Genomic DNA, 124,720 nt, shown 5'->3' on the forward strand with positions numbered 1-124,720 from the left:
GGTAGGTGCAGAGACCAAAAGGCTGCAGGAGAGAGTGTGACTCTAGGGAACAAAAATCCATCCAGATAGGGCTGGGAGTGGCCTGCCAAAAGCAGGGAACTGAGCTGGACTTCATAGACGTTATTTGGGGACTTTGAGTTTTGTTTGCAACTTTCAGAGTGGTGGCCGTGTTAGTCTCTATCAGCAAAAAGAACAAGGAGTACTTGTGGCACCTTAGAGACTAACACATTTATCTGAGCATAAGCTTTCGTGGGCTAAAACCCACTTCATCAGATGCATGCATCCAATGAAGTGGGTTTTAGCCCACGAAGGTTTATGCTCAAATAAATGTGTTAGTCTCTAAGGTGCCACAAGTACTCCTCATTCTGTTTGCAACTTTGTTATTCATAGATTCCAAGATCTGAAGGAACCATTGTGATAATCTAGTCTGACCTCCTGTATAACACCAGCCGTAGACCTTCCACCCCCAACCCCCACCCCCTCTCCCTGTCCTCTGACTGCCACCAGAACCCCTGACCCTGACTGCCTCCTGCCGCCACATCCAACCCCTCCTCTCATTCCTGACTGCCCCCCTGGGACTCCTGCCCCATCCAACCACCCCTTCTCCCTGTCCCCTGACTACCCCCGGAACCCCTGCCCCTGGCTGCCCCCATTCAACCCCGCTGTTCCCCGCCCTCTGACCACCCCGATCCCGTCCACACCCCTGCCCCCTGACCACCACCCCGAACTCCCCTGCCCTCTATCCAACCCCCCCACTCCCTGCCCCCTTACCGCGCTGCCTGGAGCACTGGTGGCTGGCGGCGCGGCTGCACCAGGACCGGCAGCCGTGCCGTCCAGCTGGAGCCAGCCATGCACTGCGCAGCACAGAGCACCGGGTCAGGCTGGACTCTGCAGCTCTGCTGCCTCAGGAGCTCGCAGCCCCGCCGCCCAGAGCATTGCACCAGCGGCACAGTGAGCTGAGGCTGCGGGGGAGGGGGAACAGCAGGGGAGGGGCCGGGGGCTAGCCTCCTGGGCCAGGAGCTCAGGGGCTGGGCAGGAGGGTCCCATGGGCCGTAGTTTGCCCACCTCTGATCTACATGGTAGCAGTCTTTACAATGCTTCCATCCTCAGTGGCCAGTTAGACAGGCAGAATTGCAGGGTCTCAATGTGTAGATGAGATGATGGTGTTGGTAGGAGGGATTTAGATTTATTAGGAATTGGTGAACCATTTGGGGAATAAGGAGCCTATGCATGAAGAATGGGCTCCATCTTCCTTAATTATGGGATTGTGGGGGTTTGGGGGCATCTAGTAAGGTGTTCTTAAATGATTCCCAATTATCTATCACATTTTTCTGATTAATTTTTTCCTCCCAGATGATCTGGCTCATAATTGTTTTCAGCTTTGTAAAATTGGCCTTTTTAAAGCACCAAGTGTATATATTACTGGCCTGGACTTTACTCTGCTTGCACATTATAAATGTGATCAAGTCATGATCACTTGTACTAAGCTACCATTAACTTTTAGTTCTGCGATCAGTTCCTCTTTATCTGTTAGGACAAGGTCTAATACAGAAGTCCCCTGTGTTGGCTGCAACACTTTGAGTTACAAATTTGTCATCTATAATGTTTAGAAATTCCAAGGATGTTTTCGTACTGGCAGCATGAATCCTCCAGCATATGTCACTCAACTTGAAGGCCCTCATGATCATGTAGGTTTTTTCCTACACATTTTTGACATAGAATGCCAATGCCCTTCCCCTTTTGCCCACTTGATCCCTCCTAAATAGATTATAACCATTGACTTTAACATGCCAATAGTGCAAATCATCCCACCAGTTTTCGGTAATACCAACTAGATGGAATTTATGCTCATAAATGAGCAAGTCTGGTTCCTGTTGTTTTTTACCCAGGCTCCTAGCATTGGTGCATAGGTAATTAAAGAATTTCTTCTCCATGTCCTTGGATTCCTTGATTAATTTTGTTCTCAGCATCTCGATTCTGTGCTGAGTGCTCACATCTTCCCTCTTTTACCCTCCCCTTTTGCTATTAATTTAAGGCAGCCTGACCTCAGGGAGATTGGTCCCCCTTCTCCTGAGGTGAAGGCCATTCAAACTATACAGCCCCCCATCCCCATAGAAGATGGATCAATGTTCCGCAAAACCAAACCCCTTTATCCTATACTACATACCTGGCCAGTAATTCACTTCCAGAATCTTCTGCTTTCTGTCTTCCTTCACTCATGGAACAGGAAGGATCTTGGAAAAGATTGCTTGAACATTCTTCTTCTTCAGTATGCTTCTGAGTTCCCTGAAGTTATTTGCTATTTGCAATATGTCCCGCAACTCAGAGTCATTAGTGCCAATATCAACCATCACCAATGGATCCTTACTTGTCAACTTCAGAAGCCTCTCCAATCTTAGAGTGACATCTCGTGTCTCGGCTCTGGGAAGGCATCAGACTGTCCTGTTGTCTGCCTGTCCCATGCAGAATGTTCTTTCTATTCTTCTGAGTATAGAGGTATCTTCCAAAGTTCTCATGTTGAAGACCTGGTATCGATTTGAAACTTTTAGCTGTGTGGAATTCCTCCCAGTACTCTTCCCTCTGGTCGTTACCAGAGAGAAGAGGACGGGGTATTAAGAAACTCAGACTCTAAGGAGGCGTGTTTGCACAGAGAGAAGCCTGTATGTGAAATTTATTGAGGAAGCAGGAAGAAGGGAAGCAGGCAGGCTGCCGCAGAGCCACCCCTGTTCATGAGCGGGCATGCAGGAGGAATCTAACCCTATTACAGTACCAGGCGGCAGAGTTAGCAATCTGCAGACTTTTCTTTTTTCCATTTTCTCTTTGTTTTATTAAAAAAGAAAAACTTAAAGGAAAAAATAAAGAAATGAAAAGGGGGGAAGCTTGTTATAAGGTTATACAATTGAACATTCAAAAGTCAAGAAACACAAACACTAAGGGAAAATGCACAATTTTAACTTCTGCTTGCACGTGCACATTACACTATAACCTGTTAGTTACATGATCACAAGTTATCTTCAATACGCTTGTATTGACTTCAAAAAAAATTTCTGTTCTATCAGAATAGTGTGTTAGCCAATAGACTCTGCTGTAATGCCCATAGTTAGTCTGTATTTTAATGTGTAGGAAGTAAGCAACAGAGTTAATCTTGTGTGTAGAGCTGATTGAAGAAGGGAGTTGATTTTCATGAAAATTTCATCCATTTTCTTCTGTCAAAATTTTGATGAAAAATTTAATTGAAAAATCAAATTTTGGTAAATGTCCAATTGCTCTATTTGTGTTCAGCCTTATTTTTCACATGCCCTGACTTGTATTTGTGATGAGTGTGTCCTTAGTGTTGCTTTAATGTCACCTTCTCCTTTTGGGATTATTGTTTTCATTTTCCCATATCTGCCATTCCATTGTCTGGCCTGAAGTGGAATTGAATAAACACACTGAGCAGGACCTACCTGGGGCAGGCAGAGCACAGCACATTAGTGAACTTTACAGATCACACCCCTCTGATACACTTTGTATAATGTTCAGTGTTAAACCTCTGGGTTGGGCTTTAGCATTTAGTTTGATTCTTCCTTTAATAACCACAACCTGAAGCATCTGCAATGTGCCAGTGGCATTCTGTCAGGCAGCCTTAAAGATTTTCCCCAGTCCTGATGCTTTACAAACTAAGCTCCTTTTGTTCTTATATAATGAGCTAGCAACCAGACCCAGAAAAAAACAGCAGGGAACAATGTTGTCGATCACTGACATTCACTTGGGTGGTGCCATTGAGTCGGTTACCTGTAAAAACTACCACATGTGGCTAACTTCCTAGGTTGTCTTCAGTGACTATTGCTTTGGATTAGTTTAATGGGTCATAGATGCTGATTGCATCATAAATACAGAACATCCCTTTATTGAGGCTGAAAAATGAAGCCGCACACACAGTGACTAAGGTGAGGCATAGCCAAGTCATGGAATATACATCCTTGGTTCTTGTCTTAAAACACTATCAGCCTCCTTAAGACCTTTCTGCTTCTCTACAATTAAAATAATATATATATAATCTTTTTTAAAGAGAACAGGTAATATCAATTCCTGGGAGAAATATTAATTTGCACCAAGATGAGTGGCTATGACTGAAGGTCAACTGTAGGAAATGATATTATGGTATAAAAACATAAGTAGCTCATCAGTTTTGCTGAGTATTGGAGATATTTCTGTTATACAGCAGTCTGGGACATTGGCCTGGACTTCTAAGAGAGATAGCCATAAATGAGAACAACTTCATTATTTCAGTGGTTTATCTCAGTCTTCTGAGGGGTAACTAAGAACCTTTTTGTATTGACCTTCCCATCAATGGCCCAAGGCTCAACACAACATGGAAATATTCACTGTCACTAAAGAACTGCAGAGCTACTTTTCATTGTCATGGGTGGAGAGAGGACAGGTTATCACGTACTCTGATGCACTGAAATATTGCTGCATAATGTGCTCTTGAAGACCCTCAAAGTATATTGGTAGCCAGGGGTTATTTCCAGTCCTGCTATAAGACTTCACTAGTCAGAGGCTGAATTGCCATGTCTTATGGTGGTTGCATCTGCTTATTTAAACTCCAATGTTTCAAATGATGGCACCCTTGCCACTTCTTACACGGAGCCTCTGTGACTGAGATGGGGAATTTAATTGAGAAGAAAGGAAATGGGAAAAGGTGGATTGTCTCCATTCCCCCCTTCCCCTTGTCTTTTAATCTTATGGAGAGGAAGCTGTCTTCACCCCAGCAAAGGCAGAGACCAAACTTTTAATGAGGAAAGAGGCAGGCAGGATTTAGGATCATTTGTACACCCTGGAGACATTGAACGTATGTATGGAAAGCAGCGTGACCAACTACAAATGTTAAAATATCATGAGCTGGACCTCAAAAAGCATGAGATCGTCTTAAGAATTTTCAAGCTTTTTGCTGTAACCAGGAGGGCTAGAAACTTACTTGTTTTAAAATGAAAGCTTGATTCCAGGAGCTGGGGGTTTTAAGTAAACCATTAAATATTGTGAGACTTGTGATAAAACCACAAGAGCTGGCAGTGCTGGCAAAGCGGAGAACCATTGCAACTAGAGATGGAAGATCCAGGCTGAGGAGGAATAAATATACAATGTCAATCATACCAAGATGGATCTAAAGCTGGTGATAGCCCAGGAACATAAGCCCCAATTCAGCAAATCACTTGACCATATGCTTTATTTTAAGCCCCATGTAGAACAGCCTGCATGGAACCTGGAGGGAGGAGGACGGTTTTCAGGAGGAAGATTTTGGGAGGATACCAGGAAATCAGGCTAGATGCAGATGGCTAGGAAAGTTAAGTGGCAGCTGGAGCAGCTCTGTAAATTGTTGCTTTACTAAAGATCCAGTTAAATTTAATAACAGTGAAATGTCCCCTCCTGTCATCACCCAGCACATGGGACGTGAAGCCTCATGGGGGCTTAAGTCCATTGTTACTGACTCTTGCAATTTTATCATGAGTCTCACTGTATTTGATATTTTCTTAAAGCCCTAGCTCCTGGATTCATGTGATTAGGTGAGAATCTAAGATTTCACTTGAAAAATAAGTTTCTGTCTCTTGTGGTTACAGAGAAAAGTTTAAGAAGTGACCTGAGTGCACCTTAAAAGCAAATAAAAAGAATCCATTTTTTTAAATCTCATGATTTTTGGCAGGAGCTGACTCCAGATATTTTAACATCTGGGGTTGGCAACACTGTAAGTCCCAAGCACTTGCTTAAGTGCTTTGTTGGAAAGGGGCCTTAGACTTGTAACCAGTTTCACAGGTGGAGTCAGGAGATTCCAAGATTAATATCATACATAGCGCATTGGCTGAATGGCAAATCTCAAGATTAATGAACACCAAGTTTCCAGCATGTAAGATTTAGAAATCTCCAATGGATGAACAGGGAGCTATATCAAGAGTGATTAAACTGCAAAGCTTTCCATTTGGTCTGGAGTGAAAAAGAAGAGGTCTGGTACGTTCTACATCTGTTGTTTTGACACATTTTCACCTTTATGATTTCCTCTCTCCCTGGTCTCCTTTATTTATTTACTCTGGCTCATTAACCTTGTGAAAGTGAACACCCCCAGAACATCGATTTACCCTTTAACCATCTTGAGAGTCCTAGTTTAAAAAAAAATCCTGAGGCAGTTGAATACCCATAGCAGTGAGCGTGAGGAGACCAATTCAGGAATCGGGAGAATAGTTAGGCTGCATCTACACTACAGCTGGTACAGCAGCATAGCGACACCAATGCAGCTGAGCCACAGTCGCGCTTGTAGAGGACATGCTCTAAGCCAACAGGAGAGAGCTCTCCAATCGGCTTAATAACTCCCCCTCCGCAAGAGGTGGTAGCTCTGTTGGTGGCAGAAGCTATCTTGGCAACACAGCACTTAGGTCGGTGTAACTTCTGTCACTCAGTGGGGCGGATTGTTCACACCCCTGAGTGTTGTAAGTTATACTGAAGTAACCCGTAGTGCAGACAAGGTCTATGACTTACAGCTAAGGTCAAAGGGTTGAGAAGTTTGTACTCCACTGGGTGAGTCTGTGGAACTCAGAGAGGCCACATGTTGTGCTGGTCTACAAAATAAGTGTCCTTTCTGTCTAAAAGGAATGATTATGTTTCGTGGCATGGCAAATAGGCCAAGCCCCTGCCAAGGTGACTAAGTGACTTTGCACTGAAGTAAGCGCCAGTCGTTTCTTTCCCTCCTGTGCTCTCTTCTCAGAGGCAGTTCCCTTTGCTCCTGCTGGGTCATTTCTCCATCACTTCCACCTGAAACTTGGCCGAACTCTTTGTTTTTCCTCCATAGCACAGAAGCTCCTTCCTGTCCATCTTCTTCCTCCTCCGTTTGGCAGTTCCATGGATGTGTGGTGCCTTCACACAACCTGCCCCAATTCTCACCCCTTTTTAAAGAGGCTGTAATTGCCTACATGCTAAGTTGGCTTCCCAAATATGGTAGAGTCCAGGGGAGAAAATATATCTGAGATGCTCTTTTAGTGGTAGTCAGAGAGCAATGCAAATGATGGATTCTCTGTAACTTGAAGGATTTAAATCACGATTTGAGGACTTCAGTAACTCAGCCAGAGGTTATGGGTCTATTACAAGAGTGGGTGGGTGGGGTTCTGTGGCCTGCAATGTGCAGGAGGTCAGAGTAGATGATCATGATGTCTGGCTTTGAAGTCTATGAGTCTATGAGCAATCAGGTTGCTAATAATAATTCCAATAAAGACATGCAGCATTATTGTATTGTCTTAGTAACAAGTCCTCTGCCTATATAGCTAGGCAGAGTACTCAGGTGATGCACTGGGTGAAGGGTATGAGGCTTCTTTGTCTCCATTAGGATACAGAGAAATTGTACTGAATTGGCCCTGAGTGCCCCTTTGGAATGCCCATACTGGAGAGACAAAAATAATGGATCCATGCATTAGTAGATGTTCCAGACTGTCACCCAGCCCACCCACCATGACCCACTCTTGCAGGAGCTGGGCTCTGTGTGTGCTGGAGTTTGCACAGGCCACTAGAATTCAGCCCTCTCTATCTCTTGGAACCAAACCAATTCCACAGCCTGGGGTAGGGGGTCCTTCACAACCTCAGAGAAAGGGGCTGGATGGACCCCTAACTCTAAAAGACAGGAACATCTCAGTAACTCCCAAACTAAACTGCTCCTCCTGCAGGTACACTCCTTCAAACACCTGTCGCTGAAGGGAGCTTTGACTCCAAGGCATGACAAAATGAACACGGTCAATAGCTCCTAGCTGATGCATTCATATGACTGCATGGTCAATTCTGAACAATTCTTACTCCATAAGAAGTATTGCCAACTCCAAGTGTTCAAAAATCAGGAAGGTTTTTTTAAACTAATAAATTGTTGGTTCTTTTTATTTGCCTTCTGGAATTTGAACCTTTTAGGGTGCACTTGAGCCACATTTTCAAGCTTTTTTGTGCAACCACAAGGGCTAGAAACTTCCTTTTCATTTAACGAAAGCTGAGATTCTCCTGTATTCACTTGACTCCAGGAGCTGGGGCATTAAGAATAACACCAAATATTGCAAAACTCATGACAGTTAAATGAAACCAAATATATAATGCTCACTCTCTTGAGATGTCCTAGAAGATCCATAGTTACGGTTGCATTTAACTTTCCACTCCCTTAACGAGGCATAACAATTCCCAGCCGTAGTCTCAAACTGGACTGTTCCAGTTTTGACAAACTGGAATGACTAGGTCTTTGTCCCACTCCTGACATCTCACAGAAAGCTACACATAGGACTTGGGACATTTTTGAACATTTTGATTGTAATGCAGAGATGGACCTAAGCCACAGGGTGACAGATTCTGAGCTCTCCCTACTAACACCTCTTAGTACTTTACTCTGCAAATAGACTTCAGTGGGACTTCTTGTGAAGCAAGGTGCTACCCAGCTATGATAGGCCCCAAAGTTTGGATCTGGACCCAAAGTTCCTGGGTTCTGTACCTTTTAGAGATCTTGCGCCTGCCATGAAGTCCAGATCCAGATCTCCAGAGATCAGAGATTTTGGGGTCTAGGTTTTGGTTCAGACCCTCTTTTAATATAATGCAAACTTAAGAATATGAGATGAGAGGTTGGAAAGAATAGGTTGTAACTGGTTAATTCACTTTCAGATTCAGGTAAATTAGAATTCCAGCTGAAAACTGAATTAAATCATTCCTTAGTGGAGATTTGTCACTTACTTTAAAGGGACTTTTATTTTTTACAAATTGGTTAGGGTTTTAGTAAAGAGAAAACACAGGACTGGAAAGAGCTTTTACTTCCCAGCACAGACTAGCAGATGCAGCCTTGAAACAGGAAACCTAAGAGCCGTAATGTTCTTCTGTGTGAAAATCAAGGTCACTGATGAATTTGCAGAGAGCAAGGTGAGAGAATCAATCATGCCTCCAGCAGAAGCAAAGAGGTGTGCCTGCTCTCTTTAACAGTAAACGGTGAGGAATATGGGAGGTAGTTACAGGAAGATAGTGTCTGCAGTGATAAAGCATCCTGTAAACCTTGCAATTCTGTACTTCGGCGAAGTATGACAACACCGCAGTAGCAGTGGCCCATGCCAGATTTGATCGACAGTTAGCCGTGGAGAAGAGCGAGTGCAGGAACGGAAGGGCTGCCATCCACTCCCTGAAGCTCGAACATCAGGCACTGATGTACGCTGCTGCTGCTAACGCAATTATGATTTACCAGGGAATTATGCAACCGCTCAGCTCCGCACACAGGCAGAGTGATAACACTCAGGTTTCAAGATTAACAGCAACACCAGAGTCGACTGCGCTGCAGCCACAAAGTCAGCTGCTGAAATCAGGTCCTGGGATTTGACACAAATAAGTAACCAGCGTTCCAATTTTTCTCTGAAGCTAATCCAAATCTCTTGGATTTACTTCATTAGGCAGGAAATCTCAGAACAACAACTTTCCTCGTGGCATTTTGGCAATTCCAGTTCTACTCCCTGCAGGAATTTGTAGGCTTGAAGGCAACACAAAAATTAAAAATATTTGGGGGTGGGGGGAGGAATTTACCAAGCTTTTCAGAACATCAGAAATGGTTCATTGCGTGAGCTGGTGCAAACCATCCCACTTTTCCTTTAATATCAAAGCACTTGACCTTGATTCAGTGATTATCATTTTAAAAACTCAGCAAAACCAAAGCGTCCAAAGTACAACTGTTATTTTGTATCCTAAATCCAGGAAATACTATACCACTTCAGATAGCAAAGTGTGATAGCAGTGGGGAGATGAGATCAGCATCCTTATCTCAAAAAGAAAAGGAGTACTTGTGGCACCTTAGAGACTAACCAATTTATTTTGAGCATGAGCTTTCGTGAGCTACAGCTCACTTCATCGGATGCATACTGTGGAAAATACCTTATGCTCAAATAAATTGGTTAGTCTCTAAGGTGCCACAAGTACTTCTTTTCTTTTTGCAAATACAGACTAACACGGCTGCTACTCTGAAACCTATCCTTATCTCAGCGATTTGTGCTTGAAAGCAAGTCATACTTGGTATAGTCGTAAGGCAAGATCAGGACATCACCGATAGAACTTTCAGTGACTCTTCTAACTTGGTAGTGAAGCTTAAAACAATCGAGGCTTCATTTAAATTGTGTCATGCTGACGGGAAGGGAGGAGTCAAACTGGTCATTCTGAAGATGCTGATTTCACTCTGACAATCGGGTTGGCATCCGGGCCCAATTCTGCTGTGTAGTGTGACCCTTGCACAAATCCCTAACCCTCTCTGTTTCCTCGTCTGAAGAATGGGCATAAAACGGCTGCCAAGAAACTCTGCAGGGCCAGGATAGTCCTGCCACTCAGCTAACTGGGAAAATGAGAGGGAGAAAGCACAGCAGCAAAGAGAAAATGGAGGACATGGGGGCAGGGTTTTGTTGTTTATAAATTTCATGCCTCTGGGATTGGAGTGGGGACTTTACTAGTGTTATCTATAGGTAGAAAGAAGGCAGCTAATAGCTAATTAGCTAATAGCAGAAGGCAGCTAATAGCAGCGCCCTGCTGGGGGATGGGTACCCTAAACAAAAACCACGCTCATTCCCAGGGGAGGGAGACAAGTGAGGGAGAAGCTTTGAGGCCCCCTTAATGGACAGAGAGTGGGGGAGGAGGCCCATGCCCCCCAACCCCTGGTTGAAAGTCCCCTGAAGTTGCCAGAGGCTGGGAATAGGCCTGCTAGCTCAGGAGAGGGGAGGGGCTGAGGAAGGAGGGTTTTTCTTTTTTAATTATCTCATAAATCAAAATAACTAAAACAAATAAAAACTTAAGTCCCTCACTCTCTGAGATGCTTCCACAAAGCTCCCGTAGGGAAAAACTTCCTGGGGCCTAAATGGCCCCAATCCCCCCCTCCCCCTACCCCCCCGTAAAAGCAGGTTCAGCTCCACTAGAGCGTATAGGAGTTGTGTCTACGTACATCACGGCAGAATTAGACCAGCCCCGCCATGGGCTTTATTTTAAAATTTTAAACCCCGTTTCTCATCACTCAAGGGGAGAGGAGCAATTTAATACCTTCCTTCAGTAAACCCCAATATTTCTCTACAACCATTTCCATCAGTGGAAACGTAACAGATAAAGGCTTTGGCCCAAACTACCAGAGAGCCTGCTGCTCCCTGGGCCGTGACACCATGCTTGAGATGAGCAGAGGCACTTGTGCTGAAGCCCCGCAAGTCCATATGTATGCAAGGCCTGGCATTCTCAGAAGAAGCCTGGCACAGGTTGCACTAGCCCTTTAAGGGGAAGCATGGTCCAGTGCTCCTGAGCAAGAGAGCCAGTGCTGGGAGGACGAAAATGTCTGAGAGCCAGGAGCCAGCAGAGGCGTTAGTTTGCTGACCTTCCTGAACTGAAGAGCCAGTGTTGGGAGGCTAAGGGCTGAGTTGTTAAGACTGCGTTTGTGTAGAAGACTCTCAGGGGAGTGGCTTGGAGAGTGGGGGTCTGGAAGAAGGAGAGAAACTGGGAACAGAGCGCTCATGAACTCAAAGGGATGTGCCCTGGAAGTGATGCCCCAGGAGAAAGGAATGGAAAATGGCTGTTGTACCTTTATGTGTACTGTGGGTTTGATGGGAATGCTTTTCCCACACGGGCTTGGGGGAATGATTGCATTGGTGAACATGAATAAATTGTGTCCAGGGTGGGACTTTGTACTGGACACTGAGAGAGGGTTCCTTCCACGGACATGACAGCCCCTGTGGTTTTGGAATTGGCTCCACACTCTGGAGCCAGCAGAGAAGGAGACAGACAGATGCAGACAGACCCAGTGCACACACGGCTGTTTGCTGTGCTCACGTTAGTGTTCTGGCTGCAAAACGGAAAGGGAGATGAAAGTGAGGCTTTGCACTGGGGAGAGCACAGAGCCCCTGGAACATTTAAAGGGACAGGACATCACGCACACCTTGGTCTGAGATAGCTCAGATCTTCAGGGCTCATGCAGGACTCCAGGCTTTTGAAAATGGAGAGGGGAATTGGGGGAAGAGAATTTTGAGCTTTGAAGAAGAGCTCCTCCCTCGTCATATTTAGCCCAGTGCTTGGGGCACTCACCTGAGATGTGGGAAACCCCCAGTTCAGGTCCCCCTTCTGCCTGATGCAGAGAAGGGTTTGAACAGGGATCTGACACCTCTCGGCGGAGTGCCCTAGCCACTGGGCTATGGGCTCCTCTGATGGCCCTTACTCCCTTCTGCTGAAGCTGCTCCACTTTGGATAAACAAACAGACATTGGAGCAGGGGGACTGGATCCTGGGTTTTCCCTATCTGGGGTGAGTGTGCTACCCACCAGGCTACAGAGTCAGACATGTTTTCTCTTCCCACCCCTAGCCCCCGGCCCTTATATAAAACTCTCTGAAAAAATAATTGGAGCAGCTTCAACAGGAGAGACAGAGGGAGCCCCACCTCAGAATATCCCATAGCCTGGTGGCTAGGGCACTCGTCTGAGAGGTGATAGATCCCTGTCCAAATCCCTTCTCCGCGTCAGGCAGAGGGGGACTTGAAGCAGGGGCATGGGCTACACATGAACCGCCCGTTGCGGGAGGCTAGCCCCTGGCTCCACCCCTTCTACCCATGGCCTCGCCACTCCCCCACGAGTGCCCAGAGACACCCCCCCCAACTGTGGCAACTGCCCCGCCCCACCCCCGCCACAGCCCCATGCTGCCTGAATGCCCCCAGCCGCAGAGAGCCGGGCTGGTGGTGCAGCCCCAGTTCCCCCGACCCCAGCAATCCCAGCCCTGGAGCATTGGGTGGGCAACATGACCCCAGTGCCGGAGCACCAGGCGGGCAGCCCCCAGCCCTGAACACCCCAAGTCCCAGCCACAGGCCGCCCTAGCCACAGGCAGGGGGAAAAGTGGGAAGCTGGAGGGTCCTGAGGGTGGAGCGAGGGCAGGGGCTGTTTGGGAAGGCTTAGTCTCCCCCCGGCCTGTGATACCCGCCGTCTGTGAGCAAGGTCTCCCACATCCCTGGTAAGTACACTGACCACCAGGCTAAAAGTTAGGAGAGACGCTGCGACTTGCAAGCAATACCTTAGGGTCTTGACTCCAGCGGAGGGTTCACAGCTGAGAATCCCAGGCAGAAAGAGGCAGTGAACTCCCGAAGACAGGCAGCGTTTAGGACATGCTCTCTCTCTCTCCTTGGCGTCTCCCACTGGCTGGCTTGGGTGGGACATCACCTAGTGTGCTGGCTTTTGTGAATCCCATTCTTAGGTGCCTCTCTCCTTCCATTGATTGGATAGCAAGCCTGAGTGCCTAACTTCAGGCTCTGTGAATCCCAGTGATTGTCTAAGCACCTAAGTCCCTTTGCGAATCTAGCCATCAGATCTTATTCAGTTCAAGCTTAACTGAAGTCTTGAATGAGTGTGGACTTCATGGTTCATCCCTGACTAAAAGTCACAGCATTTTAGTAATTTCCTAGCAGCCTGCTCTAAGTCTCCCAATAATTTAAACACAAGGCATATTTTCTAAGTCTTAACACCCACTGTTGTTTATTTTTGCATAGCATCCTCCACACACACACTTCTTGCCTGTCTGTCTGCCTAAAAACAGAGTGATAGAATTAGATTCTGACTAGTTGTCTTAGTGTTGACTGTCACTCAAACCTGCTCCACCCTAATCACACAACAAGGCTCATTCAGGGGGAATAACTCTGTTAGGGTGGAGAAGTCAGGGTTCTAAGATTCTAACTAAGTCAGAAGATGGCCCCATTCTGATCTCAGTTACACCCATGTAAATCCAGAATTATCCCATTGCTGTTATTCCTGATTTACACTAAGTAATTGAGACCAATCCTATTTTAGTAGAGGGATTAATAAACTTCTCTCTTTCTCTAATTTCTGGGATTGTATTTCTTTCTGCATCAGACTTCCATCCCAGTCCTGGTTTGCTCATTAACTTGATCTGCCTTCCTAGGCTAATGAACTTAAAACAAATGTTAAAAAGAAAAAAGCAAGTGGGTTTGCCCATGCATTGCTGCTCTGTTAAATACATGTCCTCCTGGGTGGGATATGGAATCACTTGTGCCTTGTGCCATCTTTTGGAAGCATCTTGGAACTACAAGCACATCTTTCAAACAGAATTTCCCTTGCCCAAGAATCATGAAACAAAACAAAACAAGGCCGTTGGATCAAAGACTCAGCTGCTGTAAAATGGATATTTAATAAATACATACTTCAATCTAATATTAATCCTGGCTGGGAAGAAGTGAGATAAAATGGTTTAAAGGGTTTATTAGTTGCTACCACATTAAAAGTTCTTGTGGAAAATTCACAAAATCTACCTGCAGTAAAGAAGGTTAAAGCCCCTTTATATCTTCCAGATCACACAGTGAAATTCCTACCATGGTGCCTTATTTTTGTTCCAAAGAGCTAATACTGTCATTTAGTTCAGGGGGCACAGGATGGGTGGTGGGGGAGCAATCATTCATCCAAAGTATGTCACATTCACAACATTTACCCATTTTCTGGCTCATTGACAATCGCAGATACTTGCTGTAATATTCTGAGCGTTTGTCTGATTCATGGAAGATTTCAAACTCTTTGGAATCCTGTATCTTACATGTTCTGTAAAGCTCCTTGCACTGTTTCACTCTACATAAATGATAATGACATTAGGTGGGGTTAGTAACAGTAGGGAGCAACTGCTTAATGGTAATCTAATGTGTTTATAAGGCTATTTTCTAATTCACATGATTTGCTTCCAGAGAATAATCTGACTCTTAGCCTTAAATCTGTAATTTTTTTATTCTTATCTTGACATATACACACAGGACCAAATTCAGAGATAAAGGGATATAAGGTGAATGCTCCTAAGTGGTTCTAAGGGTGCCTAAACTGATGTAATTTACAGGCTTAGGAGCCAATGGAGTTGTGCGTTACACCAGTTTAAACTCACCATATCAAATTCCTCCCAAGCTTATGGTAGGCCTGCGGAGTTATATCCAAGATCAACTTCCCACAATTAGGCTTACTTACACCCTTTTACACACCACATGATCTGGCCCACTGTTCCAGACACAAGCTGTTGTTAATGGCACACAGAAAAATACACAGCTTCTGCTGTTAAAATAAATCTAGATATATACTGGATTACCACTTTTATTGTGCATCAAGAAAATGCTGACTGATGCTGCAAGGTTGTGATCTCTCTTTGTTATAATGGAGCTGATTGCACAGGGTACATGGGTAGATACACAAGTGTGAGTGTGTCTGTGTGGACATATCAGTGGATGGAGATGGATGAGCATATGAATTTATTACTGGTGGTCAAATAATATGAAATCAATTCATTGAGTTGTTCATGAATGTGAAAACTGGGTCTTGACTGGACCTGTTTGTAACCTTTTCTGATTCGCTGTTCAGGAACATTTATATGGCCAAAATATTCTTCCTATGAATATTCACAAAGACAATTTCAGGCCTGGAACTGAAATTCATTTAATCAAGAAAAAAAACTTTATTTAGGGCTAGATTCTGATACCCTTACTCACGCTGTGTAGTATCTTATTGAACAAGTGCTTCCACTGAAACCAACAGGACTCTTGCAGTGCAAAGTGCTATTCAATACAAGTAAGGATATTTAGGGAGCAAAACAAATTCATTTCAGGCAGCAGTAATTTGTCCATTCAGGGAACAAAAACACCACCAAGTGACTTCAGCAACCAATAACAAAGTTTGAACAGCAAATTCCCAACAAGAAATCATCTATTTACTGCATATAGTCTGTGAATATGGGTTGCAAATACATTCATAAAAATTATTAGTTGACCATAAGTTTGGTGGGGGCTGCAAACGGGGGAAGGTTCATGAATTTCTTTTACATTCTGTCCTTCCTCTTTTTTTTCTTTTTTTTTTTTTAATTTCAAAATTCAGAATATCTTAACCTGCTTGCTCTATGCCTGATCGAAAACTGAGAGGGAAAGTTTGTCAACATTTCTTCCACACCCACTTTCTTTTAATTTCAAAATTTCATTGAAAAACTTTTACCAGTTCTATTTGGATAGTTTTCACTAATGAACAGGTCATGTTCCTCTTGCAGATGATCTGCAACAGGAGCTAAATGAATCAAATTGTCTGATCTGTGTAGGTTGATCAGCTCTTGTATTTTTATTAGCATCCAAACCTTTTCTAACCTCTGGAAAGGCTTGGACATAGGTTTGGGTAAGTCTTATACCATCTGAATGAGTTTGCCTATTCTGTATGCCAAAAACAACCTACCCATTTACCAGCTTGTTTCTATTGGCTGGCTTCCACCTCTCCCCTCCTAAATAAATTGTCTTTTCCACAGAGTCTATCACGCTGTCCTTGTGTTCTGACAACTTTGCGGGGGGGGAGGGCAGGGACTAGAGTTCTATGCCAATTTATAACTTTATTTAACCCGTTTTATTTCTTTTCACTTTCATTTTTATTTCTTCTCAATTTCATCTGCCTTTGATTGCTTGAAATAATTCAGTTTTAGTTTGGCAGAGGTTTATTTTTTTAGTTTTATTCCCCCTCCTCCCTCCCGCCCCCATTATTATTATCGTGGCTCATTAGATTAATCTCTACTTAAAATTCATCTTTCTTTCTCTCACCCTCGCAGAGACAGCTACCGAAAAGCAGCCTCTTGTGATGTGTATTTGCTGGCTGTTGAAGGTCATTTTATAAAGGCTCCATTGCTTTTCTCTGATTATTCAAAGCTGAGAGATTTGGGGTGTATGGATTGTCTAATCTCCTCACTCCTTTTTTGCTAAAGATAAAGAGTTGGACGTGCTGTGTCAGAAAGAATTAGAGCTCCAATTCATGTGGTGATATACCCGTGTGCCATGGCAAAACACCTGTGTACCAACAACTGTGACATTTTTAGCCTCCCTGATTGTCATTAAAAAGGAAATTTTCATGTACAGGAGTCCAAAGAAATCTAGCAGAGGTTAAAAGGGATTTTCATGAAACGAAAAGCAAACACCACTAAAAGCTGTAATTTTCACTCTTAAGAAACTATGCATATTTTAAAAGGTGTCTTTCAACTCACGCCACCTAAGTAGAAAAACAAGCAGCTTCTGGAGAGTTAGGGGATTATTTTACATGAGAATTTAATGTGTTTAAATGGAAATGAATATGGATGAGGGCATTTGAATAGGTTCAATGTGTTCATTGCTTGCAGCTGCCAAGCAGGGACCAATCCTGCTGATCTGTGATAATAAACCCATAGGGCAGTGATAAAAATGAGCTTGTACCCAAGATGTTCCCTGATTGGCAGCTTATCACTCTTGAAGGCCCAGATGTCAAAAGCCATATGCTAGTATCCAATAAGGGGCGATGCTATGGCTGACACACAGAGATGCATCAGAGGTCGCATTGTTGAAGAAGAGCAGGGTGACAATAGTGGTGGACAGTAGCACTCACGGGAGAAAGGAGCAGGAGCTACAATAATCTGTCAGCAGACTGAAAAGCCCAGGAATGGATCCACTCAGCAGAAAAGAGGAGAGGGGAAATCAGGATTCCTGAATTCTGTTCTAAGCTCTTCACTCTCTCCTTTCATCCTACCTTATTGCTCAGAGAAAACAGCTGCAATATTGTACCTACATCACATTTCATAGTGTTATTTAGACTGTAAGCTTTTCGGGGTAGGGGCCATCTTTCTATTCTGTGTTTGTACAACGCCTCGCACCATAGGGCCCTGGTCCATGACCGAGGCTCCTAAATGCTATGTTAATAAAAATAAATGGTGTGGATGATGATGATGATTATAACAATGCAAAAATATATTATGTAAAAAGTCCGGTGGGGGGCATTTGCTCGCGCCCCCCACCTCAGCCCCTCCCCAACTCCACCCCTTCCCCGCCCCCATTCCCACCCTTTCTCCAAAGTCCCCGTCCCAACTCCGCCCCCTCCCTGCCCCATTGGACACCTTCCCCAAATTCCCAACCTGGCCCCACCTCCTCCCCTGAGCACGCCGCATTCCCCCTTCTCCCCCCGCCCTCCCAGCCGTGAAAAACAGCTGTTTCACGGAGAAAGCGCTGGAAGCTAGGGGGGGAAAGTGGGCACTCTCTCGAATGATCAACTCTTCTTTGGGGAAAAATAATAATGGAAAAATCCCGGACGTTTTTAGATATTTAAAAATTCCTCCTGGACGGCAATTTAAGAACCATAAAGCCGGCCATGTCTGGGAAAATATGGACGTATGGTAACCGTATCCATGATGGCTGCTCTTAAAAGTTGTTATCCACATTTTACATCCCATTTTCTTGTACAGAGACTAAGATCGGCTCAATTTCTTCCCGGTTTTAATTTCAGCTCCAATTGCATCTGCGGCTGCTACACAAACTGGGAGCAACTTTGATTCTTGTCTGTTCCAGACTCACTTTGAGGCAGACCAGAAAGAAAACTCCAGCTCAGAATGCTCACATGGGTTCTTTTCTTTATGGCAACTGCTCGGGTTTCCATGCCTTGGAAGAAGTTCGAATTTAAAACCTGCTTTGGAGGCCTGATTTCAGGGGTCGGTTTTAAACGTTTTTTTAACTCGTGATAAAAGAGGCTAAAATTACAGCCCTGGAAAATGAAATGCTGCTCGTGCTACAGAACACACATTGCATGACTATGGCCAGAGCAAGTTTCCCCGACACCGTACCATTCTGACAATGTGCTTCAGCCTTCACTGGCTATCTGGGGTGCTTATTACCATGATACTGTTACTGTGGCATGGGGTAGTCAATTATTTTTTATCAAGGTCCAACTTTCTTGGTCAAGTTATAGACAAGGTCCAGACTCCAGACAAAATAATTTAAAAATAATTACAATGATTATAAGTAAATAAAAAATGTTTGGGGTCTGTTCAGAAGCATCTGGCAGTCTGGACTTGGCCCATGGTCCATCTATTGACTACCCCTGCTGTAGTATCTAAGCACTTCACAGCCTTTTAACATATTTATCCTCACAACATTCATACAGATAGGGAAGTGCTATTACGCACATTGTACAGAAGGGGAACTGCGGCCCAGAGAATCTAAGTGACTTGCCCATGATCACACAGGAAATCTATGGCAGAGCAGGGACTTGAATCGATGCCTCTCAAGTCCTGGGCTAGAATCATAACCTCTGGGCTGTCCTTCCCTTGACTTGGAGGACCCACTTGAAGGAGACTTTTAGGGTTTTCCGTTCTTGTGATCCTTGGCTTCTCTCCTGAGACTACCAACTGTGGTGATTGAGGTGTGGTGGTGTCTTTGCAATGTAGACACGTGTCCACTAGCAGCTGAACTGAGACCCACCAACTCAGTCAGATGATCTTTGACTGGAGCTGAATCTCTCACCTAGGGATGACATGGTTGCTCCTTTTTGAGGAGGCTCTGTGGATGTTTCAGGGCTCTGCGGATGTTCCAGCTGAGAGTAGAAATTGGTGATCCTCAGTTATTTTTGTACAGTTTTGTTTATTTACAAAGAATGTACAAAGTCCAGTGTATCTGAATGCAGAAAGACCCAAGAGCAAAAGGAGCAGTTTCTTAGCTTATATCCTCAAAGGCGTTATCCATGTACTAAGTACAAAAGATCATAGCCAGAACAGGTCAAATCAAAGAGTGGATGCACTCGCTAGGAAAACCACTGCAAGGTGGAAGACTGGGTACTGACAGTCACGTGGAAGGTGTGGATCACAGTATGGCCCCAAACAGTGTGTTATCTTTGGGAAACTCTGTCATAAATGTGGGTAAAATAATCATTTTGCAAAATGCTACAGATCCCAAATGCAGAAAAGTCGAGTGTATTCAGTTAAAGACAATCTGACTGAGGAAGTTTTCATAGACCTACTGGGATCTAGCAAGCCTGATGAGGGGGACTGGATACTGCCTATGACAGTGAATGGAACAATTATTCCACTGAAACCGGGCAGAGCTCAGGTTAATATTCTGCCTGAACAAGATTATGAAAATAAGACCAAAACTGGGACCAACAAAAATAAAAGTCACTGGCTATTCTGGAACAAATATACCAGTGAAGGGGAGATGCCTTGTTAGCAAACTTAGGCCTGGCTGAATGTGAGAAACTGGTAAAACAGGTGCTCTGACTGCAAGATCATACTGAACCTGGCTATGAGGCACTCTTTCAGGAATATCATGATCTGTTTCAAGAGTTGGTTTGCTTGCAGGGTGAACATAAAATCCAAATAAACAAGGTCTCTCCAGTTATCCATCAATGTAGAAAGGTGTCATTTGCACGCCGTGATAAACTCAAGGCTGAGCTTGCAAGGATGGAAGCAATGCAAATAATACAAAAAATGGAGGAGCCAACAGAATGGGTGATCTCCCTCATCATTGTGGAGAAAAGTAACAGCCAGCCAGACACATGCTTAGTTCCCAGAGATCTCAACAAAGCTATAAAAAGAGAACATTTCAAGCTACCAACCAGAGAAGCGATTATTGATCAATTTCCAAATGCTCAATATTTCAGTAAATTGGATGCATCCTCAGGTTTTTGGCAGCTAAAATTAACTGAAAAAAGCTCAAAGCTATGCACATTTAATACCCCATTTGGAAGATATAGATTGTTACACTTACCGTTTGGCATAACTTCAACACCAGAAGTGGACCACAAAACTATAAATATGATCTATGAAAATATTAATGGTCTTGACACCTCAATGGATGACATCATCATCTGGGGCTCAACTAAAGTGGAGCATGATCGTAGACTTTGGGAAGTTCTAGATGCATGTCTCTTTTGACAATAAACTATTTGGGAACAGGACTGTCTCTTATTTCATGTTTGTACAGTGGGATCTGCAACGGCAAACTATTCATTTTTTTCCTGTCCTATTAAAAATTCCTGCGACAAATTCATGTTATAGTCTGTAGAGACCAAATCCTAGGAGGTGTTGAGAACACCTTGGCTCCCACTGGAATAAGCTCCCGGTAAAGGTCCCAAACACTGCACTATACAACATTACTACTAACATACGTGGGGACCGTACCATAGAACTTTGTAGGGTTTGGGAGTTATAGAGAAAAACAAGGTAAAATAATAATGCTGTTGACAGCTCTTATGGAAAAGTTCTATTGAAGCAAATATGGATGAAACTAACAGGGCTTGATAGAAAGTAAATAGGGTTCTATAGAGACTACTCCAAAAAGCCTGCAGAATATTGCTAAGAATGATCTGCCTATATACCTAATATACCTATAATATATTTAATCCAGCCTACAGTCCTGCCACAGAATTCTACAGGATGGGTATATGATGCCTATCACCTGATTGTTTCCCTCTGTAACATTCTGTAAGTCCTCCTGGATGGGGAAGGAAGGGAAACAGCTTCTGTTTCAAAATACACATTGAAGTTCCTCTTAAAAAGTGCTGTATCAGGCAGGTGAATCAATCATAAATTTAAATTATCCCTTCTGTTTCCCTAAAATTACTACTAGAATGTGACTCTATGTGTGGATTTATGCAGGAATGTAAGGGAGTGAGGGGCCCTGAGATCTGGACATCTAATTCCCTTGGAGTCTTTTGTCACCAATTGGCATCATCAGTCTCTTCAAAGAGGCCAAGGACTGAATGGGCCATGGAGACTGATGTGGGAGCCCCCAGGAGACATGGGCATAGTCCTTCCATGATGGGATTGAGGCATATCAGTGGAGGCAATGTGGGGAAACTTGCACTGCCTCCAGGGATGTTAGTAGCTCAGATTACCTGTACTCCTGATGATGGTTGGATTTATGTTTCCTTAAGAGAAGGTAAACTCAGAGGCCTGAAATGAATTGAGGTGACAGACTCTTCAGTGGTCAAGGTTGTTCTGTCTAAACACTTTGCAGTGATCTTAGAGGATTTTACTAATAACACTTAACCATCTGTAAACAATACCAAAAAGTCCACATCTTTGTTTTCTATCAGGGATTTGTTAGAGAATAATATTTGTACTTGCATTTGTCTTTTCAGTTTCTTGGTGCTTGTGTTTGCTCTTTATTTGTCTGAATGTCAGAAGGGAGTAAAAGAGGGATGCTCTCTTATACATGCTGAAAAAAATGGAGTAAAAAAGAACCTGCTCTATTTCTTTCCATTGAATGTTTGGATATGTTAATTCTTGAATATATTAGAAATGCACAGTATACTGTAAGAAAGGTGCATGTGATAAACCAAGCAACACATTCAGGTCTGGTCCTCAGTGGAGTTACAACAGGAATGGGCATGTAACTTTGTGACAGAAAGCATCTGCCCTGCTAACGTTTTCTACTGTTCAATCAAATTCTGCATCCTGCATAATAAGACATTTTGTGGCATGTAGACAATCCAGAGCCCTGCCTAGGACTGTGTTAATGGCCACTGGGTTATGGTGTTTTCATAGGAAGACCATTGCAAATGCATACACATTCTCTCACCTGGGAAAATACTTCACCCTTGTTCATGTACAGATCAGTCAGGGTCAGCATGGTGAATTCTGAAATGACCTTGGAGCTGCGGAGACAAATCCTTTGAATAGGGATCGGTGTGGTTTGCTTGATAGTCACTCATGACCTGGATGGAAAATCATGATGAACCAGTTCTTTTATGGGGAAAAACAAAATCTTGACTCTTCCAATGTGCTGATTTACTATGGAATGTTACAGTGAGTGCTGGTCAGAGAGTGGTCTCTATTCCCTGGTCCTAGTCCCATCACACAGATTACAATTACAAAAGGATGTGGCCTTGTGACACAGCCAGGATCTCTATCCACTGAAAGTAGTGGCTATTGTTAAATAGAAAGCTAGTAACCTATTGTTGCTGCTTCTGTAAATTGAATCCCTTAATACTGAAATTCAATCATGAGGGATTGCGCTTGGTTACTATTAACAAGTTCCTCCACCGTTTTTTGTGTTTAGGACAGGTTCCATGTGGACTAGCATCCCTCTGTTGTGCTGCCTAAGTATATAGACTGAGGATTAGTGAGGTGAGGGGAGGCAGGACAAATCCTTGCTGGTCAAAGGTGTCCCAGGAAGTCAGTTTCTTAGTAGATTATGTAAGGAACTCGGTTCTTTTCCTGAAAATGTTTATCGGAGCATTGGCCTAGTTTGTTGTTGTCTTATTATTTGTACTACGGTGGCATCTGAGGTCTCAGCCAAGATTGGGATCCCATGGTGCCAGGCACTGGGTAGAGCTGATTGAAAAACAAGATTTCTGCCCCCACAGGAAATTCTGATATTTCTACATTTGTATTCTTCCCAGTTTGGGACAAAAAGTGAAAATCTTGCAACTTTTCTCGGGATGAGAAGTTCAGAAAAATTACAAATTGAAAATGTCAAAATGTTTCATTTCCGGTCAGTTCAACGTTACTTGTGTCCTCCTTAGCTACTGCGGTGCCTCGTGGGAATGATGGTTCAGGGTCTGTCATCCCCATTCTTGCTGATAGGCCAGACTCCTTGCCCAGACGCCATCTCCCAGGATGTACTGTGGTAGCTTTGTCAAAGGGGAGACCACAATGCATCATAGAATCATAGAATCATAGAATATCAGGGTTGGAAGGGACCCCAGAAGGTCATCTAGTCCAACCCCCTGCTCAAAGCAGGACCAAGTCCCCGTTAAATCATCCCAGCCAGGGCTTTGTCAAGCCTGACCTTAAAAACCTGTAAGGAAGGAGATTCTACCACCTCCCTAGGTAACGCATTCCAGTGTTTCACCACCCTCTTAGTGAAAAAGTTTTTCCTAATATCCAATCTAAACCTCCCCCATTGCAACTTGAGACCATTACTCCTCGTTCTGTCATCTGCTACTATTGAGAACAGTCTAGAGCCATCCTCTTTGGAACCCCCTTTCAGGTAGTTGAAAGCAGCTATCAAATCCCCCCTCATTCTTCTCTTCTGCAGACTAAACAATCCCAGCTCCCTCAGCCTCTCCTCATAAGTCATGTGCTCTAGACCCCTAATCATTTTTGTTGCCCTTCGCTGGACTCTTTCCAATTTATCCACATCCTTCTTGTAGTGTGGGGCCCAAAACTGGACACAGTACTCCAGATGAGGCCTCACCAGTGTCGAATAGAGGGGAACGATCACGTCCCTCGATCTGCTCGCTATGCCCCTACTTATACATCCCAAAATGCCATTGGCCTTCTTGGCAACAAGGGCACACTGCTGACTCATATCCAGCTTCTCGTCCACTGTCACCCCTAGGTCCTTTTCCGCAGAACTGCTGCCTAGCCATTCGGTCCCTAGTCTGTAGCGGTGCATTGGGTTCTTCCGTCCTAAGTGCAGGACCCTGCACTTATCCTTATTGAACCTCATCAGATTTCTTTTGGCCCAATCCTCCAATTTGTCTAGGTCCTTCTGTATCCTATCCCTCCCCTCCAGCGTATCTACCACTCCTCCCAGTTTAGTATCATCCGCAAATTTGCTGAGAGTGCAATCCACACCATCCTCCAGATCATTTATGAAGATATTGAACAAAACCGGCCCCAGGACCGACCCCTGGGGCACTCCACTTGACACCGGCTGCCAACTAGACATGGAGCCATTGATCACTACCCGTTGAGCCCGACAATCTAGCCAGCTTTCTACCCACCTTATAGTGCATTCATCCAGCCCATATTTCCTTAACTTGCTGACAAGAATGCTGTGGGAGACCGTGTCAAAAGCTTTGCTAAAGTCAAGAAACAATACATCCACTGCTTTCCCTTCATCCACAGAACCAGTAATCTCATCATAAAAGGCGATTAGATTAGTCAGGCATGACCTTCCCTTGGTGAATCCATGCTGACTGTTCCTGATCACTTTCCTCTCCTCTAAGAGAGGATATCGTGGGAGATAGTCAAGCCAGGGTGCCCAATCCGCTCTAGAACATATATATACACAGTGAGAGAAAGTCTCTACCCCCAAACAATTCACAGTGTAAATAGATAAGACAGATGAGTGCTCGGAGGGGAAACAGAAGGACAAAGAGGGTATTTGACTTGCCCAAGGTCACTCTGGGCTGGGAGTAGACACCCATGACTCTCAGTCAGCACTGAATACGCATTTATAAAAACCTTTTAAATGAGTTGCTTTTCAACTGGTTCAATTAGAAAAAGCACATAAAATAGAGAACAGCCTGAACTACGTTTGCGAACCGCATTGTTCTAATAAAATTGCAACACTAAGATAACAGAGAGCAATGAACAAACAATCTCAGTCCAAAAACCCACTCAATGGAATGTTAAGGATGAGATTTACAACCAAATGCCCAATTCATTTAAAGATCTGAATGTGTTATTCTGTTCCCTCCAAATCTAATATTGCATCACACCCTGTGGGTCTCGAGCCCAGCTTTGTGGGGACCCTGGGAGTCATCACACTCCAATGCTCCACCTAGCAGCTCACAGACAGCAGCTGGGACCATGGTCCATGAAGCCCAACTGGGACATAAGCCTCACCCCCTACCCTCTGATTGAGAGATCCAAGGCTCCTGCTTGGGCCATAGCCCCTATTTAAGCCAGAGGAAGCAACAGGAAATTGTCTGTACAACTGGGCTTCATACTGTTGTCGACTGCTGGTCTGCTGTTTGCCTGTTCCTGCCTTCTGATCCTGACCTTGATATCCTGACTCTTGGTAACTGACTATTGATCCCTGCCCTCTGGTTTGTCTCTAGAATTCCTGTCTCCTGGAATTCCAGCTTGGCCTGATTCCTGGTAATTGGTCCCTGGACCCTCAGCCCATGCCCAGTGGTAACCCCTGGGCCAGGCCACCCACACCCCAGCCCTAACATATTTGTACCTCTCCCTTCGCTGCCATCCTTAGGTCTAATATGTCTCTCTTTCATATACACAATATATGGTTCTTTGTTGTATTATCGTATAACACTGTGTAATGACAGGTTTCAGAGTAGCAGCCGTGTTAGTTTGTATTCGCAAAAAGAAAAGGAGGACTTGTGGCACTTTAGAGACTAACAAATTTATTAGAGCATAAGCTTTCGTGAGCTACAGCTCACTTCATCGGATGCATAGAATGGAACATATAGATAGGTAGATAGATAGATAGATAGATAGATAGATAGATAGATATACATACAGATAAGTTGGAAGATACCATACAAACTGTGAGAGGCTAATTAGTTAAGATGAGCTATTAGCAGCAGCAGAAAAAAACTTTTGTAGTGATAATCAAGATGGCCCACTTAGACAGTTGACAAGAATTTTTATTTATTTATTTATTTAGCATAATGCATGTTCAATTTTCTGCATCCGTCCCACTGTTTGGGAAAACATTCTTGTGCAAGTTTTTTTCAGTTGGGATGAACGTATTCTAGCAATCTACATCAGCTGTCTCACTGGTATGAAAGTGATTCTAGCAGATCACACAGGTGTATAATCAACTGCTGAGAGGTTCCCCTCTGTAATTACTACTCTGGGAAGGTTCGTCATTGAGATAAGAACGGAAAAATTAGAAAACATCTAAGCATATGCATGGTGGGGTTTCACTTGTTATTTACAGGCAATGAATGCCTGAACATTAAGCAACCAAATTGCTTGATTCTTATGATTGAGATTATCTTGCCTTCCTTCTTAGAGCCTGGTTTTAACATATCCCTGTTGAGAATCAATAGATTTTCGTGCATTTGCATCATGCACTTTATAATGTTGGAAACAGGATCCTGATGCTCTAATGAATGTGCTGGTTGGGCTGAAAACAGGACCTAATGTGCCAGTGATGGAGAGATGCCCAGTGAGTTGAGAAGAGATGTGCACTGCACTGGATGAGCTTTGCCATATCCCCTACGCAGTTCCTTGGCTCAGAGAGCAGGAATCCTCTGCAGGTTTAATAATGTGCACAATCCAGTGTAGAGTGTTGAGGGACGTATGATCCCCACTACATTTGCACATATCGTACCACTTGCACGATTAAAAACCTGAAAATATCCACTAATGGGGATCTATTGTGGGATGAAATGTGATAGAAAAATGTAAGAAGCTATTAATTATTGATGATTATTCATAGTAATAGTGGATCCTATTAAAATAAACATCACAGGCTGGACCAGCACTGGTCATTCTGTCCCTTTCTAATCTCCTGATGACTTCTCTTTCCAAGAGGGGATCAGCAACGCATTGCTGAGTGCCAAGATTGGAGGATCCTTGTGTAAGCGGATGTTGCAGCAAGAGGGGAAGGAGAGAGCAGAGATACAAGCTTGTTGTTTGTGTCTTTGGAAAGCAGTGTCTCTTGACTGGACATCTGAGGTTAAGCTAGACCTCTAGGGTGAAATTCACTGCTGTAGAGAGGGCAACTGCAAAGCCTTTGTACCCATTTAAATCTCACTTGAGCCCTGAGTTTCCTTTCTTCCCCTCTCCCTCCTGCAGTGCCCACACACAAAAAGAAGCCATAAATTGGCTACAGGCACTGGGGAGAGCAAAGAGTGTCCTGGCCCTGCTGCTCATGGCTCCAGAAAGGGTTCGGGAGGAGCCTTGTGAAGTCAACAAACACAGGTAGGAGAGTGCAGGACTGGGTACACAAAAAGAATAGCAAACTCCCCTCCTCTGTGTGCTCCCCAACAGTGCCCTTTCCATGTTCTGAGGGCTAGGCCTGGGGGTTAACCAGCTAGTCTAATTATTAATTAAGAGTGACATTTTCAAAGGTGCCGAAGTCCCTTGTTATTTTCAAAAGTGACATAGGTGCTTAGAAGCCATTGACCTTCAGTGAGATTTAAGCTCCTAAGGGGTAGATTTTTAAGGCTAAAGATGCAGCTAGACACCTAATGCAATTTTCAAAGGCGCCTAGTCTAAGGCAAATACCTTTGAAACTCTGGCCTTCAGGAGCCCAAATCACTTGAAAATGGGACTTAGGGCCACATTTTCAAAAGTGCCTTAATGATTTAGGAACCTAAGTCCTTTCTTTCTCGGGTTTGTCAGATAAACATAGTAACACTCCTGTATCCAAATAATTATTTTGTGGCTTGTTCTACAAAACCAGGCTAGTAGTTCCCTTGGTACTTCTCTTGGCTTGAGAAAATATTTCTGGCCCCATTCTCTCCCAGATACATCAGTGAAGCAGTCACATGTGTACACACCAAGGTGGAGGAAAAAGCTGAAAGTGGCCAACAAAGACGATTGGAATTACAGTGCACGGAGAGACAAAACAAATGGGTGAGTGAGTGAGGAGAAGGGCATTTTGAAGACCCGTGCACTGTTGTGACTGCATTTCTACTTTTAGCATGCTAGCTCTGCCACAAAGTGGAAATTACATCTTCAAGCTGCAGTGTAGATGCACCCTGAGAAAGCTAAAGGACCAGGTAAATCAGCAAAAGTCAACTGAAGTCAGTGCAATTATGCATATACATCCTGCTGAAGATCATCCCAAGAGTGGCAAAAAGCTGGCCATATCATACAAAAGAGTTTACGCTGGACTACACATAAAACAGATGAACGGAAAGTACAGAGGAAGACACAACTGGTAGCCTATCCATGATCAATATGTCCACGGACTAGGGTGTTTCCACAATAGTGAGCCCTCCACTCCTTCACAAGGAGTGAAGAAATTCCCTACAGCTGTAATTTAGACTTGCTAGTCGGTTTAGGCTACTATGCAGTGTGCTGCAAACAACTCTTTTGTTTCAGGGTTTGTCTTTGTTTCATGAATCGTTGGATTCACCTTTGATCCCAGACTGTGAACTCACTTGCAAAGCTTTCCTGGCCCCTGCCTGCTAATATCCCAGCTATCTCAGAAGTAGACGTGTGTCAGCTTCACCTTGCAAGTGCTGTCAATATCCAGGTTGATAATGCTTAGAAGGATGTGTGTGCATGTAGTCCTGTAGAAACTGTTGACATTGGATAAATGGATAGCTAGTGTATAGGTTAGCCAGTCCCTGAAAGATTAATACCATTCCAGCCTATAGCATGATTTGTCTCCATGATCCCTCTGAGGCTACCATACATTGCTTAACTTTTCTTTTATCTTGTCCCCTGGCTCTCTCAGATCCTTTCCCAAAACTCCTGTTGATCTATTCTGCTCCCACTTAGAATCATAGAATATTAGGATTGGAAGAGACCTCAGGAGGTCATCTAGTCCAATCCCCTTCTCAAAGCAGGACCAACCCCAGCTAAATCATCCCAGCCAGGGCTCTGTCAAGCCGGGCCTTAAAAACCTCTGAGGATGGAGATTCCACTACCTCCCTAGGTAACCCATTCCAGTGCTTCACCACCCTCCTAGTGAAATAGTGTTTCCTAATATCCAACCTAGACTTCCCCCACTGCAACTTGAGACCATTGCTTCTTGTTCTGTCATCTGCCACCACTGAGAACAGCCAAGCTCCATCCTCTTTGGAACCCCCCTTCAGGTAGTTGAAGACTGCTATCAAATCTCCCCTCACTCTTCTCTTCTGTAGACTAAATAACCCCAGTTCCCTCAGTCTCTCCTCTTAATTCATGTGCCCTAGCCCCCTAATCATTTTTGTTGCCCTCCTCTGGACTCTCTCCAATTTGTCCACATCCCTTCTGTAGCGGGGGGACCAAAACTGGATGCAATACTCCTTCATTACTTCATCTTCCTTCTGTAACATTGCTATCCCCTGCTAAAGTTTGCCTGGAGAGCTCAGGGTTCAGTCCCTGAAGGGAGAGGTGATTTTTTTTAACCCAGATTCCATCTCATTTAAACCAGACAGCTCCTATCCTGCCCACAACTGGAATGTGCTTGAAGTTGAGGCATGTCCACGTTAGGTGGTGCTAAACTCCTGTAGATGCAAACCAAGTGATTACCGAGGTTGGCTTCTCTATACTGTTTGCCTTACTTGGCAGTGCTGACAGCTCATCTTAATGCAATGAATGTATCCCTGTGGTGCTTGCAGCCCTCACTAAAGGTCACTTAGCCCGCTCAGAGGCTTGCCAGTCTATGCTTAACACACTGTAAAATAAATCTAGACACATTAAGCGGATAAAAAACTTCCAGCCTATTTATTTTTCTGAAAATTATGGCCAGTATTATCAAACTTGAGAACCTGAAATTAGGCATCTGGGCTAAGATGTTCTAATCTGAAGTGACCAGTGGGTCTGAGTGCCCCAGTTCTGGGGTACTCACCTTGAGACACATTCAAAGGGTGGCTGATTTTCAGTGGATGAGTGCTCAGCACTTCAGGAAATCAGGCCCTTTAAAAGTGTCTGCAGTTGGGCCTCAAGAATTACGAGAAATCTTGGCCCGTGAGTGAGATTGTCAGCAGTGCTCAGCACCCAGCCTCTGCCATTTGGTCGCTTCATGACCCGAGGTGTGTAAACGGGAGTTGAGCTCTTTGGAAAATCTAACTCCAGCTGTGGGTGAAGAGCACTTTTGCAAATCTGGCCCCTAAATAGAGCTTTAGGGAACTGGAATAAGTGCCCTGATTGTTTTCACAGCACATCCAACTCCCCAAAGCATTGGGATAAGCTGATATGAAATTTAGGTGCCTAGCTTTGGTCAGTTACATTTGAAAATCCTGACTGATGCCCTAACTCAACTGTGCATAGCTGGGTAATAGGGCAAAGAACCTGGGTAAGCTACAAAAGGCACCGAGAGATGCATTTCTGCGAATGTAAAGCTCTGTGTGTATTTTTCACTGCTATATCCATACTTGCTGTAGTTTGCCTTTATTTGGATTCCATATGCCAGTTTTAATGACTAAGCATAAAAAAATTAGATCCATGATTTCATTCAGAAAAGTACCCACTTATTTAGATGAGTACCTGAAATTTCTTTACTCCGCAAAGCTGAGCTGGAAACCTAATGAAAATAAGTCTTCACATGATCTTCCTGCCATTTCTGTTTCTGGGCTCTGCAGGAAATAATATAAGAATACATTTTAAGCATGAGTATATAATTAACCTGTGGAACTCATTGCCAGAAGATATTATCTAGGCAAAGATCTATGACTTGTCAAGACAGCTATTTATAAGGGATAACAGCTCTTGTGCTTCAAGCCAAAAACCCATTAATTGTCTGGGGATGGAAGAAAGTTCGTCCATTCATGTGTTGTTGCATAATTCAGTTTTTGTAACAGCTGAGGAGAAACCAATAGTGAAAAGAAAGGTTATCCCAATTGAACATCACTTACATGGTGGGAAAGAGTAATTCACTCCAGTGCAGGAATTACTCGGTGAAGTGATATGGACTGTGTTATTTAGGTCAGGCTAGGTGACCATAATGGCCCTTTGTGTTGTTAAAATCTGTGGGCTGGTTTAGCAACCCTTTCACTGGTGAATGCTTGCTCACAGGAGTAGAGCCATTGAGTAATTGTTCACTAGTGTGACCAGTCTAGCCCCTATACATCTGTCATTAAAGAACCTTAATGAAGATCCTATTTGAGCTCAGTTTTTGACATGGTCAAAGATGTGTTTGGAGGGGAGGTGGTTTCTGATCTATCATGGATGCTGACTGAAGTGTTCTGGTCATGAAGGGAACATTAGAAATGGATCACCTTCAACAATTATTTGTTTCTAACGAATGCATGTGTTTGGTTCAGTAGAGGGTGACGTTCTGCCTCTTTGTCTGAGCTCAGCCAGAGGCTGGGGGAGATGGGGTTAAGCAGCAAAATACAAAACTATACATTTTATCTTACGGTGAAGAAACACACTGCATGTTTTATATTTTGGGAGCACAAAGTGCACGCTGTGTGACATTAATGCTGAGTAAATGTTTCATGAGCTGGGGTCCCAGTGGGCTTTATTCCTGCTAAGCAAATGCTGCAGTGCTTGTGATGGTTCAAGCGGCTTGAAGATTGGGCCATGGTACCTTCCTGACAGCTGAGGTAGTCTTCAGGAGTGAGCAGGGTTCTTTTAAATAAACCTCTGCCTGCATCTGGCCTTGCAGGCAAAAATCAGAATATTACTTTTAGGAGAAGAATTATCATGCAGGATGTTCCCTATGGCTCAAACATAGTCCTGAAATCTCCAACTATCACCTGTCCTGCAGAATGGTAATATCCTTCTCATACCAAAACTCTTCAGTGAAATTCAACCTGTATATATTGCATTGATGGGCACACCATATTGATGGATAGGCTGTGGGCTTGTCTACCCTTGAAATGCTACACGGGCACAGCTGCAGGGCTTCAATGTAGACGTTTGTTACAGCGATGGGAGGGGTTCTCCCGCCAGCATAGGTAATCCACCTCCCCAAGCGACAGTAGGGTAGGTCGACGGAAGAATTCTTCCAGGGACCTAGTGCTGTCTACACCAGGGGTTGGGTCAGCTTAACTACATCATTCAGGGGGTGTGGATTTTTCACACCCCCTGAGTAATGTAGCAGGGTTGACCTAACTGTTGAGCGTAGACCAGGCCTACAACTTGCCTTGTAAATTTCATTTCTGTGACATTAACAAACTAGTTCAGTGGCAGATCTGAATGATTATCGGGCAGGCACCTAGATTAGAGATATCCCATGGCTGCAAGCACATGAATTATTGAAGGCACTGTAGAGGCAGGCTGTTATTTTTGGTAGCTTCATTGCAAATACATGTGCCTTATGGACAGTGGTGATCACTTCCGAGAGTTCTCAATACTTTGTTTTCCATCCAGATCTAAAGTGGCCGTTAGTACAGTTTGCAAACAAGATAATGGACATGGGTGGTTTGGTTTGCATGGGGAAAAGGGGAAGGGCCTTCATTTTAGTGTTACAGGGAGGATAAAGATCAAATACAAAGCATCCTTTCATACTTGGAGATGTAGCACAGCAGAACAAAAGACACTGATCAAACCTCCTGAGGTGCATCACATCAGTGGGAATGCTCTTGTCGTTCTGCTGGCTTACAATGGAGCTGGCAGCAATCAGTGCAAACTGTTCAGGTGAAGAGGAAGAATGTTAATTTATTTCTGGGTTGATGGAAGGGGCTATCGAATTGGATAGCAGTAAGGATTATTCGAATACTGTGTACTTGGGGCTAGGGTTTCAACAGGGAACAGGATCCCGTTTTTCAAGTGCTTGGAACCTACAACTAGGGCTAGATTTTCAGCATCCAGTATGCTCAGCTCTTTGGAAATCTGGCCCTTAACACTGACTCCAATGGGAGCCTTTCCAGTGATTTCCAGTGAATCGAGCCCTTTTATCGCATCGTTTAACCATGTAGCTGAAAGAAACATTTACCCACTGTATAATAAGCCTCACAATGCTCCTTGGAACAGAAAAGTTATTGTTATCATGAATTATAATATCACACCCAAAAGTGTACTAGATGCCTTACAGAAGCCACTCAAAGAATCTGAGCCCAAAACAGTTTATAATCTAAAATTAAGATGCAACAATACAAACAGGTTTGGAGTGCAGAAAGACAAGGGTTATAATATGCATAATACATATTATTTAGACTGTAATTTCTTTGGCACAGGGACTGTCTTTCTGTTCTGTGTTTGTACAGTGCCTAGCACAATCGGGTCCTGGCCCATGTCTCCTGGAATACTTCTATAATAATAATTAATTATAACTATATGATGTGCTTAGCCTGTTTATGCATATGAACCACATGGTGATTTTATATATATATATATATTTATATAAAATACAGAGAAAGAGCTGGTTGTAATTGTTGAATCCCATTGTTAATCAATAATGGCCTTTTTTCCTAAATCAAAATTTAGTGAAAATTGTCCATTTTCCATTTTAAATTTGTTGTCAATATTGTGTTTTGCTATTTATCTTTTATCATTTGTTTTTCTGTTTTTCCTTTTCTCTTTTCTAGTTCCCCTATTTTCTTCCTTTCTTTAATTCCCTAGTCAATTTCAAAAATATTTTTAAAGTGCCTGGGGAAAAGAAGGAAGGGAACAGGGGGGTGGGGAAAGCAAAGAGGGGGAAAAAATAAAAATGAAAAATAGCAAGAAATACATCAAAACTTTTTAAATTAATAATGAGCTCATTTCAAAGTCTGCAAAATGAAAACAACTTCAGAATATCAACATTTTTCTATCAGCTCATATATATATAGAGAGAGAGAGAGAGAAGGAAAAGAAACTGCTCATTTTACAAGAAAACTAAGGTAGAGAAAGGTTAAGATTAACTACATATGCTGTGGTGGGGCCAGCATCTAACCCCAGGACCCTACTCCATCCATTAGACTGTTGTTTATTCTGTGGCTCCAGAGACCACTCAATTCATTGTTTTTGATACCAAGCCCTCACGGTAAAAGACAAACTCCCTTATCCGCTATGATCCCCCGACACAACTGAAATACCTAGGCAAGCACTTGGGTGTTATTTATATGACTCTCCACTTAGTGTCCTCATTTGCTCGCTTTTGAACGAGTTGAAAAAAATCTGTATTATGTATGCATCCGATTAAGTGAGCTGTAGCTCACGAAAGCTTATGCTCAAATAAATTTGTTAGTCTCTAAGATGCCACAAGTCCTCCTGCTCCTTTTGCGGATACAGACTAGCACGGCTGCTACCCATATGTATAATCTCAACTTCTGTTCTGGTCACTAAGGAACAGAAATATGTATTCTTCCAATCCATCAGTTTAACTCTCTGTTGAGGATACAGGGTCTAAGTGTTTTAGGAGCTTAAGCTTCTTAAACTTAAAGTCTGATCATGTGATTTACTCTGTCAGCAGCGCCCGGAACATGCATGGAGCGCCATTGAAGTCAGTAGGGGTTTGCATGGACACATTGGTCCACCCATGCTTTGTAAATGGCACAGTTGAGGCCAAAAGGCTCCATCCAACTCCTTCCAGAGTCAATGGGAACCTTAACTTGACTTCAACAATAGCCAGATCAAACAATAAGAATCTGATCCAAAGCCCAATAAAATCAGTGGAAAGACTCCCAGTGACTTCAGAGAGTGTTGGATCAAGCACTTAGATAACAAGAAATTATGAGCCTCATCATCTAAATAAATATTTTTAAGTATCCAATGTAATCCAAAATTTTGCTGGACCAACTATGTTGAGCGTATACTGTAGGCCCTGATTCTGCAAAACACTTAGGCCTTTTGAAAGATGTACCCTTCTGTTCCGGACACCACATGCTCATTATACAATTTTTTTTATCTTTCTAATTTATTTTTAAAACATTTTCACAAACACTGAAAATAAAAAAAAAACAACCAGAATTCAACAGCTAAGTACAAATTTCCCTCCCCTCAACACTTTCCTTTCTTCAAATGGCTCAAGGGGAAGATAAATGAAAAGCTTTTTTGTATGGACAACTCCAGTCAGATTTTTCACCCAGCAATTCCCCACCGATTTTGACAGTGTAATCAGAGGATTATCTCCCTCCATGCCTTTTTCTCAAGTTTATTCCTTGTGGAAATCAAGGCCCTTGATTTATTTCTAGCCTTTGTCCAAAAGAGCATTATCTTGTACACATGTATTTGATAACATTTTAAGGCTATTTAAATCCATCTTAATTTGATCTTGATCCTTTGTTAAATACTCTTAGTGTGTTTTTTTTTTTGTCTACTCTACTGAAGTTACAGACTTCTGAATCTGAGTGATGTGGTACTGTGACGGGGTGTCCACCCCCACAGCAGCCCAGAAGGGCTTAAGGTGGCCTAGAGGGGGCCCCTTAAGCTTCAGAGTTGCAGCTGAACAGAAGCCCAGGGATTTATAAACACAAATTGCTGATGAAGCCCAGCTGGGAAGAAGCTGGGTAAGAACTATAAAGAGAGGAAGGTTGTAGCTGTACTGGGTGAATCTGCAGTCACTTGCTAGAGGGAGAGGGAGAGGGAGAGGGAGAGGGAGAGGGAGAGGGAGAGGGAGAGGGAGAGGGACCAAGACCAAGACCAAGACCAAGACCAAGACCAAGACCAAGACCAAGACCAAGACCAAGACCAAGACCAAGACCTGGAAGAGAAGTCAACTCCAGATGAGCTTTGACAAAAGAGAGCCTGAGAAGACAGGGTAGAAAAAAAGCCCAGGGAAACAGCAGCCAAGGAGGGGAATTATGTAGACCTTGGCTGCTAGTTATAGGGTCCCTGGCTGGAATCCAGTGTGAAGGGAGGTCCTGGGTTCCCCTATCAGCTGCTGGGAAGTGGTGCAGGACTGTTGAGAGGTGCAATCTGGACAGCTGGTTCAGTGAGACTTTGATACCCTGGAAGGGGGGACCATGTAGTGACCTCGCCACAGGGCTGAGACATGAAGAGGGAACACACTGAATTATAGAAAGAGAGGCCACCACAGCGACTGAGTGACCATCGTCCGGGGGCACCATGCAGGTTGGAAGCTGCTCTGCCATGCCTGGCCAGGAAGAGGTGCTCTTGCGGTGAGTGAGAGCTGCTACGGGCATCTTTTTTTTCTTTTTTTCTTTTTTTTTAATTTGATAAATGCTAGCCGGCTGCCTGGCTGTACCTAGCAGAAATTCCTGGTACAGTCATGAAGACTGAGCCCTTGGGCTGGGGACAGAGACAGGACTGTGGAGGAAGGTGAAAAGGCCAGAGAAGCTACTCCTTTCAGTAGGCTAGAGTGGCCATAAGGCAGTTCTATTATGCTTCAAGGCTTGTTATGCAGGGTGGGCTATTCCAGTCTCTCCTGAAGAGTTCCCGAGCAGCAAGTCAAGTTACTCAAGCTGGGTACCAAGAGCAGGATTTGTGCTGAAGTACAAACTGAGTATACATCTCTCAAGTCTCACCACACTCCTCGCTAGCCAAAAAGACCTAGCAAGAAAACCGATCCTATTTAGGTGTTTCGCGTTACAGGAATACTGCTATTTTATAAACAGTGATTGCTTTTGATTTGATCTGAAATACAACGAATTGCAAGTCGGAATTATGCACCAGTCAGTGTAATTATTGTGAAAGCCCAGCAAGGAAAGATTTGTAACAGATAATGCACTCACTTCAGGGAACATTATAATTTTGCACTTATGAAATGTGGCTCTTTCACTGCTGATTGCAATAATTTTTTAATCAAGAAAACAGTGGGTAGAGATTTTGCTCCTTGGGAAAAACAGTGAGAGGTTCATTCTGTGAACTTAATTTGAAAAAGGAATATTTTGGAACAAAATGTTGATGGAGGCCAAGGAAGGAGAACTGGGCCTCCCAGAGGAAGGGCCAAAAGTATTTTGAAAAAGGGGTAGACTGTGACTTTGAGCCCAGCCCTGAAGCAAAGGGTGGTGCTTGTGTTGCACCACCCCAGAAGTAGCCTTGGGAAGCACTGGGATGCAGATGCCCTGTAAGGAACAATTAATTCATAGATTATAATGCCAGAAGGGACCACTGTGATCCTCTAGTCTGACTTTCTGCGTAACACAGGCCATAGGACTTCCCTGAATTAATTCTGTTAGAAAAATATCCTCTCTTGATTTAAAAATGTCCACCACTGCCCTTGGTCAATTGTTCCAGTTTTTTAATTACCCTCCCTGTCTAAATAATCTGCACCTTCTTTCTAGTTTGAATTTACCAAACTTCAGCTTCCACCCATTGGATCTGGACAGACCTTTGTCTGCCAGACTGAGGAGCCCTCTCATTCAATTTCTGTTCCCCTTGTAGGTACTTAATTCAGCCCCTGCTTCTTCCTTGCTCTGCCTGTGCATGGGAGGGGAATAAGCTACTGATGACCTAAGTCAGTAGCAATTTATGATCCAATCACCACACCAGCCAGGATGTAGAGAAGCTGAAGGCAATTCCCCTCCACCCACCCACTTTGCACTCACCTCTAGGGCATGCAGTGCCTGCTTACTCTTGTGTGCCTGAATCCAAGGTCTGATTGACCTGGGGTATAAGGGAGGTTCTCACGCACTCCTTACACTTTCACGAGTGTGGAGTACCTACTGACAGTCTAGGTTAGACATAAACAGAAAGCAAAGCAAGCAGCTTCACATCTGGCCCCATACCATGTCACCTTCTCCCCTAGGGAGAAAGTGGGAGATGCTAGATATGGAAATGACTTATTGATTACCTTGCCCAGTCGCCACTTCCATGGTAGGTTATTCCCCACTACAGCTGGTCGCGTGACAGTTATCAACAAAAATGAAAATGTTTGTGTATTCATGGAATCATTTCTTCCAGTTTTCTGGGGAGGTTGTCAAAACCAATTTTGTTTTCAATTTTTTGCAACCAGAAATCACTGAAAAGCGTGTGGGATTGTTTGTTTTTAATGAAAACTCAACTAGTTTTGACATTTAAATTGTTTTAAAATGCCATTTTCTATTAAAAAAAGACTTTTTCCAGAAAATTTTCAACCAGCTGTATTCCATGCCTGTCTTTTCCAGTTCTTTGTCCCCTTTATTTTATTAAAGCATTTGAATCATAGTCTCCCAATATCGCATGTGAACACCTGGCTGTCCAGTTATACGTGACACAAGTATCAGGACTTGAATCACTAATTCCTTGAAGGCCATTTCACAGCTGAAAAGTTGCCAGTGTTAGAGTAAGTATGTGGCTAAACAATTTAAGCCAAAAACAAATTTGATTAGCCTTGAAGGACTAGATTACGCTGCATAAGCACAGCCCTGCCTTGGGACAGTAGAAAAGCCATGCTGCCTTAAGGAGAGCAAAGGAGAAAATGTGTGTCTCAGATGCTGCAAAATTTTAGCTGGCCCTTTCTCAGACCATGCAGGTTTTGAGGGTGCTTTATTCCCTCACTGTATTGGGGGCTCTCAGAAAGGCCAACCAGAATCGAGCCCAAAGAGATTTTTTTTGTAATGACTCTGAGATGTATCCATTGGTCAGAATTATCAAGGTTTGAAATTTAAGGCCAAGTATCTGTAATAGATGAGCCAAGCTCTGAAATCCTGCCGAACTCTGCTCTCACTTTACATTCATGTAAATCTAGTGACTAATGTAAATCCCAGTGAGTTCATTTGGATTTGGATCACACCACATTTCGCTGGGCTTCAGTGGAGTTACTCTGGATTTACAAAGGTGTGACTGGGCAGCCACTTGTGCCTTATTTTTTTCCGCATAAACTCTTGTTAACTCAGTGGGAGTTTTGTCTAACTAAGGACTATGGCCCATTATTGTTACTGCAACAAAAGCCAATGAAAAATCACTATTTCAGGCTGTCATTACTAGCTATTTCATTGGTTTATTCTTAACGTAGATACACAATCATGATTACTCTCTTCTGTTGCCCAATGGAGGACAATCCTATGAAACGTTGCTAGGTGCTAGGCAGACAAAAAGACATTCAAAACTGATCGTGACAAACACAAACCCATTAGTAAATGCAAGAGAATTTTCTATTAAGGTAAAACATTTTGCCTTGTAGAGTTGCCCAACTCTGTATGGCATGATCCACTCTCGCTACCCCATATTTTCTGCACAAAGAAAGTGAAATTGACATATTTAATATGGTTATATTTCCCTTCCCCTTTTTAATGGTGTCCAATTGGATCTATAAATCCTCTGTGGAAACTCCCAATACAAAGATGATGCCAAAAAATATAATCCCCTTGGAAACTTAGTTTATCTGGAATGAGGATTTTCTCAGCAATCAGCTGCTGGGTTTCCAAGAATCTTTCCTGAATGTGAAACTTTTCAGAGCGCTACATCAGAGTTCAAAAGCAGAGAGAGAGAGAAATTTGAGAACAATGCTTTTCTAGGCTACCAGAGCTGGCATTCACCCAGGCCTTTACAATTTCAGCCTTTGAGCAATGACTCCTGTGGATTTACACTGTGCGTGTGTGAGCACTTCCACAGATTTCTGCATGCAGAAGTGGAGTTTTTAGGTATTTAATCTAAAAGCAAAGAAGCTTGTCCTCCTTGCCCTCAAATCCAAATCCCTTGTTAGTTTAATTTCTGGAGAGGGAACAAAATCTGTTTTTCTTTTCATATAACTGCCAGAATGAGATTCTAAGCAGTTTTCCAATCTCAGTTTCGCCATTTCACTTGTGACCTCCATTATAAGATGGCATTTATTTCCAAATGTAGCCTTCTTTACAATCATAGAATTAGGTGTGTAGCACTTAAACTTCTTGAACCTCTTCTTTATTCTGTGTTTGAATTGCCATACTTTTCAAAGCTAATTTTTCACTTAGTTACAGCACTACTTCCTTCCAGTTTTGTTTTCTCTTACTTCGGAGTCAATATTTACAATGCTAAACGCGGGAGTTGTCACATCAGGACAGATCACTGGTCTTTTGAGGTCCTGATTCTTCCATCTCCTTGGACAATGGACCTCCACCTGCAGCCAATCCCATCATGCACTTTGTCAGTTCTGCAATGCTGCATCAAGAGGGGGAGAGATAAGACACTCCAACCTGACCCCACAGGTCCTCAATTTATCCTCAGTCCAGAAGCATGATGCTTGATTTCCCTTCCATCTTTTTTTTTTTGAATATGGCTCATGCATCTGGCAAATGCTGTTTGTGCTCAGAAAATATCTCAACTGTTTTTGATCCTCCTAAATTATAGGGCTCTGAATGGCTCAGGGGATTAGTTGTAGGCTATAGTCTTTTTTTATATAGATAGATTAACGGAATCCAATCTAGGATAGTATCTGAGGGAAAGCTGCCACCATCAAATGAGCTGCTGGCCATAAACCACTTCCTAGTGGACCAGAGCTGCTACAGTTGATATTGGAAATTTTGGACGCAGACTCAGCATAAAGGAAGCCAAGGACTGAGTGGGCATGGAGCCTGAATTATTGTCTCCTCTCTTAGGGCTTGTCTGTAATACACTATTTTACCTAGAGTTACTTGATTGCCAGTTAACTTGAGGTAGTTAATATGTTTGTAAAAGCTAGCAGGACACACTCTCTACAAGAGATTTAACCATCAGAATGTTACTTCATATGCAAACGAAATCCTCCACCGAATGGATTTCAAAGCATTTTGTAGAGTGTGAGCCAAATTATACCCCTGATCCTGCAATGAGCTCTGGGTGAGCATACCCCTGTATCTACATGGTGCCCCATTGACTTCACATCTGGCAGAATTGGGTGGTTAGTGAGGGGGATTTTAGTTAGGCAGACGGTCATTGACCAAACTGGAGGATAGCCAGGGCTTTAGGATTAGCACCTGCAGTCTTATGGAAAGCTCAATGAGATCCTTACTGCACACACGTGTTGCAGCCATCCGGGGGAGGGATTTGTGAAAGAAATGGGGCAGCTCCTTGTCAGCATAGGTCACTGAGAAACCTGTCTTTAAAAAGCAGTTAATTTTTCCATCACTCCAGCCGTAACATGCGTTCTGAAACAATGACAAAAAAACACTTCTTGAGACAATATGGTGTTATACCCTGGACTTCTACAGATCCTGGGAGAGATGAGTCAAGCTGGTGTGACAGGATCAGTGTTTTCCCCTGAACTATGAAAATCAAACATTAGTCTTCCAATAAGCAACAAAAAGTTGGAAAGATGCAGGAGGGGCTTGTCAGGCCCAGCACGCGAGGCATAGCCGAACCAAGAATTCCCCAAAACTTTCAAAATACATTTTGCATATTCTTCTTTAATTGATGCATTTGTACAGATTAAAGGACACATTGTGAGTTGATTTAAATGTCACAACTTGCTCTCTCCAGGAGAAAAATGCAAGGCCAGACAGTTCGAAGAATGTAGCACTGCGTGAGGTTCAAATCTTGGGTCGCTAATAGTGCCTCAAGAAGCTGCCTTGTTACCATGGCAATTTGCCACGCCCAGGAGTCTCCTTTATGGGTGTTGCTGTGGTACCCCTGCTTGGTGAGGCCAGGGTAGGATTGTAACACTTAAGCCCAGACTTCAGGGGGTTTGCAGCGCTTAGGGAAGCGGGAGAGGGGCTGCATCCTGTGCATCCTTGTCCTCCTCCCCCCACGGATCAGGCCCTATACTTGTTCACAAGGAGCAACCGCTGAGCCAGGCCTGCCTTGTGCTCTGGCCCTTACGCAAGCTCCAGCTCACGGGGCCGCCTGCTGCTGCTTTAATATAAATAAGGTAAGCTTTAAATAGCTAGTAAATTATACACTCAACGGAGGTGGCAATGACTCTCTTGTGATTTGTGCCTCACCTGTCAAAGTCATGAGCTACCACTGGAAGTCAGCATGTGATTTTTTTTTTTTTTCTTTTTTCGTGACATTTCTGGAAAAAAGCAGGTTTCTGACGAGTTTAAAAAAAGACACACCAGTTTCACTTTTGATGGCACTTTAGTTTCTTTAGTGAATTAAAAGCTGGTGAAAGCTGCCAAACTGACAGCACTGCGGACCGCAGACCTTTATTGTTATGGCAGGAGCCACCAGATGCCGCTGTTATACATAGTCTTACATGTTCCCTTACTTCACGTGCCAGGAGAATACAGCCTTCGAAGAAATTCTCTCTTTTGTGCTGTGAATTTTCTGGGGAGCTGTTGCAAATAGCAAGAAAGTTTGTGCTCTACCTTAATCTCTCTAACAAGGATCAATTTTTGAGGCAGAGTTGCTTCCTGGCAACTGGGCACTGGTGTTTGGGTTGTGATTGCCTACATGTTTGTGACTACCTTTGTTCAAGGACTGGTACATTATAGTGTAAATAAACAAGTTGCACTAAGAATATACCCAGACCCTGTGTCACTGATGTCTCCTCCAATGGGAAATGGATCCACAAGGCCCCAACATCTGGTACAACTTGGCAAAGGGGCAAAAATATTGGCAGAGGGGCAAAAATATCTGCAGAGCAGTTAAAGCCCAAGCAGCAGTAGTCCAAAATCCCCACACTGTGCCCCGACCCTGTATTGCAGTGACTACTTTCAGGGTGAGCGTGTTGCTCCACCTTTATGACCATTTCAAGGGTACAGCTACACTTCAAGTGGAGACATGACTGTGTCATGGATAGGCGTGCCCATGCTGGCTTTAATCTAACTACCACAGGTAACAGTAGTAGTGGAGAAGTGATGGCATGGGCTATACTGCAATAATCCGCTCCTTTTTTTTAGTGCTCTCAGAAAAGACTCGCCTCAGTTTCCCCATATGTAAATCTGGGACAGCAATCCTTACAAAAGACATATTGTGAGGCTTGATTGCTCAATGTTTCTCATGCACTATGCGATCATTTGATGGAAAGTTCTAAGGGCCAGATTCGTAGCTGATATGATTCCATTGACTTCAATGAAGCTATATTGATTTGCGCCGGATGTACTTTGCAGCTACTGGCACTATAATTAACTCATTTCACAAAGGCCACCAGGGCCAGATTTAAATCAGTGACTTCATGCTTGAAAGGCTTCCTGTCCTATATTTAATTTTGTGAGCCACACTGTCCCCATTCTCGGAGCCCCATAATTTTTTCTTTTCTTTTTGGAATGATTGCCTCTTTACTGATGTCAGAACATTATTCCCTAGCCCTTCATTTTAACCATCCCTGAGTTTTTATTTTAAAATTAAAATGTGATTTAGCAGCAGCAGAGTCATGATCGCTGTTGTTCCCTATTAAATCTTTCCTTTGCTTTATTAAATGTCCCTCAATGATCATAGTAGATAATGTAATGATCCTGCTCTGATGAATATAGATGTGTACCAATGGTTTAAGCTATTAGCTGAGTGTGTCTGGCCATTCTATATCTTTTGTGCAAGACACCAAGCATGTCTTCCCAGCTGACACAGTGATTGGTGCTTTATAAATGCAGAGGAACAATGAAGTGTGAGAGCCTGTGTGGTCTAGACTTGAGAACACGGGATCAATATTCAGGACTCCTTGTTTCTACTCCTGACTGTCACGGACCTTTTGGTAAGCCACTGGACTTCTCTGATATGTCTACCCTGCAATAACAGACCAGCGGCTTGGCTGCAGCTTTCACAGGTCAGCTGACTCTGGCTTTCAGGGCTTGGGATGAGGGGCTAAAAAGTGCAGTGTAGATGTTTAGGTTCAGGCTGGCGCCCAGGGTCTGAGACCACCCACCTTGGAGGATTTCAGAATCCAGGCTCCAGCCGAAGCCCAAACACATACACTGCAATTTTTAGCCCCACAGCTCAATCCACATAAGCCCGAGCCAACTGACCCAGCCTCTGAGCACCGGTGCTGCAGGTTTTTATTGTAGTGTAGACATGCCTTCAATGTCTTCGCTGTTCTGTCATTGCACAGGTTGTAGTAATAGTTACTTTGTCACGAGGAGGTTGTTTCACTAACTGTTTGTAGCATGCTTTGAGATACTCAGGAGAAATTTGCTATGTCAGGGTCTCACCCAAGGCCCATTGAAAACCATGGTGAGAATCTCATTGGCTTCAATGGGCATTGGATCAGTCCCTAAGTGCAGGAGAATTATAAAGCAAGCATTGTGGGCTGCTTATGGGAATCCTTCAGTAAACACCTAGGATAGATGCCTTTTATAAAATTGATTACAAATTGAAGGAAATAAATAAAGAACTGAGCCATTTGAGGAAAAAGGAAGGGGTCTAGGCTTGGGATGGGTCAAGATAAGGTAAATGAGATGCTTCTGTGCTGTTTTATCAGGGTTAGATGCACATAACTCCTCTTGGGAAGGTGGGTTGAGAGAGAGGGGAGGGTCTTGAGCTCAGCACTGCAGTGACTGGAGTTGGGAGTCCTGGTTTCAGTTTCCAGATCTGCCACAGACCTGTGCTCTTGGGCCAGCCATTTTAGGATCAGATATTGAAAACAACTCATTCCATGTAGGATCCCACTCCTAATTTCTCAGTCCCTCACCTCCCACACTCTGTTTATTGAGACTGCAAACTTTTGAGGACAGGGACTCTCTCTTACTGTGGGCCAAATTCTGCAACCCTTACTCACATTGCTTAGTACCTTGCTCAACAATAGTCCCAACAGTGATGTAATTATGGAGTAAGGTCCAATACAGTGTGAGTGAGGATATCAAGATCTGGCTGGTTTTGAACACTTAATTCAATGAGGCTCTGATCTTGTTTGGGAGCAGAGGGACTAATGAATACAAATAATAACATGGAATGCAGACACTCTGAGTAAAAATCTTTTAGTTGAAAACCCAGTTTTCCTTCAAAGAAAATAGTCAAGAAAAAAGTTTTTCTGCTGGCTCTACTTGAAAATAAAAAGTGTCTGCAGGTCCCTGTGGCAACTGCTTCTCTTTGTTCCTGCTGACCAAGTTTCTGGGTGGTTCTCCCCAGTAGTTTTCTTCTTTCCAAGCTCATGTGGCTGGAGGGAGGGGATAGCTATATGTTGCTTGGTGTCCCCAGCTGGAGGCTTGTTCCATCTTCTCTTGTCTATTAACAGACATAAAGCACTATCATGACACTCTCCCCTGCATAGTTCTGGGATTGGGAGTGCTGGGAAGAGGGAGAGGTAACTCCCCATCTTCCCTTCCTGGGAGTTAAATATGCCTCAGCTCTCTGGAGAAAGCTGAGAGCTAAGCACTCACTTGTCTGAACCTATTATTGGTAGCCAATGCAAAATGTCCTTTTCATCACAAGAAGCTGGATCCGTTAAGTACTAGCCAGAAAACTTCAGGTCATGTTTTCTGTTCCACTAATACGCTGCCTCACAAAGTCTTTGTCTGCTGGAGCTCTCTGCAGGGAAATGGGAATTAGAAACCCCTGGGGGAATTGTCAGTCACTAGGGGCTGGAAAGGAAAACATGGCATGGGGATCCCCAAAAAATGAAGAGAGGCTTCCTTTGCATGCTGTCTTCATAAGTGCTGGGGGAGGGATAAAAATGATGCCACCTACACATAGAGCACCAGAAACATGGAGGGAAGCTAACACTTCTGTGGTTCACTTGTGGCTCAGTTCACACCCATGGAGGTCAATGGGTGGCTTTTCATTCACTGTAGTGGGCACTGGATCAGGCCTATTGTATGGCAACAGAAGTATTCTATATAGATGGGGCATGAGGGATCCCTGTGACTCCAAAGAGGATTTTTTAGGGAAAAGTCCTATCAAAATGAATAGGTTTTTTACAGAAATTATATGAGGTTCTATAGAAGTTAGCCTAGAAACCTTCAGAATTTACTAGAGAATGGTGTTCTTTCTACATAAAACTACCCTTGATACACCTGAGGCAATCATCTCCCTGCACTGCATGTTGATTTAAAAACCTGATAGCAACACTTCCCTTCATTTCTATAGGACCTTCCCACAAGGGGGACATAGGAGGAACAGGATACTAGTTTACACATAGCTGAAGGGAGTCTAAGGCGAGATGTTGCCATACTAATGCTGGCAAAGGGAATTTTGTGTGTCTAAGGATTTGGGTCCTGTTGTATAATCTAGTCCGATCTCACTTCCTAGAAGAAAAACAAGACAAACACTCACAAAAGGGGGGGGAGAGAAAACCTTTTTTTTTTTCATGGTTTGTGTGTATAAAAAGATCTTCTGTACTTTCCACAGTATGCATCCGATGAAGTGAGCTGTAGCTCACGAAAGCTTATGCTCAGATAAATTGGTTAGTCTCTAAGGTGCCACAAGTACTCTTTCTCTTTTTACTCACAAAAGGGGAGAGGAAAAAGCCAGCAAAGACAGAAACAGTTTCTGTCTGGTGTTGACCTTTACTTGCAACCTCAGTGCTGGAAAAACACAAGCATGGCATGCAGTCTTATCAGCCACTCTGAGACCTGGCAAACTTGTACCAGCATCAGGCTGCTTAGAGCCTTGCTTTTGGCTGCGTCTCTGGTCACAAGCTTAGGGTATGTCTACGCTACGAAATTAGGTCGAATTTATAGAAGTCATTTTTTTAGAAATCGTTTTGATATATTCGAGTGTGTGTGTCCCCACAGAAAATGCTCTAAGTGCATTAAGTGCATTAACTCGGCGGAGTGCTTCCACAGTACCGAGGCAAGCGTCGACTTCCGGAGTGTTGCACTTTGGGTAGTTATCCCACAGTTCCCGCAGTCTCCGGAAATGAGATTCAAAAGTTCGCAGTTCTTTTGCTGTCTACCTAGCCAGTGCATCTGAGTTGAGAGTGCTGTCCAGAGCGGTCACAATGGAGCACTCTGGGATCGCTCCCAGAGGCCAATACCATCGAATTGTGTCCACAGTACCCCAAATTCAATCTGGCAAGGCCGATTTAAGCGCTAATCCACTTGTCAGGGGTGGAGTAAGGAAATCGATTTTAAGAGCCCTTTAAGTCGAAAAAAAGGGCTTCATCGTGTGGACGGGTGCAGGTTTACATCGATTTAACGCTGCTAAATTTGACCTAAAGTCCTAGTGTAGTCCAGGGCTTAGAGTGGTGTTGCAAAATATGCAGTCTTGGCTGGCTAAGCCAGACTCCTATTAGACAGAAGGAAAAAGGAGCAAGGTAAGCAATAGAAGAAATAAGGTAGGGAACCAAAAGGACATGTGGAAGTGAGGAGAGAGAGACAAAATCTCACATCCCAGGTCATGGCTGGGATTTAGCTGGAGCCGGTAGAGGTGACGATGTCACCTTGCTCCCTTTCTTCAGCCCAGTCTGGTCTGGTCAGGACATCTCTTAGGATTAGGATGAAGAGGATCCAGGGTCCCAGGAGACAGTGGGGTGGCAGCCATGATGGTGAAGCTTGCTCCAGTAGCCAATTTTTCTCCCAAAGTCTCTTTCTTTAAGGACCTAAAAAGGGAGTGGTGGGTGGAATAGCTCAGTCCCTCATTATTTTGTCCATTAATTAGGCCTAGTCTCCAACACACCAATTTTGGCTCATTCATTTTTGTTTCCACACTTTTCTTGTTTACCAAGCATGATCTTAACACAATCCTTGAGTTATGTCAGAACTGTAGTCCATTAAGTCAGGCTTTCTGTCTCACTTTTGCACTTTTTCCCATCATTTCTTATTATAGGTTACTATGGCATCTTACGAACTTATATTCCTTTATTTTTTTACAGTTGAGCTCACCCTTAAGGTAAATTTGTAGGCCCAATTATTACAACAGTCCTAAATGTGCTTAAAGGCTTGTGCAAAGAGCAGTGATGGGGACAAGCTGGGGTTGGATGTGGTAAGGATCGATGGAAACCATGAATCAGTTGCAACTGCTTCCTCCATCCCATAGGCTCACAAGGAGACTGTTCTGCTGGGCATGGGGAGGTAGCCCATAGTCGGTGGGTTGGATTTCCCCTCTCCATTCCACCCACCTTTCTCCTACGCACAGCCTGCTTGCTTGACATTGGTGCAGGTAAAATGAATTCGATGTGGAAAGAATCAGCTCTGATGCTGTTGTGCAGAGAAATGCTTCCAGATGCAACTTGACAGCCTCTGCCCTTGAAGGGAAATATACATGCCTCTTAATTATGCCTGCCTCCCCTTCTCCAGCAGGCATTTCCAGGCTCTGGATCCAACAGACTTTGCTGAATCACTTCTAGCCAGGGGATGGCTGTGGGGAACCATCTGATCTGTCTCCTCTTCTGTGCTTCTACTTTTGTCTTTTAATTTTCCCGATATCTGCTGGGAGAGCAATACAGCGGTGCATAGACAATCCAGGAAGTTTTTGGAAAGCGTAGGGGACAATTTCCTGGCGCAAGTGCTAGGGGAGCCAACTAGGGGGGGTGCTTTTCTTGACCTGCTGCTCACAAACCGGGTAGAATTAGTGGGGGAAGCAAAAGTGGATGGGAATCTGGGAGGCAGTGACCATGAGTTGGTTGAGTTCAGGATCCTGACGCAGGGAAGAAAGGTAAGCAGCAGGATACGGACCCTGGACTTCAGGAAAGCAGACTTCGACTCCCTCAGGGAACAGATGGCCAGGATCCCCTGGGGGACTAACATGAAGGGGAAGGGAGTCCAGGAGAGCTGGCTGTATTTCAAGGAATCCCTGTTGAGGTTACAGGGACAAACCATCCCGATGAGTCGAAAGAATAGTAAATATGGCAGGCGACCAGCTTGGCTTAATGGTGAAATCCTAGCGGATCTTAAACATAAAAAAGAAGCTTACAAGAAGTGGAAGGTTGGACATATGACCAGGGAAGAGTATAAAAATATTGCTCGGGCATGTAGGAAAGATATAAGGAGGGCCAAATCGCACCTGGAGCTGCAGCTAGCGAGAGATGTCAAGAGTAACAAGAAGGGTTTCTTCAGGTATGTTGGCAACAAGAAGAAAGCCAAGGAAAGTGTGGGCCCCTTACTGAATGAGGGAGGCAACCTAGTGACAGAGGATGTGGAAAAAGCTAATGTACTCAATGCTTTTTTTGCCTCTGTTTTAACTAACAAGGTCAGCTCCCAGACTGCTGCGCCGGGCATCACAAAATGGGGAAGAGATGGCCAGCCCTCTGTGGAGATAGAGGTGGTTCGGGACTATTTAGAAAAGCTGGACGTGCACAAGTCCATGGGGCCGGACGAGTTGCATCCGAGAGTGCTGAAGGAATTGGCGGCTGTGATTGCAGAGCCCTTGGCCATTATCTTTGAAAACTCGTGGCGAAAGGGGGAAGTCCCGGATGACTGGAAAAAGGCTAATGTAGTGCCAATCTTTAAAAAGGGGAAGAAGGAGGATCCTGGGAACTACAGGCCAGTCAGCCTCACCTCAGTCCCTGGAAAAATCATGGAGCAGGTCCTCAAAGAATCAATCCTGAAGCACTTACATGAGAGGAAAGTGATCAGGAACAGTCAGCATGGATTCACCAAGGGAAGGTCATGCCTGACTAATCTAATCGCCTTTTATGATGAGATTACTGGTTCTGTGGATGAAGGGAAAGCAGTGGATGTATTGTTTCTTGACTTTAGCAAAGCTTTTGACACGGTCTCCCACAGTATTCTTGTCAGCAAGTTAAGGAAGTATGGGCTGGATGAATGCACTATAAGGTGGGTAGAAAGCTGGCTAGATTGTCGGGCTCAACGGGTAGTGATCAATGGCTCCATGTCTAGTTGGCAGCCGGTGTCAAGTGGAGTGCCCCAGGGGTCGGTCCTGGGGCCGGTTTTGTTCAATATCTTCATAAATGATCTGGAGGATGGTGTGGATTGCACTCTCAGCAAATTTGCGGATGATACTAAACTGGTAGGAGTGGTAGATACGCTGGAGGGGAGGGATAGGATACAGAAGGACCTAGACAAATTGGAGGATTGGGCCAAAAGAAATCTGATGAGGTTCAATAAGGATAAGTGCAGGGTCCTGCACTTAGGATGGAAGAATCCAATGCACCGCTACAGACTAGGGACCGAATGGCTAGGCAGCAGTTCTGCAGAAAAGGACCTGGGGTGACAGTGGACGAGAAGCTGGATATGAGTCAGCAGTGTGCCCTTGTTGCCAAGAAGGCCAATGGAATTTTGGGATGTATAAGTAGGGGCATAGCGAGCAGATCGAGGGACGTGATCGTTCCCCTCTATTCGACACTGGTGAGGCCTCATCTGGAGTACTGTGTCCAGTTTTGGGCCCCACACTACAAGAAGGATGTGGATAAATTGGAGAGAGTCCAGCGAAGGGCAACAAAAATGATTAGGGGTCTAGAGCACATGACTTATGAGGAGAGGCTGAGGGAGCTGGGATTGTTTAGTCTGCAGAAGAGAAGAATGAGGGGGGATTTGATAGCTGCTTTCAACTACCTGAAAGGGGGTTCCAAAGAGGATGGCTCTAGACTGTTCTCAATGGTAGCAGATGACAGAACGAGGAGTAATGGTCTCAAGTTGCAATGGGGGAGGTTTAGATTGGATATTAGGAAAAACTTTTTCACTAAGAGGGTGGTGAAACACTGGAATGCGTTACCTAGGGAGGTGGTAGAATCTCCTTCCTTAGAGGTTTTTAAGGTCAGGCTTGACAAAGCCCTGGCTGGGATGATTTAACTGGGAATTGGTCCTGCTTCGAGCAGGGGGTTGGACTAGATGACCTTCTGGGGTCCCTTCCAACCCTGATATTCTATGATTCTATGATTCTATGATTCTGTGCCCCGCACAATCTGGCAGCATTTAACAATGCCCTCGTCCCAGCTTCAGGGGCTCTAAAGGAGCTGTTCTACTTTAGAAGATCTAACTTTCAGGGGACTGTGTTTTAAGCTTCCTTTGCTATATATATCTATCACACCCAGATAAAAGTTATTGCACAGATTCATATGTATTTTAAGGCCAGAGGGGACCATTGTGACCTCCATAACATGGGCCATGGAATTTCATCCAGTGATTATTTATAGCTCTGTTACTGTGCACCGCAGAATGCAATAGCCAGACGGTGCCAAGTAGATACCAGAGTCCCTGCCCCAAAGAAGGAAGGAGCTTGATGTGCATTACAGGCTCAAGAGATCTATTAAGGTACTGCCCCCAGATCAACAGATCACTGTTGATCTGGCCTGAAGTGGAAGCCCCTTTCTACTGCAGTTATTACAGCTCTCCCCCATATAATATTTTCCACATTTGGTTACTGCCTTAAAATGCGCTTCTTTCAGCATTTTTATGAAAAATAAACTGTTCCACCACGAGTACCTGGGAACTGCATTATAAGTAGGCTACTTTAACTGGCCTTTTCAGAGCAACTCTCTCAAGAATATAAAATCTGTCGTAGGTATTTCTTTAGATTATTAAGACTGAAATAATTGTAATAAAAGTCCCATTTACCGCCTCCCATGTCTGTTTTATTTTCTGTATTTCATTCTGCTTGGGCCTAATTCTCCTTTCTCCCATGGAAGCATTAGGGTTGCAAGGTGTCCAGTTTTTGACCGGAACACCTGGTCAAAAGGGGACACTGGCAGCTGCTGACCGGGCCATTAAAAGTCTGGTTGGCAGCACAGCGGGGCTGGCAGGCTCCCTGCCCAGCTCTGTGTGGCCCCCAGAAGCAGACGGCATGTCCCTCCTGTTCCTAGGCAGAGGGATGGCCACAGGGGCTGCCCTGCCCTGAGCACCAGCTCCGCAACTCCCATTAGCCAGGAACCATGGTCAATGGGAGCTGCGGGGACAGTGCCTGTGGCCACGGGCAGCGCACAGAGCCCCGTGCACGCCCCTTCGCCTAGGAACCGGAGAGACATGCCAGCCACTTCCCGGGAGCTACCTAAGGTAAGCAACACCTGGAGCCAGCACCCCTCACCCCCTCCCGCACCCCAACCCCCTGCCCCAGCCCGAAGTGCCCTCCTGCATCCTGAACCCCTCATTTCTGGCCCCGCCCTGGAGTACACACCCCCAGCCCAGAGTCCGTACCCCCTCCCACACCCCAATCCCCTGCCTCAGCCCAGAGCCCCCGCCCACACTCCTAACCCCTTGGCCCCAGCCTGGAGCCCCCTCCTGCACTCCAAACTCTTCATCCCCCGCCCCACCCCAGAGCCCACAGCCCCAGCCAGAGCTCTCACCCCCTCCCACAACCCAACCCCCTGCCCCAGCCTGGTGAAAATGAGCGAGAGTGGGGGAGAGTGGGTGACAGAGGGAGGGCTGATGGAGTGAGCGGGGGCAGGACCTCGGGGAAGGGGAGGGGTAAGATGCGTGGCAAGGGTGTTTGGTTTTCTGCAGGTGGAAAGTTGGCAACCCTAGTAAGCATGACCCCATTGATATCACTCCTGGTATGCAGCGGTTTCAGGTCAGAACCCAGCATGTTGTAACTAGACTAGTTTGCAGGGCCGGCGGTGTGGGGGGAGGTGTGTGGGGGCTATAGCCACCCCAAAATTTGCCTTGCCCTCCCATAGCAGCTGCTGCTCTCCAGCCACCAAGCTCTGAAGGCAGAATGGAGAGAGTGGTGGCTGCTGGCCAGTCACCCAGCTTCAACAGCAGAGAAGTAAGCCTGGGTTGGCAGCTGGGGATCCTGAGAGCAGCAGTGTCCCTGCCCACTGGCGCATGCTGCCCAAGGCAGGTGTAGGCTCCAGGGCTCCCCACAGCAGCCCATACTGACCCGCACCAGCCCAGGCTCTTGGGCCCTGCCCCAGATGGTTGCTGCTCCCTGAGGGCTCTGCCCGCCCTGAAGCCAGGTCCCCCCGCCCAGGCAGCTCTTACCGGCTGCGAGTAGCCAGCACCCCACATTGCCCGGCTCTGGCTTCTGGCCTCAGACCTGGCCAGGGTGCAGGACCTCATGGTGAAGGGGATGCAGCTCCCTCTCCAATTTTCTGTCTAGCCCACTTCACCCCCCCCCCCTGCCCCCCACTAAGCAGAGCCTAGCACTGCCCCTACTAGTCTGTTTCACTTCCTGTTTCTAGTCGGTTTCCCTTGCAACTGGGAAATGTTTGCATTTAAGGAACCCTTTTCAGTAACTTTAAATATTTCTCCTGAGAGGATGTAAATCCTATTTTAGCAGAAGTTAAATTTTGGGCCTACTCTACTTAGCAGTGTCCCTTCAAGTTTAAATCCATGTGTTCTTATCCATGAATATCTGTGAAATGAACACTTCACTGATTGCAGTGTCCCTGGTGGTTGTTCTAAGTTCCTAAGAGGAAAACTAATTGCCTTTTACGCTCAGAAATGTTAAATTCAGCTGGAGCTAATTCCTCAATAGTTAAGTGAATCAGTCATTAAGATTTCAGCACGGAAGCAGCACAACCACAGTGACCCTTACAACTATATATCACACAATCTTGCTCTTGGGAGAAATATATGCAAGTCATCTCTAATCCATTCCATCTCTTCACATGCAGCTCATCGAACAGAGTATGAACAAACTGCCTGGAAATGTCCTCAATAGGCTTCATCTGGCATTATCTCCCTCTCGCTCTGGGTCATTGATTTCTTCATCTCTTTTTCCTTAAAACCCACGTCGTAACACGCCGTGCTACATGCAGAGCTGAAGTATTGTGCCTTTGGAAGCTTTCAACGACCCAAGTGGCCTTTTATTGCTGCTCGCATGAAGACCACCTGGATGCATCTCAAGTGTCTTTATTGCCTCAGCCCACTAAATAGCAGCATTCACTTGGCCAGCTTTTGTTTCATCATGAGAAAAGAGGCTAAAGCTGTTCTGGTTTTGGAAATTAGGCAAGATTCAATCTCCTTCCTACAATGCCTCAGTACACCTGAGAAATGGCTTCAGATCATTATGTACAACTGTAGCAGCTTACAAGGTTACAGCTAAGCTGTACCACCCTATACTGGCCACCATCTCCCATCCACTTTAAGGTGCTTTAACCCACCATGGAGTTAAGGTTATTCCAAGGCCTACACTTTGGAGCAGCCCAAGGTACACAGGCAGTTTGAATGAATACGGGGAGGACCGAATCCTGAAAGCCCTCTGTGCATGGAATTCATTATTTCAACAAGAATTCTACACACAAGGGTTTCCGGGATCAGGCCTTCCAAGTATGATTCTACGCTGTGAATTGAGTCTGTAAACATTACATTGCAGGGTTCCAAGTGGAGGGCTCAATAGCTCAACCTTCCCTCCTGGATTAGAACACAATCATACATAAACCATGCATAGATGTAATACAGTGGTCCCCAGAAGTAATGCATGGGGTTGCAATATCTGTCACAGTCCCATTGAGTTCTAATGCAAGGTAAGGGGAGTGGCTACATCCTCAGAGAACACAGCGCACCTCAGAATCCCTTCTGGTCCTTGTCTGCAGCTATTCTTCTCATTCAGGCCTTGGTGTATATACTGAGGTATGTAAAATAACGGGCAAGCATAGAGAAGGTAAATTTGAAAGGGAGGTATCCTATTGATCTTTCTTGTAAAATAAGAAGAAAGGGGTATTCCGTGAAAGGAAACATGGACACTTTTTTTGCATACACGACACAGCCAGGCCCTGAAGTGAATAGGTGTGCCAATGTACACCAGCTGGTGTTCTGGCCCAGAATTCATTGTCCCATTTCCACAGCAGTTCAACTGAAATGGAAGATGGTGCAGTGGCCAGCACTGGTGGTCAGGAATTAAGTGCCATTCCTGTGTGACCTTGGTAAATCATATAATCTCTCTGTGCCCTGCTTTCCCCATCTGTAAAATGGGGGTTACAATAGCTACTTTATAAAAATGCTGTGGGAGAGCCTTAGCTTACTATTTGTGACGCACATGGGGTGTATCACGTGGAAGAGGCAGTGGAGGGGCAAATCAGCCGCAGTGGAGGGGCAAATCAGCCTAAATCAGGATCAGAGTAAAGAGGCCCAAAAGAAATCCTTTGATTTAACCTTCGAGTCCCTCCTTATAGATTGCTTTCTGTTACAATGAGAGCACTGTGCTTCCTATTAGTATCTCGCTTATGGAGAGTATGATGTGCCATCTTTCCTTGCAGGGCATGAAGAAATATAGACCAAAAGGGTATTTATTAACTGCTTCTCTATAACCATTGCATAAACAGTCACATAGGTTGTTTCTTCTTTCCATCTTGATCTGCTTAAAAGGATCCTCCTTGATCAGCTTGTCATAAAGCTCTTGTAAATGTTACAATCAGCCCACACCCCATCATGATGAACAAAACCTGTCCGATTTCTTTTGCAGTCACATGTAAACTTCCATAAGCATATGCGGCTACATCTCAATACCACTAGGTGTCCTCTGTTACTAACTAGCACTCAGGGCCAGGCATTAAACACCAGTTTATCAGGGTAAGTCGTGGGCTGTTTAAGCTGTTATTTGTATAGCCTGGCTGCACAGTTCCCATGCCATCTAAACAATGATTGTCCTTCGGGGCTATGAACAAGGGACCGTTATTAGCTGAGAGTTGAACTATTTTCACAGTGGTAACATTTATAATTTCAGCACTGGCTTGGTTCAGATCCCAAGCAGTCAGGAGCTCCACGTGTGGTTGATTTGAGTATCTCTAGCTCACTCTGTCTCTCTCGCTCTTTTTTTTTTTTTTCCTCTCCATTTAAAAAGGTTATTTACAAAACACCAGTCACACAAGGAAAGCAGATCAGTCTTTGGGCTTGGCTTTCTGGTGCTACTCTCCAGACTTTGTTACAGAACACATGTAAGTAATAGCGGGCTTGATTCCTCTCTGTGGCAAAGCTCCCATCAGCACAAGGCAGCGTGTGTATGGGCAGGGATGGGAGAATCAGGGGGTCAGTTACAGATCGCTGCTTCTGCATGGCCTCACGGGACTGTACGCCAGTGAAAGATTGGTGTAGTGTAGCAAAGCCACATGCCCTCACCACCCCTGCCACTCCCTCACCCTCTCATAGAACACACCTATGCTGGGGGGCTGGCATGGGAGCCAGTTCCATGCTTTTAGGGAGCATCCCTCCATAAGGCTATTTGCAGCCAGAATCCACTCCTTTGCGTGCCTCCTTAATGGAAAGAGAACACCACATACTGTATATAAGCAGCCCACCTACCTCCGCCACATAACCCCCGCATTACACTCTGGAGATAATCACAAATGTGTGTGTCCGCCCACACACATGCGTTCACGCACTGCAGAGATGATTCCAATTTAACATGCAACTAACACCCTTCAGGCAATAGGAATCTCACCTACAATTAGAAAATATTTCCACCAAAAGCAAACATAACAAAGTCAATGGAACGTCACTCATGCTTGATTAGTCAGTGAGGTCAAATGGAGGTTTGCATAGGAGTGAGGATGTCAGGGTTTGTCTCACTTGTTTTAAAGTGATTTTCTTTTAACTTTGATTCATGCAGTCCCTCAGTACCTGAATTCTGTTCTCTTAATGAAATGCTCTCCACTTGGTGAGTGTAGGGTTGCTTGTGATTGCCAGCAGTTATGCAGACACCAGTTCCATAAGAGCTGGACTTTGACCACCAACTCACATAGACCACTGACTAAATGTGACTTTAGTTCACTCTCAGTCTAGGCTAGGTGTGAACTGGTGACCAAGCCGTTGAGCATTCTGAGAGCCATTTCCAACCGCCCTGAGTCATCTGCTCACACTTCAAGCAATTTACTGATACTACGTATAGGCAGTTTGCTGGTGACTGTTCTGACTGCATCTATATGTGGCCACAGATAGCTATGGCCCTAATTGTGGAATAATATGTACAAATAATGTACGCCATTGGTAAACAAAATCTGCTAGCCCCTCGCCCTGCCCCTAGACAATTCAGAGGGTTTATAGCCGCTTTTATCCAAATTCTGCCAGGAAACCAAAATCCAGTTTTAGAGCAGGCTGGGAAAAAGAAAACATTTCATGAAAATTTAATCCAAAAATTGCAAATTTTGATAAGTTTTGACTAGCTCTATTCAGTGTTCCACTACATAACCTAGCTATAGAGAAGACCAGCAGTGGGGATCTCTTCCCACTGATAAAGTGCCCTTTGTAGGTTCAATTGAATAGAATGTCTTCAGCTTTATTTGAGTGTGACAGTCTGATTCTGCAACATACTGAAATACGCTGAAATAGGCATCACATTATGTAGGGACTCAACCCTGGGAGAAATTTACATCCCATTGTTTCGCTAATATGTCCCAGGAATAGTCTGCTGCTGCCCCAGATAGCAGGCAGAATTTAGATGAAAGCTGGATTGTCACATCTCATTTTACCTGTTTACATTTATTTTTTATTTTGTGTGGGTGATGTAAATCAAGAGAGGCATCTATCCTGATTGGAACAATCACGGCTAAAGCCCAGGAGTCAGGAAATGTGAGTTCTCCTCTTGACTTTGTTGCGTGACAAATTAAGCCAACATTTTCATACTTGGATGGCCTAAGGTTAGGCACCTAAATCTTTATGGGTGTGCCTAAATCATAGAATCATAGAATCATAGAATATCAGGGTTGGAAGGGACCTCAGGAGGTCATCTAGTCATCTAGTCCAACCCCCTGCTCAAAGCAGGACCAATCCCCAATCAAATCATCCCAGCCAAGGCTTTGTCAAGCCTGACCTTAAAAACTTCCAAGGAAGGAGATTCTACCACCTCCCTAGGTAACGCATTCCAGTGTTTCACCACCCTCTTAGTGAAAAAGTTTTTCCTAATATCCAACCTAAACCTCCCCCACTGCAACTTGAGACCATTACTCCTTGTCCTGTCCTCTTCTACCACTGAGAATAGTCTAGAACCATCCTCTCTGGAACCACCTCTCATAGTGGCCTGGTTTTCAAAGAGATGTCTGAGGTCAATGGGAGCAGTGAGTACTCAGCAACTCTGACCATCAGACCATTTTAGGGGCCTAAACATGTATTTGCGTGCCTGGATTTAGGCATCCAAGTTTGAAAATATCGGCCTTACCCACTCTGTACCATACTTTCCCCATCTGACTGGGGATAATAATACTTCCTTACCACACAGGGGCTTTGTAGGACTAGATGTTTGCAGTGTGCTTTGAGATCTTCACTTAGTACCATTGACAGCATGGGCTATATTTGTGTGCACGTGATTTGCAGGATCAGGGCTCAGCTCTGGGTCCAAGATTTGTGGTTAAAGCACTGAGTTGGGACTCTGGAGAGCTGGATTCATCTCCTCACTCTGTCTCAGACTTCCTTTGTGACTTTGGATAAGTCAATTAATCTCACTGTATCTTTCCCCATCTGTAAAATGAGAATAATAATACTTCATTTCTCCAACTCTTTGTCTGCCGAGATTGTAAGCATTTCGTGACAGGGGCTATCTGCTGCGATGTGTACGTGCAGACATAGCACAATGAAACCCCATCTTGGGTAGGTTCTCTAGGGTTATACACACAAGTAATCTGTGTGGGGAGGGCAAGTTGGGAGCATTCATTTTCCTAAGTAACTCTGTGTATGAACCCAAGAATTACACATCTGCTTAATAAAACATACGGCAGATAAGCCCTGTGACAAAGTGAGAATTTTCTGAAATATTTTTATAAATCCTATGCATGCCTCAATTTCCCTCCGCAGCTTGCATTGTAAAAAAGTTTTAAGTCTCCTGCTAAAACCGCCCAGTAGGCATGAGCTTGTGTGTCACCTAGCTCTCTGCTTGGAAGGAATAGGGCCGTTAGAGAACTGGCTGAAACCAACCCTTCATCAACAGAGGATCCACATCAACATCTACCGGCAGGAAACCCCAGCAAATGGAACTTGGGAACTGAGCAGGAGACAAAGGAGGTCAGGGGCGGGGAGAGAGAAGGATGGGGAGGAAGGGGGGAGACGAAGGCTACAGTAATAGCCTCCCACAGGAGTCTGACTTGGCTGGATTTGCTGCAAGGAGCCATGGAGAGAAACAGGGTTTGCTGGTGCCAAAGCTCCAGCCTCAGAGTTTTGGAAGCCATGAACCTGCCCCTGTGGAACTGTGGGTACTTGGGGCATGTCATATTAAAGATATCACTCCCAGGAGACTGGTTAAAGGCTGGGCATAGACCAGACCCTCGTAACACAGTGACAGGCCCTGACTCAGCAAGATACTTAAGTATCTAACCTCAAGTCAAGGACACTACTCAGCTGCTTAAAGTTAGGTGCATGGTTAAGTATCTTGCGGATTTGTGGCCCAAGATACTACAGTATTAAGGGCAGTATCAGAGCCTGATCCTGCAAACCCTTATTCACACAAGTCGTCTTCACTGATGCAAAAAGTCTCAGCATCTTTAACAGGACCAGGCAAGTGAAAAGGACTACTTGGGCGTGATGGGGTTTACAGGACCCGGATCTCCACTTCCCAGGAATGCAGTAGTTGGCTGAGGTTGGAAGGATTCAGCACTATGGGTATAATGAGGATGTGACACAACCGGTTGATTTGATTTCTCAGCCCCAGACGAATAGGTGGGTCGGGGTTAATATCGCTGCCACTCCTGTCAGGAGGGGCCCTGCTGTATTGAATAAAACGTCAGTGTTTGTGATCAACTTGGTAAGTTTAAAAAAAAAATTTAACTCTACAAGATCTTGCTCTGAAGAACCGGCCACTCTTCCATCCTGGAATTGCACAGCACCTGCTGCGCACTCAGATGGTGTTTCAGACGCTGCTCAATAAATAATCATTTCTTTTGTGCTGGAGGAGGTAGAAAAGTCTGAGGGCTCACGAAATCCATCCGCTTCATTTATGTGACAAAACCAGTGAACAAGCCCGCGTGTAAACCGCTCTGTCTGGATTCTGGGAGACGAATGAAATGGTCTCACGCTCCAGAAACGCCTTAAGGTCCCCCTGCCAAATTCCCCACCCCTCAGTCCACCTTAAAGCCAACTCATTGGAGCGCACTAGGCGGACTAGTCCATTTGTCAAAGGGAGGGTTCGCTGCTTTTTCTGATCCAGATCTAAAGAGCAGCTTTGCCCCTCGGGACTAGGCTGGCCCCGGTGGGGAAGGGTTGGCGGTTCTGAAGCACCCAGCCTGTTTCCGAAAGACCCCAAACAGCTGATATTTTGCCCGCCGAACTAGAAACTAACCCGCCCCGCCCCCCCTTTAGAGCCGTTCTATTTTTAGCCGCAGATGTTGCAATATAAAGAATGCTTGGGGTGTCAAGCCGCCCGCAGAGAGGTGGCTGCCGCTTTAAGGGCAGCGGGAGCGCAAGGCAGGGCGGAGGGGGGGGATTAATGATCATCGCTGCGCTGGGTCTGCCAAAGGCATGGGGATACGGTAGGCGAGAAAGGAGCAGCTGGGTCCGGGCAGGGCGCTTTCCCCGCGACAGGGCACGACTTGGGGCTGCCTGGTGAGTGGCAAGAGCTGGGAGCAGCGAGGGGTGTGTCTGAGCCCTGTAAAGCGCTTCAGGGGGCGCTGGGCTTGGCAGCCGGGCTGGCGCAGGCTGGGCTGACAGCGGCCGCTTCCCCTCGGGTGGGAAGGCGGGGGGCGGGGGGTTGGCGCGTGTCGCTGTCTTTTAACACTTCTCCAGGTAGGGTCGTGTGATCCTTTCCTGTATTGAGTCTGGGGGGGGGGGCGGCCTGTGGTTGGGTTTGAAACGTGTCCTGGACAAATCTGCTGTTTAGAAGCCCGAACAAAAGTTGAAGTTCCCCTTCCAGTTCTGGGGAGGGGTGTGGGCCGGTTAAAACACTTTCTTTTTAAAAAGAGAAGTGAGCTGAGGTTTGATAGGACAGTGAAGCATTACAGCTCTGTTGGGAGACAAAACGTGAGATGTTTCTTCACTGTCTAAAGATGGTTTTCTTTCTAAAACCCCCAGTACTTTCCAGCTCAAACTTTGCGGTAGCGGGTGGCACTCTGCTTTATTTTCTGTTGCTCCTAGCAAGACATGGTCACTGTGGACACTTTCCCCTTGATTCGGTATGAGCCACGTTTCATAGACTGCTCCATGGAGAGAGATTCCTGGACCATATCACTTTCTCTTTTTCTACGGTCAGGGTCAGAAAGAAATGACTTACCCACAATAGCGATTTTGGAGGCAACAGCTTCAAGGGTCACCTTCTCAAAAACATTTCAGGGGTGCTGGAACTTGGGCTGCTGGGGTGTGGCAGCACCCCCTGGCTTTAAGTGGTTTCCATCAGATACAGGGTTTACAGTTTGGTTCAATGGCTCTCAGTACCCCCACTATAAAAATTGTTCCAACACCATGGAACATATGCTACTTTCTTTTTTCCATTGACATGATCACCTTTTTTTTTTTTTTTTTTTTTTTTAGATATGTGCCTAGTGGGTTTGATTATCTAAAGGTTAGAGGGGCAGGGCAGCGGGTGATTCTTAGTGATAATGTGTAAATTAAATACCTTCTTTTATTAAGTGTCTATCTCTCACAAGAGTGAACCAGTAAGTTCAGGCTTACATTTTTTCAAAGCTGCCTAGGAGATGTGGATGCCTATGTATCATTAACTTTAATGGGACGTAGATGTCTAGATCTCTGAAATTCCCCACTTCATTGTCTTGTCATAAGCTGGTTTTGGACTACTGCATATATTTGAGAGCTGACTGGGAAGTGGGGCCTTTCATTTTGTACTTTTGCTCTAGAGCCCAGAGTAGTTTGCCAGACTTCTAAATGGGATCTGTAGATACGGAAACTTCTGTCTTAGAGGTAATGGAAACATTTTGTTATCAAAGACAATGCCAAATATATTTAGTAAGACAACTAATTAGCTTTACCTCTTATTTGCCTTGAGACAAAGTACTAGAAACTTGTGATGAAGCTGAAAACTCCCCAACTACTTCAATTTCTATCTGTGACCACTGGTGATGTGAATTAGTAATGATGCTTTGTACTACTTTCCATCAAGAGCTCTACTTTGCAAAAGTAGTAAATCCCCATTTTACAGACTGAGAAACTGAGGCACAGAGAAGTTAACTGGCCATCTCCAGATGAGGCAGGAAAGGTTAGTGCTGGAATTAGAACCCAGGATGGCTGACTCCCCATCCTGTGCTCTAATCACCAGGTCATGCCATGCAGCCCAATAAGTCTGATTTATTAACAGACAGTGTTACTCTAATCATGTTACATATCAATTTCTAACCTTTCTAGGGTGAAAGATGGAAACTTGAGACTGTAAGCTTTTGTGTATACAGTCTGTAGCACAATGAGACTCTGGCTGAGGCCTCAAGGAACTACTGCAATAAATAACATTAACCCTGGAGCATTGCTCTGTGTAAAGTCAGTTGGCCAAAATTTTCAACTTTGGTTACCTAACATTAAGTATCTTGGCCATTTGCTATACTGGGTCTCATTTAAGGTTACAGTTTTAATACCAAGCTTATTGCAACTTTTAAGGGGCACCATCAACTGGAAAATCATATTTGTCTGATCTGGAAATTATTGTTGATACAATAGCTGCAAGTAACAACTCATGCACCAACCTTGTGGTCAGATCTGTGCAGCCAAATGTTTGTATTTGCAGAGTGCGCCACTGAAGTCAGTGGGACCCTGCGTAGGAGCAAGGAGCTGTCCACACCAATCTGATTGCAGGATTGGGGCCTGGGATTGCAATAATCAATTTTTTTCTCTATTTATTCTTTTTTACCTGCATTTGGAAGCACTCTCCCCCTCTGTGTTGCCTTGCACCTGAATCCCATTTAGCACAGGAGACACCATTGCAAAATCAGGCCTCAATCAATTTGTCCCTTGATGGAAAGACTCCTTGGATGAAAAGACCCTTTGCAGAGGAAATAAAAAATTAACAAATTAAAATAAATATATATAATCTAACCCATGCTGTTTAATGGTCTCTACAAAAAGCTGGATTTCTTTCTCCATTACTCAGTTCCCAAAACCTGACGCTGACAGTGTCCATCTAAATAACGGTTCAGAAATGGGAGACAGAGGCTTGTTCAGCACCAGCTATTATTCATAACTCTTCCTTTAATTGTTTGAATTTCTTCTTCCTTCGCTCCAGTGAATCCCACAAAATACCATGTGTAGCCTGACGATGCAAAGTGGGCTAAATTCATCTCGGGCATGGCTGCACTGAAATCAATGGTGCCCACTTCTCTGGAATGATGTGACAGGCAGTTTGTATTTATTGGAGCATTTGGTGGGGGTTTTCACAAGCTCAAGATTTTGACAGAAGTAATTGAAAAAAACCAAAGCTTTCCTTTTTCTAAGGTTTTTTAAACAGGGACTGAACCTAGCAAAAGCGGGGAGAAAAACTGGATCAGCTGGCAGTGCAACCAAAAGATATTTTTTCTTCTTGGCACTGAAAAAGATACGTTGACATTTTGGGGGTGGAGAGAGCAGAGAGAGAGAGAGAGAGAGAGAGAGATGAAAGGTTTTTTAAAATAAAACCTGAAGGAGAAGATGTTTTACTCTTCCGAACTGGCAGGACTGCTGCCCCATACCTGAACTGGTGCTGTAACTGGCACTGAAGCAACTAATGTAAGTCCAAATGAATGTAGTGCAAATTAGTGTAATGAATCATCATAACTGGCATCTTGCCCTAGATTCCCTTGCACTTTCTGGCACAAAATACAGAGATGATTTTATATACCAGGGATAGCTTTCACATCTATTTCAAACCACAGAGTATTCTGGGGTGATCTGAGGAGTCCTTGTCATGCCTAACAGGGCTTATGCTCTGCTCTGCTGATAATTCTGTTTGCACAGTCCATTTGGAGGTCATTGTGAGGGAACTTGTGGTGTTTGCTGTGTCTGTCCTTTTTTCTTTTCTTTTTTCTTTTTCTTTCCTTTGCTTTTATTTTCCTGCATCCCTGTGGTGGGGGTCAACACAAAGTCCGAGGCATCACCTAAACTCTCAAAATAGTGCCTTTGCACTGGCTCAGTGCATAGGGATGAATTTCTTGCTAAATAAGGCAGGAAGTGAAACCAAGTCTCCTGAGTCATAATTCAGTGTTTTAACCACAGGCCCAGCCGTCCTCCTAAAACTGCCCATCTTTCCTCAGGATGTGATGTTCCGTGGATTTTATCTAATGGGTCTAGCCCGCTTGTGTGAGGTTCACTCCACTGGTTCCTGCCATTGGGAAACAAGGAGAAACTCTCCAACAGTTGGACCTTCTCTCCAATCTAGCCTGCTTTCTTGCACCCAAGAACTCTGGCATCCTGAGGAAAGAAGGGTGGGTCTCAGGAGGAAGGCTGTGTTTGTGATTAAAACACTGAATTATGGCTCAGGAGACATGGGGCCACTTCCTTCCTCTGCCACAGACTTTCACTGTGACCTTGGCTAACTCATTTGATTTCTCTGTGCCTTATTTCCCCAGCTTCTGCTTGCATGGTACATCTTTCTCTGTCTTGTCTATTTCGATTGCAGGGAGGAAGGGATTATCTTTTCCTATGTATACATGCAGCCCCTAATACAGTGGGGCCTCTTGACACAACTGTAATACAAATAATATTAATGAGGCCACAATAACCGTGACATGAGACGAGTGTCTTCAGAAGCCATTCTGTAATGACAAAGTGTATAGGGGGCAGTGGGAAAGAGACTCTGATAAGGAATTCAGGTCTCCAGGAGCGTATTATAAACAGGGCCGAGAAAGAGAAATGATCTTAAAAGTTATGGAAACAAACCTTGAAAGTGGCCTTTTAGAAATCTAAGTTGTTGTTCTCGGTGTCTAAGGCACTGACAAGTTAATGAAATGTAGAGCCAGAAACTTCCTGTCAGGGTGGTTAAGCACAGGAATAAATTGCCCAGGGAGGTTGTGGAATCTCCATCATTGGAGATTTTTAAGAGCAGTTTAGACAAACCCCTGTCAGGGATGGTCTAGATAAAACTTAGTCTTGCCATGAGTGCAGGGGACTGGACTAGATGACCTCTCGAGGTACCTTCCAGTCCTACGATTCCATGATTCCCTTCAGTCTAGTTCACATCATCAGGGTTTTTCTGTACATTATCCCCCCAATTCACAATGAGGGAACTAAGGCCAAAAAGTAATGTGACCTTCCCAAGAGCAACAGAGCTATGATTAGATTTGGAGAATTCAGACTAACTGAAAACAGAACTGGCATGAAATCGGCAGATGGGAGAAACGTACGCTACTCGGCTTAGGGGCGATGGCACGTCTTGCTGCTGCAGTAGTTGAGAACAGAGAAGATCCTTGGGAGGAGACAACACAACCGTGCTGCCATCCTCGACTATCACCCCTACAGACTTGCTAAAGGAAAAACACAGCTAAGGGGAAAATCCAAGATTGAGAAAGAAGCAGCCAACATCTCAGTGGGTCGATTCTGCTTGGGTACCTCAATGTAAATCCAGAGTAACTCCATTGGCTTCAGCAGCTTTTACAACAAGCTTGGCCGTACAGATCTTCCCAAACAGAAGGGAGCAATAGATTGATAGATATCAAGGCCAGAAAGGACCGTTGTGATCATCTAATCCGACTCCTGCATAACACAGGCCAGAGAACTGCCCCCAAATAATTCCTGTTTGGTTTTAAGATTTATGGCTCTCTGATTAGCTGTTTTAGAATCAAATGAAGTGGTCACTACGTGTGGGCAAATATTGGTGAGGGAGTGATGAGGAGGGAAAATCTGCAATGGGATACGACTGACTAGATGTCCGCTGCCAGGTGGTGATGAAATAACTATGATAGAATGATGAGATCCAGTGAGATAAGTATTGAGACAGCTGGGGGAAAGCTTGACTATTATTTTTTTTTTAAAATAGTTTACTGTCTTTTTATGGGTAATCCGGTTTCACATTGGCCGTGTGTGTGTAATTTATTTTTTCAGTAAGTGACGACGAGTCATTCACCTGTATTGAGCTGGCAGCAGTTTCATTTGAGGAAAGATAGTCCAGCGGTTAGTGAACTAGCCTAGTAGGTGAGAGATGTGCTCAAATCCCTACTCCATCACAGACTTCCTGGGTGACCTGGGGGACAACTTACTTAGGTCCAGATTTTTAAAGGTACTTAGGCATTGCCGCCCTCAGTATGGCAACACCCAACTCTCATTTTCAAAAGAGGTTTAGACACTTGACAATTGAAATCCTTCTTGAACAGGAAACGTAGGCTCATAAATCAGTTAGGCATTGCAACGCTGAGTGGAGCAACACCTAAATACCTTTTTAAAAATCTGGGCTTTAGCCTCGCTATGCCTCATTGCTCCATCTGTATAATGGGAATAACAGCACTTCCTACCTCAGAGGTGTTGTGAAGATAAATACATTAGATTGGGAGGTGCTTGGATACTACAGTAAATGGGGCATGTAGGTACCCACAGTAGATCAATCATGGGATAGCTTTTTACTATAGCATTTCCTTCAAGATGGTGTTCAGCCTCCACTCTCTGCAGCTGCCGCAGCAAAACTCTTGGGGCTGGTTTCTCCAGGCTATGCCCACTTTGCACCAGACAGAAATGGCCAGGAGAGAATTCCCCTTGTAATGTGGCTGCTCCACGCTTCTGAAAACTAGTCCCTTGGTAACTTGTGGCCAAAATCTGCCATCCTTAATTTCCATTTGCCGTTGTCTCCACTGCTTGATTACAAACCACAGAGCTTAGCTCGTTGACTTCGAATGGAAGTTTTCTGAGTAGCTCTCTGTGATGTAGCTCTGCACTGTGCTGGCTTCCCAGGTAATGCAATGCCCTGTGTAGCCTGTTCACTCCAGCTCCAAGCCACAGCTCTGGTTTTGGGGATACAAATGGTCTGACTCGAACTGGCCTGCAAGTTCAGCTTTTGCTCTGTAAATAAGAATGCTGGTGACCATCGAAACCCTGAAAGGTCTATTTTAAATTCTTTCCAAATAGTTGAGGTGTAACTTAATACAATGAATATGATTTTTCATCACAGAAGCCTTTTTATTGCTACAGACTCTGCACACGAAGAGTCTGTAATGCAGCTGCTCACTTCCAAATATGTTCATGTTGGTACTTCAGGTTAACAAGGAGATGGAAACCTGAAAAACTCATTGATTGGGGGGTTTTATCCCTGGGATGGAGGGGGCCCAGGATTTTCACAACCGTAGAAAAATGTCTCCTGCTGGATCACCGATAGCTCTTCCTGCATCAGCCAAATGTAAACTGAGGTTCTCCTTGCCAAATACAGACTAGACTCTGCTTAGTTTCTGAGACTAGACAAGAGCACGGCTGGGGTGTTTATGGATCCTCTGTCTCTCTTTATCAGATTAACTGGCAATTGGAATCTCTCTGATAAAGCATGATGGACCAGATCCTCAGCTGGTGTAAACTGGTATAATTCCACTGAAGTAAAAGGGGTTGCACTAATTTACACTGAATGAGGGGGAAATCAAATTCAGCTCCACTGAGGATCTGACCTGTTGTATGGGTCCAACTACCTTTTATATTTCTTGGGTCCAGTTCTAATCTCAGAGTTACATTGATGTAACAAACTTCAGTAGTAAACTCCTGATTTACTCCAATGGAAGTAAGAAAAGACTAGGTTCCTTAGTTAAACTCATTTATCAGCTGCTTGTTGTCGTTTATTATTTGCATTATCATAGACTATCTCTTAGTTTTTAAAAAAAAACAACCTTGATTGCTTAATTATTGTAAAAGATAACATGTTCAAAAAACATATGCCTATGTTTCTTTGGGATTTGAGCCCTAAAACCCTAAGTCCATTTTGAAATGGGAATCAGGCTTCAAAGTCACTTGGATGCAGATCCTCAAAGGTATTTAGGTGCCTAACTCCTGTTGGTGGTCAGTGATGCACTGATTTCAACTTGCCATCGACTTAAGTCCTTTTGAGGAGCTGGGCCTTATGTACTTCTGAAAACGTTTGCCAGAAGGTTATTATGACTTAGTTTCTTTAAATTCTCTATTCCGAGATAAACCTGGGTGCCTCTCTTTCCAGATACTGGCTGAAAGGGTTGAAAAGAGCAGACTTTTAAAAAACACGACTACCATAGATAATCTTGCTAGACAGGTCTGAGAAGCAGGCAATGCCCATTCTTTAACTTGCTGAAACAGCTGCAGTGGAACTGGTTCATTGTTAATTGTCCATAACCCCGACGGGAAGATGTATGGAAACATTCGTAAGCTACTTAGAAAAGACAGTTATCATGATGATTGATATCTTGGCCAGCATCGCAGGCAGAACTAAATCAAGTGTTTCTCCAAAGAAAACCAGTGTTGTGGCTTCCCATAGTTTGAAAATAGATCTGTTTTAGTAGTATTTAATTCTCAAATCATCAGTCCAAATGCTGTTATCAGTGGAAATCAATATACTTGCAACAGTCCCAAATGGTTCAGTAATCACGTTTGCATAGGTAAGACTTCAATTTTCTTACAAGTTTGATTTCTTTAATACTGACCTCAGGTACTTACTTGGCCTCGTTGCCATAACAGCTGAGCACTTCACCATCTTTAATGGATTTATACCCACGACACCCCTATGAAATAGGGAAGTGCTACTATCCTAATTTTTATAACTAGGGAACTGAGACAGAGACGCTAAGAGTATGTCTACACGACAATTAAAAAACCTGTGGCACCAAGTCGCCAAGGCTGGGTCAGCTGGCTTGGGCTGCAGGGCTATAAATTACCAATGTCGATGTTCAGACGCTGGCTGGAGCCCAGTCTCTGAGACCCCAGGACGGGGGAGGTTCTGTGGCCTGCAATGTGTGGGAGGTCAGCCTAGATGATCACGATGATCCCTTCTGGCCTTAAGTCTATGAGACTGTGTAGCTGCTTATTCTTTTTGCAGTCTTGCAAAACTGTTTAAGTGTTGGGGATTTGAATGATTAAATAGCAGAGCAGTTTCTGCCTAGTCTCTCATTCATTAATGTACCTGCCAGCCCATTTTCCCTATATTTTAAAATGGTGGAAGTAAAATAACATGATGTGATTTCAAACTTAAGATAATTTAGACCCCCAAGACGAAGTTTGCTCTTGAGGTTATGGCTTTGTAGCAGATTGTGAGGGGAAGGGGGTAATTGCCAGCTCAGGTAGACGTACCCCCAAGCTAGCACACTAAAAATAGCAGCATGGCCACAGTGGCAGACAAGTGTCTCAGGCTAGCTGCCCCAGTATAGATCAGGGGTGGCCAATCTGAGCCTGAGAAGGAGCCAGAATTTACCAATGGACATTTCCAAAGAGCCACAGTAATACGTCAGCAGGCCCCCATCAGCTCGCCCCCCCGCCACTCCCAGCGCCTCCCACCCACTGGCAGCCCCACCGATCAGAGCCGCCCCCCCCCCCCGCACCTCCCGATTTCGTGGCATGCAGGAGGCTCCAGGAGGGAGGGGGAGGAGCGAGGGCACGGCAGGCTTAGGGGAGGGGGCGGGAAGGGGTGAAGTGGGGGCAGGGCCTGTGGCAGAGCCAGGGGTTGAGTAGTGAGCACCCCCTGGCACATTGGAAAGTTGGCGCCTGTAGCTTCAGCCCCGGAGTCGGTGCCTATCCAAGGAGCCGCATATTAACTTCTGAAGAGCCGCATGTGGCTCCGGAGCCACAGGTTGGCCACCCCGTCCTAGATACACACTCAGGCAGCTAGCCAGGGCCACTACAGCTACATTGCTATTTTTAGTGCACTAGCATGAACAAAGCTAGCACGTGTGTGTGTGCTGAGCTGGGAATTCCACCTCCCAGCAGCTGTGTAGACATACCCTGGATGAGAAAAGCAAAGCAGACTGATATTGTAGGGTGTCTGTATCCCAATATGCTTTGCAGACTTGGAGGCAAATAACAAAGGGAGAGAAACATTAGGATGTAAAAGCAAAGGAGAAAATGTTTTGGATTTAGACTGGATGAAGGGTCTGTTCCCTTACGACTTGGGAAGAATAATTCCTCCCACTGCAGAAGTCACTGGGTGGAATTCTCTGGCATGTGTCATGCAGGAGGTCAGACAAGATGACCATGTCCCTTCTGGCCTTTAAAATCTATGAGGCAGAGAGATGAAGCATGACTGTGCCAGATGACATGAGCTTGGGGAGACTTACAAAGACAGATGAAGAGCCCAGGTGAACAGTGGGGAGTGGAGAAAAGATGAGGTAGTCAGAGTAAGCATTCTTGGAAAGGGTTTTTAAAACCAAGGTTGGAGGGAGGGGGTTGTACATATGCAATTAATATGAAACAATCAAATTTCCAAAAAAAAATTGCTAATGTTGACCAGGATCTTGAAATGAATGGGGAGCCACTGGAGTTGCTTGAGGGTTGGGGCTATGAAATGTGACTATAATATTATATAATGCTTCTCACCAGTAGGTCTCAAAGCATTTTACAAAGGATGTCAGGATCATTATCCTCAGTTTACAAATGCGGAAACTGAGGCACAGAGAGGCTGACTTGTGCCTCAATCTATGACCAGAGCGCACATACGTTTATAACACATCTGATGTGAAAGTCACCTTTTGATACAATTAAAAAAAGACTTTCTGATAGCTGTGACTGAGACTACGGGAAGCTGGCTAATGAGATGATCTACAGCAAATTATCCAAGGGTTACAGTGCACTAAACACTGTTTAGAAGCCAATACACTAAAAAAAATTTGTTTTTGGTTTTAGTTTTAAATATGAGGAAATTGGCACAGTGGGCAGAACTGACTGACTGAACTGTCATTTTTCCCCCTTCCTTAAGACTGGGTGTATACTGAATTCAGGCATTACTTACATGCGGCAAAAGGACATGGACCCAAAAATGTTGAGGGTTCAGTGGCTAAACTGAAACATGCTGTGGCAGGAAATAATCCTGTCCCTTAGCAGCCCTGATTTATAAACCAAAAAAAAAAAAAGGCAGCTGGAATTTGTACCATTTCTATTATGCTTCTGTCCTTTTTCATAGAGAGAATTGTGTATCCAGAAACTTGTCAAGACACTGTCAACCAGCTTATGTTGTGTTACAGCTCACATGGCCAAGGTAAAATATAGCACTGTTGATAGTTCTTTTGACTGATAAGATCTGCCTCAGTCTAGATCTTGACTGTGTCCTTGAGACCTTGTCAAAGCGCGCGCACACACACACGTCTGTGGGTGGAGTGGAATTCCTTGTGTGAGAGAGAATTCAGAGTCCCATTGAATTCAATGTCAAAACTCTTGTTGACTTCGGGATTTAGCTCAGAAAGAATACAAAGCACAAGTAGGATCCTTACCTGGAGAGACACCTCAGGCCAAATGATGGAAGCCAAGACACTTCACTGTAAAAAAGTGTTTGATTTTTCTTTCCCAGTGAGAGATTACCATATTCGCTATCCCACTGTAAAATCCTAGTGGAGACAAGGGACTTTTACTTTTTGGGCAGGGGATAGCTAGGACACATTATACACTGGCACATGGCTGTCCTTGCCCATAACAAAACTGCAGATGCTTTTTCTCCACTAGGATTTTACAGTGGGATAGCTAATGTGTTAGTTATCCTGTGGAAAAACTACATAAAAAATAAACGTGTATGAAGACAAAGTCTAAATATGGTTCGGTGAAACATTCCACTGAGTTTACCACAATTACTTAAAACTCATGAGATGCAAAGCAATGAAGCTTATTTAGAAGAGGAATACCAGCTTGTTCAGCAAGTATTCATAACACAAGAACTAGGGGTCACCAGATGAAACTGATAGGAAGCAAGTTTAAAACAAACAAAAGGAAGTATTTTTTTTTTCACACAATGCAGTCAGTCTGTGGAACTCCTTGCCAGAGGATGTTGTGAAGGCCAAGACAATAACAGGGTTCAAAAAAGAACTAGGTAGGTCCATCGATGGCTATCCTCCATGAACTTATTAGCCAGGATGGGCAGTGATGGTGTCCCTAGCCTCTCTTTGCCAGAAGCTGCGAATTGGACACAGGGGATGGATCACTTGATGATTACCTGTTCTGCTCATTCCCTCTGAGGCACCTGGCATTGGCCACTGTCGGACGACTGGATACTGAGCTATATGGACTTTTGATCTGACTCAGTGTGGCCATTCTTATGTTCTTAAGAATGATGCCTCAGCAGAAGGCAAGGATCTGAGTGCATTTGAAAGACTTTAGTATTCTGGGATACCCATCCACCTTTGACTCCTTGGATAAGATCACTGAATGTCATCCAATGAAGTGAGCTGTAGCTCACAAAAGCTTATGCTCAAATAAATTTGTTAGTCTCTAAGGAGCCACAAGTCCTCCTTTTCTTTTTGTGAATGTCAGGAGGAAGCCAATGGGATTTTTTTTTTTAATGCAGAATTCCTATTTTTGTTTCAGAGTAACAGCCGTGTTAGTCTGTATTCGTAAAAAGAAAAGGAGTACTTGTGGCACCTTAGAGACTAACCAGTTTATTTGAGCATGAGCTTTCGTGAGCTACAGCTCACTTCATCGGATGCATAGCATATCGTGGAAACTGCAGAAGACATTATATACTATTTTTGTTGTGTCCAGTTCTACTTTTCAGTTGATGCATTGATCAAAGTGATGCTGCCAGTTGCTTAGGAAGTGTCTCATACCTTTGGTTAAATGAAGGTGAATCCCATGCAGCATGGCTGTTAGTTGTGTATATGGATAATAAACTATGTATCGAATCCTCCAATGATGCCACTGCCTTCTAAGGCAAGTAAATGGTGAGGGCCAAATCAGGATGACTGTGTCCTTTTAAACAGTGCTTATATCGGTGCTGTAGCTACTAATCTTCTGACCTTTCTAGAAAGGTCTCTGTCTCAGCTAATAAAGTCCCTTTTTTTTTTTTTTCCTATGTCAAACGGCATCTTTACTGTCCATGCAAAGTAGTCAGGACTTCGGGTTTTTCAGATCTTGCATGAGAGAGCTGCTTCCATGGTTACATGCAGTTAACTATGTTGCGACGCTAGAAGGAAGGAAAAATGGGGTCAGCCTTCCGGAAACTGAACTTGTGTGTTTGTGAAATCTACTTATGCCAACCTGATCATAGAATATTAGGGTCAGAGGAGACCTCAGGAGGTCATCTAGTCCAACCCCCTGCTCAAAACAGGACCAACACCCACTGAATCATCCCAGCCAAGGTTTTGTCAAGCCGGGCCTTAAAAACCTCTAAGGAAGGAGATTCCACCACCTCCCTAGGTAACCCATTCCAGTGCTTCACCACCCTCCTAGTGAAATAGTGTTTCCTAATATCCAACCTAGACTTCCCCCACTGCAACTTGAGACCATTGCTCCTTGTTCTGTCATCTGCCACCACTGAACAGCCGAGCTCCATCCTCTTTGGAACCCCCCTTCAGGTAGTTGAAGGCTTCAATCAAATCCCCCTCACTCTTCTCTTCTGCAGACTAAATAACCCCAGTTCCCTCAGCCTCTCCTCATAAGTCACGTGCCCCAGCCCCCTAATCATTTTCGTTTCCCTCTGCTGGACTCTGTCCAATTTGCCCACATCCCTTCTGTAGTGGGGGGACCAAAACTTGACACAATACTCCAGGTGTAGCCTCACCAGTGCCGAATAGAGGGGAATAATCGCTTCCCTCGACCTGCTGGCAATGCTCCTACTAATACAGCCCAATATGCCATTGGCCTTCTTGGCAACAAGGGCACATTGCTGACTCCTATCCAGCTTCTCGTCCACTGTAATCCCCAGGTCCTTTTCTGCAGAACCGCTGCTTGGCCAGTCAGTCCCCAGCCTGTAGCGGTGCATGGGATTCTTCCTTCCTAAGTGCAGGATTCTGCACTTGTCCTTGTTGAACCTCATCAGATTATTAAACTTGCGGCTTCCTCTCTGATATGCAGCATCTGGGGTGGGCTGAGCACCTCTGAGACAAGCATCTGATGCTGGAGAAGTTATTTTTGTAGTGTATTAAGCTAATTGGACAACCACAACTTGGATTCAGGGGGCAAAAGCAGAAGAATTGGATTGTTCAGTGTGAAAGATGCTCCATGGCTGTGAGAACGGAGGGGTTCTTCAGATGAGATTTATTTATTTTTTGCTTACAGCTTTAAGAAAATCTCTGTGAAGTGATTATGTAAGTGATGCCGTTCCTAGACTCTCACATGTTCTGGGTTGAATCTGGAATGTCAGTGCTTTAGGTGTGCACAAGAGACTTTGCACATAAATTATTTGTAATGCAATAAAGTAATTCATGGATTGGAACGGTCTAAACTCAGTCGCTGACTGTCAAAACCATAATATCTGCCAAACCACAGATTATAAAGAAAGTGTTAACAGATACATATCAAAAGCAGTGAGATGTGGCAAATGATTTGAGCAACTCTGCTTGAAGCACACAGTATGGATTTAAGAGGAGCGGTGGTGACTTAGGATTTCTACTCTTGGGGTTTTTTCTTTTTTTCATAGTGTATCTCTTTACTAAAACTGTAGCCCCTACAAATCAGACCTATCATGCATATTTCTAAACTGTATTAATCTTCTACTTCTATCATCTCTTGTCATGACACCCCAGTTTCATAATTCTTTGCACTGTTGTTGTTTGTAGGCATGTTTGTCCCAGGATATTAGACGACTTAGATGAGGCATTCTTTTATTGGATCGATTTCTGTTTGTAAAAGAGACAAGCTTTCAAACTCTGTGGAGTTCAAAAGCTTGTCTCTTTGACCAATAGAAGTTAGTCCAATAAAAGATATTCAGTCACCCACCTTGTCTATTTAAATGACTTCTGGAACTGGGGAGACCAGTCAGAATATGCATTAGCAAAGCATAGACCATGAGAAGTAATAAAACAATTACAAACATATTGCAATCCCCAATTATTGACCTTGTTTGAATGACTGTTCTTAACAAACTAAAGAAAAACTGTCCACTCTGCTACACTGACTCCTGCATTTATAGGTCTCTTCTTGCAGGTGCCAGTGGGGTTCGTGCATAAGGCAAGAGGGAAGACCTGAGCCATGTATTTTAAACTGCTACTTAAAGTGATTTTGGCCATTAAGCTGCAGTTGCATTCGCACCTCTTAAATGGCTGAGCATCAAGGCATGGCTACCCCATCAGGAGGTCCTGCTCAGTCTGGAAGGGAGCGCAAGGACGGAAGCCGGATCGTAGCCATAATGCACATAGCAGAGGCCACCTGCTGTTTGCAGGACTTATCTGGAGTCAGGAAGGAGTGACTGCAGAGGTCCCAGATGTCTACCAGGATTAGATGCTGGGATTCTATAGGGGAACATCTACACTGACATGACATACCATTCAGGAGTTGAGCAAATGCCTAGAAAATAGAACTTGGAACTGTACGGAAGACCACAGCAGACAAATGCCATGAAAACAGCCATGTGTAGACCCAGAATAGGGTGACCATACATCCGGATTTTCCCGGACATGTCCGGCTTTTTGGTTTTTAAATAGCTGTCCAAGAGGAATTTGTAAAAGTCTAAAAAAGTCTGGGATTTCCCTTCCAATGCAGAGCGTGACACAGCTGACAGGGCAGCCGGGCCAGACTGAGCCACTCGCATCGGGGCCTCCAGCAGCCAGAGCCCCTCCCCTGCCCCCCCCCTCCCCTGCAGCCTCAGCGCTCTGGGGGGGCACAGCAGCATGTCTGGCAGCAGCTCCGTGCGGAGCCAGACACATTGCTTTAAGCAGCACGGTAAGGGGGCCGGGGAGCTGGAGAAGGGGCATGGGATCCCAGGGGGCAGTCGGGGACAGGGAACAGGGGGGTTGGATGGGTTGGGTGTTGGGGGGGGGGGGGGGGCTCTCAGGTGGCTGGGGTGTGGAGAGGGGTTGGGGCAGTCAGGGAGCAGGGGGGTTACATGGGTCAGGGGTTCTGGGGGGGGCAGTCAGGGGACAGGTAGCAGTTGGATAGGCATGGGAGTCCCGGGGATCTGTCAGGTGGCGGGGGTGTGGATAGGGGTCAGGGCAGTCAGGGGACAGGTAGGGGGTGGAGTCCTAGGGGGAGAGTTAGGGTGGGAGGTTCTTAGGAGGGGGCAGTCGGGGACAAGAAGAAGGGAGGCTTAGATAGGGGGTGGGGTCCCAGGGGGCAGTTAGGGGTAGGGGTCCTGGGAGGGGGCAATCAGGGAACAAGGAGCAGGGGGGGTTGGATGGGTTGGGGATTCTGTGGGGGGCAGTCAGGGGGCAGGAAGTGGGAGGGAGTGGCTAGGGGGTGGGGCTACCTCTCTCCCCCACCCTCCTGTGGAGTGTCCTCTTTTTTTTTTTTTTGAAAGTTCAAATATGGTAACCCTGATCCCAGAATATGGGGAAACCACCATGTCCTAAAATCAATATTTGAATTATAGATAGGCAGAATCCATCTAACTTCAAAGCCACTCACCAGTTGTGTGTTTTACAAAGTTTAGGGACAGTTCTGCCCTCTGTTCAAACTCTCCCAATGCCCGGCAGTCTAAGGTGTGGGGGAGGAGGGCTGTAAAAGAACTGAGAGGATCACAGCCTAGGAATCTACACTGCAGGATGGAAGCTAAGATATACCTCTCAGCCACACCACAGGTCACAACCTCCTCAATACCCACCATCTCAGTGCTCTTACGAGCAGCAGCGTAAGAGGACCAGGGCTCAAAAGCGGAAGCAGTCCACACCTGAATCCACAACCTATCAGACTGCCTCTTCTAAGCACTCTTGACGGGTTGATCGAGGGCCTGCACAATTATACCTTGCAACATCAGCTGCCATCTACACACCTGTCATGCCCCTTCAGCAGTCGACTGACCTTCTTTCACAAAAGTTAGAATATCACCTCTGACAGATGGATCCTAAGAGTTAAGCCATTCAATTCATGTCCCTCCCTCATTCCAACCCTCCTTCCCCAACTCCCTTCAGGGAAGAGTGAGGGGGGATTTGATAGCAGCCTTCAACTACCTGAAGGGGGGTTCCAAAGAGGATGGATCTAGGCTGTTCTCAGTGGTGGCAGATGACAGAACAAGGAGCAATGGTCTCAAGTTGCAGTGGGGGTGGTCTAGGTTGGATATTAGGAAACACTATTTCACTAGGAGGGTGGTGAAGCACTGGAATGGGTTACCTAAGGAGGTGGTGGAATCTCCATCCTTAATGGGTTTTAAGGCCCGGCTTGACAAAGCCCTGGCTGGGAAGATTTAATGGGTGTTGGTCCTGCTTTGAGCTGGTCTCTTCCAACCCTAATATTCTATGATTCGATGATCGCCTTGGTTCAGGAGCTTTGTATGGTTGACATAAGCGACCTTATGCAGCCCTTCCTTGTAGCCCCTGGTGTAGGGGGAGGAAAGAGAGCAGCATTGCGTATAGTGCTACAGGAAGTCTAGGCAGCTCTGCAGCCGGTAGACAGCCCTGGGAAGTTTAAACAAAGTAGAGAGTGAGGAGAATGCAGAACAAGTCAGTGGGATTGTACAAAAAGGGATAGGGTGAAAAATTCTTTGTGTGTGTGGTGTAAGTGCTTCTACCCACAATCTCCCTTTAAGATAGACAGCAGCATTCACTGTGGCTAGAAAGTATGTGGTGTTGAATCAGCCTTAGAGAAGATGTGTACCAACAGGTTGAAGGATTTGGAACTAGTTTCGCAATCGCCCTCCCCCACCACCCAAAAAATCCAACTGCCTCACAAAAGCTTAGACTCCACATGGTTCACCCATCTCGAATATGCGCTCCTCATCCAAGGGGGAAGTGAGCACTGTGCTGTGCAACTGCTGTTAACTCCTTGTGCCTGTGAAAGAGAGTGCAAAATGGGTGTGAAAATGGCCCGTGTCACTCCCTAAGCTGTACAGCAGTGATTCTGCAGAGGTGTAAAAGGCAGTTCAGTTAGATACTTTGAGCATGTGGAGCAGGAATGCAAAGTCAAATGTATCATTAAGATGCAAGGAGAGGGCATTTGGGGTAAAACAGGCTCGTGTCCTTACTGTGACTGTTTATCCTGTGTTGTGAAACCTGCCCAAAGTGGACGCAGGTCCCAGTCAAGTCCCTCCTGAGCACTACACAATATCTGTGAGACCACACAACAGAGGGCCACTGAGGAGCTGAACGATGGTAGGTAAACAGTGCAGTCCAAGTCAAATCCAGCAGGTCCTGCCACAGGTCACTTTACTAGGAACACCTCTCCAGCTGGGGATGTAGTCAGAGGAAAAGGAAGGCCGGGTCGGGGGGTGTTGACAGCCCATCCTGGGAAGGTATCTATTGTTTGGATAATAAACATGCAATTTAAAAATTTTTGTAAAACAAGGTGCGTTTATCCACTCCTCACTGGGATCTGTGAATTCCGCACCCCCAACAGCTCAGTCACCTCTGTCTCTGCTCTTCCACTCCCTGCAGAGCTGGCTAACACCAGTTAGGTTCTTCCACACACATCCTTTGCCATGAGAAGGCAACCTTGGCTGTTGCCCTCTTATGAGTCAGTCGCTGGCTTGATTCTGTCCCTACTGGTTGCACCCTGTTGGCTGCAAAAAGCTGGTTTGGATTTACACCCTCCCTGGCTATAATTCGACCAGCCTCCCCCAGATTCACACCTCGGTCGCGGGACAGCCGCAGAGGAAAGGCCAATGGAGGCAAAAGCTTTGATGTTCTGCATGGCACTGCAAAAGACTGAGGGTTAAATCCTGGCTCCATTGATGTTAATGGCAAAACTGCCATTGATGTGAGTGGGGCTAGGATTTAATCTACAGCCTTTAGGATACACTTACATATAACACAGTCTCTGTGGTATTCGGGGATTATATAAATGTAAAATGGGGGAGACTGTAAGGTCTGCATGACAAGTACACCCTCAGCTGCACGTAGGCAGTTGGCATGCACAGTTGCTAGCCACTGTTATTCAGAATGGCATGGGTGCCATTTTCAAGTACTGACCTGGCACTTTTGGCCTCCAAAGGCTTTCGCTCGCAATGAAACCGCAGAAGGGCTAAAATGATCCTGGTTTGGGGTTTTGCTCAGTTTTTGAGATCTGTGTTGAGTCATTCAATTTCTAGCAAGAAAAGGGCTCGTTTTGCTAGCCCTAGTGATGCTTATCGCTTCATGCAACCGGAGGGCCTGATTTTGAAGTCCACTGGAAAGACTCCCATTGACTTAAAATCTAGTTTTCGATCAGGGCCTAAAGGAGCAAATACCCCTGCATTTTGTCAAGGTCTGCTGTCTTGTGAGGTGAATGGACTCTTGTCTCTTCACGTACACCTTAGGTGGGGGAAGGGGGAGCTGAAGTGGAGACCAGGGATATGGGGTACTATACAGTACCTGCACTTCTGGCAGGAAAAAGCATATTTATGCAAAGAAACACCTGTCGGATGTATATGGGCAGAGTCTGTCACTAGGACCCATCTGAAACACCACTCCCTGCTCCATCTCCTTCCTCCTCCACCCCTTCCATGGGAAATTAGAACTCCAGCACCTACGGTATTCCTTGCAAGACCTTCTCATCCCCTCTTCATCTCCATCTAAGATACCCACTCTCCCCGCAGCTGTTAAATCCTTTCACCTCATCTTCCAGGAGTGCAGGTTATCGAGGTTTGCCTCAGATCCGCATCTGTCTGCATAGGGGTCCACTATCCTAGAGCCAGTGCGGGTCTGGCCACTGCTTCCTGCAGCTCCCATTGGCCGGGAACAGCGAACCGCGGCCACTGGGAGCTGCGAGCGGCCATACCTGTAGATGCTCAGGTAAACAAAGCATCTTGCAGCCTGCCAGGGGTTCATCCTGAACAAGCCGAGAACCAAGTTTGGGAACCCCTGCTTTAGAGTCTCCTGGATTTATTTAGAAGACTAGGTGAAGTAACCAACAGTGGTGGATTTCAGGGGGTTTATTGGCATGTGAGTGAGCTCCGATGTGTAAGCGGGAAGTTGCCCATTTCCAGGGATTGTACTTAACAGGAAGGGCAGTCATTGGAATTCCGAGGCATTTCCTCCTGTGCAGATTTGTTCTTTCTATTATCTCTGTATGGGCAGGGCCAGCGAACATCTCAGATATCTGATTTCTTTCTACAACATGTTTAGTTCAGCTTCAGTATTTCCATGATAACATAATACAGGCATCTCTGGCTTCAGTGGTAAAGAATTTAAGAGCAAAACAGGGCTTTCTGTCATCCCTTTACAGCTCTAACAGAGCTTTTGATCAGAAATAAATTAGTGAGGGAAGGGATTTTCCATGTTTTAGCTAAATGCACAAGGAGTGAAGGGAATTAAGAGTAAGAGAGAGATCCATTTTCCTCAAACCCTTGTCTGCTGTAATGTGCAAGGAATTTTTCCTTTCATCTCTGATGCAAAGTTCAGAACAACTTCCAGTAGAAACAATCCTAAATAAGAAATCATTTAGTTATAACAAAGACCAAGTTTATGCCGAGACAGTGCGTGTTTAGCTTTTGGTTTAGCCCTCCAGTGCCACCAGCTACATTCCTAGAAAGCTGCTGGCTTTTTTTTTAATTATAGAGATGAGCCAAAGTTGTGACTTAGTTGCCTAAAAATGTGGGCCTGTTTTGTCCCCAGTGTCTGGAAAGGTCTGCCTAGACTCAGATTTCCTTTTGCATTTTGAGAAGAACTACAGCTCAAAGAGAAAAGTGCTGAAGATGAAAGACGCTGTGCTTGAGGGAAGAGTAATATCAGTTGACACTTGTCAGTAAGGTGACTGATACTTGCTGCCCTGCATTGGACACGTGCCAGAAGACACCCTCTTTTAAGTAAATGTATCTGAGCATTCAGATCCAGTTTGGCCAAGAGAGATGCAGCCATTTGTTACAGCTCAGTGCTGCAGGAGGGGCTCCAGCTGCCTGTTGTCACTTAAGAATTTGCAGTGGAAAGAGGGGAGACAGAGAGAGAAACGCCTACTCGAGTAATTTTCAGTGACGTGGGGGGGGGGGGGTTATTCAGGCTATAATTTTGTGTTTCCTGAAATAACTATTAAGTGCTCATCAAGCAGCAGCTGCCTTTTGTGTGAATCTCAAGTGCATTACACCCCCGGTGAGTCTTCTCTTACAGTAAATCTGAGAGGTGTTGTGATCTTTTGTTCAACCTGAGGTAGAAAGGTCTCTCTGGCACAGAAAGTGAGTGGGGTTCGGTCTCCCAGAGCCAGGGCATAAAACTCTCAGCCCTGTATGAGGACATGAAAGGGCAGGCCACTTCCTCAGGGAGCGATAGGCCTAGGAGCTGTGGTTCCATCCCAACAATTGTGTTTGAATTCAGCTCAAGGTTTTAAATCTGTTCCACTGAAGACCTTTATTGATGGGAGGTAATTTTACTTTTAAAGCCTGATTGGTTCCTGTTGGGGGAGACCTTTAAATTAATAAAAGCTATGAGAGGCACATCCAGATTCTGCTTTGGTCCCTGCTCCAAAAGGAAATGCCTGCAGTTCACGTGCCTGATCTTGCCAGGAACTGAGCTCCATCAAGTCCCATGGAAGCCAATGGGAGTTAAGGGCATTCAGTGCCTGACAGGATATTCTCCATGAGAAATCTCACTCTGATGCTGAAGGCCTTCAGCAGCTCTACTTCTGGAGGAGGTTTGATATCAGCTGCCTGCACCAGTAATCACTTCTAACACCTCTTTCAGCATTTGTAGCATTGAAGGGCTCCACCTTTTCCTCTATATCTGTGTGTGACTCTTTGTTGGGGCACTGGTTGAGCAGCAAACCCAAAGTAAAAGTGAAACGCAGTCCTCAGAGCCATCTGTTAATTGCCCTAATTTTGTAACTACCTGTTGGTAGTTACTTCACATGTATCTGAAGAGGCAAACAGACCCACAAGATTTAAACTGACAAAAAGTTAGTTCTTGGAGTCTGCCTAATCTTGACTGGCCTAACTCTCACAACGTAGCTTCTCCTGTGCTCAGTAGTCTACACTAGCTCCCAGTTCCTTTTTGGGTATGATTCAAAGTGTTGGTTGCGATCTATAAAGACCCAAATAGTTGAGTCCCTGGTTGTCCTCTCCTGGTGTGTCAGGCGGTGACTGCTACATCTGGTGAAAATAATCTCAAGTGCTTCAGCTAACAGCATACAACAGGAGGTGATGTGCCGGTGCAAAGGCATCCCAAATTTTGGAATTTACTTTTTCCTTGATCCAACACAGCCAGAGTTCTGGCCTTTGGGACGTGCTGCGAAGCTTGCCCGTTAGAGTTCTGTGAAGTGTTACGTTAAGGAGTTGGTGTGGGTGAGCTGGGGGCAGGGGAAGAGTTATTAGTCATGGTGTCTGGAGGAGTTGGCAGGGCTTTGCTGTTGATATTGGTCCAATTTGGAGCTGGGGAGGAATGTCTGTTTATTGAAATTGTGCACCAAGAGCATGTGACAACAGCTTTCTACAAATCAAAGTAAGTCAATAGTAAATAAATTCCTTGGCCACAGGCAGCTCAATCTCAATTCCTATAAAAACACAAAGAGATTTACCTATAGCGTCCAGCTATAAGCCCAACTCAAACACCCTGCTGCTGCTGCGCTGCTCAAGCAATGAGTTCCCTGCCGTGGGTGTCATTTCAGCGAGAAGCTGAAGGAAGGAAGTGAGCTGGTTGGACACCATGGAGACCAGCTGCAGGTTTCCCAAGGTTTCATAACTGGATTAAGCAATTCCGACATTGCATGTTGCCATGGATACTGTAAATTCATTGTCATGCAGAGCTTCTCTGTCCTAAGTCTGGATCTTTAATTGCAGTAACTTTAACAGCCAGACAAGGGGCTTGGTTTTGACCTTGACTTTAGATGCCAACTCTGTGAAACCAGAATCCGAGCTGAGGTATACAAGTGTTATTGAAGTTAACACAGCCAGTATCTGGGCCAAATTCTCAGTTAGTGTAAACAGCAGTAGCTCTGTTGGACTCTGTAGCACTATGAGTTAAACCAGCTCAGGTTCTGAGCCACTTGTGCCGAGCAGCAGGTTTCACAATAATAACAGGAGTTGTACGATGTGTGTCTGACTTGTAGCATTGTCCCATGAGGGTTCGGTGACAAGCTGTCGGAGCGTGTCGGTTTAATCGTCTCCTCTTGTTTGTTTGTTTTTCTCTTTCGGCTTATGTATGACAGAGATTTTCTTCTGTGCTTAGGGCTTGTCTTCACATGCAGTGGTGCAGCTGTAGTGAAGATGCTACTACACCGATGGGAGAGCTTCTCCCCTTGGCATAGTTAATCCACCTCCCCAACAGACAAAGAGAAACTATGGTAGATAAACTGAGTTCCATGCAGTTCCTTTTGCACGTATGTCTCAAATAAGTCCTTAACCTGAGGTCCTTGTTGTGTGTGGACCTCAAAGACTCCATGGCACTGTTTATAAGTCAATTCTTTCTGTTCTTCATGCTGGTAGTGGCTGCCTTTCTGAGGTGGCATATTCATAGAAGGCAATATAGATCAACATTCCTCCATTGACTTAAACAGAGGTAGGCTGATTTACACCAGCTGGGGATCTGGCTCATCATTTGTAAAGTGCTTTTGGATCCCTTAGAATAAACGACTGTATTATAAGATAGTAAACTGAGTGGTGATAATCACATGCTGCTTTGAATTCAGACAGTAAAGAAAAGAATTGTCCATGCTTCATACTTCTCTGTCACACCAACTGCAGATTCTTTCTTCCTTGCAGTACCTCATATCTCCCCCTTCCTTCCCAGACTGCGCACTTTACCAAACACAAGTGAGTAAGTCGGCCTGAATGTCGTGTATTTGATTGTAGTAACATGATCTGCTAATGTTCAACTTCTGTGCACCCTGGTGCACTTTCCAATGGGTATCAAGCTTTCTGGTTTAGGGTTTGACCTACTTGACTTTGTAGATGGTAAACTCTTCAGGACGGTACTGTAATTTTTGTTGTGTTTGTACATTGCTTAGCACAATGAGCCCTGATCCTGGCTTGATGCTCACCTTACAAATTAATAATAGTCTTGAGCATTGTTGAATACAGAGTATATATTTAATTCTCTCAGGCAGGCAGCTTGGGAGTTGGGGCAGTTTTAAGCACTGCAGCTGTTGCTCATTCTGCAGCTGAGCGAAGAATCAAGATGCTTCCATGCAGCTGTGACATCTGCAAAGCCCTTGTTTAAGTGACCACATGTAGACGTTTGCTCTGAAACGACCCACAAAGAGTTTTGTTAGCCATGATGGTTGTGATCCTAGTGGAAGGGGTGTGCTATGACAGGAGCGGGCAAATTTTTTGAACCAAGGGCCGCATCTGGGTATGGAAATTGTATGGCGGGCCATGAATGCCCATGAAATTGGGGATTGGAGTGTGAGAGAGAGTGAGGGCTCTGGCTGGGAGGGGTGCGGGTTCTGGGGTGGGGACAGAAATGAGGAGTTCAGGGTGCAGGAGGAGGCTCTGGGCTGAGGCAGAAGGTTGGGGTGTGGGGAAGGGGGAGCTCCAGCTGGGGGTGCGGGCTCTGGGTGGGGGTGCAGGATGAGGGGTTGGGGGTGCAGGAGGGTACTCCGGGCTGGGACCGAGGGGTTTGGAGCGTGGGAGGGGAATCAGGGCAGGGGGTTGCGGGTGCAGGCTCCAGGTGGCGCTTACCTCAAGCAGCTCCCGGAAGCAGCGGCATGTCCCCCCTCCGGCTCCTACACAGAGGTGCAGCCAGGCAGGTCTGCGTGCTTCCCCGTCCACAGGCACCGCCCCAGCAGCTCCCATTAGCCACAGTTCCCGGCCAATGGGAGCTGCAGAGGCAGCACGCAGAGCCCCCTGGCTGCCCCTACATGTAGAAGCCGGAGGGGGGAACATGCTGCTGCTTCCGGGAGCCGTGCGGAGCCACAGCACGTGCAGAGTGGGGCAAGCCCTGGATCCCGCTCCCCGGCTAGAGCACCAGAGCAGGGCAAGCCCTGGACCCTGCTCACCAGCAGGAACTTGAGGTCTGGATTAAAACGTCTGAAGGGCCGGATGCAGCCCCTGGGCTGTAGTTTGTCCACCCCTGTGCCATGAGGAACATTCTGTGCAAGTGACATGTAAGGCTTGAGCTCGGACTTTAACGGAAGGCGTGCTTATTTGGAAGCTGGGCTTTTCTATTGCATGTCTGTGTACACTGTAAGAAAATCAATAGAAATATTTAAGGTTTCAGAGTAACAGCCGTGTTAGTCTGTATTCGCAAAAAGAAAAGGAGTACTTGTGGCACCTTAGAGACTAACCAATTTATTTGAGCATAAGCTTTCGTGAGCTACAGCTCACTTCATCGGATGCCTACTGTGGAAACTGCAGAAGACATTATATACACAGAGACCATGAAACAATACCTCCTCCCACCCCGCTCTCCTGCTGGTAATAGCTTATCTAAAGTGATCACTCCCCTTACAATGTGTATGATAATCAAGTTGGGCCATTTCCAGCACAAATCCAGGTTTTCTCACCCTCCGCCTCCCCCCACACAAACTCACTCTCCTGCATAGCAGAGGGTGAGAAAACCTGGATTTGTGCTGGAAATGGCCCAACTGGCATAGCAGGAGAATGAGTTTGTGTGGGGGGGGGCGGAGGGTGAGAGAACCTGGATTTGTGCTGGAAATGGCCCAACTGGCATAGCAGGAGAATGAGTTTGGGGGGGGGGGGGGGCGGAGGGTGAGAAAACCTGGATTTGTGCTGGAAATGGCCCAACTGGATTATCATACACATTGTAAGGAGAGTGATCACTTTAGATAAGCTATTACCAGCAGGAGAGCGGGGTGGGAGGAGGTATTGTTTCATGGTCTCTGTGTATATAATGTCTTCTGCAGTTTCCACAGTATGCGTCCGATGAAGTGAGCTGTAGCTCACGAAAGCTTATGCTCAAATAAATTGGTTAGTCTCTAAGGTGCCACAAGTACTCCTTTCCTTTTTAGAAATATTTAAGTAATTCTGCTGCCTTTTAGGTCCATTTTCATCCACACTGGGCTGATATGATTTAAAAGATTTCTGTTGTTGGTTGTTCACTCTGAACAAACTAATTTAATGTCTGAATTTTCAATTCAATTTTCTGCCACTTCTCTGTAACGGGGATGGAGGTAGTGTAATTTACAAGCTGGTGTTGCCCCTCCCCCGGGGTGTGGCTCAAGCCTTCTCCCTCTTGCTTGGTGTTTGTAGTGGCTTCTCCCCTGATCCTGGGTTGTTTTTTGTGATGCCTGGTGACTCCTCCCTGTGCCTATGCACAAGGAGTGTTTTCTTGTGGGAAAGTGAATAGTGCTGCTAACTGGCAAGGAGGATAAAATCCAGAACATGCAAAACAATCAAGTACACAGCACAAACACCTGCAAAAGAAATGACACACCCCAATATAACAAGGAGGGGGGAGGACTTTATTGGGTGTAGGAAAATAGGATCTGGGAAGGGAAAGGGTTAAGGGTAACTTTTTTTTTTTTTTTTTTTTTTTTTTTTTTTAATAAATGTATAGACATCAACAATTTTCTACTTCCTAACACTCTCAACTCTTCCCAACCCCCAGCTTCTTCCCTGGCAAATGACATACTGGGGATGAGGGCTGCAGCGCTGTGAACATTGGCCAGCTTAAGTCTCCACACAGTATCTTCATCCCTGGACGGAGCAGGGTGCTCTCCTGACTCCCTAGTCTGCGGTCCTGTGGAGGTCTCAGGTGGCTCTCAGTAGCTAGTGCTGATTGGAGCTTTGCTATTCCGGACGCCCGTCTGTGCAGGGCTGGAATTGCCTGACCCGTGCACTGGATCCTATTGTAATGCAAAGACTCTCTTTGACAGGCAACAGAGTTAATCAGAGACTCCCTGAGCTGTTCTGCTTCTGTCTGAGCTCCCAAACTCAAAGCTCAAAACTAGCCTCTGCCTCCAAGTCAGGCCATCCCCTGTCACTGAGCAGCTGGGCAGCCCTGGCTCATCACTGGCCAAGCAAACTCTTGTTCATCTCACCCCATGCAGAAGCCTCCCTGTTAGCCTCAGCAGGAGTTTCTAGTCTATTCTGTGCCCGCCGCTGACTCAGTGCATGCTGGGAAATGGTGTCTGAGGGCTCTGGTAGCCATTATTGCTGTAGTCCCTTGGGTAGGACCCCTTTGAGGCTCAGTCCACAATTCCAGGAGTTGGCCAACTCCAGTTGGGGGATTACACTATTCAATGTTGCCAGTTTCTCACTAGTTCTTCTAATGTGCACAAGGGCTATAGTTGAAATTTACACACTGGACTATTTATTATCATTGTACTTGCGAAAATATTTCATGGGGATGAAGGTTGGGATTTCTGAGAAAAAGTTGAAGGGCTTAGTACTGAAAAGCCACTGAAAATATAACTCTTATGTCTACCGACAAATAGCTTGTGGTTTATGGTGAGGTCAGCAAGTTGCATGTGTTCATTCTCACTTGTGGCCTGCCTGCTACCAGATGAGTGACAGCTTGGCTTTCAAACAGCTTGTCCAGAAACATTTAAGAGGACTAATATCTCCATGTATTGTGAAGCACTTGGAAAAGAGGTGAAATCCTGGCCCCGTTGAAGTCAATGGGAGTTTTGCCATTTACTTGAGTGGAGCCTGGTTTTCACCCAAGGTCTTTGCCCATTGGGGTGTACAAGGAAAGGGTTTAGATGGCTTTTATGGGATTGCACTGGGTACAAAGGAAAGGAGGATTTGACCTGCAATATGCAAAAGCAAGCAGTTGCCTCAAAACCTTCAGCCAATCACATCACTCGTATGTGATGAGCTTGTGGTTAAGGCACTGGACCGAGATCCAGGAGATAAGGGTTCATTTTGCTGACTCTGACAAAGACTGTGTGTGTGTGTGTGTGTGTGTGTGTGTGCGCGCGTGCTCCTTAGGCAAGTCACTTAATTTTTTTATACCTCAGATTCGCATCTGTAAATTGGGAATAACACTGCCTTACCTTGCAGGAATGTTGTGAGGGTAAATTCAGTAAGTTATCTGAGCATGTCACACAAACTTTGTGATGGATACCATATAAATATCTATGTTACTCCCTTTTCCCCCCAATTCAGATGTTGCTGCTTGTTATAATGGACTGTCCCAGTTATTATGGAGGAGTTTCTGCAATGACATTCTGAAAGTAGGGATGTTTCTCTAAATATCTAATTACCTATGACTGTTCATTAATACTGGCAGGTGTCCCCAGATTTTCTCGTCTCAGCTCAGGTGAGACAGAACCACTTCTCTTTTTATCTTGCAATCCGTGTAGTCTCAATGTCCCATTCCTATGGCAACAACACTGTAATATTTCTCCTCCTCTTATACTTGATGGCTTTCTCTTGAAAGAAAACAGTGAATCCAATTCTAGGAGTATGAGAGATTTCTAGTGTGTGATTCTGATGGAAGTTCAAGGAATTCAGCTCCTTACAAAACCTGGATCTGAATTTGTGTAACCTGAATTTATTCCCTCATTTACAGAAGTACTACCGGCTCAAGTCATTCTCTGCTGTGTATATTGTATGAAAAAAATCCCCATTTGGAAAATCTCATCTCAGCACTTAGCAGTGACCGTAATTGGGAATGAAATATCCAAACTTGTGTTCTGCTTCTCATCAGTTCAGTCGTGTTGTGATGATCAGAGAAGAGTAATGAGAACTGGATTCTGGAAAGCATTGGTTTATGTTCCCTCATGTCCAAAAAAAAATAAATTAGAAAAAAAACACCCCACACACGTCACAGCACAGTGGATCCTTTTGGTTGCATTGTTATGCTTTCTAGGCATGTAATTGCTGCTACGTTTTGATTACAACTCTGAGGTCAGTATCCTACTTTCTAGAACAGTGGTTTTCAAACTTTTTTTCTGGGGACCCAGTTGAAGAAAATTATTGATGCCCATGACTCAACAGAGCTAGGGGTGGGGGGTTTGGGGTGTGGGAGGGGCTCAGGGCTGGGGCAGAGGGTTGGGGTGTGGGGGTGAGGGCTGCGGGGTGGGGCTGGGAATGAGGGGTGAGGGCTGTGGGAGGAGGCTCTGGGATGAGGCAGGGGTTTGGGGTGCAAGAGGGGCTCTGGGTTTCGGGAGGCCTCAGGGCTGAGGCAGAGGGGATGAGGGCTCTGGGGTAGGGCCAGGGATGAGGGACTTGGGGTGCTGGAAGGGGTTGTGGGTTGCGGGGGACTCAGGGCAGGGGATTGGTGTGCGACTTACCTCCAGTGGCTCCTGGTCAGTGGTGCAGCCGGTGTGCAAGGCTGGCTTCCCACCTGTCCTGGCACTGTAGACCACGCTGCCCCACTCTCCCCCCCCCCCCCCCCCCACTCCCCACCCCCCATGCGGAGCCAGTGCTCGGGGCGAGACAGTGCGCAGAGCCCCATGGCCCCCTGCCGAGAAACCAGACCCACTGCTGGCCGCTTCTGGGGCGCAGTGCGGTGTCGAAACAGTTAGGCACTAGCCTGCCTTAGCTGGGCACCACCGCCGATGGGACTTTTAACGTCCTGGTCGGCGGTGCTGACCAGAGCGATCCAGTGCCTGACATGCCACGACCCAGTACTGGGTCGCGACCCGAAGTTTGAAAAACGCTGTTCTAGAACCCATGGAGCACCAGGAGCAGGGAAACGTGCCACTGAAAAATTAGACAAAATTTATCTCTCGATGGGAGAGGAAGAGGGTGAGTGAGTGACTGGGAAAGAGTCGGATCTAGTGCTTCTAGCAGAGGATGGAGAGCAGGGACTCCAGAGTTTCATTCCTTGCTGTGCCTCTTATTAATGGTTCAAAGGCTGTCCGACAGAGGCTGCTCTGAACTTGTCCCCAGTGGAAGCCACCACTGGCATTTCATAGGAACCAATGGAACGAGATGCTTTCTGTGCCATATCCTGTATTGGACTGCTGAGCATGCTCTGCATTCGGACATGCCAGTCATTTGCACACACTTTCCTTTTGTGTAGTCAGCAAAGGATTCTGGGGCTGCCTCTTATTCATTGTCCACCATGCGAAACATTTCCTCCTGCTCAGATCAAATATGGAGTGAGGGTCAATCCCTGTGGTCCTAGCTCCATGTTAACTTGCTCAGCTAAATCTTCAACAGAAGGCTGTGGGAGGTTTTTTTTGCATACGTAAGTACTGAATGAAAACAGAGCAAGGGTTCTGGGATTTGGCCCTGAGTAACTAAAAGCTGGAATATGCTACAAAGCACTTGCCTGAGTGGTGACCAGTGCAAAAATCTCTCCTTCCCAGTGGAGAGCTCTGACGAAGCCTGTACCCCTAATGGGTGTTTGCCCCCCACAGCCCTAGGGGAATGCAGCAGCTGTTCCACCCAGTCATATGTGCTCTCGTCTACTGCCAGACAACCCCGCTAGCACTAGCTAGAAGCGGGCTATGTAGTCTCTAGAAAGCTGCTGGTTCTTTCCTCATGGCAGGCTGCTGCCTTGTGTTGTGGGAGCAATGCTCCTATGTGCATACACACAGAGTGTTAAAAGCAAAACATAAATACCCTTCCTGGAAGGTTGCAACATAACACTGTTTATTTCTTAGAATCTGGAAGAAATCTAACACAACCACCACCAAATACAGAGAGACTCATAGCGGGCTGCTACCGAGGAGCCGCAAGCCCTAACCCGCATTGCACCAGATTGGCTCTCTTGCTGACAGACTGCTGAGGCCCATTCCTTCAGAGCCCCCTAGCCTGCAAGAAGGAGCAGGAAATCCTTTAGAATTGAAGGTGATAGCCTTCCTGACAGTGAACTGGAATCCTAGCATTGCTGCCCTGGATTCTTCTGTGCAAGCTATTCTAAACTTTATAGTGAGAGAGGACAAGCCTGCTAAGTGCTTTTTTCCATATGCCTGCTGAACCAGGATTTGAACTCTAACCTGCTGCATCATCCATCGCACCCTATTATGGGTGTTTGCCTGGCGTTTAGCAGGCAAGGCCGAAACTATAACTGCCTCTTAGATGTATGATGTATGTAATATGACACACTCAAGGATGTGCTGGCTCGGGATTCCTAATGGATTATGGTCACTGGTTCAAGTGTAACAAGAGTTGATAGGAACTGAAGAATCATTTGTAACTTAGCTGTTTTGACCTTATGTGCAGATGATTTCATTGTCTCAGGCTACTTCCTAGCGGAGAGGGAGCTGTGGGTGGGAGCTTTGTGATACATTTTGGCACAAAGTGGCGGACTCTGTAGAAAGTGGAAAAGCCCAGATAAGCCATGGAAACGTGACCACCTTCCCTTCCATAGCAGTGGTCCATCTGGATCAAGACTTGCTGGTATATGGGGGCAGGGGGGAAGAGTTTGCAGTGCCACTGTGCTCTGCCGGTCCTGTCACTGAAAGGACTTTGTCCTTCAGCGCTGTCCAGCCCGCACTGAAACCTAATAAGAGCCCAGATTGTGAGTGGCTTCTTGGAAACCAATGGGGATGAACAAGCATCCCTCCCTCCTGCTTCTCACAGTCCCTCGGAGTGGCTGCTTGCAATAGCAGTCCCTATGGAGTACAGAAACTGCTCGCTCCTGCTCTTCTCCAAGATGCTGGAAAGGGAGCAGGGAAGATGCAAGGTCATGGTCCCCCTTCTCCCTCAACCAGCTCAGAGTGAAGTTGATGGAAGGAATCCCAGCCATGGTGACTCATGGAAACCGGTATCCAGGTAGCCATCTTGTTGTTGCTAATGCACGGTATGAGTCAGTCTCTCTTTCTCCTCCAGGTCTGACCCACTGGAAACATGGCTACGAGTGCTGTTCCAAGTGAAAACCTGCCCACATATAAACTGGTGGTGGTTGGGGATGGTGGCGTGGGGAAGAGCGCTCTCACCATTCAGTTCTTCCAGAAGATTTTTGTGCCAGACTATGACCCAACCATTGAAGATTCCTACCTGAAACACACAGAAATAGATGGCCAGTGGGCAATTCTTGATGGTGAGTAACCTACTTCCACTCGGATCTGTCCATTCTGACAGTACTCAAGCACATCTGTGTACGGACATTTTCCATATCTTGTTGGGTTTACAAGCATCTTCTACTCCAATTTAGGCGATTTGTAATTATACTGCAAACCACCTTATGAGCTATCTGTACACGCTAGGCAACTGACTTCTTGTAAAGCTACAGTACTCTGCTGTATCATTTCATGCAGGTTCATAAAAACCTATGCATTACCAGGGAAGTTTATATGGGGGGATGCACTATGTTTAATTGCCCTATTTATGTGCCACATCAGTTGTTGTACAAATCATTTTGCAAATAGTAAATTCTCTTCATTGTGATGCCCTGGTGGGCAATCTTTCCCTTTCCACGGCCCCCAGTAATTCCTGATCACCTGCTATAAGCAGTGCTTGGAAAAGCCTCTTGCCTCAGGTGTATGTGAGTGTGAAACTTGCCCTGGCAAGTGAGGGGACCTGAAATATGAACATAGACTGAGATGCATCTGAGTCATCTGAAGGCATCCACATTAAGCAGAATGATAGTGCCCGTTGTGAAGCCGTCATTGCTATGAAATATCATTTGGGGTTAAATTGATTCCCTAAAGTGATGTCCTGCCTAAGACGTGTATGGTGTAATAATAGTAAATGGATACCTGAGTGAGGACTGAAATTTAAAATAAATATCCACTGCAGAAGACTTTATCCTCCAATAATTAAAGAACTGTGGTACCAATTGCATCCTATCATGTGAGGGAATTGTTTCTGTGATGTGTTACATTTAAGTCCACCTTTTAACTAACCAGTCAGATGCCTGTGTGGTGGTGCTTGTAACTGAGGATAGATCACTTGTGCTTCTGTTTTTGTTCATGCAAGAAAATAAACTGAATTTGCTAAAATTGCAACATAGTTGTTTTTTAAAAGGGAAAATAGGTTGACTAGAAGCTCTAAGGGAAAGTGTTCACTGTCAGAAATCAAACTCTTCAGATGGTTTTATTTTCAACATACAATATCCAATATTAACGCATATGTATGCGTGTATACTTGGACGATATAAATTGTGTCACACAAACCATAGTGAAGCACAAGTTAAGGAAATTCACTCTTGCCACCCCTCCAGCATTTCAGTCCAATCACTAAAAAGCAACCAAATCAGCCTGAAAATAGTATTGGTCAATTAATACATGGAAATGGTGGAATTATCAATAGTAATGCAGAAAAGTGTGAATCCTTCAATAAATATTTCTGTATGTATTTTGGGGGGGGGAAGACGATGTAGTCATTTCATATGGTGAGAATAACATTCTTTCCAGTTCACTAATATCTCAGGATGATATTAAATAGCGGCTATTAAAGACAGACATTATTAAATCAGCAGGTCCAGATAACATGCATCCAAGAGTTTGAAAGGAGCTGGCTGAAGAGCTCATTGAACTGCTAATGTTGATTTTCAATAAGTCTTGGCACACTAGGGAAATTCCAGAAGACAGAAAGAAAGCTAGTACTGTGCCAATTTTTAAAAAGGGTAAACGGGATGACCCAGATAATTATAGGCCTGTCAGTCCAACATTGGTCCCGGGCAAGATAATGGAGTGGCTGATATGGAACTTGATTAATGAAGAATTAAAGGAAGATAATATAATTAATGCCAGTCAACATGGGTTCTGGAAAATAGATCCTGTCAAACTAACTTGATATCTTTTTTTTTTTAATGAGATTACAAGTTGGGTTGATAAAGATAATAGTGTTGATGTAATATACTTAGACTTCTGTAAGGTGTTTTACTTGGTAATGCATGATATTTTGATTTAAAAAAAACTAGAGCAATATAAAACCAACGTGGCACACATTAAGTGGATTAAAAGTTGGCTAATAGATCTCAAAATGTAACTGTAAATGGGGAAACATCATTGAGCAGGTCTGTTACTAGTGGGATTTCACAGGGACTAATTCTTGGCCCTATACTATTTAACATACTTATCAGTGACTTGGAAGAGAACATAAAATCATCACTGATAACATTTGCAGATAACACAAAAATTGGGGGATGGTAAGTAATGAAGTGGACCGATCACTGATACAGAGCAATCTGGATCTCTTGGTTAGCTGGGTCTGAGCAATCAATACATGTTTTAATACAGCTAAAGGTAAGAGTACACCTCTAGGAACAAAAAATGCAGGCCATACTTATCCTGGGACTGTGAAAAAGACTTGGGAGTCATGGTGGAATAATCCGCTGAACATGAGGTCTAAGTGCAATAGTGTGGCCAAAAGGGGTAATGCAATCCTGGGATGCATAAACAGGGAAAATTTTGAGTAGAAATAGAGAGATTCTTCCACCTCCATATTTAGCACTGGTGCAACCTCAGCTGGAATACTTTTGCTGTCCACAGTTCAAGAAGATTGTTGATAAATTGGAGAGGGTTCAAAGAAGAACCACAAGAATGATTAAAGGATTAGAAAACCTGCCTTACAGCGATAGACGCAAGGAGCTCAATCTAATTTAACAAAGAGAAGGTTAAGAGGTGACTGAAAAGTACCAACATGGGGAACAAATATTTAATAATGATCTCTTCAATCTAGCAGAGAAAGATATAAAATGGTGTAATGGCTGAAAGTTGAAGCTAGACAAATTCAGACTGGAAATAAGGTGTAATTAACCACTGGAACACTTCACCAAGAGTCATGGTGGATTCTCCATCACTGGCAATTTTTAAAACAAGATTGGATGTTTTTCTAAAAGATCTGCTTTAGGAATTATTTTGGGGTCATTCTATGTCCTGTGTTATACAGAAGGCCAGATTAGATCATCACAGTGGTCCCTTCTGGCCTTGGGATCTAAATCTATGAACCATTAAGACATAATCATCCAGACCAACCACAAATCACATGTATAAACACCCCCGCAGTCCCGAGTTCCAGTATCATGAACCAGTCCCAAAGCACACGTCCAATTCCTCATAAGTGCACAGTCAACCCAAAACCTTAACTTCAGCCTGCGATGCTAATTTTTTTTATGGTAGTGCTCAAGATGTTCTGGGGCTTTGGGTATGTGAAGTTTGGCATTTGTGGCAACTGTCATTTTTTAACTACAGCCAGGCAAAAAAATAAGAGGGAGGGGAAGCAACCAGTATCTTTAAAAGGAGCTTTTTTAAATCTTCAAAAATTCGTAATTTTTTGGGATCAAAATTATTTTACTGAGAATTCAGTTGCACGCGAAGGAGTTATGGTTACCTTTTAGTGAAGAAAAGCAGTGCCTAAAGTGTTTAAAGGAAGGCTATAAATTTTACTTCAAGGCCTCAATCCTGAAAACATGTATGTGCTTAACTTTAAGCATATTAGTAGTCAGTCACTCATGCTTAACTTTGAGCACGTGTGAGTGCTCTATTGCAAAAAACACCACAATACATATTTATGCCCTGAACCTGCAAACAATATGAGCTTTTATTTAACTAATTAATTATTTTTACTCCAGTATTACATCAGATAAAAACCAGATCCTGCTGTTAACTGTAGCCTGCCACTGTCTGATTTGCCTCCTTTGTCCAGAACCCTGCCTTTTAAAGTGACAAGTGACCTTTGCTCTCTTCAGCCATGCCCTGCAGTCTTACATCACAATAACAGCTGCTCCACACTACGGCTGGTCGGAACATGTATTTGTTTTCTTGGAATTTTTTTCTGCTGGAAACAAATCTTTTTTTTTTTTTTTTTTTTCTTAACACTTTCATGTAACTTATTTGGGTTTTCATCAAAAGCACCGAAAAGTTCCAAAGAATCAACTTTTTTTCTGTTGTCAACAAATGGAAGTTTTTCCTCACAGAACATTCTATTGAATCAAAAAGCCATTTTTCACACACACACACACCCCGAAAAAAGGCTTTGAATAAGCAATTTTTGACTAGCTCTTCTCCACACATCTCATCACATCTGGAATTTATTTCGGCCGTACCCTGGAACTGCATTCTGGGAATCCCACTTGGCTTTAGAATCCTCATGCCACTGCTGACCTACTGCCTCAAAGGTAAAACTGCAGCAGCCCCTCTATCTTTCCCTCTATTCATCCAGCATTAGAAAACTCACCATTCACCCCGGAGGCCAGCTAGTTGGGAAGAAAAGGACATTCTTGTTTGAAACTGCATGTGGCCCTCGCCTTCCCCCTTGAGAGAACAAAGGGTGTCTCTTACCTGCTTCCTTTGACACTGTTCCTTAAGGGCCTGCTGCAAAGCCCTTTAAGGTCAAAAGGTGTCTTTTTCATTGAATTATCTGGGCTTTTAATCAGGTTCTAGTATGACAGAACAACACAAATCCTTAGACAGCTGCTCTCGTGCTAGGTACATACTGTAGCGCCTGGATCGATCGGTCTTCAGCTGTCATTAAGACTGCACTGACCACAACACATCCACCATTCTTCTCGCACTCTTGCCTTTCTTCTCCACATTCATCCAAAACGTTTAACAATGTCATCTTCCCATCTTCTTGGAGGCTGACCGGGTGGTCTTTTCTGTTCTCGCGGGTATCACTCAGCAATGATTGCAGTCCACCTATTGTCCATGAGCCGTGCTGTGTGGCCCGTCCATCACATCTTATGTCTGCTTTCCATGACAATATCTTTCACACCGCTGAGTTCTCTGATCATTTCATTTGGGATGCGATCCAGAAGGGAAATTCCCAACATAGCTCGTTCCATTGCCCTTTCAGCTACCAACAGCCACGGTTCTTCTCTCTTCGTCAGTGCCCATGTTTCACTGCCATACAGCATGGCTGGCAGCACTGTTGAATTGAAGATATTTGTATGTGTGGTCTTGTCGATTTTTCCTTTGAGGACGTCCTTGATAGAATTAAACGCACACCATCCTGCCCGAATCCTTCGCGAGAGTTCTCCATTCAGGTCTTGGTGCATATTAAATTCTTGGCCCAAATATATGTACTGTTCCTCTTCTTCAATTTCTTCTCCTGTTACCATTATTCAGGCTTTTCATAAGACGTCTGATTGCATGTATTTTGTTTTGCAGCAGTTCATTTTCAAGCCGACCTGACTGCTTTTCTTGTCGAGTCTTCGTAGCATGCTCTGCAGTTGGTTGGTGCTTTCAGCAATTAGTACGATGTGGTCCATGAATCTGAGATGGGATAATCATTCTCCATTTATGTTGACACCACTCCTCCAATTGATCTTGTTCATAACAACTTTGAGGCAGGCAGTAAATAGTTTCAGTGAAATCATATTTCCTTGCTTTACGCCTTTCTTGATTGGGATGCAGAGGAGAGTAATGTCTGTTGTACGTCCAGTATTTGCTTCCTTCAACAAACTGATGTACTGCATGTTAACGCCCTGCTCTGCGAGCGGCTTTAATATTGCGTTAAACTCGACACTATCAAAGGCCTTTTCAATGCAGTGCACAGCGGGAGTTTGTATTCCCTCGCTCTTTCTAGGAGCTGGCTAAGGGTAAATATATGGTCGATCGTGCTGAAATTTCTTCGAAAACCTGCCTGCTCTCTCAGCTGTTGTTCATCCAGATTCAGCAAGAGTCAGTTCGTTATCACCTTTTGTAAAGAGCTTGTAGATGTGAGAGAGCAGGCATATAGGGTGGTAGTTCTTAAGATTTTCTAGATTGCCCTTGTTGTTCAGCAAGATGGTATTTGACTCCTTCCAGCTTGATGGTATTTTTCCTTCTTCAAGATATCAACTAAATCTTAAAGCGAGGGCCTTCCAAAGTTTTTTTCACCTCTTGCAGAAATCATTTCTGACGTTATTCCATCTTTGCCTGGAGCTTTTCCCTTCTTCATCTGATGTAGTGCGCTTCGGACTTCGCTGACTATTATTGGGGGGGATGCTGACTCTCTTGAAGTGTTGGGAGAGGGACATTGATTCTTGATTTGAACAGTTCTATATAGAAGTCCTTGCAGACCTCCTCCATCCCTGCTCTGTCGATTACTGTCTCTCCATCCTTGTTCTTCAATGCTGTTACGCTCAATCTATATTGTGTCAATTCCCGCTTGCATGTTCTGAGGCTCTTGAGTGATTCAGCTGTTTTGAGGAGCTTTTCTTTCTGAAAGTTCTCAAAGTTGTCCTTCGGTTTTAGCCATATAAGCTTGCACAGAATGGAGTACTCGAGGTTGTTATCCAAGCTCCTTTTCATGTCTCTCCGCTTCTCCTCCAACAAGCTTATCATTTCATTCGAGAGTCTTCCCTTCGCCACCGCCTTCTTAGCTGAAATTGAAAAGCTGAAGAAGGCGAAGGGAAGAATCTCGAATGAAACAAAAAGCTTGTTGGAGAAGTGGAGAAACATGAAAAGGAGCTCGGATAACAACTGTCTTTGCTGACAAGCTGAGACGTTGCATAAAAGCAGCTGAAATTGAAAAACATACTGTAGCATGAGTGGTTAAAGCAATATAGTCAGGGAGAAGCATGACAGAAGTGTAAAGATGCATCACGCTACCCTTCAGACTCCTCTGTCTTCCTTTTTAATTATAGTTCATTTGCAGTTAAATCCTTCACTGGGTGATTTTTTTTCATCCAGTGCTTGTGTTTTTGAAAAAAAGATGAGGACTGGAGGATGTGATTGCCAAGTGAAGACATACGATGAGGGGGCTTTATAAGCATCTAGTGATGCAGAAGTAAATATAACACACAAGCTGGAATGGGTAGGCATTTGACAACTTTGTTCCAAAAACACAGTCCACCTTCTTGGGAGTTCCCCTCCAAGCCTCCTCTACTGTCCATGAGCTGTTATAATGTCCCAACATTGTGCTGTAAAATGCTTTGTGCTTCCCAGCTCAGGTTTTTCCTCTCCTAAACAAGACCTACACTTGCCCTTCTTGTGTAACAGAAGCTGGCAACATGGTGGAAAAATTTTAATTGGGCTATGTAATTTCTTTACTCTTCTCTCTCTCTTTCTCACTTGAACTAGATTTAAATGCAATTTTGTTTTTATTTCATTTTTCAGGCCTTGGAGTCAAACAAGAGTTCTAGCCCATTTACAGGGGGGTTGCTCTCTGAGCTTGTTCAGGTCACTTACTCTCGGTGTCTGTTTTCCGAATTATAAAAAGGGGACAATAGTATTTTCATACGTCACGGCAGTATTGTGAGACCTTATTGGTAAGGGAAGCACCTTAAGAGGATTGTATGCAAGATACTACTACAAAAGTGCAAAGATAATTATTAATGGTCCTAACCAACCCAGCTTGCAGGACTGTCCCTGCAGCATTTGGGGCACATTGCTGGTGAATACTATAGAGTGCTTTATTAAATAAGGGACGTGCGCCTAAAGGCAAGTGCTAACTGTGAATTATAGGATGCTGTCTCCTTAGGGATGTTTTATGAGAGCAGGCTCCGTTGTCTCTGCACTCAGCTATTTTCATTATTTCCTGCTGTCCTGTGAGGTCAAAGTGGCCATATCATACTGGGTTAGATGCAGTCACACACACATAGTGTGCAGGCACATGTTGCAGGTTAGAATTAAATAGCTCCCAGAGTTAATCTAATTTGGTTAGCTGTATCTTTAAGTGCGTTTCAATCACCAATTTTCTTACCCCTCTTTCTGTACACAGGCTGAATTAGTAACCAGCAGAGGGTTTATCTTTATGTGACTGTTAAATGCCAATCTGGAATTATTATTCCGTACATGGAGCCACAAGGGAATGCTTTCACAAGGCTAAAATTCCTAGGGGCTCAAGTCACACCCAGGGCAATGGGGCAGTCCAAAACAGCCTTGTTTCGCTGACAAAATGAAGGTTTGGTTGGCACATTGCTGGACCTAACTTGTCATGATTGACTTGTCTATATCCTTTGTGGGCTCCCTGGGCTAGATTCTCAGCTGGCGTAATGTGGTGTAACTGCATTGACTTTGGATCTACACTGAATTCCAACAGCTGAGGATCCGATCATCTGTCAAATTTCAAACTAGGGTTGGGAAGGGAAGCTGGTAACTGTTGCCTATGAGTTTGGGTGCAGAAGCTACTGTATACCTTTTTTTCCTGGGCATTACTGTTACACACGTTTGTGTTTGTTTCTAAAGACCCATGTAAACTCCAATTCTATGCTCGGTCTCCTGATTGCTAAACCAGTTAGTGAAATTGACCCGTTCCCTGGGGACCAGTGGGTGGTGATCCCTGCATTCTCTGGTGGTTTGTGCAGTCTAGTTTTAAGTGCCTGGTCTTTTGGGACCTCCCAGTTATGAGGTTATTCCAATCTCCCTAGCAGCGCTTAGTGGAGGGAAGATTTTTTCCTAATATTCAGTTTGTTTTTCTTTTTAGCTCTCATGCCTTTGCTCCTAGTTATTATCTTTGTGCATACTACCCTAGGAGCCTGATCCAAACCCATCAAGTCAATAGAAAGACTCCAGTAGACTTGGATCAGACCCTACATAATCCCTCTCCATCCTGTCTGTTTAAACCCTTGAAATAATTGCAGACAGTTATCCTGACCCCATACGTGTGTGTGCTTGCTCATGATCTCTGTGTCCTGCTTTGCATTTCTCACTGTGAGGCAGGATGTTGCTGCTGGTCCTAAGACCACTAGCATTTGACTGTCTGCTTTTCCACTAAAGAAGCTTGGGAATTGTCTGACCAGAAGGTGAGGGGTTAGGGGTGTCTTAGGCTCCTTCAGTCTTGCCTGGTGGTGGTGGTGGTGGTGGTGGTTTTTTAATCAGGTTGTTTCAATGAATGAGCTAAATTTTAGCTTAAGCTGCTTCTTTTATTACTTGGGGGGTTTGTGACCTTCTAAGAGGCTTATTTCATATTTTTGTCTTTCTGCCAGGAAAATGTCAATGTTGCAAGCTGGAAAACTCAAGGCTTTGAATTCTTGCCTATTTGTCAGAGAAAAGGCCCTTTTTAACTAATCGGATCTTTACTCTGTTTGTTGAAATGGAAGCTGTTCTTTAGAGGGCTTCTCAGTCTTCTTCGTAAAGGCCCTTTTCTTTCCCCTAAAGAAAGGGCAAGAATTCAAGTACTTGTGTTTTTCCATGTTACAACATCTGTGTGTTTAGTAGAGGCTCATAAAGACCGAAGTGTTTCCTCATTGCATGGCTTTCCCCTGCAGAAGACTATCACATGATAAGAGCAGGATGGGAGCAACAGAAAGCTGACTAGGCCAAAGGCGACTCCATAGTGAAAACTGGTATAGTGAGCTAGTTTTCACTAGAGATGGGCCCAAGATGTGGAGATCGGATCCAGACCTGAACTCTTGTCCCCAACACACACACACACCCCTCTAGAGGGTTCAGGTCTGGGTCAGATCCAACTTTAGTTTACACCAAAGAAGGAAGATTGAATAATAATAAATATAAGTGTTACTTCCAGTCAACTCTGCATGTGTTTACCGCATCCTCCCCCCAGAAGTATTAATGGGAGTTATGCACTTGGGTATATGCTCCAAAAAGCTCAACCAGCTCAACTCCATGGTCTGAGTCTAGATTCGCTGGGCTAAATTTATCCCTAGTGTAACTCCACTGAAGTCCCTGAACTGGTCTAGGGATGAACGTGTGTGTGTGTATCTTGCAGTGTCTGCAGCCAAGTGTTAAACCCAGCACCCCCTGCAATTCAGAAGGCTCTGTCAGAGGGATATCTACCAGCTGAACTCATAAAATGGAGCCATTCAAGCTTAGGGATGGAAACCACCCATTTGCTTGACCCAAAGCCTGCAAAGACTGATGCCTGTGCATAACTTCACTCATGCAAAGTAGCTGTATAGAAGTCAGTGGCGTTACTTAGGTAAGGTAAGGTAAGCAAGTGCATCGATCTTTGCAGGCCAGGATCAGGGCTCTTGTCTGTTCCACAACCGATGTGTGATTGCTCCAAGTGGGGATTCCACCACCGCCACTGAGTGACTGCTCGCCTGCCTACTGGATGTTGCCATTGAGTAATCTCTCTTCTCGCTGTTTGCCCGAAAGCTTCCTTTGCTTGATATACCCCCTTGTTTCCCCATTCACCTAGCCTGTTAGAACTGGACTGAGTTACTCAGCTGGAAGTTCTTCTTTGCGTATCTTGAGTCAAAAAATTTCAGTTCTCACTGGATGGGGTGGGGGAAAATCACTGCCCCCTGCTGTCCAGGTCAATATTGTGATGTCCGTGGCAGCAATATGTGTTGCCAAATGAGAGAATCTTAACTGCAGATTTAAAAGAGAAGAAGAAACCCTGTAATGTATGTATCTCTACTTATTATATCTGTCCAGCCTGGGTAGACTGGCCTCCTGCAACACTGAGCCTGGGAATCTGAGAAGAACCTAAGGGAGTTAAGTACTCAATTTCCATTGAAATCATAAATCCCTTAGAATCATCTGAAAACCCCACCCTAAGCAAACTCTTACTCCCAAGAATAGTACTGTTGACCTCAGTGCCTCCAGATAAGCCCCATTAACTTCAATGGGGATTCTTGAATCATTAAGGACCATTGATGTCAATATGAGTTGTAGGTTTGAGTCCTTTGCCTCTGAACAAAGTATGTTGTTAATCAGCTGGAAAAAAAGTGGGTCATTCGAGTATTTTGTGCCCAAAACTTTACGTGCAAAAAAACCCCACAACACTTAAACTACACCAAAAAGTTGTACAAAATCTATTACTAAAAGTGCTTTTATTTTTCTAATAGTCATTTTGGTTTAGATTTAAACTTAACACAACACAATGCTACAGGGGAAATTGTTAGCATGGGAAAACCCTGAAGGAGAAATAGACAAGAAGTGAATGAAACTGACAAGTCAATATGTTTATTGCCTGAACTAAGGGGACTGCAGGGTGCTGGGGAAAGCATAAATTGTGGGAAAGTACCTTGGATTTTAAACATTATTTTGTTTTCAGTAATCAAAGGATTTTTGTAATGTTGGTAAGGATTTTTTTTAACCTAACAGTGTCCTTTTAAAACAGAGTAGGTATTTGCTTTTTGTCTATTTTACCTTCAGGTTCTCCAGCATAACACAGTGCTGCAAGGAAATGTTTAAATCTAAAACAAAATAAATGTTCAAAAAAATCATCTGTGTAGTGGATTAGTCTCTGAGTAGTCATAGCATGTGGTCACCTCACCATCTCTAATGTTTTTATCCCCACGACACATGGGAGATAGGGAAGAGCTGTTAGCCTTGTTTTATATATAGGAAAATGAGGCCCAGTCAGGCAATGCCTTCTGCCTTTTTAAAAGATGGATAGTAGCCCGGTAGACAGCTCTTCAAAAAGTTGGCTTTCAATGATCTGTTGAAAGCCATGTCTATTGGTCAGAGCAAGGTCTTGGCAACAAGACTGTTCCTGTTTTCCGTTTCCAAGTTCTATTACGGATTCACTAAGGCACTAATCCTGCAACATACCAAGCGTTGCCAGGGAGATGGTGAGCAACCTGGGCCTTGAAGGATTGAGGTTTTTAACCACTCTGTGCCTCACTTTAGCCACAGGTAAATGGGAGGAAACTACTTTCTTCTTCAATCTTCAGAATCGGCAAATATATTTCTATGTAGTTTTACCCTTCTTCATGTTTGAGTAGTTTCAGTGTTTTTATAGTCTAGTTCGTTTGAGTCTTCCCCCCCCCCCCCTTAGGGAGCTTCTCCCCATGGAGAAGGACTATGCCCAGAATCCTGGAGTTCAAAGACTGTCTGTCCTGCCCGTGCTCCTTTTCCATCAACAACTAAGGCCAGCACTGCCTTGAGGAGGTGCCCATTACTGCCAAGTGCAGCATTTGTTACTCCTTCTCTCCCCAAACCTATGAGGGACAAGAGTTTCGCCTGTGGAAACACTTCATGGAAAACGCCGTGTCCGATCCAGGCTGGGGAGACCCCTCTGTACGATGACCTCTGAGCACACGCTCTGAAGCAGAGTCCAAAACCGCTAAGCCTAAAGAGTCACTGCCTCAGGCCTCTTGCAAGAGTAAGGATAAGGGGCATTGTCATGGCCATAAGGACAGATCCCCCTGGGAAGAAACTATACTTAATACCCCAGTGAGAGAGAGCATCCTGATTGTACAAGACTTTCTGATCTTCAAAAAAGTGTTCTATAATTGCTACCTACTATTAATAAGATTTTTGTACTTCAGCTGTTCCTATTACTGGACCCATCAATGTCATAACTTACACCCCTTCTGAGGTGTTTTTCTATCTAGAACATATGGGTACCTGCCATATCCTCTCTCCCAGTTTACGTAGCACTGAACATTTACAGGATTCTAAAGGAGTCTGCTAGAAATTAAACTGCAGCTCTTGCCAGTCAGTTACATGACCCTTAACTATTCACCCAAGCTAAGATGTACTGAACCTTCACCACGTTCTGTTTTATAGAGTTTAATTGTGTCCTGGCCTGGGTTAACCAATGTGCACGCACAGCGGGGGCCCCGCCCATCAGATTTGGGAGGGTGGCATTACAACAGGCCCCACCTGAGCAGCGCTGTGACCCCGTGTATTAAGTCATAACACCACTCACTCAAATTTGGCCCAAGGGGTGGCTGGGCCAAATTTAAGTCAGTGGTGTTGCAGTCTGGTGCACGGGGTCACAGTACTGGTCAGGTTTGGCCCGGCTGCACCTCTGTCATGACAGGGGCGTCGGCTGGGCCAAATTGAGTAAAGATGGAGGAGGCCTCCAATGCCATGGGTGTGCAGGGCCCTGAAATGCTTTAATCTGGAGCCAGTTGCGCCAGATGCTCACTCGCCTTTCTACGAACACCGTGACCAAAAGCCCTTTAAATAGAAGCTGCTGACCCGGCAACTCTGGTGGCAAAGGTCCAAGTGAGGCAGGAGCCCACGCCCGTGATGTCAGAGTCTGGTGTTCCACGCTGCCCCAAGGGAGTAGTAACTGGAGACCGTAATGCTCGCTGATGCCATAACTAAGGAGGGAGGGGAGAGAGCTCCGGAGGGGAGGTTGTAGAAATGTTTACATGTCTCATGGGAGGCTTGAGTCCTTGGAGCGCGAGGAAAATATTTCTCTAACAAGACTAGTCCACGGTACAGTGTGCCGCAATAGAGAGGGAGACACAAGGCATTCTTGCCTGAACGGCGGACTCCGTAAGTCATGCACAAGACACAGGGCCCAGCAAACACCAGAAGGGCTGAGGAATTCTGCAGGAAACAACCATAGGATGTGGCAAGCTTTGGCTCTGACGTTACAGATTGAAGTGGCAGCCCATTTTGGATGGAGGGCCATGCTGCAGGGAGAGCCCTGGGGAAGGGATTCTAGCTGACGCAGCCAGAATTCTCCCAAGGACTCTAGGGGAGGGAGTGCAGTGGAGGATGGCTCCAGGGTACAGCTTGTCCCTGCCCCACCAGAGATACTGGATGGTGTGGGGTTGAGACTGTGGCACGGCATTCTCTGTGTGGAGTCTGCCCCCACACTCCCATCCAATTGTAGCTGATCCTTGTTCATGGGTATAAGGAATGTGGGGAGGGATGAAGTTTCTCCCATCCTCTTCCTCCCCGTACCTATTTTCTTGTCTCCATGTACTTCAGCCCAAGGCATGGAAATTGATGAGACATAAAGCAGCCCTGGTTGTGTCACACTGTAATTTCCACTAAAGGACAAGCCTGCACCCTTCCGAAGTTCTCTTTGCTTCCCAGGTCCTCGAGGGGTGGGACAAGATGTTGTATAACTGTTCCATGCTCAGTGCTGCTAGCATTTGCTGCCCCTTTACTAGTTCCAGGTTTGCATTCCTTATGTGGCTCAGGAATGAGTCCTTCGGTTTCAGGGGCAGCTGTATTAGACCAGGTGTGGCCAACCTGAGCCAGAGAAGGAGCCAGAATTTACCAATGTACATTGCCAAAGAGCCACAGTAATACGTCAGCAGCCCCCTCCCCCACCCCATCAACTCCACCCCCCTGGTTCCCAGCGCCTCCCACGCACCGGCAGCTCTGCTGAGCAGCGCCTCCCCCCCCCCCCCCTCCCCGCACCTCCCAATCAGCTGTTTCATGGCATGCAGGAGGCTCTGGGGAGGAGGGTTACAGGGGAGCGAGGGCATGGCAAGTTCAGGGGAGAGGGCAGGAAGGGATGGAGTGGGGGCAGGGCCTGTGGCAGAACCAGGGGTTGAGCAGTGAGCACCCCCCAACACATTGGAAAGTTGGCGCCTGTAGCTTCAGCCCCGGAGTCGGTGCCTGTACAAGGAGCCGCGTATTAACTTCTGAAGAGCCGCATGTGGCTCCGGAGCCACAGGTTGGCCACCCATCTATTAGACAAATAATTTTGGAGTAGCAAAGGGCCTGCATGCTGGAGCTCGGGGCAGGTAGGCCCCGTGATGTGAGGTTTTAGAAGTTCTCTCAACACAACACCTATGATCTCCAAAAGCTTGTGCTATGACCAGTCACTTTTCCTTAATATGAAGGCCTAATGCACAGGGGCAGATAGCAGAGTACATTTCTACAGGTGCTATGTTTGGCAGGTTGGGATGGCTGGCTACTGATGCTGACTCTGCAGGTACCACCAGGACTGAAGCAGCTCCAGGGTGCTTATCCTCTAGAAACCAAGGCAGCCTCAATATCTGACGCAAACAAGGAGTGCTCATTAGGGTCACAAACCTGTACAAGAGAACCTTGTGTCAAGCACCCTCAGCCTAGTCAGTAGATTGCTTATGTCCCGATGCCTCCTTTCCTGGTGCATATGTGGACAGCAAACACTGATAGGCAACGTGTCCGGTTGCCACAGCTCTCAGCTTTACTTTTCTAACTCAGTGCCTTCCCTACTCATTTGAATAGCCAATGTCCCACTCCGTATAGTGCTCTCATTTCTGCTTGGAGGATCCCATATTAGCTGCTACCCCTCTGCTTCATCCGATGCTCCATGATTTCAAAGGTCACCATTTTGGGGCATTCCCGCTGCCTACAGAAGTGAACCTATGCGTGCAGATTTGACTGGCTGAACTCAGGAATGCGTCAGACCTGAGGTCCAGTGGGCTGCCCCTGAGAGTGGCCAGCACAGGATGCGTCAGAGGACGGCTGTAAGAATCCCGCAGTAGACCAACATGAGATAACCCGCCCACCTCATCCTGATCTCTAAGAGTTTGTGCTTCAGGGCCCAAGCCCATCGCTAAGTTTTAATATCCCTTCTGAAATGTTTATTACCTGTAACTCTGGACATTCTTAATAAATCTCCAATCTCTTGGACAAGGAATGTAAACAAAAAGAAATTATTCCAATGTGTGGCCCAGCTCCACGTGGTCAGCTGGTTAATGGAGTAGCCGAGTGATCTGAACTGGTATCTACCTACCCTCCTAGTCTCTTGTGTAGGGAACAGCGAGATTGGCGAGGCAGAAATTGAGGATGTTAGCCATGCCCAGTCAGAGGGCTGATGCACCTAATTCAGTATCCTGCTTTGGGCAGCAACCAATGCTTGTTGCTTTGGAGGAAGGTGGAAGCCATCTAATCCTGTGCAGGGGTGGTAGGTGTAGCGAAGGAGAGGGTGCAATGAAGGTTGGATAGCAATGGCACAATGCGGGGGGCAGGGCTTGATAGCACTTCTCACTTGACTAGCTCATGTGGCTATTAATGTTCTGTGATCACCAACCAAACCTGCTACCTGATTTGACCAAGGAAGCAAACCGGTAGCCTTGCATGGCACCTGTCGGATCCCGACAGTCATCTCAGTGAAGGTAGGAACGTGAAGAAAGATGTAATGTAGTGGTGGCAATGCCAGCAGAATGACTAACAATCTCCTCCCCTGTACTAGTTCTAGACACCGCAGGACAAGAGGAGTTCAGCGCTATGCGGGAGCAATACATGCGGACGGGGGACGGGTTCCTTATAGTCTATTCAGTCACAGACAAAGCCAGCTTTGAACACGTGGACAGGTTCCACCAACTGATCCTCCGAGTCAAAGACCGGTGAGTGCACGGGAGGGAAGAGCTCCCTTAACGCGAATCCCTGCTGCTTTGGAGGCATTATGATCCAGCAAGTAGAGCACTGCACTGGGACCCAGGAGATCTGGGTTCTAGCATTAGCTCTGCCACTGGCCTGCTGAGTGACCATGGGCAAGTCACTTCCCCACTCTGTGCCTCAGTTTCCAGATCCATAAAATGGGGTAAAGTCACTTACCCTCCTTTGCCAAGTGCTTTGAGATCTATAGATGGAAAGCGCTGAGAGCTAGGTGGTGGTATTATTTATTTATTTATTTATATATTATTATTATTCAATGAACAGCATCTCTGTGTATTTGCATTGTGGTGTCTGGGAATGAATGGTTAATGGAAGATTTACATGGGGTGGATAGTTCAGTTGTCTAACATTTGTGAATAAAAGAGAGAAGGCAATATTAGAGCTCTAAACCAGTGGTCAGTCAATACTCCAGAAAGATCAAAGAGGAAGCTCACAGGATCTTTTTATCTTGTTAATAATTCACTCTTCTCCATCCTACCACAGAAGTGTTTTCCGTTTTCACTGGGTGAAGTGTGAATCTAGATCATGCATCCTTGCAGCTTTAAAGCACTTAATTTTTCCATTCATAATTTTTTTTTAATCAAGGGAGACCTCAAGAGAAGTTGCCAGAGGAGTCCGTCCTTGTTGCTGGCTTTTCAGCTGTGAAGAATCTCCCCAAAAGGAGGGGTGGACTCATATCATGAGAGGATTACTGCAGGAATGCTTTTCCAGTGAGGTGTCCAACACAAAGCCCACAAGAGTGGGAAATGAAGGAAAAGCTACCCTTTTACTGCATCTAGATGAACATAAATAGCAATCATTTTATTTGCCTCCTAGATATAGAAGTGGGATTTTCTCCATATCTACCACATTCTCTTAAATCCTGAGCCTAAGCTAGGTCGACAATGAAGTCTTTGTAAGCTGAGAGAGAACAAAACAGTGTTCTATAACCTATTGTGAATAGACATGTGTTTTATCTAATTAAATTCAATAAAAATGGGTCGCCCTTTTGGTTTTGATATGAAACTTTCCTCTCCCCCCACCCCACCTTCAGCGGTGTTGTTAACCCAAACACAGCAGCTTGTGTATGAGAACTGGGAAGTGAAATTGACTAGAAAGAAAAATGTTCTCCTTTTCCAGCTCAAGCTGCATGAAGCGTATAAAGTAAACAAACAGTTCAAATGATAAAAAGTAAATTTAGCTTATTTAAGAACTGGAATCATTTTAATTAGCCAACGCTCTATTAGCAGCCTGGATAAAGAGTTTTTCATTCTACATGGCACTGAATTCTGAACTGAGTTCAGTAGTTACTCCAGATTCATACCAGTGTAACTGAGACCAGAATCTGGCTGTGTTTTCATCTTAACAGTCATATGTCCCCCTTAAGCATTTATTTCTGGATATTTGAAATCCAAGAGGTTTCCTTCTTTGGAAGAGTTGTTTAAAAGACCGTGCTTTTTTCAGTACATTTAACCATTGTGAAGTCAATAGCTTCATTTGTCCTGTTCAACTAGCAATCATACAACTCACTACGGGGAACAATGACCAGAGTTTTATTTCTGACGTAAACAAGGCAAATTACATACTGTCCAAATTTAGTCTGTTTCTACCACTGTGCTGCCAACCAGAGAAGAATGGATCATTGAAGAGAGCAAAGCATTTACCCCAGAATAGACATAGAATCAAGATACATTATTGCTTAGACATTTAAATTAAATCCATATTATCATAATTAACTGTAAGAGTAAATGGAAATTCAAAAACCTGTGTTCAGTTTATCTCCAGCCACAGTTATGAAGCAGTATGTCAGGGAAAAGACCAAGTCCTTCTCTGTCTCAGTGAAAAAAAGACATGGAGACAGAAAAATCATTTGAACCTAAAGTAATTCCAGTCAAAAGTTTTACACAAATAAGTAAGGCTTGCTACTTGTCATGGCAAATATTGTGGCTCTGTCATTGCAAAAAATATAGAAATCATCATTTTAGAAAGTAAAGGAAAAAATGCTGGCCCATGATATATAATTTTTTTTTTTTTTTGTATTTTTTTTTTCCCCCGGAAGAAATAGAGTTGGGGAAAATCAATTGTTTTACAATAACATAGTAAAAACCATTTAATCTTATTTAGTAGTTTCAAAACTAGTTAAACTCCATTCACTGCTCCAGTCCTTTGGACGTACATATGGCCTGGTGAGTAAAAATTCGTGGGAGAGTCTTGCTCAGTAGAATACTACCCTTAATGACAAATCATGATTGTTTTGGGGGGCGGGACCTAAAAGACTTATGGCCAGATCCTCAGTTGGTGTAAACTGGCATAGTTCCATTGACCTCAGTGGACCTATGCTGATTTACACTAGGTCAGGATTTAGCCCAGTTTTTGTCATAGAAGGCATGGACATGACAAACCTACCGCTCTACAGTTAAGTATCTGTAGACTGTTACTTAGAGCAATTATTGTAAAGTTAGGCAATTTTTGATACTTAAGGATAGTGGTTCATTTCCTTGTATTTTTAGAGGCAGGAGGCACTAGGTAATAGTATTGTTCTTTTAGTCCACCAGCTCCTGAATAGGGAATATTCCAAATAGGCCTTCAGGATATTTTTGGTACCTCGCAATAAGTGTGTATCGAAACCAACTTGTTGTCCGCCATGAAAATATTCCTCTGTCCCCCCCCAAAATAATGTTACCATATGGACACTGCATCATTTCCCTCAGTTCTCATTTGCGAGCATAGTTCTGAGACCTGGCTTGAATGAAACTTATCAGAAGCCATAACCAGAAATGTTGGAAATCTGCCCATTTTCTCTTGATCACAATGTCTTTGGATGCCTACACTAATTTTCTTCTATGCATATGGACCAATATTAGTTAAGTACTGAAGTTGTGTAACTGATAGGAATATTGGATCATGGTGGAGCTTATTCTTAAACTATGAGAAAACAGCAGCTTTGATCACTTGCAGGCACATCAACTGTTTGTGTACAAATTTAATGTGCCAACTACCAAGGCAAATATCTTGCCTAGGTAATGTATAAATAGATATCTGAGTCCTGCTTCTGTGATAATGTGTGATTGCTTGATCCTGCTTGCAATTATAACTAGGCTTGGAAGAATTTGATTTTTATTTGTTATAATTTCAAAAGATAATATTGATGTTTATTGTTAAGCTTTTTTTAGATTTTTATCAATTTTCACAATTCCATGAAATTCTGGGTTTTAAGCATTTTTCCCCCATTTTTAATTGATTTTCAGTTTTCACACTTGCAGGAAATTAGGGGAGGGGGCTGATAATTATTAAATGACCGTAGACGTTGAGATTCAAAAAGTTAAAGCTTTCTAAACTGTTAACACAAATTGTCAATATCACATGTCAAAATATACAAAGTAAATATTCTTAAATCAACAAATCATACCTGTTTTCACTATTCATTCACTAGTCCATTTGTTACAAGCGTAATCCAAAAGTCTAAATCTCTGGATTTTGGTTCTACTAAATTCTGAGGCAGCATTTTTCATTGATAATCAAAATATACAGATAAACAAAGAAAGAAAGTGTTTTTCATCGGTTTGTGTGTGTACAGTGAAATCGATGTTTACCAACATTTACCAATAGAAATCTAATCCTTCTGAGCCTGATTATAACTATGGTGCTAAATGCCTACATGCTCCATCTTTCTAGCTGAAAATGCTAGACGGTGGTAGTCTTTGAAAAGGAAGCTTTCACTGAACACTTTACACTGAAAGTCTCCTCATATTGCTTTCTTGCAGAGAGTCTTTTCCAATGATATTGGTGGCCAACAAAGTTGATCTAATGCATTTGCGGAAAATCACTCGGGAACAAGGAAGAGAAATGGCAACTAAACATAATGTAAGTTTGTGGGTGTTTCTTTGTTTGCATGTTGTTTTGGCAGTTGCACTGCTTTTAAGTTTCATTACAGGCATTCAGAATGGGATTCATTCCGCATTTGGAGTTTAATTGGATCACTTCTCTTATAATTAAACACTTGCAATTACATTTTCAAATAAAAGGCAAAGAAAGTAGTATATAGAGAGGTTACTTCCAGGGGGGCCAATTTTTTGCAGCATACTTCAGTCGAGCTATGATGATCATAGTCAGTAGAGAGATAAGGTGGGTGAGGTGATATCTTTTATTGGACCAATTACTGTTGGTGAGAGAGACGAGCTCTTCAGGTATGGAAAAGGAACCCCCCCCCCCCCCGCCCTTCCCCCGGCTTCTCAAAAGCTGGTCTCACACCAGCAGAAGTTGGTACAATAAAAGATATTACCTCACCCACCCACCTAACCTCTCTAATACTTTGGGACCCGCATGGCTGCAGCTACACTGCACACATGATCATAAAGTCATGTAATGCAAGTTATTTGCAGGTGGGTGGAATGTGCATGCAAGATGGACAGAATGCACACTTCAAATGAAAATGCAGAAAAGGTCGTTAGTAGATACACCAGGCCTGATTCTGATCTCGGACTGTTGTCAATCAGGAGTAAGTCCGTTGATGATGAAATTACATGAGTGTAAAACCCATATAAATCAGACCCAATATCTCAGTTCCCTGCTATCCATACTGCAGTTTGGCTCCAGAAATGGCTCCCAAGTAAGATTATAATCACCGTTACACTAGGTTAATCGCTTCTAAATGCCCACAGTCATGGAAAAGACTTAATGGAACTTGCCGCATCCCACTGGACTTTTAAAGATAACATAAAATCATTCTGCGTATATTTATTCCCACCCCTGTAAAGAAGCTTTTGTGGAAGAGCAGAGAGCCAGTCAACCTAAACAAGAACACAACACATAGCTCCTGAGTTGTGCTCAGTTTCAGGGGTGTGGAAGGTGCTATATGTGCAAATGCAGAATTTTTACATGCGCTGTCAGAAGCCAGGGTTACAAATATGGCTCTTTGCTGGGTATGTATGCTACAAGTGACCACAAAAGTCCATTTGGCTGCCAATAGAAAATGACCTTCTCTGCCACCCGAACAGAAGTTTTTCAAAGTCGGAAAGGTACCTGTAGAAATCACCATTCAAGAACCTTAAAATGCAGTGTAGCAAGGAAGGAATTTTTGGCAGGTGTTAGTTTTTCAGCAATCTCCAACAAACTTCTGGCAGGCATGGTAAATAGTTTCGTTTTGTTTGTATGGTCTTCATGTCCTCAAGTACATCTCAGGGAAAATGAACATCTCTCCTAATAACTCTGCAATTACTCCCCCCAAATCTGAAACTTTATGCTTCCAGCTGTTTTGTATGTTGCACATTTTACAGGATGGGGTGATCTTTGGTAAGTGTTTTTGTGTCCTTTCTGCGAATTAACCTTGATGTCATGGCAACATTTCACTTACCTGCCTTTTTCCTGGCAGTTTCATTTGGATATAACCTTCACTTTGTGCCCCAACCTCCAGTGTAGCACAGCTGTACGTTGTTGTAAGGTGAAATCTTGGCTCCATTAAAACCAACGGCAGAACTCCCATTGACTTCAATGGGGCAAGGATTTCACCCACAGTGGTTTAGACCACTTCGTTAGCAAAGGGCTTTGAGATATCTCAAGATGAACGATGCTGTACTATTAATTCCATGGTTGAGAACACCCTTATTAAACAGTCTATTGCTCTAAGAGACTACCTGAAAGTGTCCCCAAATATATTCAGTACAGTCCTTCTGCGTTAGTCATTACAGGACAACCCTCTGTTTTGCATCCATTTTCTCTAGTCCCTTGGGTTGTCACTTGGGATAGGTTCATTGTCCACATGTAAGATGTTACTAGTATTTATTATGCTGGGCTTTTGTCTTTCAGATCCCATACATAGAAACTAGTGCCAAGGACCCACCTCTGAATGTTGATAAAGCCTTCCATGATCTTGTTAGAGTAATCAGGTGAGCCATAAAACACTTTACTCAGCCATCTATTAACCTCCATTGACAGAAGACTCATGAATCATTGGAACACATGGAACCAAGAGCCTGCTCTTTTATTCTTTATTGGGGCTGCTTGTTCCATACCTGCAAACAACTATCAAAATGTAGTTCTCTTTTAAGGTATAACATCTTCATTGTCCGTGCTCAACATTGTGAGATCTAACTGCACATAAAAAATTTCAAATATAGTGGATTCACCTGCAGTACATCCAGACACTACATTAGTGATCAATAATAACAGGCAATATTGCAGTACAAAAACTGTGGGCCAGATCTTCTGCTAATGTAAATCAGCATAACTCCATTGAAGTCCATGAAGTTATACCAATTTACACTAACGATAAATCTGGTGTTATACTGTGTTCCTGAAAATCAGATGGAACACCAGAGCAAAGCTCAAATCCATAAAAATCAGAAAATAAAATGTAAAACCATATATCTACATATATAACCTTCTTCCGCAGACACTCACAGACATCCTGTCCATTTCCCCTACCCAGTTTTCCACATGCATCCTGGGTCACATCCGGACATCCTTAACTGTGACCTCTGTTTTGATGCCAGTAATCTTTTGAGTGTGGCTCGCACCTGTCTTTGAAAATTTGCTCATGGTTTTCCCAGGTGTCCTTATTGTTTTAAGGTTCTGAAACTTTTGATTTCCATAACTCCACTACATGTGTCACCCAGTTGCAGATGTGACTTCAAAATTAAAACTTTCTCTGTGTTGGAAGTAATATAAAGTAGAACCCCATTTAAACGAGGTTAACAGCAGGAGCCCCAGCCTCCCAGGGCTGACCGTCAGCGCCCTGCCGCCCGTTCTCCAGTTTATCTGGATTTTTGGTTCTCTGATCTGGCCCCGGTCCCAGTTAGATTAGATAACCGGGATCCCATTGTATTTAATACATAGCATTTCTTATAGGGCAGTACTCCAAAGTACTTTAGACAGTGAACTGAATAATATTACAGTGGAACCTCAAAGATACAAACACCAGAGTTATGGACTAACTGGTCTGCAAGCAGCATTTAGTCCTGTATATGACCTAATCCACTGGAATCTGACCCCAGAAGTCCTTATTTGTGTATATCATTGGTTTCAGTTGACCTCATGAGGGCTGTAATATAAAAATACAGGATGTGTGTGTGTTTGTGTAATGTAATATATATATATATATATTACATTACACAAACACACATATATGTATATATGTATGTATACGTGTGTGTGTGTGTATAAAAAGAATCCCCATCACTGAAATGCAGCCACCTTTTGTTGTGGCAAGGAGCAGGGAGCTTTGGGGTGTTTGTTTCTGTTTGGCAGCACACATGCATGTCACACAGCAGCTTTTTAAGTAGGGGAGGTGAGTAACCCAACTGAAACTCCAGGAAGAATTTTCATTTGGCAGAATTTAAACACAAAAGGACAAAAACACTAGGATTTTGGTAAGAATGCACCTATTCTAAGATAAGCGCAGGGAGACCTTGAACTGTCATGAGTGGCTAAGGCACCCTTTTCACGTGTAGTCCAAAACACGATACAGATAACAGCATCTGGCATTTGCTGAGCAAAATTACTGGAGAGATAGTTAAACTATTGTATTGTACAGAAGAGTCTTGAAGCTATTTCCACCTCGCTTTTGTCTGCTGACTTTCTGAATCAGTGTAAGTCTGTGAATGAGGATGGCACTGTTTGGATTTCCATTACACTGTCATTTTGATTACAATGTCTGGTTGTTTTCTTGTGGCCAAAACTTGAAGGAATTGGCTATTTTCTAATCTGAAGGTGACATTTCACTTTTTCTACCCACTAAGTAGTGAAACGTAAGCCAATTTGTATGAGAAACACTGTGGTCTACTGGATACGCCATGGGTCTTCCATCTTGGAGAGCAGGGCTTTGTTTCTAGCCTTGCCACTAACTTCGTCCGCAGCCTTTGGCAAATCAGTTTCACTCTCTGGGTGAAATCCTGGCCCTGCTGACATTAATGGAATTTTGCCCAGGATTTCACCCCAGTTCTCCAATTGCTCAATCTGGAATATGAACCTGTTCATGTTTTTCCCCCTCCAACACTTATAACTTCGGGAAAATATTTGGTCTCTGTCTTCTTTTTATGACACCAATTGTGCCACCTGCAGAATCTTTAAAGGCCTTAGGTTTGAATGTTGTTTTTTTCCACTTCAGTGACCTGTATTGCTGCAAACAGATTTCTTCTATAATCATAGAATCGTAGAACTGGAAGAGACCTCAAGAGGTCATCTAGTCCAGTCCCCTGCATTCAAGGAAGAACGAAGTATTGTGTAGACATTTTCCTGACAGGTGTTTGTCAAACTTGCTCTTCAAAATCTCCAGTGATGGAGATTCCACAACTTCCCTAGGCAATTTATTCCAGTGCTTAACCAGCCTGACCGCTAGGAAGTTTTTTCTTATGTCCAACCTCAACTGCCCTTGCTGCACTTTAAGTCCATTGCTTCTTGTCCTATCCTCAGAGATTCAGGAGAACAATTTTTCTCCCTCCTCCTTGTAACAACTTTTTATGTATTTGAAAACTGTTATCAAGTCCCTTCTCAATTGTCTGTTCTCCAGATTAAATAAACCCATTTTTTTCAGTTTTTCCTCATAGGTCATATTTTCCAGACCTTTACTCATGTTGTTTGCTCTTCTCTGGACCTTCTCCAATTTGTCCACATCTTTCCTGAAATGTGCTGCCCAAAACTGAACACAATACTTCAGCTGAGGCCTAATCAGTGCAGAGTAGAGCAGAAAAATTCCTTCTTGTGTCTTACAACACTGCTGATAATACATCCTAGAATGATGATTGCTATTTTTAGCTTGTGATCCACTCTGACCCCCAGATCCCTTTCCACAGTACTTCTTCCTAGGCAGTCATTTCCCATTTTGTATGCATGCAACTGATTGTTTCTTCCTAAGTGGAGGACTTTGCATTTGTCCTTATTGAATTTCATCCTATCAACTTCAGGCCATTTCCACAGTTTTTGTCCAGATGATTTTGAATTTTAATCCTATCCTCCAAAGCACTCACAACCCCTCCCAGCTTGGTATCATTCACAGACTTTATAAGTGTACTGTCTATGCCGTTATCTAAATCATTGATGAAGGTATCGAACAGAATTGGACCCAGAACTGATCCCTGTAGGACCCCACTTGATATGCCCTTCCAGGTTGATTGTAACCAGTGAGTAGCTATCAATGGTTCACAGTTTTCCAACGAGTTATGCACCCACGTTATAGTAGCTCCATCTAGATTGTATTTCCAAAGTTTGTTTATGAGAAGGTCATGCGAGACAATATCAAAAGCCTTACTAAAGTCAAGATAAACCACATCTACCTCTTCCCACCCACGCCCATAACCACAAGGCTTGTTACCCTGTCAAAGAAAGCTATTAGGTTAATAACTAATGCTATCAGGTGAAGCTATAGTTTTTCCATATGAGGTGGAAGAATTGGCTTCCCCAGCAATGAAACTTGTTAGGCATTTATACACAGGTGCCTTTCTGTTAGTGTTTATCTTACCACAGCTTCGAGTCAGCGTCCATCGAAAGCAGATGGTACTACCCACTCTTCCAAAATCATCTCAAGCTGGCAGAAGGAGGGTGTGGGCGGAAAATTATTGAAGAGTTACAGATACAAGTTGGCAATGTCCCTGGATGTTTCTGAACTATTCTGTACCTTGTAATTAGTAGGCCAGTCATTAGTATTATTTATATTGAGCTCTTATCACTATCCAATGCTATTCTGAAAAATCACTATAATTGGTATGAAGAAGAGGAGTACTTGTGGCACCTTAGAGACTAACAAAATTAATTCATTAGTCTCTAAGGTGCCACAAGTACTCCTTTTCTTTTTGCGAATACAGACTAACACGGCTGTTACTCTGAAACCTATAATTAGTATGGTGGCTCTCCCTGTTTGTTGATTCTCAGTGACTCCAGGTCAAATGTCCTCAGTTAACAAATTAAATTTAAAAATATATATTCTGTATGTGCCGCCCCTCCAAACGGACCCCAGGGCCTTACAGTCATGTCTGGGTTCTTTCCTTCATGTGCATCAGCAGCTGTTATAAAGGTTCCACCAGCCAAATTAGACACCTGATCAGCCTTGTTGCCTTCAGTATAAAAAAAAAAAAACAAAACAAAAATAAAAACCTTGTGCATTCATTCAGTTAAAGAACAGAAATGATGCCACATGACTTAGCTGGCCAATCGAAACTAACTACATTTTGCTGAACTGTTTTGAGAAGACTGTTGAAAGACAATCAAGGGTTAGCCACAATCCGAAATAGGATAAAATCATCTGTTACGTTTTTTGTCACAAATTGTTAGCTCACCTGTAGTCAGGAAAATGTCATTTAAAACTTCCTAATACTTTGTACCTATCTCCAAATTGCTTCACAAACATAAGGGGCTAGCTCTTGACAGGACCTGGGGCATGAGCCATACTCTGATGGATACCATGGCAACTGGTGGCCAACGGTTGTGCTCCTTCTGAGTAGAGCTGCATTTGGTTGGTTCCCAATTTTTCTTACAAGTGCTGGGATTGGCAGGAAGGAGCCTGGGGCAGTCCATGTAGTTGGTGGTACCAGCATCTAACTGGTCAGTAGGTCTGTCAGGATCTTCCTGAGCTTCCCTCCGTTCCGCTGTAAATTTGCCATGGAGCATTCTTCCACTGTAACACAGGGCAGGGGGTAATTCTCTGTCTCTGGGATCATCTTCCAGAAATCAGCTTTGTATAATGCTGCTAATGTTACCTTGTTTCCTAATCATACTTCTAAACAATAGATTTGGGTCTGGTCAGTTCTCTGAACAGTTAACTGTCTAGAAAGAACTCACTAAACATGTCTTTCAAAATTTTATCTCAATAGACTGTGGTTGGGGGTGAGGGGAAGAAGTCAAGGACCAATCAGTTATCTTTAGCTATGCAGTATTGGCAACCCCAAGCATTCCAAAATCATGAATCAGGCTCTACACATTATAAGATCGGCTGAATTTTGTTTTGGGGTGTAGTTTGGTTTTTTTTGTTTGTTTGTTTTTTGGAGGGAGCTTTAGGCTTTCTATTCTTTGAGCCCTTCAGGGTCTCATTTTTATGCTTTTCTCTGCAACCATAAGGGCTAGTGGCATTTTTAAAAACAAATCAAAGCTAAGATTCTCACATAAGTAACAGGACTCCCGGAGCTGGGGCTTTGAAAAAAGACACCAAATATCTCAAGGCTCATGATCAAATCACAAGAGTTGGGCTCCCACAACACTGGCTGTGTCCCGTATCTGGTGTGGCTAGCTTATCCTTTCTGTTCAGCGCTCAGCTCATAACCAGCTGAGGAGGTGGTTAAGGTAGATCCCCAACACACAGATTTGATTTGTTCCTGAGACTATGGTTCGGACCTTTGTGAGTTGCCAAGAAGACACACGGTCTGTGGAATCAAACCCAAGTCTCCTGACTCCTAATCCTGCGTTTAACTACGCAGCCTTCCTTTCTCCTGTTTATTCGGCAACTCTGGGCCAGATCTTCAGCTGGTGTAAACTGGTAGCTCCACTGCAGTTAGTGTAAGGGAAAACTATCTAGTGGTTGATGGAGCTATGTCCATTTATAGTAGCTGAGGATCTGGTCCTGTGCGTAGCAGCCAGTCCCCTTTTCTAAATGGCGTGACTCTGGGTAGCTTGTAACCTAGAGCATTTGGGAGGCCCTCAGTGACACAGAAGTGTAAATCGAATGGAACTGCAGTAGCATTAAAGATACTGCTCATCCAACACCCACAGAAGTTGCTGACTGAAGTGATTGAGGGCTGCCCTGGAAGACAGTTGCGAGGGAATCCCAGCTGTGCATTTCTGATTGCTTTGATTTCATGCTGCCTGGAGTGTCCTCCTCAGGGCTGGTGTCTGGCAATGACCCAGAGCACTTTCTCCTTCTGAACCACTCAGCACTTTAGATTGGAAAATGTTTTATTTAGCAGCACAGGGCAGAACCCATTTGAACAGCAGGTTTGAAAACACCCAACGCTAATTGATTCCAAATCAATTCATTTGACCTGGGGGAAATTCCAGCCAGATGTAAATCTTTAACAGGCTTTAAGTATCAGAGGGGTAGCCCTGTTAGTCTGTATCCACAAAAACAACGAGGAGTCCGGTGGCACCTTAAAGACTAAGATTTATTTGGGCATAAGCTTTTGTGGGTAGAAAAACACTTCTTAAGAGGCATCTGAAGAAGTGGGGTTTTTACCCACGAAAGCTTATGCCCATATAAATTGGTTAGTCTTTAAGGTAGCACCGGACTCCTCGTTGTTTTAACAGGCTTTAGTTCTCCCCTGATTTCTGTTTCTCTGTAGTCCCTTGCTCAGAACTCAGTTTCCCCTGTGGCTGAGTAAGCTATAATGCAGCATGTCCGAACACGAGGGTAACCATATTTACCAGATGACGGGGCCCAGCCTGACATTGGGGAGAGAGGGAAGGATTGTATTTTAACCAGGACACAGTATATTGCCTTCTCACTTCAGACCTTATAACTCCCATTAGCATTAATATATTGTGCATGCTCCTCTCCCCTACCCCTTGAAAACTGGCTAGCCACTTACCGTGGTAGATCATCTGATAGGGGCAGGGTGAGTAGAGGTCATGCTCCCTCTAGCAGAAGGGGTGAGAATAGCAAATCTCCTCTGACTAACATGGCTACCCCTCTGATACTCCTCTGAAATGTGTCTCTGCAATCCACTGCCATGGCAACGTTACCCTAGCCCCTTTTTGTAACCTTTGCTGTAGTCACAATACTGTCCTTCCTTCTTCCTAGCAGCTGCTGCTGCTGAAGAGGCTTCCCTTCCCCCATCCCAGATGGATGGCTATTCTTCATTCCTAACTTCATTAACTTCAGCTCCTTGACTCTAATGGGGCAGCTGGCAGTGATCTGGTGAATTATTACTATTATCGAATACCAGGAGGGCCTTTGATGGGTTCAGAGCTGCTCATGCACCCAGGAGGACACTGTCCCCATCTCGGAGAACTAGCAATCTAAGAAACTGGCCAGAAACACGGTACGAGCGCCCTGGATAAATGCAGCGCCTGCTGGTCTGAGCCCAGGAAAAACAGTTTGTTCCTGAACTCTAGTGTGTGTCTCTCTCACTCCATGGCAGTGTGAGTAGGAGCTGTGCCAGGCTATTTAAATTCTCACCGACAGAGTCACATCCCTTTGTTCTTTCTTTGTTTTGGTCCCGTATCTCTTTGTGCAGGAGGGAAGAGGAGAGGTTCACCTGCCGTAGGGGTCAATGAGTGGGGATAGCCATTTCACCCCAGGGGTCTCTTCTGGCTGATTCTTAGGGCTCAGGAGATACTTGTCTATCTGCCCCTAGCCTAAACAGTATGGGTGGTTCACTGGGTTTGCTTCTTTCTTTCCTCCAAACAGGCAACAGATCCCAGAGAAAAGCCAGAAGAAGAAGAAGAAGACCAAATGGCGAGGAGACAGAGCGACTGGCTCCCACAAACTGCAGTGTGTGATTTTGTGACCCGGGGGCTCTTGGCACCCCCGCCTGACCTAATGTGAATTAAAAAAGTACTAGCAAGACACACTGTACCACCTAACTGCACCGTAACGCTTCTAACAGTGGACCTTACACCGAGGAACTTGCTGGGGGGGGAGGGGGAGGTGTTGGACTTGCTGACATACTTGAGCGGCAGCCAAACTGCTGGAGCTTGGCCTGGTTTGCGTGCGGTGCCGAGTGGATTGCAAGCGTGGCGAGGAGGAGGGAATATCCAGGACCAGGACTCTCGGTCAACAATCCCCGGCTCCTTGGTGTTTATTTTAAAAAGTGTGTGTGGGGCGGGGGGGTTTAAAGTGTTGGTTTTATCTGCAAACATTTCTTCATGTGACCCATTTCTAGCAGCCGTGAATGACCCTTTGTTTGGTACAGTCGATGTATGTGTGGGGGCAGGGGGAAGGGCTTTTTTTTTTTTTTTGCTCAGTGAGCACTGGGTTGGAAAGAAACCCAGCTGGGGTTAGTTTCTTTTGCACTGAACTTTCTCTTAGACAGAGATGCCAAAACGCAGCTTCATATGAGAGTGCATTGATTTGAAGGAAGAAAATGAATTCCAGCTGCTCTCCGCACTCCAGACCTTGTGTCAGACCCTGGAGGGCAGCCAGCTCACAGTCCATAAACTCCAGTGTAGAAAAGAAGGGGTGGGGGGTTACCCTCTATGAGGAGGTTCTGTTTCTGTTTTGTATTTTGGGGGCATGTCTGATTCAAAGGGTATTTTGTTAACCTCAAAATATTTAAATTAAAGTAATTTACAAATGGAAGGAACGGACTCGGGGGTTTTTTAAGACAAACTTGTACTGATTTATTTAGAGGAACAGACATTAGGTGCTGCATTCCTCCTTCCAAGTGTGTAAAGCAGCCCTTGGATTCCAAGTAGGTCCTGGAAACTCCCTTGCCTTTCCCTGCAAAACCAATAACTACACAATATGAAGATGGCTAACTGGTTTGTTCTCCCCATCCAAGTTCTCAGTTCAGGAGGATTGGCTCCATTTTCTTACTCTTTTCCTTCTCCCACACTTTTGGTTAGTTCCTGCTGCCTTCGACATCATTTTGGAGTTTTGCTCTTGACTCAGGTAGGATTTGTCCCTTCATGACTTTAGTGAGCCATTAACAGCATGGAGATGAAAGATGTCGGACCCTCAGAGCAGGTGCAGGTGTTCAAGCTGCCTTCCATCACCTCACTGAAGTGTTGACCTGAGTCCTGAGAGACCATCTTTCAGGTTGAGGGAGGAATGAAATATCCATTCAGTCCTTGGCCTCTCTGACTGCTAATTGTGGTGGTGGTTTTTTAAATAGAATGGACAGTCGTCCACCGGACTGAGACCACCAATTCATTCAGCGTGGGCTGCCAAGCCCACTGTAAGAGTAACAATGTTCACTTGTCACCAGCCCAGGCTGGACTGAGTTCTATTCAGTTATGCCTTATTTGGCATGACAAGCTATAAAAATGTTACCAAAGCGTGAAAGCCAGAAACCCTGGGTATCTGAAAGCTGTAGATACTGGTACGAAACATAAAGGATGTGCCCATGATGGGGCTCCACCAATTTGCCTATCTGCATTTGTCCCTGTGTCCATTTGTCATTATTGTCTATTTTTTTTTAATTTGGGCCAGGCTGTTTCATAGCACATCTTTGCACAATTCTCCTTGCCGTGAGTGAGTTCACTTTTTGGACAGGTAAGTAAAAGTAATGAAAAATCCTAACCAGATTGTATTCTGCTATGTCATGCTAGTAGATTTTGTTCCTTGGCTGGTAATTGTGTAAGGCTGTTTTGCCAGGCTGAATAGTATAATGCTATCTCGGCTGGTGTTTTCCTTCCTCCTAGTTTGCAGACCTCATTTTTCTTCATTGCTTTTTCATGAAAAAATGTTTATTTCTGAAAACATGAGGAAATATTTCTCCTGGACTCCCACATTTTAGACAGTGGAGTAGGAAGGGCCAACTGACTTCAGTGGAGCTAGTGCAGTATATTCCATCTGAGAATCTGGCCCAAAATTCTCTCTTCTGTCACATGGGTTTCTCAGTGGCTGAGCTGTTGTGGCCTGGTAGCCTGAGGGTGAAATCTTGGCCCTTTTTTGATGTTAAAAGGAGTTTTGCCATTGACTTCAATGGGATCAGAATTTCACCCTTGGAATTTATACCTGCCCTGCCATTGTCATAGAGAAATGAATGGCTCGGTATCAATCTGCAAGTTATGCAGTCCACAGTCCATGATGACTCTAAAGTGTAGAAAGACTAGAGTTGACTCGGTTGCATCCCTGCTGGAATCCCCTTCTACTGTGATTTTACTAGGTAGTTTTAAAATCAAACATATATTAACATCCGATCACATGAGGTCCCTTCTACAAAGAGTACAGCATCTACCACCCTTGGGACCATCTTCTTTAGAAATAATCTGGTTTTTATGTAATGTTTCTAGGGGAATTTGTTATTGATTTTATTTTAATCCAAACTTCTGGGAATACTTCCTGGAAGATATCTGAATCTTAAATTACAGCTGGTGCAACTGTTCATTGTATATGTGAAATTATAGTCCTCTGATTTTGAGATGTCCTGATCATTTCTTCAGCAAACAACTAATAGTATGGAAAATTGTAAGGTGGGAAATAAGCAGGAACAGATGAACTCCTAATTAAGTACAAGAGTAGTAAAAAATGGAGAAGAAGGACACAGCACAAACTATGTTAATCAAATTATTTCTAAATAAAAGTGATTCCCAGTACGAGTCACATGTCTAAGGCTATGTCTACAATTATGGTGATGTGTACAGTACATACACTGCACACACCCTTTCAGTGGTATAAATAGCAGTGTAGACAGTGGGGCACTGGTTAGGTGAGTAAAGATACTCCAGAACTTTAGGGTAGGTACCCAACCCAGTTCTCTACACGCCCAAGCAGTGCCACCCTGTCTCCATTCCTGTTTTTAGCAGTGTAGTGTCCTATTGTCTCGTCGCTGCTGGAACCTTCTCTGCTACAGGAAAAGGCTCCAGCAGTGGGGAAAGTCTCTCTCTGGTAGAGGGGAGGCAGTGGGAGCCTTTCCCAGTTGCCTCCTCTCTGACAGAGCCTTTCACTGCCACATGTAGCTACACACCACAGTGTGGACGCAGCCTGCCGTGTAGCTACACGTACCCTAGACACTGGTGTCAGTGTAGACCAGGCCTAATAAGTAAGGATAAGATGATGTCTCAGAGATCAGATTCCGTGACTGCGAGACCTCCGTGACATTTTCCACTTCAGCTCCCGGCCAGCAGGGCTGGAGCTGGCAGAGGCCCCCACAGCTCTCAGTCGACACGGTTGGCAGGAGGACCCGGAGCTCCGAGACACAACAGCGGAAACTCGGAGCCGTCAGCCACAGCGACGGCAGGCGCTGCCCCCGTCCCCGCTTCTCGTCCTGCAGCAGGGCTCGGGCTCTCATCTCCCCCTCAGGCCCATTTTGTCACAGTTATTTTTAGGAAAAGTCAGGGATAGGTCACAGGCAATAAACAAAAATTCATGGAAGCCTGTGACCTGTCCCTGACTTTTCCTAAAAATAACTGTGACAAAATCTTAACCTTACTAATAAGCCATGAGTTGTGAAGTGGTTGTTTGTTTTTGTTTTGGTTTTTTTGTTTGTTTTTTTAAGTCACTGGGTTGCTCAGAGTGGAGGTGTAATGGGTTTTGTTCACCCCTTCAGATGCAGCTCAGGTCTGTTGTTATAATGAATCCATGTGCTACACCCACAACTACATGTCACACACATACTCCTGGGGAGCTGGGTCTGGAAACGTGGCTAGTAAAAGCACAGATTGCTGCCACATAAACTTGAAAAGGACTCCCTGAACGAGTACTAGTGAGTATCTTATTCTCCCTGTGGACCACCCCCTGGAGAACACGTGTCACTCATACATTCATGCTTATATATATCATAGTGGCCGAAAGAAGCTGCCATTTGCTGAGGATTCAGTAGTTCATGTGAAAATGAGTTTGCTGGTCTCTATCTAGGCTGTAGTCAACAGATGCTCATACCTCAAAGCTAATCGTCAGAGTGAGTCTTCGCAAAAAGAAAAGGAGTACTTGTGGCACCTTAGAGACTAACCAATTTATTTGAGTCTTGAAAGAATGAGCAGAGAAGCCAAGGATGGACTGAATAAGGGAGATTAGCTGCTGTCTCAATATTAGAAGGGGCCAGTCTAGGTCCAGGTTTAGGCACGTTGCTAAGACGGCGTAATGGAAGCTTGCACCGTCACTACCTGTGCAGTCATGTCCCTGCCCTGGGGGTAGAGTGCACCATGCTCTGATCGGGGTACTCAATTCACCTGAGTAATTTTGAATTAAAAGAAAAACTGTGTGAGCAATGTACTCCACAC

At 44.6% G+C, this 124,720-nt stretch overlaps 1 protein-coding gene across 4 annotated transcripts; it reads left to right on the forward strand.

Moving 5' to 3' along the window:
• Positions 1-59,799: 59,799 nt before the first annotated feature.
• Positions 59,800-121,133, forward strand: MRAS (muscle RAS oncogene homolog). Of its 4 annotated transcripts, none has more exons than XM_043525390.1 (7): positions 59,800-60,007; positions 87,685-88,022; positions 90,900-91,110; positions 106,731-106,884; positions 110,680-110,779; positions 112,721-112,800; positions 120,243-121,133. In XM_043525390.1, the coding sequence occupies exons 3-7, from the start codon at positions 90,918-90,920 to the stop codon at positions 120,340-120,342; spliced, it is 627 nt and encodes a 208-aa protein (XP_043381325.1). In that variant the 5' UTR covers positions 59,800-60,007; positions 87,685-88,022; positions 90,900-90,917; the 3' UTR covers positions 120,343-121,133. The 4 variants fall into 4 exon arrangements, with proteins under 4 accessions (XP_043381325.1, XP_007061364.1, XP_043381327.1 ...); XM_043525392.1 differs by lacking the exon at positions 87,685-88,022 and adding an exon at positions 70,419-70,493 and having other exon boundaries at positions 59,818-60,007; XM_043525391.1 differs by lacking the exon at positions 87,685-88,022 and adding an exon at positions 74,921-75,100 and having other exon boundaries at positions 59,818-60,007.
• Positions 121,134-124,720: the final 3,587 nt, after the last annotated feature.

Source organism: Chelonia mydas, chromosome 11 (assembly GCF_015237465.2).
Source record: "Chelonia mydas isolate rCheMyd1 chromosome 11, rCheMyd1.pri.v2, whole genome shotgun sequence".
Lineage (NCBI taxonomy): Eukaryota > Metazoa > Chordata > Testudines > Cheloniidae > Chelonia > Chelonia mydas.

Excerpts from the sequence above, each read along its gene's own strand:
- MRAS (XM_043525390.1), top strand. The coding sequence starts at position 90,918 with ATGGCTACGAGTGCTGTTCCAAGTGAAAACCTGCCCACATATAAACTG. Across the intron at positions 106,885-110,679 it reads ATCCTCCGAGTCAAAGACCG|AGAGTCTTTTCCAATGATAT; the intron begins GTGAGTGCACGG and ends GCTTTCTTGCAG. Across the intron at positions 110,780-112,720 it reads AAATGGCAACTAAACATAAT|ATCCCATACATAGAAACTAG; the intron begins GTAAGTTTGTGG and ends TTTGTCTTTCAG.